A 142,818-nucleotide genomic window follows, 5' to 3' on the forward strand; every position below is an offset into this window, starting at 1 on the left:
TGGTTAGCCAGCCACATTTTAGGTTTCAGTGTTTAATTCAAGTCAAATAGTATTCAACTACTTTGCAAGTGATATGTGTGTAGGGCTACGACAACGCTTTTTACGGTGAGTAAATACAATAAAGGCTTCACTGAGCGCAGTGGTGTTTACCTGCACATGTATGTTCCAATGCAAAAAAAAAAATCTCTCAAAGAAAGGTGTGTCTGTAAATAACAGGGAGAGGTTGCTGCAGTGTCCTGCGAATTGCGTCATTCAGACACGCGTCAACAGGGGCGGGGGAGCCAGTGCTCAGGGTTCAACGAGCGTCCATCCGCATCTCACCAGGCGACCTGTTTGGATCGTTCGGAGCCGGGAAGAAAGCACCGGAGCCTCCGCAGACCCTATGGACGCGGAGCTTGTTTTGACCGCAGCCGTGGACGCGGACACGCAGGAGCAGGAAGACGAACTGCTCGCCCTCAACAGTATCTTTGGTTCCGAGGAGTTCGTCCGCGATGAATCCAGATCCGCCGGAGAGATCCGAGTGTGTGCAGAGCTCCCTGCGGACTTCACTGTGGTCCTGAAAGAAGGTCAATGAGCAGAAATGCTGTGTCCTGATTGACATGGACTGTGTTAACTACACACAATGTGTTAACTGCACACAATGTGCCAGGAATGACAATTATCATACTACTAAACGCAAGTGCGAGGGGGGAGGAGTTAGTTAAATGTTCCATTCAAGGCTGTGTGAAAGCTTGTTAAACGTAAACCAGGCAGGTTTCTAAACGTTATTGAACATTTAACGTGCTTTTGTCATGTTGGGTTATTGTTTTTATTTCTTCCGAAGGTGAATCGCTGCGGCAGTACCAGCTATCCTTCCTTCCCCCTTTGCTTCTGACCTTTGAACTGCCAGAGGACTACCCATCCTCCTCCGCCCCCTCCTTCTCCCTCACCTGTAGCTGGCTGACAGACACACAGGTAATCAGTAGAAGCCCGTCTGGGGGGTCACAGAGACGGAAAGAAATGACGGTTAATAAAGATTACACTCCGCCTCCCACAGCTCTCTGCACTGGCCGCTCAGCTGACCGATCTGTACCTGGCCACCGGTGGCGCTGTTGTGCTCTTCTCCTGGGTGCAGTTTCTTAAAGAAGATACCCTCAGGTTCCTGGACATATATTCTGTGCTGGAGCTCCCCTCTGATGAACCCCTGTACGATAGCCCGGACTTAAATGCTCCACTGTCAGAAGCCGCGGCACCCTCGCAGGCTCCCTCAACCTCAGACTGGGGCGGCGCAGACTCAATGGAGGCTGAGCGGACCCTCCGGACCTCAGGGAACAACCACCCGTCCACAGTGGCAGGCGTATCAAAGCATCTGCAGTATGCACCGTCAGATCGAAGTGATCGGGGAGAGGTCTCGAATGACGGGGGGGCGGCAGCCTGGTCGATCCACTCAAGGGAATCCCCCCAGAATGGAAACCCAGCGTCTCTAACTCCGTCACAGACCCTCTTGTCCCAGCTCCTGATCTGGAACGCGGCTCGGACGCACAACGCGTTCTCAGCCACGGTGTTTGACTGCGGCGTGTGTTTCGTGGGCTTCCTCGGCTCAGACTGCATCCAGTTGCCCGAGTGTGGCCACGTCTTCTGCAAGGCCTGCCTCACAAAGTTCTGCCAGCTCCAGATAACAGAGGGCAACGTCAAGGGTGTCACCTGTCCCGAGGCGGACTGCTCTGCCACACCAGCACCTTCACAGGTACGGCCCCCGATCGGCCTCTTTGGGCCGGACAGTACGCGGATGTGATGCGGATGTGATCTTTTCTCTCACATGCTTTTGCTACGTAGGCCTGTATGAGATACTGCTGCGTTACCAACGTCATTCAACAGATTTCGCTCTTGTCTGGTAGGTTAGGTGTCTGGTAGGGGAAGAGCTGTTCAGTCGCTATGATCGTCTTCTGCTACAATCCACTCTGGACAGCATGGCTGGTATTTTTTCCCCATATATTCTTATATATTTTAAACCTTTTGTGCATCAGAATGGCCGGAGGTCAAAATTATTGATTAATTAATGATTAATTGGTCACTGCAGGGGTATATTTGTGTTTTTTTTAAAACTATTTACCTTATACGTTGTGTTCATGGAGGGGCCTCTGCTCAGGTGTCTTCTTTCCTCGCATCCTCGTAGACGTGGTGTACTGTCCTCGACGTTTTTGTGGTTTGGCCGTCATTTTTGAGCGATCCAGCGCTGCAGCCCAGTGCTCTGTGTGCGGCTTCGCTTTCTGTGTCACCTGCAGGAAGAACTTCCACGGAACTGAGGGGTGTCCGAAAAAGAGCATTACAAAAATACAGGAAGCCGAGGCAGACCTGCCGCAGTCACAAGGTATAGTGCTTGTTTCCTCCATCCCATATTTGTGAGGTAACTAGTAACAAAAGCGGTCAAAAAATTGTAGTGGAGTAAGAAGGGGACAGTAAAGGTACTTGTGCTCTGTTTGTGTCTCAGAGGGGTTGATGGGGCTGTGGGAAGACTATGCCAGTGGCAGTAAGAAGAGGCAGCGCCTCCTGGAGAGAAGGTATGGCCGCGCTGTAATGCAGGGCACAGTTGGGGAGTGCCTGAGTGAGGACTGGATTTCCTCCAACAGCAAGAACTGTCCCCACTGCTTCTGGAAAATCGAGGTATTCAATTCTTCCGCTATTAACACAAGCATGTGTTTACAGACACATTATAATGTGCGGACGGTCTCGGTGTCTTTGGTAATGCGTTGTTTGTTGTTGCTTTGTGCGTTGCAGAAGAACGGCGGATGTAACATGATGATGTGCACTCAGTGCGGACAGCGGTTCTGCTGGGTCTGCCTCACCAGACTGCCAACGAGTCGGCCAGGAAAACACTTTGACGGCAGTGCGTGCTCGCAGTACCAATAGGCCCTTTCCACAGCTGCCATTTTGACACGTTATACCAGGGTAAAAAGATGTTTAATTCATAATGATGGTCCCATTCCGTTAATTATAACATGGGTAGATGAAATCCAGCATTCCTATTGGTTGCGAGTGAGTCACAGGGTGTACATTATTGAGCGATTATCTACAGTACCTGTTCACCTTGACTCAAGCGCTCCAGATCACTGCGCACTCAAAGTAACAGGTTGCATAACATGCACGTACGGGGACTATTTTTCTCTATACTACAGAAATGAGATACACAACGTTTTACAACTATTTTGTGCTGAACGGCAGCTATTTACTTACTATTTATAATTTCGCTGGTACCGCACTGACCCAGCACGGTGGGGATGGCTGGAATGTGTCAGTGGTTGTCAATCCTCTTCCAGCAGCTGTGCTTCTAAACACGTTTGCTTCCTCCTGTTGCTGGTTTTATTTGGAATGAGATACACTCGGGCAATTCAATATATACACTATTAGTACCTTTATACAATAATTCTTTGCTTTACGAATAGTGTGCCAGTACTCATACCGGTGAGGACCTGCCAAATTCAAGCACTCATTTCATACTTGATGAAAAGAGAAGGAAGCATCCAAAGGCAAAAATCCAAAGTGAAACCTGAGGCCAGTACGACATATTTCAGCAATCTGTTCATAAGATTTGTGAGATATCCTGCTGACAGAGAAAAACAAACTACCAGGGGCACAAGAACAGCTTTTTGTGGCAGGGGTAATATGAGTAAAGCTTGGCTATCAGTACAGTGGAAACTAGAATAAAATATTGTGCTGATAGAGCTGAAGACATGAAACACACACTTGCACTGTAATAATCATCAAGTCAGCTTGTTGGTCATCTGGACTTTTATTCATCTGTCAGAAAACACACACAGCTTCAGTGTATCAGTATATCAGTCGTTCAGGCACCCATCCAGTCAGTCAGTTTATGGTATATTGGCAACATTGATTAGAGGCACTCAAAGTGTGCTGAGGTTTTCACAGAGGGTGAACCAGTAGAGATACTGCCCTGCAGGGGGCGCCGTCGGGGTGTTTTGGGGCCCGGCGACAGTGGATGGAAGGGAGGGGTCCTGAATTCTGTTAGTGTAAAAGAGTCTGTAGACCAGGGTACATGGGCTCTCATGTGAGACAAGGGTCACCAATGTTTCGATTGAGTGACAACATTAGAAATCCATTCAGCTGAAGTGGACACAATATATATATATATATATATGCAGGAAAAACAATAACAACGGAATAGTGTGACCTTTAGGGACTTAGCATAAAGACTGGAGTGGTGAATAGCTAGCGTTGCTGTCTCTAGTTAAAGGATCTGCTAGCGGCATGTCTTCATTTAGTTAGTTTGTTAAATCCTAGGCTTTAACCCACAACCTTCTTCTTCGCCAAGCTTTTGCCACTTGTCTCAGTACTTAAAGTACCACTTTAGCCAAATACTTGAGCACTTTGTTTCACTGAGTTTGCCAAACAGCGGCACTACATACAGTACCTTTTTTTGTCGGAGGTTGTTTTCACCTTTTTATTTATTCTTTATTCCCACTCCATCAATCTCAATCAATCTCTAACTCATGACCTGATAATCAGTGTTTCTGATCGGCCCTGGTCTGATCAGTCACACAGTGCATTCTTATTAATTTAAATAAATATGATACACATCCATAACAGCTCCAATTTCTCACCTTGTAAACATTAGGAAACAAATGATTGAGAAGCTAACAATGACAGTGGGAGAGGTTTTCACTTCAACTAAACAGCATATGGTAGCGTACTTTTCTTTATACGTCTTTTGTATTCAGTGCAAAATGATGATTCTCTCCAATGCCCTTCAGTAGAATCAGCACACCATACAGACATTTCCATAAATAAAAAAACGTAAACCTCAGAAAAAAAAAATTCTTGAACAGCACTCTCGCTGTCAAAGTTTCTCTCCAGAGTAGAAAGATCTCTACAAATATTAAGAACGACTTAATCATGCACAAAATAACCCAGATACAACTTATACGGTGCAATATGAAACACCTTTCTGTCATTTACAACAAAGTACTGAACTCATCAGCATTTAGATAACAGCATTGTTTAACGACAATGAAATCAATCATTGACAGTGTAATATACAATGTGACTTGGAAAAAAAATAAAAAATCAAGCACTGGTTGTCCACACAAAAGGCCATCACCTGTGACGAGGGGTCTCAATTAGATTCAAGGGGTCCAGAGCCAGTCCAAATATAGTATATGACAGGAATGAAACGTAGTGTTCGTAGTTTAGTTTCCCACCATCACGTTTCCTCCGTTCTCTGCTGCTTATTATTTACACAGTGTTGCGTAGCTTCTTTGGAGCGAGAGCTTGTCAACCCTAAAAAAAAAAGGTAACGCCGCCTGTTCTTTAATGTAAGACAAAGAGCGTTATTAATAGGAGGAGGAGGAGAAGAGCTAATAACAGCCTGAAACTCGGTCCAATGTGAAGAAGTCCTCGATGAGCTCTATCTCCCCCACAGATTTCATTATAGCAGTGCTTTCATCAGCTCATTTGTTCCACTTTTATTCAACCGTACAGCACAGCGGGCTACTGGAACAGCCTGGCATGGAGGTTTCTATTTGTATCTCACCCTCTCTCATGTGGTTGAATCCCTAAACACCACAATATTTTGTCCTCCAGTTCTTTCCTCCTGAATGTCCTCGTCTGTGTGATGGCGTGTGTGTGGTTGTGCTCTAGAGACAAGTGAAAGATGTGAACAGCTGCCTCCCCACGGCCGACTAAACTAGTGCGTTTCACTTCGTAACACTTCAGATTACGTGACCCAAACTGTCCTTTGAATGATTCAATTATGTGTGTGTGTGTGTGTGTGTGCGCGCACTGCATGAAAACCGAATGAAAACCAAATTTAAATTTAAAAAGGACGTTTTCTTCTCTTCTGAATTACAGAGGTTCAACATGTTCAATCTGGAGCCTAAATGGAAAACCCTTCAACCGCTACATAAAAGGACTTTTGAGGCACAGATATAATTGTTTCTTTTTAAAGGATTAAAGCCACACACATCTAGAAATAAGTTTTAGAGAACAAGAGTTAGTCCCTTTTAAAACAACCAAGGCTAGGACTTTGTCACTGTATTCTTTAGACATTTATGTAATTGCACAGTATTCAGCTCAGTCGCACTGACCTGGAACAGATAATCAAATAAACTAAAAACAGAAAATCTTATTGGATTCTGATTACATAACTGATCTTTTTGGGATTGGCTTAAAACTGAAAAGCAGCTGTACCTAGGTCATACGGGGTCAAAAAACAAAATAAAATCTTAACAACATTAAAAAAGGATCTGTCTTTAAATCCACTTTCACTCCTGAACACTCCTCCTCTTGATCACTGTGGTAAAACCTGGTTACGTGTCCTCTGGGAATCAAATGATTAAATAAATGTCTTACAACTAGAAACAATCACGAGCTCTGCACACTCTTTTTTTTTTTTTGTTGCAATTTTCCCAATGAATTCCATTGCACATTTCCTCTCATCACAGTGCCAGTTTGGGTGTGTTGGGAAGACAAAGATTAAGGCTGTACCCTCCTTCTTCAGAGACAGCCTCCGTCATGTGGTCCTACAGCGCAGTCCAATGATGGGACCAGCAGCTTACAACTAGGCGGATCATACCAGAGGACTTTAGCGTGAATAAAGGGCCTGGCCAAAGTGGTATAGAGGGCCGACAGTAAAATCCACACACAAACACACAGTGCTGCTGGGTAGACATTCAGACGCACAGTTTACACACCATTCCTGATCATTATTAAGTAGATTAAAGTATTAACAATATAGGCTAGGCTAACAAAAAACAAATAATCCATAGTATTCATGTATATTATCCTATATTTACATTTATGATTAAGATTGCTAATATCTACACAACTTTTGTGATTTGTGATCACAAAAAAAGAGTTGACACAAAATCTAGAAATACTGCGGATTATTTTCCACTTTTGTTTCAAAATGGCTAGCCAAAGTTTATTCTTTAGCCCAATTCTCGCCAAAGGCACGAACAAGGCTAGCCAGGGTGTAGCCTTCAGCCTGATACACACCAAACAGATCAATGAGCACGGATTCTACCGGGTGATTTGGTTTGTTGTGCTTTGTTTTTTTTTTAACTTCGCAAATAGCGCTTTGGATTTCCTGACCTGTTTAAGGTTAGAAAGACGTTGAATTTGTGGCTCCGTGACATACAGTAAGTGGCCCTGAAGTCCTTCTGTACAGCCTGTAGGATAAAAAACCTGCAGGGCTCATTCAAACTGAACTTATAGAGTTGAAAGAGGTCTCAAACTTAGGTGTCACTGATGTTTCTTTTTCCGAGGATGAATTGTTCCAACTTCAAGGGTTTGCTTCTATTCTTCCTTTTATTCATACCAACCAGTTCCAATATTTTTTTTCTATTCTCTGCGTGCACCACTACTCCTCTCCCTGTAGCCTTAACAACCTCAAGAAATACATGCAATTCATTTGTATTTAGCTCTATCATTAGTCAGAACGCAACCCATGGGGCTGATTCAGAGCTTAAAAAAACGACTATTAACGACGCACTATGAACGACGTTAACGCAAACCCATTTTAACGACGTCAATTTTTTCATCGCGGGATTTACGTTTTCTTAAAAGAATATATATATTTGGGAGGGGGGGATGGATGGCTGTTGCCTGAAAATGTCAACAGGTTTGTCTGTTTGAGTGGCTGCTGAAAGCAGAGGAGTAGTAGGATCACCTTTTATTAATAACCTAACTGATACGATTCATTGTTTCTGAAATGAGAGGCCTGACTGCTTTGCTCACAGCAAACTTGGAAAAAAAGAAAATATTAAGCCATGGTTTAACTGCACTGTAGGCTGAGTCCCTGTTTACCTGAAAAGTGCACTTTAAAATTGTATTTTGTACCGCCATGTTTGGCAATGTGGTTTTTCAGTAAAATAAAACATTTGCATAAAGCAAGCCAATCCACTTTTCCATGTTGATAAGAGCATTAAAATGATGAAAAAATGATGGAAAAAAATAAATGAAGGACATTTAGAATAGATAAAGATTTGCGATTAATTGTGATTAATTATGAGTTAACTATGGCATAAATATTGTGATTAAATATTTTAATGGTTTGACAGCACTAAATAGGATTTAAATGTTTAAGCGTTTATCAAATGAATTACAACGACATCTTGAGGCCATTTGGGCTAATCCCTCTGCTAAATATGCCCTTCAACCACAGCTTGGGATTAGATTTCCTGCGCTTTGGTCTTTGTCTCTCCAACTTATTCTGTTCTACCGTAACCTCTGTTCTATCTCTCCCCTTCCTGCCCTCTAGTTCTCTTAGCTGTAGCCGAGGTGCTCCATCTCGTGGCGGTATCTTAACTCGGACACCTTCGCCTTGTGCTGCTTGCTCTCCAGATGCTGCCTGAAGTCGGCCTCCTGCTCGGCCCCGCAGTTGCACATGGAGCAGTAGAACTGTCCGCTGGGAGTCACACACATTGCCAGGTCCCTGGGAATGCGCTGCCTAGGCCTGGGGTTGTAGTACGGTCCTGGAAGGAGAAAGACAGGAGAGACGACTCAACGGATAGGAAAAATGAATACGGCTTAAGGTTCAACATCTGTCAGATTGATTTACGTTAAATTAAAAAAAGGATATCCGCGTGAGCCTTTTTCCTTAACGTTTCCCTAAGCATCGGCATGAGGTTCAAAAGTTGTTTTGAGGAAAATGTCTTCTATTGGAGCAATTAACAGAACATTTGAAAGCTCAACCTGATATATAACCCTGGTATAAGCATAAGGTCAGAATATATAGCCTATAATTCATTATGAAATACCCGCAGAACTAAACTGACGTTCCCATTAGCCACAGCTTTGCTTTGTGTTGGGTGCTAATTGGCTCATTAGCATGCTGACATTAGAAAAGTACTTAACATTATGTCTGCTATACATCAGGATGTTAACATGTCACTGTGAGCGTACTGATTCTACCACTGCAACAGCATTGTCAAAGCCCGAGCTGGACTTTAATATACAGTACGTACAACTTGACTGAATAAACTACAAATGAATCATTTATTCAAATCCATAAAGCTACGTTTTCAACAGAACCATCGTCTCACACCTAATTCTAACTTGATATATGACTGATGGGATTACAATTATGATTAGGGTTGATCTTGTCTCCAGTTTGTGTGTTGTACTCAGAGGAAAAATGAGACTGAGATAAAGAGAGATAGAAAAAACAGCAGGAAGGCAACCGCAGGAGAGAGTGTAGCTATTTTGGGATTTGCCTATCATGAAAACTGATTGAGTCAGCAGAATGTTGTTGTGAGTGAGTGTGTGTGTGTGTGTGTTATGTGTGCACGTGTTTGTGAGTGTGTGACAAAGGGAATGAATGAGAAAGACAGTTAGAAAGGTAGGGAATTGTTTCTACTTCATGATGCATCTCGATCTGAGGTGCTACTTTAGATAGAGATGGTATTATAACGTCAGCAGAAAGTATGACGTTATCTTTTTTTTTCTGTTTTGTGTGTTCATACATGGTCAGACGGTAACATATTTTATTTTTTATGAAAGCTGGAAAAGGTTGTTTCCAGCTGCGAGTTTTATTTACCACACAGATGTTGTCACTGTTGAGTTAATGTTTTGTACTGACTCAACGAAGGTTTAACAATACCAGAAAATTAGAAGTTAAGCAGAAATGTGTTTCTACTTCTGCTTTTAAGGCTATTTTCCATTCGTCGTTGAGGTTTTACCTGGCATGCAAGCAGGTATCTGTGGACTGCGGCGGTTTTTCACCGGTCTGTATTCACTGCCATCTTTCCTGTTTCTTCTTGGGGCTGTCTCATTGCTGCCCTCCCTGAAATAAGAGAACCAAAGTCCAAGTCTTTTTGTTTCAAATCAAAAGCTAAGTTAAGACAATCGAGTTTAGTTTACATTGGCGAGTTTTGTAATTAAAAATCCCAAACCAGATTTGGGCTTCATTTTGGAATAACTGGGTAACTTAAATCTCAAGACAAATACAAGACAAAAAGAAAGCATTAAAGCCAAAATATAACGTTATTATTTAACTACATATATTTTTCTGAGCTGCATTTTATCCAGTTGTTGCTTCCAAAGAATTTGCAAAACAAATCCTAAAACAATAAGGAAATACATGAGACCTGTGTGCTGCAACAAAAGTCTCTATAATTATACCTACACGTTACTAGAGTTCTGTTGGGCTTCAGCGAGCCGTAGCTTCTTGGCATGGTTCTTTCCCTGGTAATGGGCCTGTGCGACGGCCAGTGAACTGAACGAGGCATCGCACAGCTTACAATAGTCATTTTCTGTGGCCAAGATAACCCGGGTCGCCCCCTTATACTGCGCCTGCAGACACAGCACAAGCAGTGCAGTTTAAACAATGCTGTACCCTATACAGTGTTTTTTTTAAATCATTTGAAAAACTATTAGGTAACTTTCATTCGTGCAAATACAATTACAGATAGATTTAATTCAATATAACTGTTATTTACTCTTATGTTTGCTTAATGCTCTCATTCAAACTTAACAATGAGCAGAACGAACACGAGAATCTGTTTTGGCCACAAGCTGGGGACAAACCTTTGAGGTTTGTACGGCAAAGATGTTACCAAACTAAATTAGAGTTATTATAACATTTAGTATCTGATTGCCTGAGGTAAATCCATATTAACTCTGTTATCAGCTCAGTTTTTTGTCCGCACCAACTCTTGAGGGAATTATCTGCCTCTTTATGTGCTAAGTACGCCACAATGTCCGTCAGCGAGTCTCTAACTTTGTCACGATTCATGAATCTAGGTCCCCAACACGGAGATATGGATTACAGACATATTTAAGTCTAAGGCCAAGGAAAATTAGAACCAATATGTATTACATAATCATTCAATCCAATTAGTCAATTGTTCAGTGCTGAGCGGATGCCGTGAGATTTCACTTAAGTGGAACAGAGTGCGGGTTATTACCGCCTCCTCAGAGGGAATCTCCCTCGACCAGCAGACTGCAGCAGCAGCAGCAGCAGCAGCAGCACCACCCACCCCCTTAACTGTTAAAGTGCAACATTTAGGTAGGTTTTGGCAGCGTTTGTATCTGACCTGCCTGTCGTTTGATCCTGAGCAGAGGGATGTCTGTCCGGTCGCCTCGAGGACTTCTGAGGTCCTGACGGCTGGAAGCTGCTGATTGCCAGCGTAGAAATTTCTTAGCTTTTTGCTGTGGTTCTTCCCCTGGACAGAAAAATCAGGAGGACTTTGTGCTCGTGTATGCATTTTGACATTTGACCTGTTTTGTGCATGTGTGCGTTTCCACTGACCTGGTAGTGAGCCTGTGCCTGCTGAGCAGAGTTGAGTGTAACGTTGCAGAGTTTACAGTACAGGGGTTTACACAGCTCGCCCAGCCCCGGGGAGTCTTCCTGCTCCTCCGCCCCCGGCAAAGAACCCTCATCCTGCGGTTGCTCGCTGGCCGGGGCTGCCTGACCAGTGAGAGGAAGGGGGATGAGGCAGGACATGGGGGCTGGGACGATGGCCGGTCTTTGAGGCATTGGGGGCAGGTGTGAAGCATCTGGGCAGGTAGCAGAAGGGGAGGACATAGGCCTCGGAGGGAGGGGAAATCGGCAGATTCCGGGTGGGGGTACCAGGGATTGTGCAGGACTCAGAGGTGGAGGACCCAACTGTTGTATGAGGTCCATGGTGGGAGGCACTATTGCTTGTGTGTGATCTACAGGCGGGGGACCCAAGGTGTGTGCCATGGGTGGAGGACCCAGTGGCTGAGCTCGGGCCATCGGAGGGGGTCCTAAGCTGTGTGGTGGAGTAATATGAGGATGTCTTAACGTGTGAGAAGCAGGCATGTGAGGGGGGCCGAGTGTCTGGGCAGGAACCATCATCGGGGGTCCAATCGCCTGAGCTGGGGCAAGAGGCGGTGGGCCGAGAGGCTGCGTAGGCGCCATTGGCGGAGGTCCCAGGTGGTGCAGAGAGTCGATGTGGTGGAAAGGTTGCTGCAGATGGCTGAAGAGACTCAGAGGAGGTTTCAACATGGTCTCTGTTTCTGTGGGCAACAGGGGCATTCACATTATGTTGAGACAGAGGCAGATATTACAAGTGGTGTCTGATGATGACTTACAAGGAAATGTAGCGACGTTGATGAGAAAGGCGTGATGTCTTGACATCTATAATCCTATTTTCATAAGATAAAATATTTTAGCTATTGCAAGTTTGCCAGACACGTCTGGGCCTGGGACATTCTAGAGATAATATATATAGTAAATATTATGAATTTTAAACATCGTCTTGTCACCGTATTTATCTATTAGAGCTGTTAGCATGGCTTTCGACTCACTACAATAGATGTACTGACAATGACGAGTCAAAAAGGAGTCTGACTCAGGCATCTCTTCTTGGAGATTTGTCTTGAAGGGTTAGGGTTACCAAAGTACTTCAGAAAAGTGAATTCTGAGTCATTTTCGCACAGCTCATAAGTACACCAACAAAGTCCTTTATATTTGGCACCAGACGGACATTGGGGACACATTACGATTATTTTCCTTCACATCTCTAAATATTACTTCCTGTCTTTGCATTGGATACTGTAGCAATTCATCAGGGATGGAACCTGGTTAAGAATGTAAAAACCGATGTACAGTTACATTAAAAGGAGAACATTTTTTTTTCCTCTGAGCCTTGAGGCAGGGGAGATGTAAAAAGATGCATGAATGGAAACACATTCTCGGACAAAGAAGCTTCACACTCCAGTGGGCAGCAGAGAGATTAGGCTTAGCCCGCAGCGCCTGCACTCATGCATACGGGGCACTGCACACACATGCCTGTGCACACACACAAACAGAGACAGTGGCAATAAAAAAAATCCTCAAGCTTCTCTGATCAGAATAGATCTCACACTGAAGTGCGACTGTTCAAACATGCCGATGTCGTGTGTGTGTGTGTGTGTGTGTGTGTGTGTATGTGATTAACATGAGGGTGTACGTCATACACAAAACATTGTCACGAGAAAAGCATATGCAGATTTGTGTTTGTGTTCATTTGTGCCGCTCTAATGCTCAATTTATAGACACGTATATTGTTGGGTGAGTAATAATCCAACAGCTGTGTCAAAACTCACTGCGCTGGGAGGTTTTATCTATGATCCAATTGGACGCTCGAAGGCAGTGATTCATAGACCCAAAATAACGCCCTGAGGCGTTTGTGTTTCCGACTGCTGTTTGCCGTCGAGTCCGTCGGTCCAGTCAGTCTGTCTGCCCGTCTCTCGTCTGGTCACCCTGACCTCAGGAGAAAGGTATGCTGGACAAGGCACTGACCTCGCTCAAGTTCTGTCAACTGAGACATAGATAGAGTTTGAAAGAGTTCCCTGCACATTGATGAAATATCATTATGCAGCTGTTGCATGTACTGAAAATAATAATATATAAATATATCATCCTGAATGAAGCCTCTACATTTGCTTTTTTTTGGGGAGGTCTAACAAAGCGGCAAGGTTAATTCACAGAATGAATTAAAACGGAAGATTCAGGCCCACAAATTGTTAGAATAGGATAAGTTTGGGGAATTTTGGACTTCAAATACATATTCACGATATTCATTAAATGAGAACAACCATGTTGTTGAATTAGGCACCTCCTCAAAACCTCAACAATCGCTATTAATGGCCAGCCAAAACCAGAACCTTTTTGCATGATATCATCTATCGAGAAGTCCAGAGTACAACTTCTCCAAAAGAGATGACTAACAAAACATAACTAACACGCTTTAACTGCGTATCACTTAGAATGTAAGGTGATTTCATGTAGCCAATGCTTGGCTTGAAAGAGGGGAGTGCAATATCACCTCATGAGGTCTTGTCCCAGATTTGGATTACGGCCCACAAAGTGCATGCTACAGAGCTGCAACTTGTATGCATGTGGCCAGCAAGGGACAAAAACTGAATAGATTTTTGGGCAGGACACAATCATCTGTGTGGTAAATAAAACTCAAAAAAATAAAATATGTAACGTCTGATCATGTATGAACACACGAAACAGAAAGGCTGCAGGTGATCAGTAGATTGACAACACATCATAAGCGTGGAGAGTTATCATTCCGATTGTGTCAAAAGAATCAGCCAGAGATGGAAAAAAAGAAAACTAAAAATAACTAAAGTTATTTGTCAGTTCATCACTTGTCAGATAGGTTTCAGAATGACATCACTTGGTTTCAGAACCACGCTATGAAAAAACATCTTTCCTGCAGTCTGTTAATATCATGTCCTCTATACTGAGAATCTCTAAATAGGCCACGTCTTTATTTTCTCTAGAGTTTTCTCTCGCTGTACTGTCTTGGTCACATCAATTATGGAGCAATGAGAAGCACATGCCTCCTGCACTCATTCCATTTGCTTCACAGGGCGCCAGACAAACGCAGAAAGCAGCAAAGACACATATAGGTTACACTGATCTGTAATTTACTTACTGTTCCTTTACAATAAAGCCGACATTCCACTTTTATATCTCAGTCGCACTAAAATCTTTAAATGTTTTTCATTTGAATGAACATGAAGTCAGTGGTAAAGCCTCTGAGAACCCGTCATGTAGCCTATGGGTTAGGCAGCGGTTACTATATTTATTAATGTGTCCCCATGAAGAAAACAACTAGATCTAGTTCAGTACGACATGCCCACAAAAGATGAAAAATGTTTTGGATCTTTAACGTGAAGTATACTGTAAATGATTGAAGGTTTGCCAAATAAAGACATTAAAACATCTCTCACCGTAATGATATGTTTGGCAATATATTTTAAAGTTTACTTAGAATTAGTTACAATGAGTTCTACTGTGGCAGGGATAGATGGATTAGATCAATCTTGTGCTGTACATCTGGATAACCATGTTTCTACTCCATCAGTATGACACATGCCTCTACTGCCTTTAAAAACAACAGGAACGCCTGTGCTATTATCGGCCGTGCAGGTGCAATGAAGGGACTCTCGCTGTGTAATTGCCACATGTCACCATCATCACGTGTGCACCTCACGCCACGCAGTAAGGGAGCCATTCACTTTCTATTTCTTCACTTTCACTGACAACCACTTGATTGACTGCCGTAGCCAGGAGATGAAAGTGAACATTGCACCGAGGCTGTTCACTGTTTTCATATTACAGTTATTATCAGCACAAACCTCTACAGCCTCCCCTGGAGCTCTCTTACAGTGCAAGAGATCATCCGAGTGCCTCGACAACCCCCACATTTGGCCTCGCTGCAAGCGAAGCAGAATGAGGGCTGGTGCAACACGACATTACGGTGATGACAGCACCTCCAGAGAAAGCCGGTTTCAACCTCCACCTTCCGCATCTACAAATGCATCTGGCTCGATTTCTCCATCCCTGCTCATGAGCGCATGAGACTGCTAACAGTCAGATGGGGGGGGGGGGGGAGGGAGGAAGGAAGAGGGGGGGGGGGTGGGGGGGGGTGGTCCTGCATGGTAAAGCCTCTCCTTACCTGGCAAACGGGCGAGGTAATGGCTGCTTTCACAGTAGCTGACAGGCGGCGAAGTGGTGTAATTTCTGCAGTAATCCGCACTCTGGTAGTACGCCGCATCCCCGTGCTTCAGCTGCAGCGCCATCATCGCAGTCACATCCCTTCGCCAACTTCTTCTTCTTCTTCTTCTCTCAAAAAAAAAAAAAAAAAAAAAAAAAACCCGGAGGACCAGGCAGGATGGCCGTCTCTACCATACGCTCAGACAGCGGCTCACACCGGAGGGGGGGCTCGAAGCGGAGAAAGAGACGTGGAAAGCGCCAGTCAGCAGCGTTGCATGCTGAATGCACGGCACGTAAGCACACGGGGTGTCATCCTGGTCATTGTAGGTGGACAAAGATGTGCCAAAGATGTTTAAAGACCAATGAACCCTTTTCAGAGGCACCCTGTTTATTTGGTACGGTCCATTTTCCGACGCCACCGCTGCTTATTTGCAAAGGTGGCAATCATGACACGTCGTGTAAGTATGTTACACCTCTGTAGTGCCCCGATCCCCCCGTGGTTTCATATTCATCAGTCTCAATCCTGCAGGAAAGAGAGCCAGGGCGGTGTGTCTGGAGTGGTCCAAAAAGATGTAACGTGGGAAAAAGATTTAACGCATTGAAAACTGCATTTGAAATAATAAGTATTATTATTATATCATTAGAATAACACAATGATGTAATCGTATATGCGATATTTTCATAATAGTCAGTATTATTTTACTATAGTATTGCCTGCGAAACTAATATTACTTTTTTGTAATATAAAATTACTACTGTAAATCATAGGACCATAATATGATTTAATTGAAAGCTCCACAGAAGAGACTCTATTGTGTGAGTTGAGACAGTTTTTCTTTCTTTTCTTTATTTCCCCAAGGTGAATGTGTGGTTATTGAAGTGTATGTATATTTACATGTTACCATGTATATTGATATTATATACATAACTGCCTTACCTCTTTAAGTGCATTTAGGCCATTATATATCGTAAGTAGTATGTTGCAAACCCTGAGCCAGCAGTATGCAATACTACCTACATTAAGATTGCAGGGTTTAAATGCTATCTATATTAATACATTTAAATGCATTAGTCCTTCCATAATTTACAGGCCATCTTATCTTCTTATTTATCAAATGATGGGCTGCTCCACAAGAACCTTTGGCTGTCACTGTTTGTGAACTGGGATGAGAGGACAGTTTGATCCTGTACTAACTTTCTGTTTTAATAAAAAATATTTTTTCTAGTCTAAATCTTCTCTGAGGTGACATGTTTTAACCCCAGCACAGCCGGGTCCAGTGTGTGTGTGTGTGTGTGTTGGAGGATGAGGGGGGCGGACAGACAGCGTGGCCGCACTGCCGCAGCGAGACAACCCGTCCGGTCGAGCAGCGGTCCGGCTGCTGCTTCCGTCCTCAGCTTCAGCCCGCCCGACTGGACCTTTTGGGGACAAATGTCTATGTAACCGTACGCCTTACGACCCACGGGCCGAGCCGACTCCGCGTCGGCGTGGATATTCGCGGTAACCCGGAGGCTCACGGACGGCGGAAAGCAGCCCGCTCCGCCCCGGCGCCGGGAGCCACCAACCCGGGCGGGAGTGGGACTGGTTTGCGGGGGGGGGGGGGCGTCTGGATGAAACGCTAGCTAACTAGCATTAGCCTCTCAGACCCGAGTCTTCATCACTTCGCCGCGCTGAGCAGGGTGAGCCTTCACGATAAAAGCCATGTTTAGTAGCATTCAATAGACAAATGGCGTTAGTTCAGTGTTGACCACGTCGCGGGGGATGACACTGAGCCGTTTGCTAGCGTCAACGACTCCGAGCTAACGACCGTTTCTAAAAACCGACGTGCATTAATTTAGGGGGCAGTGGCGGTAAAACCCACACGGATGAAGTGGTGAAAAAAAAGAAAGAAAATTTAATCTGTACGCTATTTACGTCTTCACCTCGTCGTGCTATTTAGCTGTCACCTGTCACCTGTCACCTGCCGTCCCCAAACACCCAAATGTGAGCCAACCTGCCACTGGCCACAGGCGCAGAAGATGTGTGTCTGCGCGTCTCCTTTACTCACACACACACACACACACACACGTTTCAGCGTGACAGCGTGAGGACGGATTGAAACATGGAAGCTGGAACTGTCCCATCATCAACATAAGAGGGCTTCTCTCTGAGGTATGCTCGTCAAAACCCCTCTCTTCTGTCTCCTCTCTCCCCCCCTGACAATCAAGAAATGTGTTTGTGATGAGATTGTGTATTTTTGTGTACATGATGGGTTGTAGAGACCCGGGCTTGTATGTTTGCTGCTGGTCCACCCCGGCTGATGCTATTTATGTTTGAGTATTCAGTGTCTAGGCCGATGTTTCCCCATACCCCACATCCTGTGCTGTGAGGAAACTTCCTCTTTTGTCCTGGAGTGCTCAGCTGCATCCTGATCAGGGTCAGTGATCGCACCGCAGCTCAATGGCTTGTTTGTTTTTACTCAGTGTTTTCCACTTTTGGCTTGTATTTGCACACGTTTTATGGTTAAACTGTGATTTTCGTGCACGCTTTCGTCAGTCACAGCTGTAAACTTTAGCTTGGTGGACGATTTTTTGCAGTCGGTGGAAGGATCTTTGTGTGAATTTGCTGCTTGTGCATCCTGTAGACATCCACCCGCTCAGCCCTGGTAAGTTTTGTGTTAGCAACAACAAAAGCGGAGCAGAATCAAGCGTTTTATTTCTCCTTAAGCCATCCAGTTGTAAAGGTTGTTGCTATTTTAGTAGCCATTCTTCTCGCTCTGTCACAAGAAGTTGATCTTAATGTTGGCTTCAAAGCACCGGTGGACTCGGTTGGTTTTTCAAATTAGCATAAAACCAAACCTATTACAATTATTGGAAAATTGCGAGATGTGGGTGGTAATTTAGAAGCTAACTTGCCATCAAGTATATTTAAACCTACCAGTGTGCTCTGGGTATGTTTGATGGTGCATTCTCAGTTGAATCAAACCCCTCCATCTGATGTGGGACCCAAGGGGGTTTTTGAAAGTCATATTGTAAAATGAGACCAGATATAGCGTGCGATTATGGTTATGTTATTTGTAGATTTCAATTGTTGCTCTTGGGTGACTCATGTACCTTAACTTAACTTAACCTTAACTGAACTAAAGATGTGGACCTGCTAGGCCACTACATCCTGTCGCTATTTGCTAGTTATTTTATTTCTCACTGAAAGTGACCACTAACACTTGTTGAAATGATTAGGTAAAAGGTTTGTTCCATTCACCAGTAGTTCTTTGATCTTAACTAGTTAAGTGTAGTTTATTGATTCAGTAATCTGCAAATTATTTCTTTAAGAATTTTGTTTGGTCATTTCCGAGTTTCCTACTTACGTTCCCATACAAATACATTCATAATGAAATAGGGACCTAGTGAAAGTCAGGAAACAACTACAGGGCTGTTTTGAGGCTGTGTGTCTATCATTGACTATTTTTGCTCAAAGTATCATGTCGCACTTTAGATGTAAAGTTAATCTCTATTAGACAGCGAACATAATTCAGACAGTGTGGTTTCCAACAATTTCAATAACCATCCTAAAGAAGAAACAATCAATGTAGTGAACAAAATGATTATTATCATGAATATTGTTTTTCTTCTCACCATGATGCCTTTCTGAGTAAGGCTTAAGGCTTTTGGTTTTCTAAGAACCGTGTCCACCCAAACACATACTTTCCCATCACTGTGTCACAAGCGGTTGCTGTTGCGTCACTGTGTTGTTTTTGTTGGAAATAAGCAGACTTTCTAAAATTCTTGTGTCAATAGAGTCCCACGAGACGCAGCTACTCTCCAGAATCCCGTGAAAGAGAATTCACCGAGTTAATGTCGACTTGTGGAAATGCAGCTACAGCATGAAAGCACTTTGACTCATTGTGAATAATCTTTCGTTTTAAGGAATTGTGTTCACAAATTAAGCATCTTGAGATGGGATCACCGCAGTCAAAACTCCAGATTGTGCGAGGGGCATAAAGTGTAGCATTTCTACTTGCTAGGACCCCGGCAAAACTCATCTCATGAGATTTGAGACTGCATCTTGGGCGGCTGGGATCCATTGCGGTGACCAAATCTGAAAACAATACCCTCGCGATGTGTCTTTGATAATCAATGGAGGGTTGGGTAAAAGACCAGTATTGATTGAACAGTGCTACGTGTGCATTACTTAATGTAAATGTCAAATGAATGGCAGACTAAACCAGTAATATACCAGAAAACATTGTTGCCTTGTTTAGGCTTTTATTACATAACTACTGGTTTAATATTGTTCTTGAAAGTGTTGTTGAAGTGTGGTTTTCTTTCAGGTTGCCACTGTGTGACTGAGCTCGCAGACGGAGAGTAAGATGCCTCCCAGGCCGTCCTCAGGGGAGCTATGGGGCATCCACTTGATGCCCCCCAGGTATGTCCCACTTGATATCATTGTGTATAAGTGCATTATTAAATTAAATTTATTACACATGTGCCTCAAGAATTATTGTCATAGCATTAAAAAATAAAAAATTCACATTTCTTGTATAATGTCCTATACATATATTTCTAATTGAAATTGTATTTCTGATTTATATATATATATATATATAAATATAATTTAAATATATAATTTCCTCTACATATATACACACTCTACACTGTTGATAGTGTGAAATGTGCATAGCGTGCAAAGTGAGTGATAAGAATAATAGTCTAAGTGAATCATCAACACATTATAGTAATGCTGAGCATGTCTGCAGGATCCTGGTGGACTGCTTGCTGCCCAACGGAATGATTCTGACCCTCGAGTGTCTCCGAGAAGCCACGCTCATTACCATCAAACACGACCTTTTCAAGGAGGCCAGGAAATATCCGCTCCACCAACTCCTACAGGAGGAGACCTCCTACATCTTTGTCAGTGTTACTCAGGTTAGAACTCATAATCTCAATTTGAAGATTAGCTCGACATAAAAACGTCTGTTCATCGAAATGAATACGTTTATAAAAAACACTGGAACTGCCCAAAGAAATATGTTTGTGTCACGGTTTGGGTCCTCTTCCTGTCTTATTTTGTAGTTTTCTTGTCTCTCGTGTCTCTGGGTGAGCTTCACTTCCTGTCCTGTCCTGTGAGTGTTCCCACCTGTGTCCAATCACCTGCACCTCCCTTGTGTATTTAAGCCCCGTGTGCCTGCTGTCCCTCGTCGCGTCATTGTCTACGTCAGTCGTTGTTGGAGCACGTCTCAGTTTGGTCAGAGAATAAAGAGCACCGTTTTTGAGAATCCTGCGTTTTGGGTCCTGCCTCCTTCCTTTCGACCTGCACCAGCACCCCACCCTGACAGTTTGTAAAGGAGAACATTAATATGTCAGAAACTGCCATAGGTGCTGGAAAAATCAAATAGATCTCAAGAACTTCTCAAATTCTGTTCCTGCTCCCTCAATGTTTAGCGACCCCTCCCATCCCCCCAGCCTTCACTTTGTTGTCATTAGAACGGTTTGAAGAATATGTAGTTTACCGTGGGTTAATTGGTGACTACATAAACGTACTAGAGGTCTTCAGGCAACACATTTTTGTAATAGTCTGACTAGAGTCCTTTTTGCTCCTGCCTGCAGGAAGCAGAGAGGGAGGAGTTCTATGATGAGACCAGAAGACTATGCGACCTGCGACTCTTCCAGGCCTTCCTCAAGGTCATTGAACCAGTTGGCAACAGAGAGGAAAAGATCCTCAACAGAGAGATTGGTGAGAGCATTTTGTATTCTGTCAACACTGGTTCTGTTGTAGATGTTAGTTTTTTATGAATGAAATTCATTTTATTAGCAGTCAAGTATACTTTGCAACATGTGAGGAATTCAAAAGGCGCTTCATGTTTCAATGAGGTTGAAATAAGTTGAACATTTTTGGGGATTCCTGTGCTTCAGAAATAATTCATTATAGGTAAGGTATAAGTAAGGGTTACTGATTTGTGTCTCCACTACATTTCTATCTTCTACATATGGATATGAAACATAAATAAACAGAGCAACAGACCATAAAAAGAATTTGCTCACATGTGGGCTTGTTTATAAATGAATAAATACATCAATAGACAGTAGCCTGTTACTACATTTAGGCCTAAAATGAATTGCCTGGCTTTGTTAAGATTGACTGTTTATTCAATCTCCTCTGAGACAGCCCACACACACACGCACACACTCACACACACACGTGCCTCTCCATACACAACTCACAGATCTATCCGCCTTCCAGTGTCTCATAATAATTCCTGGTAATGCCTTATGAATGTGAAGTTAATATTCCTTAGTTCAGGTGACATTAAGGGTGGTTGGTGTGATGCCTATTTAAAAACCCCAAAACCCTGAAAATATTTGGGCCTATATTATGTATATTATATTAAATAATTATGACTTGGACATTGATTACCAAGGCAACAGACTTCAAAGCTTTAAAGCATTTGGGTCAGCCTGAAAAGCAGAACTGATGAACTAAAACTGCTTTCATTTGTGGTGGATTATTGCTTTATGTGTTTCAGGAAATTGCAGTAGATAGAGAAAAAAAAAACGTTTTACAGATTGTCTAAACACATCGATTTAGCCAGAAATTGCCTTAAACAGACTGGAAAAAAACTGGCTGTGCTTTCTATTCCGTCAGGTTTTGCCATTGGTATGCCTGTGTGCGAGTTTGACCTTGTGAAGGATCCCGAGGTTCAGGACTTCAGGAGAAACATCCTGAATGTGTGTAAGGACTCTGTGGAGCTGAGGGATGCCAGCGGGCCCCACAGTAGAGCGCTCTACGTCTACCCACCCAATGTGGAATCCACACAGGAACTGCCCAAGCACATCTATAGCAAACTGGACAAAGGTAGGCAACAGCTATAGTCGGCTTTTTCTTTAGAGCGCAAAGCGTCCGGTTTCACAAGGGAAGGGAAAAAGGGCTAAAATAAAATATAGAAAAATATCATTGCTCAAATAACGCAACTAAAGACGATAAGGACTGTTAACTACGTCAATCCATGTGTTTGTAAAAATGTAAAGGAGCCCCCAGACTCGCCTTCTGTCCTCAGCCTCCCACCACAAACCTTCTCAACTAAGGTTTCTTAAAGCCTCAGTTTTATCCCAAAGAGCCCCACTCTGCTTGAGCTCTGTAGAACTGAAGGAGCAGCATGAAAGGCCTGCACAGGTGGAAGCCAACCTGAATTGCACCTAAAGAGAAAATGGGGGGGGGGGGGGGGAAGACAAGAAAGGCAGAAGAGGAGAAAGCCCATACCCTTGCACCAGCCTGACACGTAACTGGGACCAAGAACGTTTTAGCCTGGCATCAATATTTAATCACTACCAGCCAGCCGTAACAACTGATAGGAGCTACAGTGAAGAACAGGGCTTTCAATGAGGTGATACTATCGTGACGGTCAAAACAATACCCCCTGACTTCAGAACACTGGTGGGTGGATGGTTATTGCTTCTGGGATGCTTTGTGACTGAAATTTGATTTATTGTTATCCCGCGTCTCTCTCTGCAGGTCAGATTATCGTTGTGATTTGGGTCATTGTTTCTCCAAACAATGACAAACAAAAGTATACATTGAAGATCAACCACGACTGTGTCCCTGAACAGGTGGGATGAATATGTTCCAAAATGACAAAGACAAATCATGAGCCATCCGAGTTCTAAACTCAACGGGAGGAAGTTGAAGGGTGTTGGCATGTATGTATTTGTCCTATAGGTGATTGCAGAGGCCATTCGCAAGAAGACACGCAGCATGCTGCTGTCCCCAGAGCAGCTAAAGATGTGCGTTCAGGAATATCAGGGTAAATACATCCTCAAAGTGTGTGGCTGTGATGAGTACCTGCTGGAAAAGTACCCTATCAGCCAGTATAAGGTAAGCGGTATATGAACAGTGTATCTACTTAAGAAATACAATGAATCATGACCTTATATGGCATTAAAAGAATTGAGTATCGTATGGTTTATTGGCTCAATATATATCATTGTATATTTATCCTTGTATATAGCGTTTGTTACCTTTAATCTTTGTAGATCCCTCAAAACAACATTGCCTTTCATTGAGACTCAAGAGCCATTTCCTCAAGCCTAGACTCCATGCGAGCCAAATAGAAGTAGAAGATGCAAAGTCTCACCCATCCCTCTACGTTATCTGCGGCTGCTGGAAATTCACCAGTTGACATCACTCGTTATACTTAGCCACCCTGTAACTCTAGCATCTCTGTGTCCTTTGGCTCCAACGGTCTCCCTCTGCGTCATCCCTCCTCTCTGTCTCTCTCCCTCTAGTATATCCGTAGTTGCATCATGCTCGGCAGGCTGCCCAACCTGATGCTAATGGCCAAGGACAGCCTATACAGTCAGTTGCCAACGGATAACTTTGTCATGCCGTCCTACTCCCGACGCATCTCCACGGCAACATCCTACATGAATGGCGAGGCAGCTGTCAAGTCTCTGTGGACCATCAATGGGACCCTGCGGATACGAATCCTCTGTGCCACCTACGTTAACGTCAATATACGGGACATAGACAAGGTTGGGAAGCCCGCTTGTGTATACCAGTGACATTACACAACAGATCCATGATTGTAACGCTTTTATTCCTACATTGATTGGCAGGAAAGAATAGCAACAACCAAAGAGAGAGGAATTATGTGATAAAAAATAAATTATATTTATTGGGGTTTTTTTAAGATACGGCAATGATTTATTTATTCAGTTGGCCGTTATTTCAGTTGTGCACAGTGTCCCACGTACCTCACTAGTATTGTCCAAGTCTCCTCTGGACAGAAACCTTTAGGGAAGTAATACTGGTAGCACTTGTTGTTTTGCTATCTTGAATAATTTATGTGATATTTTCACAAAAATGTCACTACAATAATCATCTAGCAGGACAGCTTTTGACACACTGAGGCAAAGTAGTTCAACAAGTCTTGTCGAGGAATGTTTTAGAGACGATATGTATCATCTCCTTTATTAATGTTATTTTTCGTGTTGTCTTTTGCTTCTTGTTTATTTATAGATTTATGTGAGAACAGGCATTTACCATGGAGGTGAACAAATGTGTGATAATGTCAACACACAGAGAGTACCCTGCTCTAACCCAAGGTAAGTCATTCATTGCAGTACTTTTGATTTCACTACATGAATAACCGCAATAGCTTTTTTTGTTACATGGTTTTTATTATACAGTGAAAATTAAACCAGAAATAGATTAAATTCAATTTGATTAATCAATTATGGCTACAACTAATGCAAATAACTACTGATTATTTAAATTGGGCTTTCTGCAATTTGAAAGAGCGACACATAGATCTTTTAGCCGAGGTACTGAGAACCCTTGAACCCTGAGCCCTGAGTGTGAAATCCCTTTGGTTCACTCCATGGAATTAAATTGCACACACCTCTTTAGGTCACCTCTTCGCGGTTGCTGCTTTCCCTATATACCTATATTTGAGATTGTGTTGGCACAAGTCTCATAAAGAAATGGGGCGTCTTTTTTCTTCTGTATCTACAGGTGGAATGAGTGGCTCACCTATGATATGTACATCCCAGACATACCCCGTGCTGCCCGCCTCTGCCTCTCCATCTGCTCCGTCAAGGGCAGGAAGGGAGCCAAGGAGGTAAGAGAGCAGTAACAGAAATAACTCAACAATGCAACCTAAATTGACAGGAAGAAGACATGCAGAAACAGGAAGCGCCTTGCAAGGCCTTTTGGCTACAGCTGTTTTTTACATCGAGAATATAGTATTTTGAACAAAAGTAAAACCTAAAAACAACCTACAAATTATGAGTGTGTGTAAATCTTTTATTTAACAGTTGCATGCTGAGCCACCCTGGAGGGCTTTATGTACGTATATAGGAACCGTGTGTATGTGTGTGTGTGTGTGTGTGTGTATTTGAACCTACCCTCCTCTATGTGTCAGTCTGTCTTTAGTGTCCAAGGTGAATGAGAGCTGTGGTATCAACTTCATCTCTGTTTAATTACTAATCAGCCATGGCCAGTGTGTTGGCAGGAAACATCAACAGAAACCCAATCGACAGAAAGGACTTTTCCGTTCATGTTGGAATATGCTTGGCTTGCATAAGCCACTTTGATGGCATGTTGGGAAACTAGATAATGTTTCTTGCACAAAAAACGGAATTCTAAGAAGCTCTCACATTCCAAACTTAATTGGTGAAGAATAATAGTGACACACATCTTGTCTCTTTTTAGACCCATGTGGTGCAAAACTGCACAATTATGGCGTCTGTTGTGTTCTTTGGGTCTGAAACTTAAACATGCACCCACACCGATTGATTTTTTTCTTTCATCTCTCTTCAGCGAAAAAAGCTATTTAAAGCAACCTGAAGGCGCATGGAGTAGACATGGCGCGCCGGTTATCACGAGGTCGGCGGTGCAATCCCCGGTCGCTTCATGTCTCGTGTCCAAGTGTCCCTGAGCAAGGCAACTAACCCCTAACTGCTCTCCGGGCGCCTTCACGGCAGCACACTGCTCCCATTGTATGGGATGGGTTAAATGCTGAGAATAATTCCCCCACGGGGATTAATAGAGGATACTTTCTTTCTTTTTTTTATGAGAGCAAGAGGTGCGTGTGTCTGTGTGCTAGAGTGAGGCAGCGAGTAGCAGACATGGATATGGTAAGCGACACCCGGGGTGTATCCCGTGCCACTCGGTGCTAGGCTGGGGGGTCAGGTTAAAGCGGATGCTCTTTCATCCCCCACCTCAATGAAAGATAAACACTCCTCAGCTGCCCTTTGTTCCCGGCACTTGCTTTTAATGGGTGTGTTTTCAATGGCTGTCCGCACGTAACACTGTCTGCCTCGCCATGTCAACTTTTGTCACCTCGTTTCATCGCTCCATTGAGCGAAGACTCACTCTGAAGATCAAGATCTTTCCCTCAGCCAAAGGGAAGACTATCTTGGTAGAGCTGGTATTCGGTAGTTCACATTCCGCACATAATCATCCGCTCATGGGAAGGTTGAATTCCGAGTTTGATCAAATTTTACAGCAAATCATGGACTCTGTCATTATATACGGCACCAGAATACAGCTGGGCGACATTCCGTGGCTTACTTACCTTTCAGCATTAACTAGTGAAGGCATGGCATTCAAACTATTACTGTAACTTGGTTTGTTCTAAATAATATATTTCTTATATATTCTAATTAAATATATAAGAAACAATTAGAAGAGAAGGAGAGAATTGGTCTCCCCGACAGACAACATGACAGATGTGCAAAACATTTAATTTAATACGACGTTTTGAAACCTGATGAAAATCAGTGGTTCTCTCTCTCTTTCCCTCCCTGCTCTCCCATTAGGAGCACTGTCCACTGGCTTGGGGTAATATCAACTTGTTCGACTACACTCACACTCTAGTTGCCAACAAGATGGCTCTGAACCTCTGGCCCGTCCCTCATGGCCTCGAAGATCTCCTCAACCCCATTGGAGTCACAGGATCCAACCCTAACAAGGTATTCAAATGCAGCATCTTGAATGAATGCTCATTTGTGCATTTTTAGAAATAGGGAGTAAGTTGTTTCCGTATTTTAATCCATATTTAAAAAGTGTCAGGAGAGAGGCTCAGACTTCTTTTTTTCATTGCTGCTTCTCTGTTGTGGTTCTTCATATGATAAATAAAAAGAGTAACTTGAATTAGGAGTGTGACTGTTGTGAAATATACTTTAATTTACACTATTTGATTATATCCTTTTAAATCTCTTGTCCAGGAAACGCCATGTCTGGAGTTGGAGTTTGACCACTTCAGTAATTCAGTCAAATACCCAGATATGAATGCAGTAGAGGAACACGCCAACTGGACCATCTCGAGGGAACTGGGGTTCAACTACAACCTCTCTGGACAGGTAATGAGCTGCTTACCAGACACAACATCACAGCAAGTTGTTCTATGTTTGGGAATTTAAACACCAGTAAATAAATGAACATGCTTACCTTCATATTCTAGCTGTAATACGCTGACTCATTTAAGTAAAAGGCAAGTGAGTAAAACATGTATAAAACATGAGACAGCACTTGTAGTCATAGTTGGGTGTTATTGAATCTTTTGGGTTTTATATATACACTTCCCTTCACTGAAAGAGAAGTTACATTACGGCAATAGGTTATATGCAGGAGAACACTTTCCCTGGATATTTAATCTCTTTTCAGTTATTTCTAACATTTTATTTATCAAAGCATTTAAATACAAGTCAAGTTAGGGGAATAAGCGATTTGATAAATGTGGTTATTTTCAGCCAAGCAATGTACTATAAATACTCACGTTTGCTGTTGGTTAACACTTGTGTGGCTCAGTTACTCTGCTGTGTGAGACGACTTGTTAAGCTTTTCATGATGTGTGTGTCAAATGAGAGGAGTGCCCATCTGTGCGAAGATGATATCACGCAGCTTTTTATCATTGAATATGATCCAAATCCAAACTGACATCATAATTAAACAGTCACAAATCTGTTTTTCCCAGGGAGTATTGCAATGGGACGATTTACCTCTGACAGATTTTAAGCTCTTGACAAAGCGACGGGCAAAATAAAAACAGGATTGAGGATTTGAGAGCATTGCCAGGCTTTTCAACAGCCTGAGCCTCGCACCGAATGTTCTGAGCATCCGGCCGTTCATGGTCAATGTTGGAAACATTTCACAAGGGGGATTTGCTGTCATTCTGCAGCCATGATTATCTCTGGTTCTCGTTCTGTACCTTCTCTGCAAACACAAAGAGTACTTGTCAAAATATATCTCAGCACAGCCTGGCAGCTTGGTGATGAATGCTGGTCACAGTTGTGTTTATGAGGCGATTCCAGGAAAATAAAAAAATAAAGGGTGAATTATGACGATCAGAGAGCAGGACGGGAAAACAGAGGTTTCAACAAGGTTTTTTCTCCATCCTTTGTTTCTCACCTTTCCTGCTCACACTAACTAAGTATCTGTGAAGATTGCAGTACAAACAAAGGAAACAGATCGTTTAAATTGATTCATTTCAGATCAATTGCCAGAAAAATACAGGCATTTAACCGTCCCAGACGTGGCGTTCAGTTCAGTAAGCCTTTTGCCCCGATGTAGAAGTTTTACTACAACTGTGGTAGACACGGTAAATACATAAGTTGAGTGTTTAAGTGGTTTCCTTTCGGGTGTGTTTCAGAGCAACCGGTCGGCCAGAGATCACGTCCTGACGGAGAGCGACACGGAGCAGATGAGACAGCTGAGTAACAGAGACCCTCTTTCAGAAATCACTGAGCAGGAGAAAGACTTCCTCTGGAGACACAGGTAACCCCCTCGACCAGCAAATATTGTAATGTTCTACATTGTCAATAATAAATCATTATAATCAAACCGACTAAATTTTGTTTCAATCTTGTATGCAGGCTGTAGATATGTAAAAACGACTGATTGACACTTGAACACATTATCCCTTTTCTCTGTCTCTATCAGGCACTACTGCGTGAACATACCGGAGATCCTTCCCAAGATCCTTCTGGCTGTGAAATGGAACTCCAGAGATGAAGTAGCACAGGTAATGTCATGGCGTTCGAAAAACAAGAGGGAACCTAAAGAAAGAGTATTCGGATGGGATTGCCGAGGAATGGACAAAGTAAAACCTCGGCTTGCGAGGTGCAATACATGATGCAGATTTATTCCATTCCACCTATGACTCCTTCTGACATCCTTGTTTTTTGAGCTTAAATGTAGAGCTCTGCCAATATACTTACTACTTACTTACTTACTTAATTATACTTGCCTAATTCTCATACTCGTAATGAGTGCTACTTAATATTTCCTGTCTTGTGTGTTTCCCAGATGTATTGTCTGTTAAAGGAATGGCCGTCTATCCGTCCCGAACAGGCCATGGAGCTGTTGGACTGTAACTATCCGGACCCCATGGTCCGGCACTTTGCTGTACGCTGCCTCGACAAATACCTCACTGACGACAAACTGTCCCAGTACCTGATCCAGCTTGTACAGGTACGTCTGCCTGAAAGTCTGGACTGGTGAAATCAAGGAACTGAGTGGTTGTCTGTGTGCTCGATGTACAGTGGGTGCAAGGGGAGGGACATTTTAGCGTCTGAAAGGACAGATCCGCCCCTCCTCTTGCTCTTTCCCTACAATCTTCCCTTCCTCTATTCTCCTCCTGCTCCAGGTATTAAAATATGAGCAGTATCTTGAAAATCCCCTGGCCCGTTTCCTCCTGAAGAAAGCGTTGACCAATCAAAGGATAGGTCATTTTTTCTTTTGGCATCTCAAGTGAGTCACTTTTCAGGTTGCCTTTTCTTCATGTTACTTTACCTACCTTTTTCACCTGTGTCCTTGTGGACACAGAGAATCTCATCCCGCCTCACTGCTTCTCACCCCCACCTCCTATTGCCCTCCTCACAGGTCAGAAATGCACAATAAAACCGTGAGCCAGAGGTTTGGGCTGCTGTTGGAGGCTTACTGCAGAGCGTGTGGCATGTATCTCAAACACCTGAGCAGGCAGGTAGAGGCCATGGAGAAGCTCATTAACCTCACCGACATCCTTAAACAGGAGAAGAAGGATGAGACGCAGAAGGTAAGGGGAGAGGCAGCACGCACACACACACACACACACACACGTTTGTACAGTCACACAGGAACGTGCACATACAGTACCTCTCAAACGCAGTCATTTTTAGGATATTTTCTTGTTGGTGCTTGTGAATATGGGTGCATGCGCAAATATGTATGTGCAAATGCATGTGTGTATGTTGTGCGTGTCTTGTGGAGGTCCAGATGCGGTTCCTTGTGGACCAGATGAAGAGACCAGACTACATGGATGCTCTGCAGAACTACACCTCTCCTCTAAACCCTGCGCACCAACTGGGAAACCTGAGGTTAGAAACAATAGTGAAAGAGCTATTACCTGTGTGCGCGTCTCTGTGTGTGTGTGTGTGTGTGTGTGTGTGTGCAGTAGTGTTTATATGTGCATATGTGAGGTTGTGAAAAGAGAGGGACCTTGTCTAATAACTTTTCATTTGTGCCTAGGTTAGATGAATGCAGAATCATGTCATCAGCAAAGAGACCGTTGTGGCTGAACTGGGAGAATCCTGACATCATGTCTGAGCTGCTCTTTCAGAATAATGAGATCATCTTCAAAAATGGAGATGGTAAAACCGCACATACACACACAATGTATATCATTTTTAAATAATGTATTGTACATGACTTTAGCGACAAGCCTTAATGCTGAGGATTATGGGAATCTTCTATGTTGATGTCTAGCCCAAAATGTGTGATAATAATACATGTCAAGGATGTTTTTGTGTTAGTTGCTGAGTGTTGAAGATATCTGCCGTTGAGATGGCCCTCAACTTGTCGCTCTCAAAGCGCTAAATATTACAATCATTTTTATTTATTTTATTTAATTACTATATTAAAAACTCAGCCAAAGAAAATCCTTGGCGCTTGGCTGTACACACGAGGAACTGATTCACCAGCCTTGTGCTGTAAAGAGATGCTACGTACCTCCCAGTCCAAATCCTAGATGTTGACACAAGTTGTAAGTTCTAATGAGCATCTTGGCAATAGCTGTCTAATATAATCAAACCAACTTTTCCTCATGTCGTTTTCATGTATAATCTGTCAATAATCCCGGGTGTTAATAACTGTAAATCCTCTAATTGTGTGTTTTTGTTTTAGACTTGCGGCAGGATATGCTGACGTTGCAGATCATTAAAATCATGGAGAACATTTGGCAGAATCAGGGACTGGACCTTCGGTACTCCCTTCTTTTCTTTGCATCCTAAGCTACATGTATTTTTCTCTTTCTTTTCTATCTTGAATTGTATTTATTATCTTTCTCTCCAGGATGCTCCCTTATGGCTGCCTGTCGTTAGGAGACTGTGTGGGTCTTATTGAGGTGGTTCGCAGCTCCCACACCATCATGCAGATTCAGTGTAAAGGAGGCTTGAAAGGAGCCCTGCAATTCAACTCAAACACTCTGCATCAGTGGCTCAAGGACAAGAATAAAGGCGAGATGTGAGTTCCTCTCTCCTGATATTATTTTCTTACAGCAGCATGGCATCATTAGGCAATAAAGAAGTGAATCCGTGGGACCCGAAAACACCTGGACAATTGTCTCAATTGTTATAAAACATTGCTGCTTGCCTATATGTGTGCGTGTGTGTGTGTCTGCAGGTATGACATGGCTGTGGATCTGTTTACAAGGTCCTGTGCTGGCTACTGTGTAGCTACATTTATCCTTGGGATAGGAGACAGACACAACAGCAACATTATGGTCAAAGATGATGGACAGGTAACTTGTATTTGCCTCCACACACATGGCCTGACATTGTGGTCAAGGGTGGACAGGTTACAATTATCACACATTGCTATACCTACACAATTTGAGATATGATTGGCATTCAACCACCTCCATGAGTTCACAAATAATGAACAAGCTGTACAATGATTCAAGCCTATAAGTAAGGCTGGAACAACATCCAATGATAGAATTGATGAATCCGCTTTGTCTACCCAGCTTCATGAAGATGTTGTTTTTATTTTTTGATTGAAATACACTCATTTAGGATTTGGTATTAATAATGAATTAATAAATCACATGTGTTTGAGTCACAGTCACAGTGTGCATGGATTTGACTTTGTGGGACATTTAGAGGTTTACTTATAGCAAGTTACTTGAGCTTGACTTCCTGCTTTTTACTTTGGTCCGCTCTTGTCCAGTTGTTTCATATAGATTTCGGCCATTTCCTGGATCATAAGAAGAAGAAATTTGGCTACAAGAGAGAACGAGTTCCCTTTGTACTGACGCAAGACTTCCTCATTGTCATCAGCAAGGGATCGCAAGAGTGTGCAAAGACCAAAGAGTTTGAGAGGTACTGCTGCATCTTACCTCTATCGTATATCTTTTCATATCTACTTCCAACCAGCATCAGTCGGTAACTCTACTCCCACAGCGCGGCTATCCTCGTCTTATCGGGAGGTACTTCTGCAGCAAAGCATTGCTACAGGGATGTTTTCTTTAACATGGTTAAAAAGATCATCGTTAATTCTGTATATGGACACAGTACCAGTCAAAGATTTGGACACACCTTCTCATTCCATTAAATAGCACTGTGTAACTGTATTTTAAAAGTCCCTTACTTCAAGCAGCACAGTGCATCAGTTTTCACGGTTTGGGAAGTTTCCACTTCCACAAGCATTCATCACTCCCTCAATGCTAGAAGCACACCAATTGTCTATCGTTCTTCCAATAGCAGCCAAGTCTGAGATGTGCAACATTTTGTTGTTTCTCTCTTTCATTTTGAGACATTTTTATTAACAAATCCAACCCAATACTCACAAACTGCAAGAGCCCCGTAGGACGAGGCCACAGTTGTGCTGGAACCATCACAGCCCTTAGATGTGCTTCTGATGGCATCAGACTGGGAATGACACAAACGCGCTCACCTGTCTTTGGGTGGCTTTCATTTCCCAACACAGCTTTCTATTTTCTCTTGTCGAAGCAGCTGTCACTTTGCACCATGCTCTTCTCTTTCTTACACTCCCGTTGTCCGTCTCTCCCAGGTTCCAAGAGATGTGTTATAAAGCCTACCTGGCCATCCGGCAGCATGCTAACCTCTTCATCAACCTGTTCTCCATGATGCTGGGCTCGGGCATGCCTGAGCTGCAGTCCTTCGATGACATTGCCTACATCAGGAAGACACTCGCCCTGGAAAAGAGTGAACAGGTTATACAGCTTTTGTTGCTTTGATTTGTTGTGTTCTGATCTTATTTTGCGGTCTTGCAATTGTTCACATTTGGCTTCTTGCAACCTGTACTAGAATTATGTTTCTACTTGTTTATCGCTTGGGTTGTTTTCTGCTTTCTGCAGGAGGCGTTGGACTACTTCATGAAACAGATGAACGATGCTCACCATGGAGGATGGACCACCAAAATGGACTGGATATTCCACACAATTAGACAGCATGCTCTAAACTGATCTTCTGCAATCAAGCAAAAAGCACCATTCACACTGTGCAGTAAACAGGAAGTTAGAAACTTGATTTAATTGTTTCTTTCTGTTTAAAGACCATTTTTATTTATCCCAGCAAGCTTTTCTTTCCATTACACTCCGGCCTTTTTGCAGTCCTGATGCGCTTTGCTCTGTTTGTTTTTGAGAAATTCTTGGACAAAACCGCGAAAAGAAGATGTGTCTGGAAATCTATAAATGCAGCCGCAAAGTAAGTCCGCACTCCACCTCAAAGAGGAGGTGCTTGGGAAGCTTCTTCTTTTTCTTTTTTTTTTTTTAAATCCCATCTCCGCTGAGAAGATAGCAGCCACAAGGAATCTCACATGTGTTCATCAAACGTGTTGCACAGTGCAGGAATACTGCAGTGTGGGGTCTTCTGTGATGACTACCACTGGACAGTCTTCCACCATGGCTGTGGAGAAGTTGCCCTCCTGAGCTTTGCCAACTTTTAAACTTTTTTGAGGAAGAGTCGCTGGGTTGTTTTGCACACCTCTTCAGTTTAAAAAAGCACATGACCCTGGGGAAAAGTTGGTGGTGGTGCAGCATTTGACTCTTGAATAAACTTCAGGGTATTGATGCCTCTCCATAAAAAAAACTGCACTTACAAATAACAAACATATATAATATGCCTTTATTTATTTATTTATCTATTCCTTTTTTAAAGTTTCTACATACACAGGAAAACATCTCCAATCACTGCTATTGTGCATGTAGTTTTTGTTTTTATCTTCTTCTGACCACCACAAGTGCAACAACCTTTCTCCTTTTTCTTGATTATTGAGTTTTATTCACATTTGTAAATGAAGGCTGCTTTTCTTAAAGTTAAATATCTAATTTGACTGCTTTAGTGGCAGCCAAATGTGTGCTATTCAGGCCAGTCTGCAGCCCTACTTGGGAGTTAGTAAAACTATTTGTTTGGGGATGCGAATAGATGAGAATGACAGGGTCACTTTTGTTCCTATTGGGACCTATTCCCAGACTGGCTGTCTGCTTTATTGGCGAGCAGAAGTCATGGGGATGTTGTGTCTTCCTCATGATGGAATCCTTTGGCATCTCAACACTGCAAACTGCTAACCCATTAGCGCATTGCCACATTGTGGCACATTTTCTTTTTAAATTATAGTTCTTCATTCACACCTAAGTGATAAGGTGATGACAGGAAAATCAAGACAAGACGCTGAGGCGCATTCTTATTTCCTTTGTGTTTTAAACGGGGCAAATGAGTAATTGTCTCGGAAAGTATACTTATGTAAGTTGTGTTAACGAGGACAGAAAACCTCGAGTGAGACTAAAGAAAAGAATGTATTTTTTAAGAAAAGGTGCCCTCAGAGCAGCCTCATGCGCCCCAGAAAGACATTTAGATGTGGAATGTATTTAATTGCTAACATGGACCTTAGTTGGACTCATCTTTTAGTGTTTTTTGCATCTTGCTCATGTCAGATGCAGTGCCACTAACCCTACAGAAGGTCATTAGGTCATCGGCGGTCTCTTCCCTTCTGCTATTTTTATTATGTGCCAAATCGCTGAGGCCAACGAGCTAACTGCTAAAATCACTTAAGAAACATTGATTAAAAAAAGATGACGTTGGGCAATGCACTTAAAAAGAGTAGTTGTTGTTGTAATTCTGAATGCCTTTTTTTCTCCAAAAGGACTACGTAAGATGTTAGCCTAGTTAGCATGTTTTCCAAACAGCATAACCAGTAGGTATTAGGCTGTGTGTACGTACGTTCACAGTCAGACCTCTTTTCTATGGTGGGTGGTGTGTGTGTGTGTGTGTGTGTTGTGCGCATTAACTGTCTTTCTGTACAGGTTGCAGAGCTTCATTGGCGGGCCCCAATGAAAAGCCACACTGTACGTACATTTCCACCTGTCTGCGTGTGACGACACTCAACTGCTGAAGTTTGGTTGTCTCTAAATCTTTGTAAGCCTCCCCCCCCCCCCCCCCCCCCCACTGGCTGGTCTGTGCCAGAGATAGAAATAGTAAACGTGGACTCCTTTTGATTTGTTAGAGAGAAATCTGAAATAGACAATAACTTTTTTCATACATTTGTTGTGAAGGTTCTACTAGAAATGTCAGGAATCAGAACTGCAGACGTATTTTGTTGTTTCAAGACAACAATGGTGGTGTCTTGTCAGCGAGTGTGTGTATTGTACTTTAATCATGCACGGGTAGTTGAAACATGGGGAACAGGCTGATTGCAGTCCTTCATCTCAGAGAGAAAACGCACTCTGACTAAGGTTGTGCTTTGGTCAAAAATGTCTAAATTCTATAAGAACTGCGACAAAGTATCTTATCTAAACAGGGTTTAATAAGATTTAATAATCTTAGCTGTTCATGTGAAGCCGATATTTCAAAACCTGTCTGACAATGTTGATCAGTGTCCTGCAGGAGTTTGAGTATCACATAATGACACCTAATTGTGTTCCACTATCTTTAGTACAGAAGAGGTCGATCCCAATTCTACTCTTTAAAGTTATTCATGTGCTTCAGTAACACTGTAAATCATAGGATCGTAGGTTCATGATTTGAACACGAGCAGTGGACATAATGACACGAACACCCAGAAATAATTCAATTTAATAGAATATCCTTGGCGTAAATACTTTTTACATGAGCCCTATTTTGTTTTTGATGGCCAACAAGTATGGCAGGTAGGAAGGTGTTTACTGTTACTGTTTGTCTTTGTTGCGTCATGTTATTTTCTTTTTCGCAGGGCTCCTAACCACATGACAGTGTTTTCCTCATATATTTTATACAATGTACCATGCTGTCAGAACCTTAACCCATACTATGAATGAATGTACAATGGGCCAATGTAGTGTTTTTCACAGTATAACTGCATGAGTTTTTTGTCTGCTAAGCAGCCATAAAGATGTTTATAAATGAATGCCTTAAGTTTGCTCTGTGTTAGAACAGTTTTACCTTTACAATAAGCTGTGTTTTTTTTTATTTATTTATAAATGTATATTGTATATCATGTTGGCTCCCTGGTTACAGAGTAAAGGTTTTTCCTGACTGACTGACTTATCTTAGTGTTCTGTGAAGATTTGAAAATAAATTTGCTAAACATACTTGACTGTTGACTTTTGACTGTATCGCAGGCTTCTTTACAACGTACTCGTTTATGGAATAATGGTATCAAGCATTTGTTTTTTGTTTTATTCATAATTTACTTTATCTCTTGATTGCTTTATTTCTTTTTACACTTCATTGAAATCTGAGGAATAGAAAGGTTTATAAATTGGATTCCTGAAGAGTCGGGAAATCTGAAGGGCCGAGTGTGATTTTTCTCCTTGTGCTTTAAAGAACAAAACAGTAGAGACGGAGCATTTGGGCCAACTGAATTATTTTTGTCCACTTGAAAGTAGCTGAGTACAGGATATGTTTAAACATACGTGAGCTGCATTTCTATTTACACATAACACCAGCACATAGAACAAAGTTATATTTTATTTTGTGTTGTTGGGTTTGAGTTTTTGAGATACATATTTTGCAATCACTCATTACTTTACTCAAAAGAAGACACCAGTTCTCCACGCTCATTCGATCATCATTTCCATCATCTTTCAAAAGAAGTGTGCTTAATCATCTTGGATATTTTTGTAACTTCACCTTTATGTCTTTTAGATCTACATTGCACCCATGAAAATATCTCCTCCAAAAAAATGCAATGCAATTTAGTATAAGAGAAGTCTGCAAAATACAAATATCTGTTTAGAGTGAGATCATTTTGTATGTAAATGTGGTTCCCTCGAAGAAAAAAAAAAAAACTTATGCCATCAGGTCTGCATCACTGAAAGCCCCTTCCACTGAGGGCGGGGAGGTGGCCTCCTCCTTGGCTGCATTCGTAGGAGCTTCAAAATGGACCAAAGAGAAAGGCTTCCAGGGCTTGGACGGGCAGTGGAAGGGGCCGTCGTGCACGGCTTCCGTGGCCACGTCGGGGGAGGCGGACGGCTTAGAGGCCGTGGTGTCCTCCTCGGAGGATTCTTCTGGGTCTGAGGCTTTGACTGCGGCCGCGGTGGGCAGCGCGGGGGTTGGGGACGGGACGGTGGAGGGAACCCTTTCCAGGATGTTCCTGAGTGGAGACCAGCCAGCAGGACGCCGCCTCGTCAAGATCTGAAGAAGAGACTAGCGTGAGACGCTGGACAGTTCAAATCGACCTTTTGTAGGAAGGTTTTGACAAAATAATTGTGTTGGCGACCCATTTTGAGTTGTAGGTTTCACCTAACATATTTAAAATAGATTTAAGTACGTGGGTATTTAAATGGGAAGTTCTTTGTGTAGGTTATTTTAAGTAAAACTTTATTAATACAGGATTTTTTTTTACGGGCCTGTCGGGCTCTTTAAGTTTCTGTGTTTGGCCATCTTGTGTAAAGTGGATCTCACCGTGAAAGGCAGTTGCCCTTCATCACAATCCAAGTAGGCATTTGGGACCTCAAATCTCCATGGTGCTACATCCACTGTAGAGTTACAGTGCATGTACTCCTGCACACATAAACACACACACAGACATACCCAGTCAAAAATAGGCCTGGGTCACATTGTGTCAGCCACAATATGTGTGTGGTGTTCAATTTGACCTTATTCCCTTCATCGGGGACACACAGATCATTGAGGTCTTTGTGCTCAGTCTTGGCGCAGGTCGTCCTCCTCATATCAAACTTCAGCTTGAACCTGAAACCTGCCACAACCTACAGGGACACAGACGGACGGCGGAGTACACAAGAAGCGGCGTACATTTTCCCCACTTTCCCCCGCTGTGTGTGTCTCTCTCTCTCCTCGCGTCAGCCAGTTTGTACCTGTCTGGTGGAGTAGCCGACATTGTGCAGGGTGAACAAGTGAGTGGAGTCGGACTGGGAGTTATACTTGGAGATGGAGACGGCGAGAGGAACCCTAAGGTCCTCTGAGTTCACATCGATCTCCATAGGGCAGCCTAAGCAGCGCGCTTTGTCTGGAACGATGACATTTTCTGTATAGGAGGCGGATTGGAAGAAGAACGACAGATTGTGTTCAGGACGTTCACGCCAACCCGTCGCTTTGTCAGACTAAAGGTAAAAATGAATATTAAATGGACAGAGCTGAACCGACGTTTGCCTTTTTTTTATTCCACATGACAAGCTGGCGCCTACATTACCCAGAATGAAACTCAATCACAGTGTCAACAATGTAATATGAGTCTCATCAGCACACATGCAGTACATAGTGTTACTGTATGCTGTGTTGTAAAACAATGAAAGGATCACAGATCATTTTTCACACAGGGGATAGTTTAGTGGCAATTATTTTTAGTGCATTTTGCTTAAAACCTCAAACTTTTATTTCTTGAACGGCAGTTTGTGGTAAAGCAGATTCTTAAATACCTGATTACGCAAAGGATTCATAGGCTCAAAACATTTTAGAAGCTGAATAGATAAAACATCAACATCCAGCGGGCTGGTTGGGTAAATAGATTCAAGTTGAGACTGTCACTGTCTTTTAAGGTGTGATAAGGTAATAGTGCGCTCTCCATATCTGAACAATAGTGTTGACATTGTTTCACAATCTCAATGCTTTGCGGCAACATGTGTACATTTTTCTCAATGACTGCTTCTTTTCGTAATGAGAAATATGCGTATAAGGAAACTCCTGCTGGGAGAAAACTCCCCATACAAGATTGGTAGGATGAGGCTTGAAGGACCAATTCTCCCAGTTAACGCGTCACATGACAATTAATGAGTATTTATGAGCCACATGATTAACACAGAGCCTCAACTCTACATGTCATAAAATGTACATTTTACATCTCTGTGGTTTAGGATAGTGGTTTGTTTTCACTCACCTAACTGGCAATCCACCTGCTTCGTGTCTGCCTCCGTCTCCGTCATGTAGACTGTGGCGTTGCATAAAATCGGCTTCTGGAAGAACAGCAGAATAAATCGTGTTTGGGTTTTGATTTGTGTTCTTGGTGTATGATCCCTTACTTTAACTTTTGTTACCAACTTTAAGCAATACAATCTCCTTTTTTTTCCGGGATGGAAAACCTGCAGTCTACATAGATTATGACCGATGTGTTCTCCACCAGACGTCCATGGGGGAGTGTTTTGGAGGATTGTGTATCCCTGCGTAGAACAACCTGGAAACCTGCAGGTGTCTTATCATTGTCAGGTTACCTCGGGTCCAACAATCAGATAGTTGCATTGTGTCCAGGGTGTGCTGCTCTCAGCTGAACAGTCACTCCTCCTGCTGGTGAACTGCAGGGAGTACACCGAGTCTGATCCATTCTCTGACTGCAGACACACACACACACACACACGATCAGTGTGTGCCAGAGGTTAAAGTTTACTAAACATGTTTTCCCGAAATGTATTGGTAATCATTCCACAGCTTTTGTTCCTCTTGATTCATCAACGTCCAGTTTCGGCTCAGAAATGAGACGCGAGGGTGAAAACAATCCTAATGGCTATTCACATAATAGTATTTGACATGATACCAAAGTAACTGCCATATGCAATCAAGCAATATTTATGTACGTGTCGAAGTACGATTTTCCGGTTTTGTTAAATTACACAACATTTTTACAAACTTGATTAGATGAAAGATTTGTGCTTGTAACACACTACATTTGTACCCCATGTTTACCCTCTAAAACTAGTAATATCACCATGAACTTATATCCTGAGACAAAGCGGGTACACTGAGAGCTCCGTACCTTACTAGCTGACAGTGTCTGAAAGAGGGCCAGCTTGTGTCCGGTGCTCAACCTCTCGTTGAACTTGCTCACAGCGCTGCCGACGGCCAGCTGCACGGACGGGTCGTCGCAGAAGATCAGGACGCCGGGCTGAACATCCAACGCCTCTCAGAAAACAAAAACAAAAAAACCCCAGAGGAACATACATTTCTGCCCCGCGAAATGAGCTACGACTTAATGATTGGCCTACGGTGTGTATTTGGATTTGAGAAGGGTAAAACATGCTCTGCTGGCAGCTCGTGAGCACATACAATCTGAAATAAGGTGGACAGTAACAAGTATATTTACTCAAGTTAACTTTTCTGCTGTTACTCCAATACATTGCAGAGGAAATACATAGTTTTTATTCCAATACATTTATCTTTAGATCTAAATTACTTTACAATCATATGAGGAAAGTTAACTAAACAAGATTAAAATGTTAAAGTTTTTGTGTATGCATCCAATAGCATGAATATATTGTATAATGCATGCCCTTTAATTAACTATTTTAAATAAGTATTTTCAGGTCATTCTATTTATTCCTTTATGGGAGTAAAATAAAGAGTAACGATCCAAAAATGTGGACAAATGTGATCGTTTGAAATGTGGTGGTGGAAATAAGTATTTCATGCAATTTGATGCTACTCCCATAAAGACCCCCCAAAAAAGTCTAGATTTGCGATTCTTCCTCCCTTACCTGCCCAAAGACCGAGCCGAGTAGGCACAGCAGGCCCAACGCACACCCCCCCGCTCCGCTCTTCATCGTCTGATCCTGCGTTTGTCTCCGCTCTGCAAGGAAAAGGCAAATGTGACGCCGGTCGATGCAAACTTTCGCTCAGAGTGGATCCGTGTCGGTCGCACGCGGGACTCACAGGTTCTGTAGGCCGAGGCCTGCTGTCGATCCTGCTGGACTTAAAGAGCAAAGACGTGACTCCTCAACGCAGGGATGGACCGCTGAATGACGTTCTGCAGAAACTGTGGGTGGGAATCCTGAAAAAGATGATGACACGCTGATAGACACATAGACAGGGGACCTGAGGGCACAGAGGACACACGCAACACACACATACACACACACACACACACACACACATTAATGCTCACAACGTCGAGCAAAGTCGGTAAAAGGAGAGTAAATATTTGCTTTTTTGTTTGCCCTCCTACCTGTCAAGTCAATACAACAGTATCAGAGAGAGAGAGAGAGAGAGAGAGAGAGAGAGAGAGAGGGGAGAGCACGCAAAGATGTGTACTAACTTTATTTATTAGTTACTTTGAAAAAGCAAGCACTTGCTTGCCTAAACTCACATACTCCAAGACATGAGCGATGGTCTAAGATATAGCCCCAAATCTACGTCTTTAGGGTTCCCGGTGTGTGTTTGTGTGTGTGTGTGTGTGTGTGTGTTTGCGTGCTGTGCTTTTTGTGTGTTTTACCTGGTACTTTGTCCCTGTCGACCTTTGGCCCACACCACTCAGATTTCCCCACTGCTTGTCTGTGAAAGGAGGCGAAACGAGCTCCCGTGTTACACTCCATATAGATGTACCCTGCGTTCCACCTAAGGAGCCACTTAGCTGCATGGCACAGCTCCATAGGGAGAGAATTATAGGATCATCATTCTGCTCTCTTGCGGTCACACATGCACCAAGACATCAGCTGTTAGGCACCACGGCAACAAAACCTGTGGGCCTGTGGTTCCCAATAAAAACTGAAAAAACTCCTTGAATCCTTGAAATTACTTCTATAAGAAATATCAAAATAAAAAAGGTTAACGAAATGGCTTTATGTTTCAAGGTATAATTCACGATGTGTTAGAAATTGGCAAAATGTTTCTTTGTGGTTGCAAAGCGAAAGGAAAAGATCAACACACCTGGTACGCTACGCTAAGCTAAGTGCAGCTTATCTTAAGCTAAGATAAGTACAGCTTAGCGTAGCATACATGGGGCGTTTATTCGGTGGTCTTGGAAGTCACAAATACAAGTGTTGACCCTGAACTGAGCTGAGTTTAATAAAGTAGTGTCTCATTCAGCCCGAGAAGCTCCACATTCGGTCTGTTACCATCGGAGGTGTCTGTTTGGAGTTGAGCGAGGCAGCGGTTTTCCATTCTCGCCTTTCGTGACGAGTCACTTCCTCCACACGGCTCTTTAGGTGTTGAGGTGTTCAACGGTTTCACATTTAAAGCACAAACCACAGCCGTTGTGCTGCACTCCTCCTGCTGCATTGTCTGCTCTGTCATGTTATCTTCTTTATTAAACATGATGCAAAGGGGTCAAACAAGTGGCTTGGTAATTCTCCTCCTGACTACTTTTAATTCAGGTAAGTTTGACAACATTTCAATCTAATTTCACCTTCTAATTTCACATTCTCTCTAAAGAGATGGTTTTCCTTTCCAACATGTTTTGGTTTCCACTCCTGCACCGTGATCGTTGCTCTCGTGGTCTTCAGTGATCTGAGCAGATGATCTCTGGCCTTCTTTTATTTTTAGTTCAGCATTGTCTCACTGCATCTGCTCATTCATGTCCAAATAGCAGTACAATTGAGTTTGTGTAAAATAAATGCAAAGGAAAAGATTAGTAGTAGTAGTTGTAGTTTTCAAGCGGTATTTTATTGTGGCATTATTCATTTCCTGAAACTGGGATACCTTGGTGTAATTACTGTTAACTCTCACCGGAGATCTAAAAAGACTTTTACCAACTAAATACAGTTTTTCGCAATTGTTAACACACAAAACAATGACGGCTTTCTCAAAACTGCACACACCAAACTGAAAAGCACAACCACAAAATGCTAAACCTTGCCAGGTGACTCTTTGCCATCAGAACTGAAACTGACACAAAATGGAACTTATGATTCAATTTGGCCATAATTTCAAATGCAACACACATACCATACACACAACAACACACAACAGTGTGCAGTGCTGCACACTGAAGAGCAAAATTGAGAACACAACCACAGAAATAGAACACACAATGACTAAGCAGAATGAGCCTTTTTTTCTCTTTGACTGTGTAAGCCTCCTTTGTTCATATTCAAATATTAAACAGCACACAAATATGCAGCAAAAATAGTTTTAAATCGGCACCCACAGAAAACTGTAAAAAAAACTGTAAACCGGTCTTCACAAAAATTACAGCATTTGATTAAAGTGAGCGCACATTTTTAGGGATTTTTAACACTACGGCATAATATAAACTAAGGCTTATACACGCTGTCCTCGTTATGTTAAGCATTTTGGAATGCCACCTTTTTACGAATCAATAAAGAAATTCAAGACAACTCTGAAAGTCTGAATCCCCGGCAGGTGTCCTCCTCCTGAGAAGCGACGGCTGGGCCGAGCCTCCCTCTGACTCCCAGCCGCCCTCTCAGGCACGCAGAGACCAGCCGGAGTGGCAGCGCTCCGAGGCAGCTCCTCCAATAGGTGCACATCCTCCAATAGGTGCACATCCTCCAATAGGTGCACATCCTCCAATAGGTGCACATCTATCATGAACACGTTCACTGTAATCACTGTAAAACTGTGACGGACCCCAAACCCTAAACACAGTATTGTCTCTTATTTTAAATATACATTATGTTGTGTGTATTCATATTTGTGTGTGTGTGTGTGTGTGTGTGTGTGTGTGTGTGTGTGTGTGTGTGTGTGTGTGTGTGTGTGTGTGTGTGTGTGTACAGGGACGTACATGCTGAACAACACTGATGGAAAACCTTGTATCAAGGCAACCATGGGAGCAGAGTACATTGTCAATGAAAAGAGGGTTAGTGCTGTGAATGGCTCAGCACTGTGTGTGTGTGTGTGTGTGTGTTTACCATTTGTGAATGCTGTGCTGTTTGCCTCAGTGTGCATCTACTGTGTGTCATTCAGCACCTTGTGCACAGTGTGTTTATGTCAGCAAGTCTTTGAACGTGTTACAAGTGGATTAAAAAAAAAGAAATCCCATCCTTTAAATGGATTGAGAAGATGTGTGCAGGATGAGGTTAACGCATGTTTATATGTGAGTTTGAGGAGTTTTCTTACAGTCCCATGTTGGAAAAGTTCAACAATGTAGCAAGAAAAGAAACTTACTTGTGATACGTTCGGGTCACATGTGAAGTACTTAGTATTTCTCTCCTCTGCATTCAGAATACTTGGTATTTCAACCTGGACCCCTCCAGGGTCCAAACCAGCGGTCATTGTGGCAAAGACGCTGCTGTTCTCTGTCTCACGCTGCCCGACAATGCAGCCAGTCTGCAGTTCACCTTCCGAAAGGTAAAACGCATCTAACAACAAAGGTCACGCTCCCCGCGTCTGCATGAACTTCCTCTCACAGTACAAAGACCCCAACCTTCTACCAGCGCTGCCTGGGGGACTCCAAGCCCACTTATATTACACATAATAACGTACTTTTAGAATAAAACACTGGCATGGTCACCTTTTTCTGTGATAGTAGAACCTGTTTGGTACATTTAACGATGTACTTGCTATAATCCTGGAAGGCAAGATAATCACTGTTTTTTTCTCCTTGCTTGAATGTGTCTTCTAGTTAAAATCTTTTGAAAAAATCTGTAAAAAATTCACGTAATTTCTGAACGAGCCTCTATTATTTACATCTCCAGGATAAGAATTTGTTCTACGTTGACAAGTTGACTGCTCATGTGTCTCCTCCACCTGACTGCCAAGCATGTGCAAGTAAGACCACATGGAGAGAGAGAGAGAGAGAGAGAGAGAGAGAGAGAGAGAGAGAGAGAGAGAGAGAGAAATAGCGAAACAGACAACACACAAACCGGTATTTCTAACAACAACCCACGAAACCCTTAAAGTGTAACTGTCCATGTCGTACATCCACTTCCTCCCAGACAAAACTTGCTCCCGTTCGTGGGCTGATGAAAAGCTGTTTGCAGCCAGAGACGGACAGAGCTTCACCTGCCAACACGAGCAAGTCCTGTGGATGTCGTCGGAGCTGAGGGTCAAGCTGCTTCCTCTGCAGATGCAGGCCTTCACTCTGCCCAAAGGACAGTATGGAACAGGTGACAGAGTTAATCACTTGGGTTCAGTGGTGCAGGGGTCAATTTAACTCCACGAATTGAACTTAGTGTGCGTTGTTTAAAGGGCTCTATTTGATCTAGAATTATAACCATATCTACAAACTGGGATAAATCGAATGGTTCTTTCGACTTGGTTTATCTCTTAAACAGGAAGCTAAACAACAATGATTGCAAACTATGATTTCTAAAAGGGTTTATTGTCTCTCGAAAATCTATTTAACTGCCCAAGAAGTTTCGATTCAATAAATAAAACCGGACAGGAAAGCCTGGTTGTTCACCCTTTTTATCAATAGATAAGATAAACCTGTCTGGATATTTTACAAAATTCCCAATTTTGAGGATGACATTTTAGAGCATCAGATGTTGGGATAACTCTTTGTCCTATTGTTTAAGACCAGGGAGAATCTGCTGCAGAAAAGTAAGTGTACTGAAACTATAGATAATGTCGTGTTGCTGATCTATAAATGGTGATAGACGGTAGCCTGCATTGCAGGTTTTCTCCCAGATGAAAACACATCACATAAGAATTAGAATGCGTGTACACAAATTGCCACAAATGTAGCTTCATCAGATTGGTGATTTCATAAATTAAGGTGCTCATTTGATTTCAATCAGCATCTTTCTCGCCTCTTGTTGTTTTTTTACAGAGGTGGAGTGTTGGTCCGACTTTTACAGACGAGTTATCCCCGTCATCGCTGGGGCCACAGGGGTGGGCCTTGTTCTGATAGCTTTGTTGACCTTCCTGTTCATCAGAGACCGCCGTGCAGGCGGATACGAAAGGCTGTGAAACCATGTGAAGCTGGATAGAAATACACTCAATCTGATTTTACACTTACAAAAAGTTTTCAAAATTACTTTCCTGATCTTGAAATTTACTTTTTGTTCTTGGGATACTTCAAATAATACTACAAAATATTTTGTATGTCTAAAAAATGACTATTATTGCAATAATTGTGTTATATTGGATTGATTATTCTTTTTTATGTTTTACAAATATCTTCAATTCAGCTTGTAATGAAATATTTTCTGTTTGATGAAAGATGATGAGAGGTGGGCTAAAAATGTATGTATGATTTATTACAGACCATCAATGAAACACACCATTGTGTGGTAGGATTTTTTATAATACAATTATTCACCCTAAATGGAAGGAAAAACTATAAAATTAAGATTTGCGGCTTTATTACCTGATTAGCCGTCAGCCCTGGTGGGCTATATTGAACAATAAGACGTCTCTTTTAATAAAATATATATTCTTTAACGTACAAACACATAGCTCAAATATTTGAATTAGTTTGAATGTTGTGAATGTTCAATGTTATTTTTTTCTTTGGCTTTTTGGCTTTCCCAGTCAATTTTTATTATTAAAATAAAACGAAATTCTTGTTATTTTTAATGTGTTATTTTTTCGTGGCCACCCATAATTCACGTCCTGGTTCCTGCTGCCCTCTGCTGGTGACACGAGGTCACTGTCGATTCTTCCTCCGCCTCCAAATCCTTCTTCCTCATTGGCTGCTCGACACTACGAGTCCTTGGAAAGGTCACAAATGATAATACACACATTTGCAACCGTGTGGCAGTGATTACTAGTGCGGTTGTAACATTTTAAGTCCCCTGACATTACCGCGTGGTTCAAGTTGAGTATTTTGCTGCAGTTAATTGATAACCAAACGGAACACGTGCTGTTTCTGAGAAAACCACTTCGCCTTTTTTCCTGCTGGCCTCATTTGGTGAGCTAGCTAGTAGCTAGTAGCTACTAGCAGCTGGTAGCTATGGCCGCTGTTATTCTGAGTTTCCCAACTCTGCAGAGTCTGAGGATATTTACACAGTGAGTACATCACGGCGTCGCGTGGCTGTTATGGGCTTGTGACGTGCTTTGCCCTCCTAATGTCGTCTTCTTTTTGACGTTAGCTTAAAGCTTAAAGTTCGCAACGCTACTCCACGTCAGAGCTAACGTCACCAAAAACGTTGTTAACGTTGTCCGCGGCTGCTCGTCATTGCTCCGCAGCTCTGGCCCCGTCGCCTCACTGGGTCTCTCAGCACCAACCTGTTGATAAAATGCGTTTTTGACATTGCGTGAGCTAACGCACCAGGTAGAGGCTGAGCAAGGTTAAATAGTAGCAGCTAGCATGTCGTGTGTTGCTGTGACAACACACAGACACACACTGTTGCGTAGTTGTGTACCCGTGCGACCAAACTTCTCTAGCTTCACACTCGGCTCAGTCATTTGCGCTGTTTTTTACTAATTAGATTTTGTATGTGCTATTTATTTTTTTAAATGAGCATTTTGTCTTTTTAACCTGTGTCCTTCACCGTGTTTCCTCTCCTCCTCTCAGGAACTCGTCATGGACCAAAAGAGGCGTGAGGCTCGTTTCAGGAGGTGACAGAAGAGTCCTTAACCCAAAGATGTTCACTTTGCATTCATTCAAAACTGGAAGCAGAGAATATTTATTATTTCTGCGTGGTGATGGTTAAAGATGGGGGCCGACTATTGTCATTTGATGCGCTAAGTTTTATTTCGTTCTGGTGAAGTAACAACAAGTACTTTTTTGGGATGTTGCTGTGTTTCCGTAAGGATCTGTAACATGTCTACTGTGTCTTCTTCAGGGGTGGGAAGGATCGAGAAGGTGCTGATTGCCAATCGAGGGGAGATAGCGTGTCGTGTGATGCGAACGGCCAAGAAGATGGGCGTCCGCTCAGTGGCTGTGTACAGCGATGCAGACAGGGACTCCATGCACGTGGCCATGGTGAGATGACGGGCAGCTCAGCCTTTAAAGGACTTGGAGGTCCTTTTAGTACTTGAAGTCATCTGCTTCTCTGACCTGAGCTTTCTTTCGCAAAGAGGTGTTTTCTCATAATGGTCATTCATAATTTAGAAAGTTGTTTGCTTTCATTTGACTTTTGGGGGGTTTGTTTGTAGGCAGATGAAGCCTACCACATTGGTCCCCCGCCATCCCAGCAGAGTTACCTTTCAATGGAGAAAGTTTTGGAAGTAGCCAAGATGTCTGGATCACATGTGAGTAGTCCGCTACCTGCTGCAAATACTTTGAGTTGAAGTGATGCTGTCACTTTCTTGATCGTCTTGCTCAAAGATGCCACTTCTAAAGAATAGTGTGCATTGAACAAGCTGCAGGGTGCTCACATTTTAATGTGATATTTGCGCGTGTAGGCGGTCCATCCTGGTTACGGCTTTCTGTCAGAAAGCACAGAGTTTGCGGAGGCGTGTAAACAGGAAGGCATCATCTTCATCGGGCCACCTTCCTCTGCCATCCGAGACATGGGCATTAAAAGGTACCCCGCACAATGCGTATATAGTTCTATCGTAACCTAACTGTTTGTTTACTTATTAACATGAAGACACGGTCAAAGAGAAGCATATTTACGGAAGAATAAGAGCAATAATAGCAACTTGTACCATTCACTGTCATAGATTTTGCTCTTTTTTTCAGCACATCCAAACACATCATGTCAGCCGCTGGGGTGCCAATCATTGGTGGCTACCATGGAGAAGATCAATCAGATGAGAGGCTGCAAGCAGAGGCGGCCCGGATTGGATTCCCTGTGATGATTAAAGCAGTCCGTGGGGGAGGCGGCAAGGTGAGAGGATTTGGAAAAAGCCTAAACATTTTGGCGAAAGTAACTTTTGTAAGCATAGGATAATGTGTAATTAATAATTAATGTGTAATAATTTGTGTGTTTAGGGGATGCGTATTGCACTGAAAGACTCTGACTTCTTGGAGCAGTTGGAGTCGGCGAGACGAGAAGCCAGGAAATCGTTCAATGACGATGTCATGCTGGTGGAGAAGTTTGTAGAGGATCCCAGGTGATTCATTTACTCACCCAGCTTCTGCCCACCGGACAGTTGTAACGGTTGTCTTTGTTACTTGAATTTGAAGATTAAATTGTCCTTTTGTCTGTCTCTTGTAGACACGTGGAGGTTCAGGTGTTTGGGGACATGCACGGTAACGCTGTCTATCTGTTTGAGAGGGACTGCAGCGTCCAAAGAAGACATCAGAAGATCATAGAGGAAGCACCAGGGGTGAGGAACTGTGAGAAGTTGCTTTGAATGTGCATAGATCCACAGTATCTAAATCTTATTGAATTTAAATCTCATTTTATCTTTTCTACCCTTGACAAAGTCCAGAAAATGTTCTATACTATGACTTAAATGTAAGACTTGTTGACTGTATTTTACTGGTATTTTTTCAGCCTGATATTAGTCCGGAGGTGCGCAGGAAACTTGGAGAGGCTGCTGTTAGAGCAGCCAAGGCTGTCAACTACGTGGGAGCAGGTTAGACACACACACACACACACACCTGCTCACACACACCTGCTCACACACACACACACACCTGCTCACACCTCACCACAGTACATAGAAATGATATCACAGCTCTCCTTATTTAGGTACGGTTGAGTTTATAATGGACGCCCAGCATAACTTCTACTTCATGGAGATGAACACCAGGCTGCAGGTGGAGCATCCCGTCTCAGAGATGATCACTGGAACTGACCTGGTGGAGTGGCAGCTCCGGGTAAGGGATGAGCGGTGGAGTTGAAAACATGACCTTTTGCTAATACATAGTTTAGATCTGAGTGGCACTGATCAGTCTCTGTGTAAATGTGGCCCAGGTGGCAGCAGGGGAGCGCCTGCCTCTCCTCCAGGATGACATCGTTTTAAGGGGGCACTCTTTTGAGGCCCGTATCTATGCCGAGGACCCAAACAACGACTTCCTGCCGGGGGCGGGGCCTCTGCTGCATCTCTCCACCCCTTCACCAGACCAACACACGCGTATAGAGACTGGAGTCAGGGAAGGTAGTGGGTCTAGATTTAACTCATATATTTACGTCTATAGCTTCACATTCTTTATGCAACGACTCGTAATCCAATCACACTTGACACATACAAAAGCATCAGATCTGCGACCACTCAGTTTGCTTAAATTGCGCGTGTGTGCACGCTTGTTTTCAGGGGACGAGGTGTCTGCACATTATGACCCGATGATCGCCAAGCTCGTGGTTTGGGGAGAAGACCGATCTGCTGCCTTAAAGAAGCTGCGGTACTGCTTACGACAGTACAACGTAAGACGCACACAGTGCTGCTTTGCATGTCCGTGGTACCAAACAAATGCAGCGTGTGCTTTACCTAAAGACTCGTGGTTCAATATTGACAGAGATGCACCCTTAAATGTCCGTAGTCCGTAGTCATGTTGATGTCTCGACTGTCTTTGCGTCCTCTCCTTCCTCAGATTGTCGGACTCGACACTAACATTGACTTTCTGCTGAGTCTCTCGGGCCACCCGGAGTTTGAGGCCGGGAACGTGACCACCAGCTTCATCCCCCAGCACTACGCCGACCTTTTCCCCGCTCCGATAGCTCCTTCGGGGGAAACGATGTGCCAGGCCGCTCTGGGCCTGCTGCTGCAGGAGAGGGATCACACGCAGGCGTTCGCACAGACCTCCGCTGGTGAGCGCACCGCCTTTCCCTTGTAGCACATTCGATTTGAAAAAGTAGGATACTAAGTGTGTGTCTGTGTGTGTGTGTGTGTCTGTCTTTCAGAGCCCTTCTCCCCATTCGGCTCCAGTAACGGCTGGAGAAACAACATCACGTTTAACAGAAACATGACGCTGCAGCTCGGAGATAAAAGTAACGGGCACAGGGGGAGCTTCCTAATGTGGGGGACGGGATGAAGAAGAAAGTTGATGGGACTTCGTAGCTTCCTCTCAAAATCAGCTCCAGAGTTTCCCTAGAGAAATGTCTTGTTTGCTTCCCCCTGTTGAGAACTTCTCCTCTTGTGTCTGTTGTCTTCAGCGGTTGATGTGGTCGTTATTTACAACAAAGACTGCAGCTACTCAATGCAGGTAAAGGTGGAGTTTGTTCAGTATTTTCTTTTTAATTTATTGTTTTTCACAGAAAAAGTACCATTATTATTAAAATATTTTGCAATACAGTGCTCACCTATTTTTTTAATGTTTGAGATAAACCCATATTAATTCCCATTAGATTTTCAACCACGTCACAGCTTTTATTCCTAATTAAAAACTCGTCAATCTCGATTCACTGATAAACAAAATACCAAAAAGCTAAATACACGGAACATAAGTTGAGACTATTTGTTCAATTTAATTTTCCTAAGATGAAGGATTTAAAGTCCTCCCTCATATTTATAAATAAATGCATGACTGCATTTCTCCTTGCAGATTGGCGAGGAGGTGTACCATGTGACCGGAGAGGTGGAGACGGACAGCGGAGCATCATTTCTTCACTGTTGTGTCAATGGAGTGAAGTCTCGTCCCAAACTGGTGATCCTGGACAACACAGTGCACCTGTTCTCCATGGTGTGTTCCCACCTACTGAAACACATGCATGTGTATATTCATATAGAACTTCTACTATAAGCAGTGTTTCTTCAAACATTATTTTCATCTTGATTATTGAGCTGATTTTCTTCATATTAATAGATTGATGTATCTGGTGAAAATGTAAAACTACTCATAATACAAAATGATCCATGTTAAAATAATGTTAATAACGGACTACTTTGTACACTTGATAATTTTGAGTGAACATCAATAACTTACTTTGCTATAATGAACATGATAAAATGTTAATCTAGTGGCAAATAACTTTTATTTTATATTTGAATCGATAAAATACATTTTGCAAGATTTACAAAACGTTTTTAACTGCTACTTTAAGGGAATACTGCTTTAAACACACACCTTAAGTTGTTCAGCTAATAACTACATAGTGAGGTAAAATGTTTCACTCTCAGACAGAATGGAGTTGGAGTGTGTGTGTTAAATGTGCTCCACCCAAATCCTCCATTCCTCACACGCCCTTTTAAACTCGTATGCGCACCTACCTCTTTATAACTCTACTTTAACGGCTCTATTTGGGAGCGTCAGCACTTTTTATAGTTGATTTATTGCAGGTTCATTGTCGGTGCTTTCTGTATCCATCATTTCATATTTCCAACGCTGTCTGCAGGAGGGGAGCTCCCAGGTGTCTGTCCCAGTGCCCAAGCATCTGGCTGGTGTGAGTGGTGCTGGTGCCCAAGGTGCAGCAGTGGCCCCCATGACGGGAACCATAGAGAAGGTGAGATTCTTTTTTTTTTTTCCATTCATTTCTAGAAATTTAAGTCGTATTAAATATTGTTTTGCTTTATCCTTTCACATCACTTTATTACAACATCAAACGTGACAAATAAGTGACAATTAATGATAAAATGGGGGTCAGAGGCGCTCAGCTGGTGAGGGGCAGAAAGTTTAGTCACACGTTTTATCATCTCGGAAAAACCAAAACTTAGTAAGACCAGTTATTTATTTAGTCCTGCTGTGGTTTCAAATGATCTGGGTCTCGCACCTGTTTTATACATCACTGGTGCCACGTATCCTCACTCATAGCTCCTCCGGCTTCCTCTCTACTCGAGATGGGAATCTCTCCAATCTGAAACACTGAGATCAAACTCCCGTTTTTCTGGCTGAGCGTTGTGTGAGCAACAAGAGAGGAGGAGTGTCCTCTGTTCCCTTTAAACAACCTGCCGTGTTGCGTTCAGGTGATGGTGAAGGCCGGAGACAAAGTGGCGGTAGGGGACCCTCTGATGGTGATGAATGCCATGAAGATGGAGGTGAGGGAATTCCGCCTGTCGCACATCCTCCTCCTCCTCCTCCTCCTCCGCGTTGTGTAACGGACGTGTTGTGTTTCGTGTGTCTGCAGCACACCATCCGGGCGCCCAAGTCGGGCGTGATCAAGAGGGTTTTCTTCAGCGAGGGCTCTCAGGCCAATCGCCACGCTCCTCTGGTGGAGCTGGAGGAGGAGGAGGAGGAGGAGGAGGTGCAGGGGAGCAGCCAGTAAACGCACAACCACAACGGGTGAATACACAAGGAGGGAGGAGTCCAAAGTAGTTACTGAGTGCGATCAGCTGATCAGCAGCAGTCGGTACCCGAGTCACGCAGTGGGAGAAAGGAAAGGATTAGACAAATACCTGTGTAAGTCTGTGTAAACGACACAATAATGAAATGTACGGCTGCCTTTCCCTTTACGTTGATTGTGGAACGGTTGTTTGAATCAGTGAATCTCTGAAACTAATGTTCTGTTAGTGGTGTGTGTTGGTAGATTAGGAGCTGGTTTGGGTTTTCGCTTTCTGTGACCGCTTTGTAAATCTGAGGCAGAAGAAAAGAGCAGCTGTAGCTTGTTAACCGGTCGACCCGGATGATGAAATGAAAGCAGAGGTCTGTCGTAGAGGAGAAAGCCTTTAGAATCTGGAGGCAGAGCAACACTCCACTTAAATGAGTCCTGGATCGAGCTCTGATTGGAGAAGCAGTGCAGGATGACGTGTCACTCAGAGGGATTCAAACACACACACAATTGATTTCTGATTATCACTTTTTACTTTCGTCTGATGAGGTCTTATATACTAAACACCTGTGTTTATGTTGTAGATGTGTGACAAATACGGATACTGTAATAAATAAAAGCTAACGGATAAAGCGTATGACTTTTGATTGACATCTCCCTCATTAGATGGAGTAAGTCAGTTTGTCCATCAGTCACATGGGGGAACCTTGAAATAAAATCGGTTTCCCTCCACGTGCTTCGATACACTGAAAAGGTTCAAACTGGGCCTTAGTGGCACCAGAGTGTACTTATTGCTACACGCTACTGACTAACATAATCTTCAATTCTTTTGTTATGGACTTTACAAAAGTGGTTGGACCAAAAATGATTTCCTCTATTTTTGACACCTTCAACCACAACATACAAAAAAAACTTGACTCTTTGAAAACCCTATATGTAGCAAATCAAAGGGGTTAGTTGTAGTATAGCATGTCAGAAGATGTCAGTTTAGATTTTTAAAAAGTCAAATTTATTAGAACATATATATATATATATATGTATATATTGAGATGCATCTATGAACCTAGTTTGTTGGGGTCAGTGATTTGAGGAAAGACTCAAAAGCCCCACAAAACTTCACACAATGAATTATTTAGGATAAAATGTGCGTGTTTTCATCCACGTCCTGGTTGTGTGTCCTCACTGCCCTGTGTGCGTCGCAGCTCGGTAGCGGTGTTTAACACAGTGACGTCATGCGAGGAATATATTGCGTTAGCACGAAGCTAACTAGCTAGCTGAACCTCCCAGGTTAATTAATATTTTTAATCGAGTCCCGGCCCTAATAATATATATTATATTATATATATATTGACCTTACATATATTTTTTTTATAATAATTTTTTACCTATTATTTAAAAAAAATCTTTTTTTTGTCTCTACATATTTTGACTTTTTTCACAATATTTTTTTCCCATGACATGACTGGAATGATCTTAGATGGAGCAACCTACACGTCCCTGTCACTAATGCCAAATGCCCCAAATTTCTGTACTTTAAACCTTATCTGGGTTCAACCCTCAAGGGACATGGTGGCTCTTCCTAAATCCTTTTTTAGTTTTAGGTAAAAAATCATGATGGGGATATTGGTGCATCTTGGAGGATCAACCATGCTATTCATCCTTCCTGCATTGGTAAAGGCACAAGTGAGTTGAATTTGAATGTAACAGATAATTGGAGGGTAAACAAATCTACACCCTGTGCCAGACTGTCAGTTTAAGGTTGTCCACAGGATGCCATGAAGTAGACAAACATGTGATTGTCTTGAAAAATGCCCTCAGAGGCTGTAATAAGTTTCATGTCAGTGTGACCACTGAATGAGACACATCTGCTCATCTTTACTGACTCATCCGGCCTTCTCTCCCGTCAAAAAGGTGGAACCCTATAGGCTACGTAGCATGGCTAATAAGTGCTAAAAGGCTAAAGCAAAGCAATTAACATCAAATTCAATTCATCAGCAAAAGATTCTTCATCATTCTTGACCATGCCATCATAACTCAAGTGAACGCGCCTTGTGTTTCTGCATAACCCCTAGGGTTCACTTCTCCGAAACAACCGTGGGGACAATGCCCCCACTACTACCTCCACGGCAGTGTGCTCAAGACTTGGCACGAGCGGGATTTGAACCCACTGGCGGTGCGCACAGAGGCTTCTGGGCTCTAGCTTGCACCCCTACACTACCAGTCCTGGTCACATTTTGGCAACTTTGATTCTCCTATTTAACCTTGAGCATGTGAGTTAAACTTTAAAACTCTTTTAAATGCTATTTTCACATCTGGGCTTGAACCCACAACCTTCAAGTGCAGTGCAGGGGGTTATGTCAGCAGCTCTTCCACTGTGCTACTTCACCACACACTAATCAGCCCTTTGTTTGTTGTATTTAACCTTGAGATTGCTACTCAAACCTGAAGTAAAGCCAAAGGCTCAAAACCACAACTGGGCTTCAACCCACAACCGACAGAGTAAGGACAGTAGCTCCTCTGCTCTTGTGCCGCACTACCTCACCCTGCACAAATTACATTTTTGTTTCTCGTATTTAACCTTGAGACTGCTACTCAAACCTCAAAACTCTTTCAAAGCAGAAATGATGTCTGCATGAAGGGGGCATGAACCCACAACCTCAGACAGCAGGTTGGAGCCTGCAGCCCTTCAGTTGTTCCCTTGTGCTATTCAAGCACATGCCTCATTGTGTCCGTTTCTCATATTGGACCTTGGGATTGTTTACTAAACCTCAAAACTGTTTCAAAGTTTACAGTTTGAAGCCCTGACTGCAACCAAACCCTCCTTCTGGGAGAGCAGGTTTGAACTGAGGATCCTCCACACTTCAGCCTTCCTGCTATCTCCCTGCACCGTTCCACCACACACCTGTTGATGCTTTTGAATCCAACCTCAATTCTCATAGATTCTCAGGCTGGAATCCACAACACAACACACTTGTCTGCTGGAATTGGTTGAACAAAAATAAAAACCCATGTGAAAAAAATTACTTCTCACTGTTCTCAGGTCAAATATTTATGCAATTAAAATGTGATTAATTTCGATTAATTAATTACAAAGCCTCTAATTAATTAGATTAATATTTTTAATCGAGTCCCGGCCCTAAAAATTATTATTTACTTATATACTATTATGTTTTGTTTGGATTTTTATAATATTGTTTTACAGCACACAACCACAATGTTTCCCTTAAAAATGTATTTATTTCGTAAATAGAACCATCTCCTTAAGCTTCAGGTACAAGACATTTATAGACAAACAGCAACTAACATCAGTCAAAAGACAATGAAGAGAATAAAATAGATTTGAACATATAGTACAGCGGTGATCTCGCGCTTGGTGTTGAACCGCCTGACAGTCAATTTGAGATATAACCATAAAAATATGACTATTATATATTGGGCTCCTGTTTAGTTTTAGCAATTTCCCTAGAAAACATGTTTGATACTCGTGCAATAAAAATGAGCTAATTGAAAAGATGACTATGCTACTTGTAAATCTGTCACATTTTTCCAGCCATAATATGGATTTACATGTTTATTTGGTCTTTATACGTTCAATAAATGGGCAATATTTCATGAAGCAAGAGTATTTGGTTTAAAACCCACATTTGTAGGCATCATTTAACGGCTCTACACGAGGGGTCCAAATGCCCGCCAATGGGGCTTTTCATGGATTACATGCTCATCTGCAGTCTGAAGCCTTGATACTAATTTAATTTAATACATTTCTTCATTATGTGGTTTGGTAATCTGCTTCTAGAAAGACCCCAGGGGCCTGGTATCCAAACCATGGGAATGACGTAATTGCTTCAGGTCTTGGTTGTCTCTTCTCATCTTAAAAAGCAACTAGAGCCCCGGTTTGGATATTTCTCTCGTGCTACTTTTTGCACTCTTTTTTTTTTTCAAGTATACATTTGTCAGTCTTGATGAAAATAGTTGGCTATAAGAGTACTACTTGCAGTTGTGTTTATATTTATTCATACGATTGTAGATGTATTCACTTGTAGACGAGCACAAGGGGGCATCAGAACGGCACAAACACCATCTGCTTTTGTCCGGATTGGACTCGTCCTCGTCCTCTGTGATGGAACATCTGATTCCAGAGAGGCCTGTGGTCCAACTCCAGGTGTTCTGTTTAAAGTCAAGCTCTCTTCCTCTGCTGCATCAACTCACAGGTCAAAATTAATGCAACAGATGTGAACAGCCTAACAGCCCTTATCCTGACATTTAAAAAAAATACACACTACAATACCCATAATGCATTAGCATTTAACTCAGCCTGCCTTTTGTCTGATTTGAGTAGGAGTAAATCGAGCCTTACATCACCAGTTGGAGTAACCCTATAAAGCAGCACTAACATGTATCTCCCCCCATGTACAGATTACATTCATCATGGGCATCCAGGTAGAGACCTTAACAGCAGAATCAACACACAAGTTTAATAACAAACGGTGATATCCTGTGGAGGTTGTTTCCAGTTATAAGATCGAAAGAAAATGTACAGCACAGGACACACGTTATAATATGTAAGACAGAAAAAAAAACCTTCAACAATAAATAGGCCGTTTCATTGTGAGCTTCAAAAGGGCCGGACATGCATCACACAATGTGTGCTTAGAGAAAATTAACTTTGACAATGATTTGACTGACAAAAAAAAACCAAGAAAAAAAAAAAAAACTATTGACAGTCCTTCAAACAGTAACCATAGCAACAGAAACATCCCATGACATTGTATGCTGCTCCCCCCCCCCCCCCCCACGTTGTTTAAAACGGTTGTCTCGTTAAGGGTTCCATGTTACACTTGTAGAGTTTAGTAAATCCTCCTACAAATAAGAACGGGCACACGCCTCATTTACTGGAGAGAAGACATCGAGACAACCATCAGAGACCAAGATGTGACCTCAGACGGCATGTGGTGCATTACACTTCTGAGTCAAAGGAGCTTTTCTCCAATAACAACCGCAGCGCATTTAAGGAAAAAGAAGTCAAACTAATCAGGGTGAGGCCACATCGTACAACAAAGGTTATGTACCGACCTTCTCACACACACACACACACACACAAAATCATTGATAGAACAAAAACCTGATTTAGATGATGACAAACAAGAAATGAGTTGACAAATGACAAAAGATGATTTTGAGCTCGATTAGATTCATCTGACAAAGTTCTCGCTCTAAAGAGACATTCTGCTGTCTGGTTACTGAAAAGCATCTCGTCATTCAAGCCATGTCCATCTTGCTGGAATAGAAATGGTATCGACATCTCATCCGGTACTTGGGTCACACTTGACTTACAAAATGAGGAGGTCCCTTCCATCCCCTGAACCCCTCGTAGACACGGACCCCGTTAGCTCAAAGTATTCCCTGAGTGTCACGGTCCTGAATGCAGAGATGCCTTTGCTAAACGAGCTGGAGGAGCCTTCAAGGGGAACAACGGCTTCTCTCCGCAGTACCTTCAATAAGCTACAAATGATTTCACCTGCTGAAAGTGTATGGCTTCTTAAAATCTGTCCTGCAGAGCAGCGACCACCGTCCTCTTCATCGTAAGCTTCTGTATAATCAGGCACAAAAAACAACAGTTCTTCTTCTTCTTTTCGTGAATCCTTTGTTCTTTGGTATCACCGTGGAGATCCATCTCCTGGTGGAGTATCCAGGGGCAACGGTACGTCACAGAACCAGCGAAGGCCCTGAAGCCTACAGGTCGCCTCCCATTTTCGCCGGATTGCGAAAACAAAAAAAGTCGCCAAAAGGGGAAGTGCACGGAAGCAACCTGCACGCGACCCCTCAGAGACGCGTCCATGTGGCGCGGTCCGGCGTTGAGGTTAATCAGCATCGCTACAGCGATTCGAGCAGGACTGCTGCCTGAGTGAGGAGCTCGTAATAAGTCCAGAGGGTAAGAAAAGTCAGCACAAATGGGACAATTGTTGCCACTGACGAGCCGACGTGATCCACCTACAAGAAGCAACTCCACCGACGTCTGCTTCGGGCCTCGCCGACCCGCTCCACACGTCATGCTTTGAATTCCTTCCCACGTGGCCCTTCCTCCTCTTCCTTCTCTCTATGAGCTCATACATGGTGGTGAAGGATCGAGCAGCGAGCCACACTCAGACCCGCGATGCATCCGCGGCCAGCTTAAAGTAGGGGTAGGTTTATGAGGTGAAGGGAAGGCAGTTGGGGGGGGGGGGGGGGTCTGTGTGTGGGAGTCAGTGGGCGGAGTCAGCAGTGGGCGGAGTCGATGGGCGACAGCGTCAGGATGCTGCGGTCGTTGGCGTAGAAGTTCTCCGTGTCGCTCCCTGACCTGAAAACAGGCAGCAGTGACGGAGCATTAGGAGTGAGTGAGAGTGTGTGTGAGAGAGAGAGAGTGTGAGAGTGTGTGTGTGTGTGTGAGAGAGAGAGTGTGAGAGTGTGTGTGCGCGCGCTGGAGGCGCATTGAGAGCGAACGGTGTCCCGAGGTTTCAGGTAGAATCTACACCAGCAGGCTGGAGATGCGGTGCGCAGCGAGGGATGGAGGCGTGAGGAGTTAGTAGTGAGCGGGACGTTGTTAGTGAGTCGAGTCTAAAGCTTCACCTCTTCCCCTCTACGGACAGGTCTTTCAGGGCGGACCCGTTTCAGAGAATACAACCGTAAGAAAGGTTGACTGGACCTGCCTGCACGCTGATCTTTTTTGCTTAAAAAGGAACGGCAGTGCGAGTAGATCTTTGTCCTTACTGTGCCTTTAAAAGGGTTTAAATGTTTGGTAAAAGCTATTTGCCTAAAACACAAATGAGGTCTTTGTAGGAGTCGAGGTGAGACTTTAGCTACTGGACTCATGGATACAAAATAAAACCATAAAGAGAATTAAATCATGATCAAACAACATTCTTGTCTCATATCCCATTCAGAAATAAACCGGACGAGTGCCGTAGTTCTGCAGATCAAACAAACATCCAGAAGTTCAGCCTCATATCTTCACGTTCTAGTAGAAAAGTAGGTGGACTATTGCTCTACGTGTTAAACATTTACATAGAGTACACAATCCATGATACAGTGTATATTCGGCATTTAGTGACACACACCCTTTCTTCTATTAGCTTGGCAGGCTGGGAGTCCTTCCATAACTAGTCCACACCCTACCCATTCCTCAGCCCCCCCCCAATCAGGCATCTTCAAAAAACACAGCTTGCACGCTTCATTTCTAAATGTTGCGCCGAATAATTCACGACGTTTATTGGTCACAGATGAAGACAACCGTTTTAAAGACGTGGGACGTTTAGAGACAGGTCTGGTTTGACTGGAGGTCACAGGCCAACGTTCACCTCAGCGCTCACAACACCCTCCCCACACGTCAACACCGGGGGGGGGGGGGGGGGGGGGGGCGCGAACATGAATAAGTCATTAGGAAGTTTGAATGACATTATGCAGATTTTACAGACAGAGGACAAGGACACATACGGAGACAAGGACGGGTGCAAGAGAAGGAGTGTGTGACACATACAGGTTTATATTGTATACAGAGTACCAAAGGCTCCATGCAACAAGACAAGAAGAAAAAGAAGGAGAAGTTAGACTCCACCCCTCCGGAACACTCCTGGTTATAAAACGAGCGTCACGCGAAGTTGGCCTCTTCTCAGAAGCGATACATAAGGCTTCAGGATCCAGTAAAAAAGTGGAAGAGATACAGTCGCCAACAAAGACTACGTTTCCCAGCAGCCTCTCTGGTTCAGGGTCCCCTTAAGATGAGAGGGGACGTCAGACAGCAGCCGAGTTTCTACCCAAAGAAGATGTCTACATATACACGAAGTAAAAGACAAAACACTCACTCAAAATGCTGAAGTTCAATGAACTGCTTTTAAAGCTCAGACAATGAAGTTGGGTCCCCAAATACTGTAATATAATAATAAATAATAACAATATGTAGGCCCCGTAATCATCTACTTTTCTTTATTTTTAACCATTTAGAAGCCAGCGTAGAATCTGTCTGACATTTGAATGGAAGGCTGCTGCTGACTTCCTGCAGTCACGTATCTGGTTTAAAATTAAAAATACATCTTTGACTCCCGACATTTGTGTACGACCCTGCTGTCCTCCCCTCGCCGTTCGCCATGATTCAGCAAAGGCGTTCATTCAGCAGCCAGCCGAGGTTAGGCTCCCAATATATAAATGTTAAATACATTATGTATTACATGAGATTATAAATATGATAAATGATGTAATATGGGACTGGATAAATTCCCTTCCTTTAAGGCAGTTTCCTAGCATTAAGGCCAAGTGAGGGAGTCTGTCATCATTATTTCTGGTTTGAATTTCCTCAAATCCAAAAAGTTGAAGAAGAAAGGGCGGGAGAGACACATGCAGGTTTGAGAAGGGAGGGGGTAAGGATGTAGGGAGCCATGAGAAGAAGGAAAGGACAGTTGACAGCAGAGGAAGGAGCAACAAAGAATACAAAGTGACCCTTCATACTCAGCCCCCATTAGTGTCACTTTGTAAAATTACAGTAAGACACACACAAGCAGAGCGGTTTACTGCTGGCCATTGTTTATCCTTCTGGGGAAATAGAAGCGCAGTTTAAAACATTTCCAATTGGCTGCTTGGTGCCAAGGTCAGAAAACAGACCACCGGAATAAATTAATCTAGATTAAATCATGCGTCTATTGACCCTGCAGCCAAGAGTATAGTTTCCTCTTAGTAACGTGACAATGGAAATAGATCATTTCACAAAGCGGACCGTGAGCACCTGTGCCTAGTGGACCCTGAAGGGACTACATAGAAAACTGTATTATTCTTATACAGTAAGTCTCCGTTATGGGATGGCTCAAAGGACTGCTGGTCACAGAGAGGAACCATGCATCCATTACTTCACCTGCACGCGCCCAGTACACAAGTCACACTGCTAAACACAAAGGACCCGAATGCCACGTACAGCTTCAGTATTCATTACATCAATACTGAAGACGTGGCATTCGGGTCCCAATCTGTTTAAGCGGAGAACTCATCGCTCAGCGCCGAGGTCCGATCAGCTCAATGAGTCGAAGGGATTCAGTCAAAAGACAATAATACTGAAGCTGCAATAAATGTTTGATCCTCTTCCATCACAAAGTGGAGCTGCAGCAGATAAGAGCGCTTATCTGCACTTATTGAGAGCTCCCATTGTCATGTGATGTTGCCCCTCACTTCCATTCAGCGCCACTATTGCCAAAGGCAGCTTGAAAGCACAGTCACTTATGAAGCACTTCCATATCTACTAGAGGTGTACTGGCACAGATTTGGTGCACTGATCGTATAAATCGTTCAGCTATGTGGCCACATCTCAAGCGGAGAAGCCCTGCACGACAGGACCGACAGGACAATACGGGGGATCAAACTAAATCTGTTAAAGTGCATTGCACATTAGGCGGTTCTTTCTTGAAAACCGGCTAATGAGGAGATTAAGTAGATTTTAGGGAGTATCAACAAGAAACAGACAGGACAACGGATCATAGCATAGATTACATAGACACATGAGCTGGAGGACGGACGTGCCCTAATGAGGGGGCGAAACACAAGACAGTTTACATGGTGTAACACATCGAAGCGAGGTGCATGCTACTCACTGGACCCTGTGAGCTTACAAGGTGCTGGATACATGTCTGATAGCCCAGTACTCTAAGGGTGAGATTAAGCTTAGCCCAGTACTGTAGGGGTGAGATTAAGTTTATCCTTCAATCAGCCAATAAAAGACTCAATGGAGCAGTCCATAATGACTTGATCCAGACATCTTCAACTTGCTCGTTGTTGTTGTTGTTGTTGTTCTTCCTCCCGCTGAGCAACACCCTAAAACCAGTCACGGGTCACCCTGACCTTCTCAAACCTCGACCACTCTACGCGCACACCCTGCAACAGATCTGACAGAGAGGCGGTCTGGCTCATGGTTTGTGGCGGTTATCCTCCCCACCTGTTGCTGCGGCTGGAAGCGTGGCAGTGGCCGCCGCCGGCCTGGCACCGCCCGCTCACTTGCTCCAGGAGGCTGGCCAGGCGGGAGCAGCCGCTCTGGCCATGTTTGTAGCAGCACAGGGACTCCACACAGCTGAGGGTCTGCGTCTGTGGGGCCGATAGAGACTGGAGGGAAGACAAAAATGGGGTTGAGGGGCATGGAGAGAGTAAGGAAACAGGACAAAGGGGCGGGAAAGAAGAAGTCAAGACAGAAATGGGGAGAGAGGAAAAAATAAAGGCAAAAATGAATATTTGCTGTCACATTTGGAGATGATGATGATGGATGACTGCAGGATGGATTATTGCATGCTAGCACAGAAAAAACAATGAATAGGGAAAATAAAAAACATGCAACACAAGGGCCTGAAATGTTGCAAATACATAAACCATAAAACCTGAGAACAATCTTATACAAACTATTTTGTATGTTATAGCGGTTGTGGAGTGGATATATTTTAACTTAACTTTCTTCAAGTGCCAAACTTTAACTAGTCCACGAGTAAGAACAATTGCAAAAATACAAATTATGCTACGCATCAATGTAGAAATTGACATTCACATGAATGAATGAAGAAACCTCTAATTGTCTAAAACAAAAAGACTGAAAACCTATTCAAAGACCAATCCGGCTTCCAGTGAGTCAGAGCTGCATTGGCAGACAAAGAGCTGCTGAGAAACCTGCCGGATCAGGTCGCTTCTTTTAATATGAGTCAGCACCAGAGAGAAAGAGAGAGAGAGAGAGAGCGAGAGAGAGAGAGAGCGAGAGAGAGACAGTTGGGTGGGGACGAGTAGCGAGACGAACAGAGTGTGCGCTTACACTAATGTAGGTGGCCTCCGGTGGGACACTTCAAGATGAAATAGAACTTTGAGGAACTCATCACAGAGGGGCATTTTAAGTCCAGATTAACCTCGGACTAACTTCAGTGGTCCACAGTGACGATGAATAAAGCTTTAATTTGGACTTTTTGCTGTTATCAGCTACAGGAGCTACTTGTGGTGATGATTAAGATAAAGCAACTTTTGGACCCGTGTGAAGTTAAAGTCACATCAGCACACGGAGAACTAAGTTCATCCTAAAATGCTTGAAGATCCAGCCAGTTCAATGTCTGGAGGCCCATTTTTTCCCCTTGACGTGGTTGTCTGAGACGTAGCCCGATTCAGTCCCATTGTGTACCTTCTTTCCCCGCAGAGCGTCCCATGCCACGTCGCTGCTGTTGCATTCCTCTGCAGCAGAAATTGGAGACACTGTTGGCGTGAAACCAAACGTCTGCTTCTTGGCACGCAACAGCAGAACAGAGACAAGGCGGTGTGATTCATTCTGGCAAGGTCAGGTGTGCCGGATAATGAATGCGCTTTTTTGTTGTTGTTTATCAGAATTTGTCTCTTTTTGGAAAAAAAGGCCAACTGTGTTCTTGTAGAACAACACTCCCCATTTGAGCAGAGAAAAAAAAAAAGTTGTGGGCTGTAATGAATTATTCAAAACAGAGTTGCAGTCCAAAGTACAATAAAACAATTACAGCAAGACAGCAAGAATTTGTATCCCACCCGTGTTAATCCATTAATCTATATTGGTACAACCATGTGAGCGATGGCCACGGCAGGCTCTTAAGATTATTGATTTAAATCAGTTGCGATAATGCTGTTCTCATCGCCACTGATGTTGCAATAAAACTTCCAATGCCGTACGAGAGTGGGGAACAAGAAAAGGAAGTTTGCGAGGAGCCATTTGGTGAAAGTCCTTTGTTCTAGAGAAGCAGCAGCAATCCGAAGCCCAGAGGCCAAACCTTCCGAACTACAGAGTCCAGTTGGCGTTAATGCGTGCCGTCCTCATGTAGCACAACTTGAGAAAGTATTTTAATCTTTGGTGCTCGTGAAAGCCCAATAAAACAGAAGTCTTAAAACCACACCGTAAACACAACAGTGTTATATAAGATATCAAATACTCACAAGGGGACAATGGTACTTCATGCATCCTTCAATATGGAGAATAATGATAGAGGGATGTGCTGAATGAACACATTTACAGCAAGGACAATGAAATTAGCATGCCAACAACATTCTCTCTCTGAACTGAACAGTGAGCGGGGAGAGCACAGCAATGAAAGGGGACACGCGTGGTTGGCTCAGGGAGGTCGGGGGTCAGTCATATCCACGTAGGGAAGGATAAGATCATTCATACAGGAGACAGAAAAATGAACTAAAAAGGGCAGCGTGACATATAGCCATGGGTGAAGGACTGAAGGAGCAGGTCGTTTTCACCCAATAGAAGGACAATGGGAGTGAAGTACGGTACTACCTAGGGGAGCAGGGGTCTGGGCCGGGAGGCAGCAGGGGGAGGATAAGCAGCTAGCAGGTGCCAATTGTCCTCCCCTGGGCTCCGCTGGGCTTTAACAGGGTCATATTCTGGGCCGACTGAACCCTCACCCTCTTCCATCTGGAGGACACAAGATGCTCACAGTGAGCCCTGCTGACTCCTCAGGCAGCCGACGCGCCGCGCTGCCAACACATCCGGAGTAGTCACAAATCTGGACTTCTCATGTCGAATGGATTCTCATTTCAGAAAATGTCTGAAAATAGAGACATCTTGGAACTAGATTAAATATATACGTATATTTGATGTGACTATTCTTTGTTATTCGAGCGAGATTTTAAATTAATCTCATTACATGTTTTTGTGATTGAAGGCTAATTGATTGTGGATACTGTGGATGTGTGTTTTTTTTTGTGTTGCTTGATTACCAACCGGCAGAGAAGCCGCTCAGTCAGTAAGCAAGCAGTCAGCCAGGCTGCACTGCAGGGAGGCACCCTCACTCTACAGCGCGCTCATATCCAAGTATACATACAGTATCTAGCGGTCAAACCGATGCTGGTCCACATTCTCAAACCCTTCCCATGTGACCTCACCAGCATCCAACATAACGACAGCCGAGAGCAAATTTGTGGACTCCGATGCAAATAAGAGCCGCTGCTTCCTGCGGTCTGAAACGAGACTGTGCATCCCAGGTGTCCTTTCCCTGCTACAGATCTTAACCTCATCCTAATTGGCACACAGTGGACCATCATACGTCCCTAAACAGGTCCTTCAGAAAGTTTGAATGGGGGTTGATGAGGTCACTGGAGGAAGGCTTTAATTTCTCATAAAAGCGGAGACAACGGAACAGAGAAAGAAGCTGCAGGCACAAAATCCATTTGTCACGGGAAATGCTTCCTTCTAGAGCTGATAAGAGCAAATCTATTAGTTACCAAACCAATTAACCTGCTGGTGAAGCTATCAGCGCCACAGATGAGGCAAACAAGAAAAACCCCAAGAGATCCCTTTTTGTTCCTTTGCAATTACCTCCCTCTAATCTAATTAAGAAAAAAAACTGGAACTATTTCTAAAGAACTTAAAGAAATACATTGAATTATTCATCATACATAAATGAATACCCACTTTTATTTTGTAAGAGCATCGTGTGCGTTTCGACCAATTCCACAAATCACTCAAACTAAGAAAATACCATCTATTTTGCACAATGTGCTTCCCACTTATGACCAATCTACAGCCGCTTTCTGCTCATTGAGTTGAGGATGGGGCCTGTCGTTTCTAGGGTAAAAGGTTAAAAAAAAATCTATACTTTTGTTCAATACTTGATTCATTTGATATTCAGTTCAATATCACTTAAATGATCCATGAATATATACCTCTGAAACAGTTTAATCATTTGTATCTTATTAAAGATGAAAACCTTAGTAAGGGTAGGATCTATTGTGTGAGCTGTAAATAGCAGTTATTTTTCCTTTTTAATTATTTGCAGATTTTCTGCCATTGTCGTGTTAAACTTTTATCCGACTAGCAATGTAAAATGCAATAGTATTCAATTTACTTTTATCCATGACAAAAAAGCATAAACATTTTTTGTGAAAGAAAATATTTGGCATGTTGGCTTGAATGAACAATAACTGGATTATCATACTAATTGCAGATTGCTTTTCTGTCATCAACGAATCAATTGTTCAACACAAACTATAAATATAGGCAGATATTCTAATCGTGAACCTATATTAGCACTTAGCTTGCAGGCTGTTTATAGTTCTATCTGCTGTGACGGCACGAGTCATCAGCTGAAAACAGCCGCGATAAGAACCCGAGGGTCTGTCATGCTTCCAACAAGTCACATCATGATGCTGTGCAAGGCAGCTGTAGCGGTGCTCTGGGTCTACTACAACCATGCAGGTGGGCTGAAAGCTCTACTGGAGAACCCCGTCTGACACGATGCATGGGGGGACGGGCCACGCTGCAGATCAAAGCGGCGTGTCGGCATGGACTGCACCATGCAAAACTTTCACAGGAGTGCGACATGCCAGACTGCGGTTGTGTGACAGGCCCGCGAGCCGGTGGTCAGGACTTTGGGACTAACACAGATGCACAGTCAGAAAGACCCTGAAAATGTCCCTGAATGACAACGTGGCTATCACGATATCATGAGTTATGAGATAAAGGCACTTTACTCATTCATTCATTCCTTCGCTCATTCATCCGTTTGTTCATGCAGTGAGGAGGGGGAGGGGGAGGGGGGGGTAATGACAGTCACATGCTTGAGCAGGCGCTAGTGGTGGATGTCTGAGATCACATTCTCTACGTTAGCCACTCACTAATATGCAATGGATGCGGTGGGTGTAAATACTTCTCTATCACCTCCAAGGCCACGAAGCCCCAAATTACGGGTTAGTACCCTGCCTCATCCCGGGGAATGATGATTGGCTGATCCAGGGCATGCAGTGACAGATATAACAGGGGCACAACTGTTCCAACATAACAGCACACATCTTGGCAGTCAGTGTACTGTGTTGAAAACAGGCCTCAGTGGAACTAAGTCAAGTCCAGACCTGGGAGAAAGAACATTTCACTATGGTTTGGATGATCATAAACAGGAGCACTTGTTTCCTAAAGCAATATTCATTTTAAGATGAAGTCTATGCTAAGTGTATATAAACTTTATGTACTTGGTTTTTGAAAGGCATCTTAGCAATAATAATGAGGCTATTTTGACCCTACATAGTTAATGGTAAGTCATCTAAGGGACATGATATCTTTTCACAAACATACAGATGAATCTCTAAACTGCTAATGTATAAATATTGCTTTTGCACAAAGCACTCCTGGGATACTTGTTCTACTCGAATTAATTACATCAAGCCCAGGTAAGAAACCAGGTCTCATCTCCTCTACCTAATTTTGCCCAGCTGGCTCTTGGCTCTGGATAGAGGCTGCAGAGCGATGAAGTCATCACCTATCGCCACACGGTTGGAATACATCTAAACCAGGAGAATACACAGAGAGGACAGGAGGAAGAACACATACACACGTTAGAACTCACGCTTGCATACACACATTTCAACAGAATGTGTAGTTTACCAACGTTCAGAATCTCTCTCTCTCTCTCACACACACACACACACAACGGGACAAAGGTTAGAGCGGAAACAACACACACCACATAGGAGTGGAAACGGCAGTTCATTTTTTTCATTTTCTTCTGAGAAACAGGGGAGGGAGTAATAAGATAAAAACCATCTCCGGCTGGACCAATCAATACTTTAACAGGGTGGGTCTGCTGAGAGGTGACAGTGCACACGGTGTGTGTGTGTTGTGGGGTGTGTGTGTGGTGTGTGTGTGGTGATCAGAAAGAAGTCCTGCCAAGTGTTTGTGCCCAACACCCTGCCTGTCCTGTAAAGAAGTCATTGTCACAGAGGTTTAGGCGATAGAGATAGTATTTTACAATTTAAAGCAATGTCTTTTCTCTGTCTGAATTTGAGTCACCTTGACATTTACTCGTTTGCTGCCTCCCAACTCTTGTATCATTACAGGAAACATTATTTCCATTGGTCTTAAACATGTAGAACCGCTAACATTGGAGATAATTGACAGGTTTAGTCTTCCGTTTGGAATTTCAATGAGAGAATTTTACCTTTGAGGATTTAGACCGGGTGGGAAAAAAAGACATTAAAAATGAATTTAGCCTTCTTTACCTAAAACAATTGGTATGACTACTATACAGTTGTGGTAGAGAATAAATTAATGTCCAATTGGGGTTGCTATTTCAAAGCAATACTTAAATAGACTTGAAAGTGTAATCCACTTCAGAGGAACTGTTGAACCAACAACCTGTGAAAGTCCTCCCCATGTTACCTGACTCTTCTGTGTGCTGGTGGGCTGCAGATGTCGATAGAAGACCTTCTTCACTACATCAGGGAAGAGGCAAGTTATGATGATGATGATGATGGCAAACCAGGCCGAGCCGCTGGACAACAGCTGTACGAACACAAAGTACATGTCCTGGGTGTGGAGGAAAGGCCTGGAGAGAGTGAAAAGGACACAAAGGTTACATAATGCAGGAGAAAGCATTTTTTCATATGCCAGCAGGCTGGCTGTGTACGTTCAGGGTTTACCGGCAGATTCAATTTCACAGCTATTGCTTTTATTAAATGTATTCTACGGTTAATTAAGAGGTGTTACGATAGGCCTACGTGGTGGATTGAGCAGAGACGTGTGGCACCGTTGGCAAGAATTTTCCATCAAAATAAAATTAACTTGTAAGAACTTCTTACCAGATGATGCCTCCGTAGAAAAGGGAGAAGATGAAGTAGAAGGCTATAGAACCCCACGTCACAAAATGGTTCATCCACGTCCAGAAATGAGTCTCTAAAGCAAGCTGTTAAAACACACACACGAGAAGGAAAGCTAGATGTAAAACACTGCAGCAGGGACATCAATACAGTGCCTCTGTGCTGTGAAAAAGACCTCAACCCGGCCTGTGACACACCGCTTTCTGCTAATGGCCCCTGACGTCATAGGTGCACTTCACAAGGTACGCTATTTCAGATTTGGGACTGTGGCCTTCAAGTGTTCCTGTTTAACCCCCCAAAAATATATGGCTGAGCTCATACATATGGAAGAAGGGAAACATGCTTACAAAGATCTGTTTTCATCTTAATAGTGACTTTTATGCTTGATTTAGTTGACTGTATTTAACATGCTTGATTTCTTATTTTACCAAGTATTTACTGGCTAGTTTTCTGAAATGGTTGAAACCAAACACTCCCTACGATAATATAAGAAACAATTGCATATTTACAGCTGAACATAACAGGAAGTATTTTACTAAATTAACATATTGGAAATAAATGTTAAGTTAACATTAAGAGCTCAAACATTGGGTGTAATTTACCTTTAATGTGACTGTGATGACCATCACAGTAAAGACCAGCGTTCCGAATGTCCAGTTCCCAAACATCTATAAAGCATGTATGAATCTTTTAATTAAACAGTCAACATTATCAAATTATGACATTCAAACAAAAAATAGAGTCTGTTCACATGCATGGACCCAATCAACAGCAATATAAAAAAATGCTCCAGATAATTGATGCAGATATTCTGCCGGTGGTCAAGGAAATATAAACAATGACAAAATCACTTACTCCCCAGAACAATAAGATTGGAAATAATTTCTAAATCACTACAATATCCCGTTGCTGCACATGATATCTACTCATTATGTTGCTGGGATATTATAAAGTGTTCAAGTCAAACGATTAATGAGTGGAGACAAGTTGAACGAGATGAGCCAAGATGAACCACGACAAAAAAAAAAGACCTACAAGGCCTCAGTTAACAAGTTTAGGAGTATTTTGATGCCTTTAGCGAGGCCCTGGCCTCCGGCAGAGAGAATCACTCCACTTGGACCAGGACTACGGGTTGCTCTATTGGCAGCAATTTCAGGACCCTGCTGGAAATGTAACTCTCAAAATGTAAATCCTTACTGCAGCAAAAAAAAAAAAAAAAAGAATTGTAAAAAACATGACCAGACTACAACAAACTTCGGTGAGATGTGTGAATGATCACCAAAGAAAAACACTTTCAGAGGAAATTTTCTGCAATAGTGAAAAAAGAAGTTTCCACCCAACAACAAGTTTATTTTAGACTGACAAAGGGTAGGATTTACTGGAATCCTTTTGGTCTTTTCACCAGATCCTTCTTAATCATCACTACATTTCAACCTATCCTATAGAAGATCCTTTTGCCTCGTACATTGTCCAGATTTGCCATAATCAGTGTACAAACTGACCCCTTTTATTCTGACACTACAGCGGCGCCTGTTCAGAGCAGGCCTGAAAAAAATCATCCTGTTATGCAAGTAAAATCCTGATGGACCACTCATTAACCCCCCAAGGACACACACATTAAACTGTAGAGCAGACTCTTACCAGCTGCCTGTTAGCTCGCAAGATCTGAAGACATGCACAGCGTGAAGGCAGAAGAAAAAAAGAAATCAACAAAAGATAAAAAGACAGACAAGCGAAAGGGAGCGCAAAAGGAGTCAGTGCTTCCTGAAATATCAAACTTCAAACTAATAGAAAGAGGCCATAGATATGCAGCACAAAAGGAAACATATTTGGTGAAAAATGAGGGAGAGAAACAGAGGATATGATAAGATTACTATAACATACTCATCAACGGGTGGATGACACAGTAATAGACAAACACACTGTACACAAAGCTGTTAAAAAAACAAAAAGAATGAATAAGTCAAAGATAAGAAATGATCAAGATTAAGAGGGAGTGAAGAACATCCAGCTGGTGACAAGCCAACGAAAACTCATTCAGACACGCACGCACAGACACATGTACACAAACCCTCGTTTGATTTGAACTTATCACTCATTTCAGGAAGCAACTTTCACCTAGTATGTTCTGAAAAAGCAAAACATTATTTGTTTCTCAAAATTCTACAACACACACACACACACACACACACACACACACACACACACACACACACACACACACACACACACACACACACACACACACACACACACACACACACACACACACACACACACACACACACACACACACACACACACACACACACACACACACACACACACCTGTCCATTGCCCATAAGCGATGTGTCCTCTCCCATCAGGATGTAGGATCCAAAGAAGAAGATGAAGGCGTGACAGAAGCCCAACAAAGTCCAGTACAGGAACGTCCGGAAGGACAGCAGAGAATTCCTGCTAATGTCCCTGTAGGACACAAGGTGGGCTTTTTTTTGTATTTGCTGGTGTGTGTGTAATGTATCAAAGGGCAATTTTGCACTTCACTACAATAGTGAATCATGCTAATTTACACTGTGATTATAGAATATGTATTGCGCATATGGCAACAAACAAACTCTCTTGCTCAATCTTCTTATCACATTAATATTTTAGGTAAACAACAGCAAAAATATTCATGCTAACATCATATAAAGCATAAAAAGTAACTGCATTGTGTTCATGAATGTATGAAGGACAATTTTCTTTTAATATAAGAAAGCTTTCCACAAGCGGTTAATGTTGCATTACGTCAAACGTACCTGTACAGTCCAGGTTTATTCTGCAGTACATGTGGATGGACCAGCTGTTCAAACAGACTATACACCAGGATGGGCAGCGAGGTGAAGCAGATGTTGTACAGCGTCAGGTAAACGCTGTCATACAGAGTCTGGGGTGGACACAGAGTGCATTCAACTCAACACCAATTTATCGGCTGCAACTGACGCAAGCAAATCATTTACCGAGGGCCTGAATAGTGCCACACAGGGGAGAGAAGAATGGACGACATTTGTCTTGGATCAAAGTAATAACTTTGTGTCAAAAGGCGTAATGTCAATAATATCAGAAAGAGGATGTGAGATGCACTGATTAAATGTTCAAACAACTATGGTTCAAAGTATTGAGTCAAAATGTCAGCGAAGTTCTGGCCTGTTCAGAATTTTGATATCAATATCAAACTGTATATTGAGGTGGCTCATTCAGAGGAGTTTTGGAAACAAAGCTTCTGGTATAGTTAAGGCGGCATTATATTTAGTCAACGACAGAGTGTGTAACATTAAAGCCACAAACACGTATATGAGAGAGAGAAGTGATGGAGAGATAAGACACTTACTTGTTGTGAAAACAGACAGAAGAACTGGTATAAAAACTGTGGCGTGATAAAACACACATTCTAGAAAAGAGTGAAGAAACAAAATATGAAATATTTGATTTTAAAAGGACACTACGATCTAAATGTGCTTAAACCTAAGATATATTCTACTAGCATTTTTTCAAAAGCATGGATTGGCATGTGTGGATAAGGTTAAGGAACTCACCTTGTAGAAAAAGTACTGTACAAGCGTAGCTATTCTAATGTAGTAGAAGTGACCGTGGACCAGCAAAAGTTTTGCCAGGAACTTAAACCTGGCGATTGCATAGTCACTGTTCCTCACGGCCTGACGACCCTCTTTTCCCATTATACCTGAAAGAGCAGGGACACACATACATGTTGGAAGAACCACTGCTGAATTCACAACTTGTGTGTGTGTGTGTGTGTGTGTTTACCTATGCCCACGTGAGCTTCCTGTATCATACTGACATCATTTGCTCCATCCCCAATCGCTAGAGTGATGGGTTTCTCTGGGGAGGTTTTCCAAAGACGCACCACCTGGACAGGAAAAAATAACAATGACTTCTGGACGCTCTGAGGGCAATGCACTTTGGTGTGTGTGTGTGTGTGTGTGTGTGTGTGTGTGTGTGTGTGTGTGTGTGTGTGTGTGTGTGTGTGTGTGTGTGTGTGTGTGTGTGTGAGCACTGGTACCTTAGCTTTCTGCAGCGGGGCCATGCGGCAGCAGAGCACCGCTGAACAGTTTTTACACACTTCCATAAAGAGCTTCTCGTGCTCCCTTAAGGCTAAAGACAGACTGGCCCCATCCACAACCAACCCATGCTGTATGACATGGTCCTCGTTTATCCTGGAGAAAATATGTACACGATATGAAAGGTGGTGTAGAGCGACAGGAACAATTAGAACCACTAGCAACTATTGTCTTTGACTAGGACTAGTCAAAATAACCGGACGGAGTTCTGAAGTTATTGAAAATCATAAAAACATGAGACCAAGCTGAGGAAACAAGGGATGATCGATCAAATCAATGGTGTTCAATTAAAACTAAGCTTAGTCTAACGTTAGCTCTGTTGTTCACAGAAAACAAAGACTGTATGTTAAGATACGCGTGTGTATTCTCTGGTCAAAGGGGGAACGGGAAACACTCACCTCCTGGCTAGTCTGCGGAGCTGCTCGGCACAATCGTTGTCGGAGCGTTGCTGCAGAAGCTCCAGGATGTTCATGGTCCGGTGGAAGTGGCCACAGGACAGGCTGACGCTGACCGCCGTCTCATGTTTGTCTCCCGTCAGCACCCATATCTTGATCCCCGCCAGCCGCAGAGCCTCAATGGTCTCCTGGACTTTATCTTGGAGTCTGAGAGAGAAAGAGAGAGAGAAAAGGAACGGGTGGAATATAATTCTACTACATGCATTGTATATGCACATTTTACAGCAGTCCCTATGTGTAATTACATTAGATCATTCCCCAGGTAACAAATGACTAATTAGACATCTAATAGACATCTTTTTCAGAATTGGCAGGGACACTTCATTTCTCAAAGCTTTCTTTTTAAGTTTGCATATCATCTTCAACGAGAGAAAGTGTAAAAAAAAAAAAGAAAGCTTGTGTGCGCTCAGGCAGCGAATCCCCAAGCTCCGGTTGGGGGATGTGATGCAGAGTGTTCTATAAGGTCCATGTGCTGCAGCCATAAGCCATTGGTCAAAGCTTATGCCAGTCAGGTTATCATGGCAGGCATCTGTTCACCCACATTCTAAGCCGGGCCCCCACAGGACACAGAAAATGACCTCAAGCAAGAGGAATCTTCTGTTGGCCCCACCCTTTTTATTAAAGGGAAACTTTATGCTTTAATTGTGAATCTGGCCTCCATGACATTGGGCAGCACGGATGTCTAACCACGGTTCATGATAATAAAGAGGTTAAAAGACAAAATATTATACAACATGACCATGCCTGCCAGCATTACATATGCATATTCATATTAAACACAAGAATATTTTTGTCCTGTGCTTAGAGGGAATTTTCAGATTGTGTCCATGTGTGCAGAAGGATGAATACATTCCAGAAAGAGGGTGAAGAGTGAGGCTAATGTGTGAAGCAGATGGTGAGCTGATGCAAACACGGATCAACATTCATTTCCAGAGTGGCTCAGTGGGGTGACGTCTTCATCCACACAGACTCTACATTGTTGGTTTGCTTTAGATTCTCACATCCACCGTGTTTATCTTTCTGTTGTGAACTACGTTCATATTTTTGAATTAACATTTGATGATTTCCAGTTATTTCCTGCAACATAATAATCTATGGATTGATTATCATTGGTGTAGCTCAGACACTCATCTTTAGTACGTGGTCTATTGCCATTTTCTAGTAATAGAACATTTCACAAGCCTCACTGACTTTGGAGCCATTAAAAAGTATCCATACCAAGATGCTCATAATGACAATGCGAACATGCAGCTGTCTGGACTCCAAGTTCCCCAATCTCAGTCTATCAAGTTAGCACGCTAACATTTTCTAATTAGTAACAAGAACAAATTGCATTTGAGGCCAATAAAAATGTCATTCATTTTGCAGGTTTGGTCATAAACTTTTTCAGCCTGGTAAAGTCTCTTACAAAGTATAAAAATAAGAGATCACAGAAGGTTGATAAGATTTATCTTCAGGGATTTTGATGAATTTATTTCACAATTTAAAAAAAATAAATACCGTCATTAGCCCGAAAAAGCTAGAGAACCAGAATCCCAAGGCTAGCGTGTTGAGATATTTCATTGTGGATCAAAAGAGAACAGAGCAACCTGCATTGCCACCCATACAGCCAACATGGCTTTAAAAACACAGAAGGCACTAAAATATTCATTTGGAAAACCATTCGATGAATGCTGAATTAATAAAACATGTTTTATCCAAACACAATATGTCAACGTACTGCCACTAGCAGGACATGATTACAAAGAAACTTGCTGACAGAAGTTGACATCATATTGTATGTTGAACTTGGCCGCTGTGGTGAGATTACAGCGAGTCAGGTAAAACATTCACTGGCTTAAACTCAGTAACCATACTGCACGCAAAAAGACAGAAAATGGTTCATTTAATGCTACTTCTTCCTACTGCGTTAGTTGACATACACAACTATATTGTTGAACACTAGAGCTTTTAGAGTATACTGAAACGCGGAGATTTAGTTCTTCACGTGAAAGATGTCGTATGAATTCGGGGATTAGAACCAGTTTTTTGGAGGGACAATACCAATATGAAACACATCAGTCAGTCTCCTTACTTGTCCTCAACCCCTGTTGCTCCCAGCAGCTGTAGGTCTCTCTCGATGTAGTTAAAGGCCTCTTGCAGTTTCTCCTCCCTCTGCTGCAGCGCGGTGCGAGCAGCGCTCAGATGCTTGTCCACGTCAATGTACTCCTCTGGGCTGAAGTGGCGGCATGCGACAACTAAGGTCCGCAGACCTTTCTACAGTGGGAGGAGGAGGAGGAGGAGGGTGGATGACGGATGGAAAAAAGAAACAACCAGAGACACGAGTCAGAATATAGGAACGACTAAATGAAAGGAAAAGAGAACATACAGACGGGTGTGCCGATAGAGGTACCAATACAAGAGAGGTAAACATTTGTGAGACAAGAGGATGGGGACAAGAAGAGGAGGCTTTTAATCAGCCTTTTATCAGAGCTTAGCTTCAAATCACAGAGCCAGCCTGGGGGGAACACGACTACAAATCAACTCCGTACAGAGCCGCGACTCCTGGGCACTGACGTCCAGTGATATGATCTGGGGGCAGTGTGTGTGCGTGTCCGTGTGTGTGTGTGTGTGCGCGCACGCTGTGATGAGATTTACCGTCTAATGAGAACACGGAGCTCCAGAGCCAAAAGTAATCACATCAATGCAGGGAAATGCCAGGCCCATGCACGAAGAGACACGCAATTCTGAACATAAGGACCAGGAGGCATTTCAGAGTGAGATATTTAAATGTTTTATTATGAGACTGAAGGACTTTTTCTGTGAATAAATTCTTTGAAGATGCTAATGTGATGTTAAATGTGTGTGAAATGTCTGCTCATGTTTGAATGGGGAAATATGAATATTGAAAAGACAACGTTTGTGACTCACCAAGAACTGAACTACAATAATCTACAAAGGAATACTATATGTGTAACGTCTTAAATGAAGCAAACAAAGCAGCGTCTCCTCTAACTGCAGATTGTCTGCACATCCATAGACAATTTTCAGCAACAAAGGTGATGCCAGTTGAAAAACACCCACTTGATGGATATGAGAGAGCAGTATTGGTTTGTGCAGCTAGAGAACCTATTGAGACATTACACCAACCTTAATAGAGTTTTGTAATAAAAAAATAGAATCTCACCAAGGCAAACTCGTCCACGTGAAGTCTGGTCTTTTCTATCTCACCGCTGGTAGTGAAAGGTAAGACGGCCGACTCTGCGCCCTTGGTGAACAGCACTTTGCCACCTTAGAAAAAAACAAACAAATAAAGTCTGATTTTGTATAGAACATGAACAGATTTTTTTTGTTTAAATCTCCAGTCTTAAGTTTGACCACATGATCAATGTAATAAAGTGTATTGTTGGTTACTGTTTTGTGACATTTTGTCAATAATGCTAAAATCAGTTACCTGAGGGAGTTTGCAGTATGACGCTCATCCTCCTGCGATCAGCATCAAACTCTAACAAATGGAGCAATTTATACCTGTGGAAGGAAAGAGACGCCAACTTTGGACTCAGCCCTCACAACCTTTTCTCTGTCTGCAGTCAAGATGTCGTCGTTCATCACATCAAAAGGGTCATACATACTTCTCTGACTTTCCGAATGTTCTGATCTCCATCGTCTCTCCACTGCACCGAGTGAAGGCCACTCCAATTCTGAGGGAAAAAAAAACAGACAGTAGTTGAAAGCTAAAGCTCTTTGGAAAATGGACATGATCAACTTTAAAAACTGAAGATTCAATTAAAGTTTGGCATAATTTAAATTTGTCCTTTAAATCTTAAAATGTATAGCTACAGCACTCCCGTCAGGCTCCCATGGGACCGGTCTTCATGAAAAGTGCAACAACAACTCGAAAGACTCTAAACACGGGTTCGGTCACCAATTTGTTTTACACCTTCATGGATGGCGACCGAGCGCTAATGTAACCGTACCTCTTTGCGGCCTCTACTAAAGCTTTCTCGTCCGGCGAAGAGGCGTAGTATTCCATGTTATTGGAGGAGAAACCGTTCGCATGGGAGAACGGGTCTCCTCCCCCGCCGAGGCTGTCTGGCTGGTCATAGCTGATCTGAACTGTGTGACACAGCGACACCGCCTTGAGAAATAACAACTCCTCACCAATCTGGATGGAGGGGGAAGAAAGAAAAAAAAAATCTTTACTCTGACACAGACAAGTTCAGAGTCATTTAGGTTGATTTTAGGGGAAGCACTGGTGACTGTGCGGTGTGTTTGCACATTTTATTCACACGTGGTTGACAACCTAAAATCAAATTTCATTAATCCAATTATTCATTGTTGATTACACAAAAGGCCGGAGGCAAAAATCCTCCCTAAACTGTTTAATTAACCCATATGCGATAGGGCTTGCCTGTTAGCATCTTCCTGAAGAAAATGTAATGTAATGAGATTTACCAGTTGAGGCGTACAACCATCTGGCGAGTCGTCATTCATTCCCTCCGGTACCAGTTTGCCGTTAACTTCCCGGTACTTGACTCCGTTGATTGAACACTCGCGGAAGTGCATCTCGTTTTCAGTTAGCGTTCCCGTCTTATCCGTAAAGACATACTCCACCTAGGAAACAGACACAAATATGCACACATAATAAGTGGAGCCTTGAGTTGATGAGCACCACAGGCGAGGCAGAGTTCAATCATCCAATGAGAATGACCTATAGTTCCTTATGTTACTTAAAAACAACCAATTGAATTGAGAGTGAATTATGTTATATATCCAAATAGCAACATTTATTGCAAAACAATGACCACTATATAAATCATACTACGTGATATCATAACTCTTTCCATGGTGTTCCCGCACTTGTGTACCTCACCTGTCCCAGCTCCTCATTGAGGTCAGAGGTGTTGACCTGAGCTTTCTGGTTGCTCTCCTCGTGGTAAAGGTCTAAATCCCAGCCAATAAAAAAGGAACCCAGGAACTTCTGCATCTCCACAGTGACGTAAAGCGAGATGGGGATGATGAAGTTATACAGGACCAGAAACGCCAAGAAGTCTGAGATGAACTTCAAGATCTAAAGAGGGAAGAGGTTAAATGTTATTAAAACGAGACACAAGAGGAGCATGGCAACAAGAATAAAAACAAGCAGTGAATCCGGAGAGCAAGATAAATCAATGTCAACTGTAGCAAATGTAAACAGTTAGAACTGTTTAGAAATACAGGCCATCAGCTGTTGTTTTAGGGGTGTTGCACCAGACCTTTGTGAACAAGAGGGAGCTGAGCCATAAGGCAAAAAGATCTACCTGTCCATCTACATCTCACTATGGTCATGAGCTATTGGTTGTGACTGAAATAATCATGTCGTGGATGCCAGAGCCCAAAATGCGCTCCTTTTAAAGCAATAGGGCGATTAAGAGCAATAAGAGCCGCTTGCTCCTTTGCGTTGTGTGGGTGCCAGCAGAGGTTGGTTCGGGCATCTGATCGGCATCCCTCCCTTTAGAGGTTTACCAAAGTAAACCCATAACCCGCTGGAGATATCACATGACTTGTACGGCATCGGGGCTCCTTAGGAGGAACGAGACAACGTTGCTGGGGAGACAGCCGTCTAGATGAATGGCATTGCCTGCGTTTCACACAACTTTTTTGCAAGAAAGGGAAAGGTTTATGCAAGACCTAAATGCTTCTTTTAGGTTATATCATGAGCAACTAGCGTCAATTTGAGTTACCATGGTTACATGGCTTTAACCAGATCAATGAAACTTAATTATTTCCTGATTGATTTCACTGGTGGTGAGGCTGGGAGAAACCACATCCAGCATCTGGATTATAAGCACCACTCACCCCCCAAACAGTGGGGCGCCCTGGCAACCCTTACAACAGTCAACAGCACTGTGTCTGCTGCAGAGACCTCCAGGTTTCTGTAAGGACCATTGCACAGTCTGAAAAAAGGCCCAACGTAGGATGTACTCCCCGTGCCGGCTGGGGGTGAAAGCACCTTAAGCCACACAGACAGATGGTGTGATGACTGATCCTTCTGAATCAAAGCAGACAAGGCAATTCATTTGCATTACTGAAGTAATGGCTTTATGAGACAGGAATGGAGCTGGAAAGAAGCATCAGCAGCGCTACAGAAGCCAGTTAAATGACATGACAATGTTGGAGCTACTGGAAACGGATATTGTAATTTTACAGCCTTTTCACAGACCGTTGGAAGACAAATAGATTCCCTGTAGGGAGGCGATAGTTGTGATGAGAGACATGCAATCATCCGTTAAAGACCAACATGCACTGTAAAGGGGCCGGCAGTTTACACAAAAACACAGCCTTTAATCTGTTGCGGCTTTACTTCTGTCTCCAGTGAGAAAAGAGGCAAGCGGACTGTGCTGTGCTTGTTTCCCCTCTGTCGTACTAAATAGAGGGTGCTGTTGTCTCTGACTGATTAGTGTTGGCAGGTAGGCTGATAGACCGGCAGACTGTCCCCATGAATGGCCCTCTCACTTAAGCCCTGCCACAAAATGTAGAGACCAGCTCCCTTCAAGGAGTCTGTGTGTGTGTGTGTGTGTGTGTGTGTGTGTGTGTGTGTGTGTGTGTGTGTGTGTGTGTGTGTGTGTGTGTGTGTGGGGATTGAGTTTGGGCTCGTCTTTTTTTCTTCGCCAACTCTATTAACTTTTATTGGCAGTAAGAAAAATACCATTATTAGAAAGTAGTAGAAAAAGCAGAGAAAAGCACGAAGAGGGAAGTATAATGTTGCCTAAAACCTTACCTCCTCTCTGGGGCTGATGTCCTGCACTACTTACAGAAAGAGGATCGAGAAGAACGCATTCTTCTGATGCTCAATGCAAACAAGACTTACCGGACTGCTGTTTCTCTCTTGTTCAGTCTTCTGGTTGTAGAAAGGCTCGTCCCACTTGTTTTCAGCCTGCCAGGCATATTTCAAGATGGTGCTGAGTATGGCCTCAAACAGCAAGATGCCAAGGTAGATGATTAGAAAGGTATTCATGGACCTAAGACGGGAAAATGTTTTAAAGTGGAATGTTATAAATTAACAGCATCCCAAGAGACATATTTTGCTGACACGGAGACAACGGAGAGTGCTCACTTCTCCACTGCAGAGCGTTTCTGGGACTTGCACTTATAGTTGAGCGCCATCTTGGACTCCATGCCTGTGTAAATTGCCACACCTGCAACAGCACAGTGAGTTAAGGTATAAAACAGAGCTCATGAGAGGTTAGACCACAGGCCTATGGACTGACTAGGGCGGGGGTGTCAAACTCTGCCCACTTCGCCCAACCACTGACGATGGGCACGGCTGGCTCATACCGTGTATGAACTTCATGTCTTGATGAAGAATGAATCGAGTGCGTTATCACGTTCAATTGTATTGTCTCACCAAAAATCTCTCTGGTATTTTTCAACCTGGCTCCTCTCAGCAGCAAACTCTCCTGACCCAGCGGCCTGACGTGAGGGCACACAAAAACAGGGTAAGCACAAGACAGTTGGTCATATACAAACTTTCAACACACACACATCTTCTGTATAGTTAATCAATAGTTTCAATTTTGTGCTACATTTTCTTTAATGATAATAAAAATAATAATCAGAAGGCCATGTACCCAAGGCTCATATTATTGGGGTCTGTTTGTCAGCCCTCAGCTAAAACACACACAATTATTAATGAAAAGTCTGGTCCCACCTGACTATCTCCTCTTCATCTTGAGTCACCGTAATCCGACCGACAAACCTGGTTCAAAACAAAAAGGTCTTTTAGTGGCCATGATATAAAGCAAATACTGGAGAAAAAATAAATCATGTAAATGCAAGAATTCACCTATACTAACGTGCTCACTGTGAAACCTGAGATTATATGCATTTCTCCCCTATTGTCACAGATTGATGCCCCTGGAGCAAACAGCTTCTCTTTCACTGTGGGATTGTGGCCAAATGTTAACAAAAAAACGCCTGTTCAAGCGGGAGGAAACGCTCAATAATGTAACCGTTCAACTTGCGTTTCCCACACATACAGAGCCTCCTTCTCTCCCTGCTGCCGCAGTAATCCTCATTTGTCAAGAACCCCGATGACCATAACACCATGAGAAACCTGGTGTAGTGAATACCATCAGGTTCCTCCAGCAGAATAACAACAAGGTATTTCTTCATGCCTAAACCTGGTTAAAGACAGCAGATTTCTGGTAACTATGATGTTTAAGAAATCAGATTACCACAGAAAGATCCCAGGAGCTGTTTTAATCAAATGCATATGAATGCAGCAAATGTTGAGAGAGCGGGGGATACAGCAACCAAAAGAGGGGGAAGGGTGGGGGGGGTGAAAACTGCCACCGGAACAAATTGCATGATCTAAAAATACACCGATCGATCCTGAAGTAGCCAGCTGAGCCAGACATGAGAGAGAGGGGTTGTTGAAGAGGCGATGAAGACATCCCAACCCATCGCTCATTTAATAACAGATCTTTGACAAGGATTATGTTGCATGTTTTAATCATACGGCTTACAAAGTGGTATCTGGGAGATATCCAGGGTTCCTCAGGGAATCCCAGAAGAACGAGGCCAGAACAAAACTGTTCCATTCAGATTCTCTAGTGAGTCTTTACCAGGGACGATCCATGTGTTTATTGTATGGGACTTGATGTTGGATTTGTTTTTTGTGTCCACGTCCCGAAGCTGTGGGGATCGCGTAGGTACGCATTACCTGTACAGGTCAGCATCCGGTTGTTGGCACTCCACCACGGCCTGCAGAGCCTCCAGTTGGGACACAGACTGACACACCGCCGTCTCTGCCACCGAGTAGTGAGTCTACAAACACAGTCAAATGCCGATGAATGAAAGGGTGTTCTTGCTAAAGACGGTGCAGCATGGGAGCAATCTGTTCCGCAGCCTGCTTTGCAGGAAAGGAGGCCGCACCTCAAACACGAGGGAGGCAAAATGTCAGAAGAAGGGTGAGATCAAAGTGAACCCCTATTTACGCACAAAAACAAGAGGAAGTTGCTAATAATTTCTGCAGAAATGTGGAAGTGCAACACGATGGTGCAACTACTGATAAACCTGCAGCCAAAATCGTGGTGGCTAACACCAGACACATTCTGACCCTTTATTTTTAAAATGTGTCTTCTCTATGTGGTCAGATGAATGTGATCAAAAACTACTGTTGCTACATGGCAGGTTTGGTTTCAGCAAATTCGAACAATGGATACAGGAGATGCGTGTGCTACTGTACTACAGAACAGCATCAAATAAATGTAGACAAATATTAAAAGATTATACAACAAACACGACTCCCACACTAAAAACCCAGCATGCTGTATAAATAAACTGTTACAGAAGCACCAAAATCTCATTGGAGGGACAATGAGTAACACGCCTCTGGCAAGACCGAGTGGGGGGGGCGGGGGGGGGACTTTCTAAACAGAGTATGTTAAACATTGAAACTAGTCATTTTAAGACTTTTTGGCACACACACAGAATGGCATAGTCATGTGAAAGACACACACGTTAGTCTATCAAACTACATTTGCGGACTAATTCTCAAAAATTAAAATGAATTTACATGAACTTATTTAAAATGAATCTTCCATGATGAGTACACAGCAACACAACTTAAAAAGGTACCCTGAGGTGTTTCAGACCGCTAGTAGGCCAAAAACAAGGACGCGCACACACACACACACACACCAAAATGAGTCACATTTTTCCACGGGTCGACGGCTGGGGGCAATAAGTACACAAACGAAGCAGCCAACAAACAAGAGAGCATATGTTCAGAAATCAGCACACAAAATATAAAGCTGATGGGTCCAGAGGTATGCAAGCTCAGCTACAGACTGACACGTATGAACACAAACACACACATTTGTTTGGTAAATGTGTTACGAGGAAGGAGAGGCAGTCACACTTTGACAGATCTTGAGGAAAAAAGTATGAACTCTTTAACAGAACGCAACATTTGCTTGATAACACTTTATGGTGGTTTGCACCACAAAGTTCTTCAATATTGCAGATATCGTCACAAATCTTTTGACGTTCCCGTAGAACATGTTTTGTACACATTGCTGCCTTGCTCTTTCTTCTTACTTCCCCTTTACATATTTTGAAATGCTGTATTTTTTAAACAACATCTCCTCTTACTGCTCTATATCTCGGGTTCTTTTCTATGCACCAATACCCACAGCTTGACTTCCGCTTGGCAATACATTGTGGTTGTGATGTTCCTCCCAGACTCGCACACACAGACCTTAAGGTTGGTTTCCCCATCCAGGCTGGCTGTGGTGATGTGACAGGTTCCATCGTCTCGATCCGACGACAGCAAGGCCAGGTCAGCTGGGAATGTCTCATCCTTAGCCACACGAACTATGTCCCCCACCTGGATACAGACACGCACAGATTCACAAGGAGTGAAGACGATACCAGCCACAAACGGCCTTGGTAATAAATAACCTGCTAACGAGCTGACGGACTCAGTGTTTCAAGGTTTTAAGCAGAGCTAGACAAGAGAATATTTGGGTTACAACATGTCAGTGATACGGTCATTCCCACAGTGATCTCATGAGGAGGCTGCTTTGACCTATGTTAACTTTGAGGCAGTTCGGCTTTGTGTGCTCAAATTCATTTGGCACGCAGGTATGCACACCTGCCATTATATTGTTTTCACAAAAAGTTTGTTCCTGGAGTTCAGGTTCAAATGAAAGATATTTTTGTATTGCATCAAATTTAAATTCTACGGTATGTATGTCTGGTGGATTTCTGGCTATAACAGGTGTCGACATTTGGCCGAGGTAATGTCCCGATCGTAACCGAAGAGAGAAGCTTTTCCTTTGGGTGTAGAGATCTTGCCACCTTACCCTGATGTTCTTTGATTTTGTCTGGACGAGACTTCCGCTGCGAACCACAAACACCGGAGCCCCGTTCACCTCGTTGTCTGCTTTGTGTCTCAGCCAATCCTCGTAGCCCTGTGGAGAGGTCGGCTTTTTAAAATCGATCACAGCGATCAATAGTGGTGACAAAGTGACCAACAGCTTGAAGTGTGGTGTGAAAACATGTTGATATTAATGCAGGGTCCTTTAATGGTGTGTAAATAAAGCAACTGGAATCAACTGCAGCCGTATCACATTTTCATGCATTTCACATCTCGACGGAGAAAAAATGTCTGGAATGGTTGAAGTTTTCTCAGACTTATGAACTGAAACAGCATGTGTCAACTACGATTAATCTAACTTCCATCAGTCCCAAATGTCAAATGCAGTATGGTAAGTTCCCCATTTTCAGCACAACAAAGAGGAAGCCAGAATGTGATTGTGTTCTCTCACCTGTTTTATGGCTGTAACTGTGATCACAAAGAAGAGAGGCAGGCCACTGGTTACTGGGGAAGTTGGGGTGTCTATCATTAACTAGAAAGATAAATATACAGGCGGGTTTGAAGGCATTTTGATGAATTGGAAGTGCACTAGAAAAAAGTGTGGTAAATGTTGTTATGTCCTGTTAAGAGAGAAAACAACAGAGAGAAGTAGTGGCTGATGTGTCACACAGGAAATCCATTTAACTTCCCTTACAGGTTAACGGTTGGTTCAGAACACACTGCATTTAGTCTGAAAAGCAGCTTCAATATGAATGCATATTATCACAATTTATTTAAGGCTGTTTTGCCTGAAGAACACCCCAAAAATTACCCAAAATAAAACCATTTTTAAAAACGCTATCATGGAACAGAGACAATGGAGGCAAAGTGATTTGTTCTCTTAGTGATTCAACATGTTGTTGCTTAATCTTGCATCAAGAGTGTAGTTACTGTAAGATCTGCATCTACTAACAGGTAGTTGACAGAGAATATGAGCCATATTTATAGGCTCAAATATATATAGTTCACCAAGTATAGACAAGTCAAACCCGATCCCTTGAAGGGTAACTACACCTTCCAATTGTGTTCAAACTTTCCATCCCAACAGATCACTAAATAACGTAAATGAGGAGCTTTTCAGAAAAGAAAAAAAAGTATTGAGGAATTCATCAAAGTCCTTCTAAAAATGGTCAAATTGTCCGTAAAAGAAAGTATCCCGTTCACAGTGTCAAGATGAAAAGAGGTCCTCCACTCAGTGATTCGAGACTAAGCTGACTTCAGCTGCACTGACAACTTGAGTGGTGGAAAAGAGTTTTTTTCCCAGACAGTGAAGTTGATTACTCAGGCTTCACTTCACTGGCCCAAATAAATCAGGAGAAGGCTGAACATTTAAAAACCAAACCCTACCGACTGATGCTTAGCGACGGCCTAATGCCCCGGGACGGCTGTGAGGACACACAAATAACTCAATGTGCGACTGTAATGTTGTAAAACACAAGTAGACTTGTCTCACTACTGGTACTAGTCACAAACTTGTGACAAACACAACCATGCCAAAGAAAATAGTGTGTTATTTGTGCGTGTTATTACCTGTACGAGGAAGATAATGAGAAAATAGAAGTTGGCTATCCTTCTGAACTGCTCGAACAGATTCTTAGGGACAAAATTCCAAATTGTGTACTGAAAGAGAAAGAGAAAAACATTTAGGTAAAGGACTAACACAGGCTGCATAAGAAGGGTCAGTGAGTTTCTAAAAGCAATATTTGAGGGATGAAGTTGTTATTTAGCCTTTTTGAGACTGCATGGCTGACGGATACAACAAAGAAAAATGACTAAACATTTTAGGTTCTCTCTCCACACGACTTATTTTCACTTCTGAACTTTTCTCAGTATTAAAATTAGGGCTGTCAATAGATTAAAAAAATCAATTAATCAAACATTTTAAAATTCAATAATGTCGATTAATGGCAGTTAATGAATGTTGTTTTTAATGAATGTATTATTTTTTTATTCTAATGACTAAATCGTACAAGTAATGAGTAATCACTTTAAAAAACGTATTTTAGACACTGTTGTTTAATTGTTAATTATATTTTAAACACAAAACTACACACATTTGATTATCTTGGAAGCAGAATTCCACCAGGTGGAACATGTTGAACTAGCAAGTCTAGCAGCTAGCTTAGCATAGCTTAGTCAAGCAGCTAGCTTAGCATAGCTTGGTCTAGCAGCTAGCTTAGCATTGCTTGGTCTAGCAGCTAACTTAGCATAACTTAGTCTAGCAGTGGAGGAATTCCTCCGCACATTTCTCTCCTGTATATTGCGTCTGTTTTACTTAGTTATCTGTCACACATCTTTCTACCAACATGCTAAAACTCCAGATTATTATTTTTTCTGCAGTAAATGTGAACACTTTTAGGAGGTAACTGTTATATTGAGTGACAAACATGAAATCCTGTGGTGAAAATACGATGGTGAAAATACCAATACAGGCTTCATCATGAACAGCATAGCAGGTACCTTGGAGGAGATGATTCTGTTGTCGGCAAAGCGCTGCGGGACGTAGTGGCCATGCTGAGGGAAACGGTTTGCAACATAAACCGTCCTGGTGTCACTTTGATGGGGAGGGTCAACGCCCTGAGGGAAGGAAGTATAGATGAGAATAGTAAATACAAAAAGGGACAAAAACAAAACAATAAAACAAGATGTTGGGCTAGCGGGACTAATGGGATGTAACATCATGACCTGATTTTAAGTCATTCCGTTTAATTGGCATAAAGCAGAAGCATCTAAAGACCACACTACAATCCACAAGGGTGTCATAACGAATCAGGAGACCGGAACAATCTAGATATTGTATATATTCTTGTGAATAGTACTACAATATTATTAGTATTAGGGTTGTTTGTTATATAATTGACAGCTAAAGTTGAACTCAATTCCCATAGCAGGAAGTAGCGCCTGTCTTCATGGTGAAAGTGAGGATATTAAGAATTTCTGCTTGGTTTCAACTGGCAACTAATTAATAGGATCCTGACTCCCAGCCTCACTTTCACTCACATACGAGACACCAGGATGCGACCCGTCAGAGTTTCACTCCTTTCAATGGATGTCTTTGTTTCTTGACCTTGGAGGGTGCATTGTGCAGCAGGGGTGTAAACCGCCTCCCTCCAGTTTTTCTGTATCTGTTGTGTTGGACAACACAACCGTTTCCTCGTGAGTTCTCTCATGCAGGCCGCCTGCACTAAACCGTCTACGCAAAGTTAATGCTTTAAAAGACTGAGATGGGGATCGACGTTCTATATTTTCCACCACAATCATCCAAACCCAGATGGTTCAAGTCCCTGTATAGTTTATAAGATAAATTAGTTTTTAACTTGTATTTTAACCAATTAGACAAAGCTTATATATGTGTTTATGAAAGAAAAATGTACAAAGGAAAGGACCATAGGACCATATATTAACTAAAATAGACGACTGGTCCAAAACATAATGTTCAATAAGAAAGGGTGAAAGTATGACAAATAACACTAAGTGGCACAAGGCAACACAATGTTCCTCACAGTGAAGGCCTCAGGCTTGTGACACTCTCTTACCCGTGACCACATAACAAAGTCACATTTGGGTGATGCACTGTGGTTATTTAGCTGCAAGGTCCCATTAAGAGGAAACACAACAAAGACCAAGGATATACCTTACATATTCAAATTGAAATTTGATGTGGTTTTATAAGCTTAGTCATGCCAGGTTTCTAAAAGTCAAAAACACAACAAAAAAAACACTGAAATGCATTCAGGAGTGGTTAACCTCTGAGAGCTATTTGATATAATCGGCTAATGTTAACTATTCAGCATACATTCATCTGCAGAGACCAAAACACAAGGGGTGCACTTTTCACTTTGCCTTGTTGCTCACTTGTGACATTCTTTTCTGCTAATGCCCTGTGTGAGGACTGCTATTCTAAAAAAAAAATTTAAAAAAATGTGCTTACAGTCTTTGCAAATGTTCAATGACGTAGGTGCAAAACACACCCATCCGCACACTGACAGACAGACCGAGGCAGAGAGGAATGTATATCCGGGGGCAATTCCTGCCTTTCTGTTTGACTCTGGAGCTCCCCATCTGCTCCTGATTTCTTATTGAAGAACTACGCCACGACCAACACTATGGTTGGGTTGATCAAAAATGTGTGAAAATAACGAGAAAGTCTAGTCTCGTTGGTAACATTCCAGGTGGAGTCGATATTGGGGCTTCATTAGCTGTAATATTCTTTAAACAGAAACCGGCCTATATTTGTACTTTTTAAAGAAATACTAGCTCTACGGGGAAGGTCAACTGAGCATGTAGACAAAATAATACGTCATTTTATACCAGACTGCGGCATATCAATCTTAATGGCTGTAACCACTGCAATACCTCCGCCTGCACGGCTACGTCCAGAAGGCCAGGAGAAGCCCCGATTACGAGGCAGACCGAGCGGGACCAACTTCTTTCTATTGTAAGGTGCTGTGAACATCGCCTACTGCTGCTTTAGAGGCAACATCCTCACAATCATGAAGCTGCACACACAGCGCTGGATTCACTGCTGCGGTGGAATACAGAAAACTGAGCAACGTGTGCAGTGTTTGTAAAGACTGCTCACATTTAAACAGACATTGGGTAACATGGGATGTCCACAGCAATGCATAGAAACCAGCTGTTGAGTCACTGGCATTGATCAACGAGCTCTTCCCACACATAGATCATGGCAATGTTGTACTTGGTAGAAAACACCTTTGCATGATTACCGTAAGGTACCATAAGTCTTTCAGACTGTGTATGAGAAGCATATTAACCAACTATCAGTTCAGTTGCTTAATAATTAACACCATTGCCCAACAGCAGCTGAAGTGCTTGTTCATACAAAACTGCCTTGTGTGTAACTGCCACAAACATGTGGAGAACTTGATGGCTCTGAACGCACTGCAGTGACGTGGGGAATACCGATTTACATTGAGGGTCATTAAAAGTTAATAGATCTATGGGACAAGACCAGAGTTTGGTTGATGTGACAAAATGTTTCTATTGGCTTGTTGCACAGCAGAAATCAGGCTATTATTTTGTCTCCTGACTGTAGGCAGACAGGTAACTGATTCCCACATCCAGCCTTCGAGGTCCAGGGTGACCTGGGGGTAGCATAGCCCTGAACAATGCGAGTCAGCGCCAGAGAGGGAGTCGCGTAAAGAGGGTCTCAATACGTTTTCAGCCAACTACCTCATAACATAATAGAGAACATTTATCCAGAGCAAGTGGGTATGAGATGAAAATTCCCGCAAGCCGCTCCTGATCCATCGCTTTGACGGTAATTGAACAAGATGGTGTCACTGTGACACTTGACCTTTGACCACTTAAATTGAATCGGTTCCTCTTTAAGTCCAAGTGGACATTTAGGGCTAATTTGAAGAAATTCCCTTGCAGGGGTACCAAGAGAATGGACGGAACAAATAGACAAATATATCCGTACAACTGAAAAATCACGATGCATCCAACTTGTCCCTAAAAGGGGACATTCATTCAGTCTTACCGGGCTGCCACGTCAACATGCTAATTTCCCTCAAAAATGAGCAAGTAAGCAGAAATAAGGACAGGACTGACATGTAAGGTCTCTCAGAAAACTAATCAGCCAACCACTGTGTTATCCCTCTTTCTCCTAAACATCACTGTACTTTCCAGCAGAAATAAAGATCAGACAAATGCCCCTCTGGTGGACTCTCATTAGGCCACTTGCATTTTAATAATTAGAAATCTTAATTAACTGCGAACTTCACGGGACGGGTCAAACGAGTGGGGCCATCTCAAATCAGCAGGAGGCTACCATTTCTATGGAGTCCAACTCTCTGACACCAAAATGAACTTCTAGAAGTGAAAATGTAAATTCTTCTGAACAGCTTATCGAGTGTCACCGGACCCCAACTTAAAGAACAGTACTTAAGAACCAGGACATGGGGGCTCAGACACATTGTTTAGACTCCCTGGCTGTGGCAAAATCAACATTTTGACCAATGTGTGACTGATCTCATAACATGCACTCATTCATTCACTCACTCAGTCATTCATTCATTCATTCATTCATTCATTCATTCATTCATTCATTCACATGGGCAGGCCCCACTCACATGCTTACACAACCGTATGTCCATGCAGGTTCTTATCCAAACATTGGATAATCGCATGAGCCTAATCTAAACACCAATCCTCCGGCACGGCTCAAACCTGTCTATGTCCCTTTAGCGCCTTCATCCGAGGCTCCATGCGCCTCATTAACAGGGCACTGGAGGATTTCTGTTTAACTTCCTCTGCTTATTGCTTGGCCGACTGACGCGTCACCACACAGCCATGTTTACAGGCAAACAACAGGTGACACAGGCAGATACAGGATGCTCCCTCAGTCACACGGAACCGGTTGACTTTGAATCTAAGGAAGTAAATACCGACGTATACTGAGCAATGGAAAAGAAAAAACACTGATACGATCAAAAAGTTGAATCAAACTAACGTTAAATCTTGCTACAAACCATTAAAAAAAGTCTCTGACGTTTTAGGAGTTGAGCCAAGAGCGGAGTTATGTCATATTAATACGTAATAAAGTGGACGAGTAGACGCTAGCAGAAGTGAGCTCAACTTCGCCAAGTGTTACGCGGTTAGCCACCTAGCTAGCGTCGACTCTCAGCCGCATTTCAACAGCCTACCAACTTACAACTCCAGCATTAGGATCAACCGTCTGTCTGTATGTCACGACGTTTCATCCGGCGCTGACGTCGTAACCCATTAAAAGCTTAAGTGAACTGACATAACAGCAGCTAAACTGGGACTAAAGCTAGCACTAGCGTTACCTCCACCTGGCTGCCCTCTGCGCGAGGCGCCAGGCGTGTTTGGGACGCGCCGTCAACAGCTAACTCATTTGCTAGGTTAGCCTGCAAAATGACACCCGGGTAAAGTTTACACAGCTTTTCTCGAAGCGAACAATGCTTTTCGTGCGCCCGGCGGTGCGGGCTAACTGGCGCTAGCGGGGGGGGCAGAGAGGTGACGTCGGGCGAGTGGGTTTACCAGCTGTTGTCGTATCCAGCGGAGCATCCTTAACGAGGACGTTACGAAGTACTCGGCGCAGCCGCTAGCAACTAGCTACTCCCACAAAACCTCCCATGGACGCTTCCCCCCTCGAAGGCAGCTCCTCTCGGTGGCATTACGCGACACGTCCACGCAGCGCGACGTTAACTCTGCGGAGAAATGCGTCCGCTCCTTCCCATTTCCTCGGTAGTGGCAGACAAACGATCCCCGGTGAGAGTGACAGGCGGCAGGCGAAGGGAGTCCCAGAGAGCTCTGCACTACATCTCTGTTCTGCCACGATCCGTTTCCTCCTGCCAGCACACTCTGTGCAGACACCGGCTGCTCTCTAGCGGCCTCCCTACGCCCCCTACCTGTGTGTGTGAGAGAGAGAGAGAGAGAGAGGGAGAGGGGGGGGGGGGGTTATGCACAGATGACCAAACGGGAAAGGCAGCACACTGGCGGCTGGAGGAACATTTTCTAGGAAGTGATAAAACGCATCACAAACCCAATACTAATTTGTAGTTCAATATTCAACATTTATTACAAAACAACAAAAAGTGGTAAATACAAGTTTAAAGAGCGCCACCAACCCAATGGCACGTCGTTGTGGCCGAAAACGGTACTGCACCTGATTTACGTTCCACGCGCGTGCCTAATTGAGGAGAATTCCATTTGAGGTGACTTTTAACAAAACCAAAAACATAAAAAAAAACACAGTACGCCAATGACCACTGTGGCTAGAAAAAATGAGATTCAGTCTGAGGGGCATCTCATCAATCATGTCTTGATCATTCTTAATACATTTATATTTAAAAAGTGGTTTAGGTGATTACGCATCATTCCATTGGGCAGCTTCAGCCCTTTTCAGAACCCAATAACTTGAAGATGAGAGCAATTTCGAGGTTGTGTCTGGGACGTTATGAAGCCAAGGACAGTTTCCCAGACCTCAAAAGAGCCACAAACCAGAGAGCACCCTGACTGTAAAAAGTAGTCACTTTAAAAACTACTTGAAGGACTAATCCAACCAGACTGTGTGAGACATAATTGTTGCTGCTAAGAGATCAAATATTTATTGCACACAATTTTATTTTATGTGATTTTTGGAATTCTTTATTTTGTCTCGCAATGTTAAAATAAACCTACCATTACATAAGCCGCAGCTGCAGCAAATAGTCTCTTTCTCTTTCTGGCTTCCTGAATGAAGTAAAAACATGCAAATGAATTTGCATATTTTTGCATTGTTATTCACGTTTGTTTCTTAAGGTGCTCGTATGGCTCCTTCCGTCCTCTGAAAGCGTAAAAAAAAATATTCCGGCAAATGTAGCTAAGCCAAACCTGACCAACATGCATTTGTCTCCAGGATTAAGAAAGCTTTAGGCCACCCTTTGAGTCAGCAGAGTTCAGCCCTCTGTACCTGCAACATTTTGGGTTCAAGTCCCTCTTATCTTTTATTTACAGTAGCCACATTCTTTTCTGTGTTTTTTTTCTTCTTTTTTTACTACATTGCAGCAAAAGCAGAAATATCCCAAACTCGTCTTAAAAAGACAGCTTCACTCTGCTTATCCTGTGGGTAAATCCGCTGTGTGTTTGTGTTTGTATCCCAGCCCTGAGCTCAGCGGCCATACATGTGACGGTCAGAGTGATCTCACTGATTTACACAACGGCCACTGCCGGAGCAACATCCCATATCTCTCATCCCATAGCTGGATTGAATACAGTATGTTACTTTTTGATGTGAGAGGATGGCAGTGACGTGCTGGTTGTTCGGATTGAAAGCCTCATGTCTGTAAATGTTAACTTTTTCAAAAATGGGCCTGTTGCTACCTCACATGTCACATCTCACTACGACTAATGTAAAAAAAAAAAAAAGGATAAGTCAGAATATGATGAGCCGTGGTCACGCACAGTTGTTGCCGGTTGAAATGCTGTGTGCTTAATACACGTCTTTGCACGTCATGAGGGAGACTGCTGGCCAGTGATCCATGACGCCCTTGATGTCTGTCATTATAATGGATGGCAAGGTACCAGAAAACGTCTGGCTGCCTTCCCGGCGCTGGATTTAATTTAATTTCCGTTGCAATCCTACAAGTGCTTGTCATAATAAATGCTTTAGCCCAACAGGTTGAAAATATTCCCTACACTGCACAGACCTTCAGTATGTCTAGAAAATATTAACATTTTACATGACCCGTGCTTTAATCGATGCAATTGTATCTTGGGGAACCTTACCTGAACATTAAGAGGAGGCAGCCATATTCCTAATGGAATAATATATGAGCGGCATTTTCGTATCCTCCTTTCCCCCTGAAATCTAGTTGATGTATAGAGTAACAGGAAATAAAAAGTAAAAAGCAAACAATTGCAGGACTTTATCCCACTGCTTGATGATGATGACCAAACAGGTAGAGGTATTCATCTATTGAATAAAATGAGTTCTGAGCTTGGAATTTAATTGTTATGCAGCCAACACCAGCCAAAGTTTGTCTCACAATTATGGTATAACCAAAATTCCAGATAATATCTAGAATCCTACATACATAAGTTTATGCCTTGCTCAATAAATTTGAATTAATTGTCATTTAAAAAATGTTAATTTACATATCTATAACCATGGCAAAATATATGCATCTTTGCCATTTAGCATCTAAACCTTCATACCTGATTATGCAGTTTATGTTATGGCCCAAGCAGATGTTACTATTGATGAATTATTAAGTTTGCAACTTGGATAGAAAAATAGGAAGAAGAGAATACATTTCTATAAGGCTGTCAATTCTTTGACTCCGTATTGGGGCGAGTTAATCCAGGCCTGTTTAACCATGCTGTGGCTGATCCTCTTGGTAAATACACCAGCACTAAGTGGCTTTCAATCATTACCACCAAGTATCTCTAACAGTCCTAATAGGCTTAGGACAAGTTCTCCCTCTCTCCCAGGACCCACTACGCAACGGTTGCTTGCTCAGGCATCGGATTCCACTTTGTATGTGTGTATATTAGTGTCTGTCTTGTTGCATTAGCATGACCATCTGTCTCTCTAAGGGGCTCCGGGGAGCTTGGCTGTAATGGTCGCCCCGCCTCTTAGGGAAATAGAAGTTTAATGGATTGGCTTTTTGGATGGGTCAATACAGACTGGCCATTAGTCTAGACTCAACCCCTTTCAAAATTACAAATGGGATGTTTTTGGGAAGCTGAACAACAGACTTCAAAAAAAGGAGCAGTGGGGATTCTGGGAATTATTGACATTATGTTAATATGTGGTGTGTCTCCCTCTTAAGGACAAACTGAGGTGTTACAACTATGAGGGGCAATTTACAGTGATGCAATTTGTAAAATGCGACACACAACACAGTAACAGCCCAACATTACGTTTGAAAAACTGAAATGCTTTTTAGATGTGAGCGTACATGTCATGTATGTGTGTATTTGTGTGTGAATCTAACTGACACATGATCACGGAGGCCGTGGGTCACGACTTGGTAAATCGCTGCAGCTCAACTTGTCTGTGTGTTCTACACTGTCTTGGTATTTGTGTGTTTGAGTGTGCGTGAGTCGAGGGAGAGCTAGAGAGCGAGAGAGAGTTTGTGTGTGTGTGTGTGTGTGTGAGAGTGTGTGTGTGGTGCCAGGTGGGTGGTATTGGGTTTCCTAAGGAGCTACTAATCCTTCACCTAACACCCTGACCTCCTTAGTCTGTGACCCGGAGAGGCAGAAGGAAGGAGACTCTTCATCCACTTCACTGGACCTGGTCATGGATGACAAATCGTGTGCCTGTGTAAATGTCAAATGGATCACCGTTGAATTAGCCTGACTCGGTTTGAATAATCCAAGTACAGTCCAGCTGTTCTTTTCTTGCTCTGAGGAAACTCTTAATCTGAGGTTTACCCCATTGTAACACCTTTCTCAATTGTGTATTTTGTTGTTCACTAAAACAGATACGGAGGTCCAGTCCCCCAATATTATGCAGAAGCCGTATAGCCACCCTCTGAGCACGTAAACTGCTTTGTATCTAATGTGACATGTTCCCGACCTGAGTGACATGGTGACAGTGTGTGTGTGTGTGTGAGAGGGGGCTGTCAGTGATTTCTTTAAAGGAAAAACATGGTCGAATTTACAAATGCCCCCCATCGTGTCTGTTTTAGGAAGATATAAATAAAACCAGGTCAAAAAAAATTAATATAATATAAATTACTTTACATAATGCGGTGCATACAAACAGTGTGAGGGGAGACGTCGCAGGCTTAAGGGAGAAATTACACAAATAGATATGTGTAATTAACTGGGATAAAGCCTCCAAATTCACCCACATATTCATTCTCCTAGTGATTAGGTGTGTGTGTGTGTGTGTTTGCTATGAAGTTACTGTGGCAACACTTTAGCTCCAAACATGCGTCTGCTTGCGTGATTGGATGGGTGTGGGTCTGACGTTGTCGTGGTGATGTTGGCCCCTGCTGACCTCGGCCTTTCCGGGCCCCTATCCTCTCTGTCTCTTGGCTCCCCAGCTTGTGTCTGACTGAGCGGCAGCTGGTTGGGACTGATTTGTCCGTATGAGTTCAGACATGCTCAGTGGCATCTGGTTTGTTTTAGCAGACAGCTAGCTTAGTGCTAAGTTGTTTCTACTCAGCCAGCGCAGATCTTTCACTAAAGTAATGACGTTATATACTCCATCGGAAGTATTGCCAACAAAATTCATTTTATTGTATTTTTGAATAGCCCAACATCGCAAATTACAAATGTTTACAATGACATTTGTTTGAATATTGACTGAGCATTTAGCCCGCTCTATGGATATGTGCATGTAAATTAATATGTAGTTGAGTATAGTTGCATCCGAAATGTTGAAGTATAACATGGACGACATGTAAATACTCCACTGACATATGTGCACAAAGAAAGTTTTTCCACCACTTTCCTTCAGTGGTGCCATGCAATGATCTAAACACTAAATACTGCATAGTAATTTTGCACAGACTGACAGAAATCCCATTTCTTCAGAATTGTTCTAATCTTTCAGTGTTTCCCGGAGTAAACTGAGCTGTAGACTCTCTGACTGTTTGCAGAACCACTGGAACCACTGGAACAGTTTGGTTGTTGTTCCAGCAGAGTAAAGCCCGTTTGTATGTGATGCAATGGCCATTCATGCCACAGGTGGGCATGTGGAACGGTTCATATGTTTGAATGTTATCAGGAAAACCTCTGGTTGAACTCTCCATGGATCACGCAGACCCGAAACCGAAGACAGTGTACAAGTGCACGTGTGTGTAAAGGGTTCAGCCGACATCAGATTCATCAATCATTCCTCTTCTGTCCCCACCTTCAACACGGTGGTGCTTTAATGATTGAGTAATGATAAGAAAATAAGCAAAATACTTTGTTTTCATGCCACGAAAGATGTGTGGTGTCATAGACTACATCCAACATTCTCTCTACCATACGGGACTCTGCAGCCTCCATGCCTGAGGCAGTAAACCTGTCTGTCCATCAGTGGTTATAAGCCTCCTAATAGGTCGTTCTGTTTAAATGGCAGGCCTTTCATCTGTCTGTCTGCCCTCTCCAGCTACATGACTTTAATGGCCCTGACATCATGTAAGCTGGAGCAGCTGGCTGTGGCTGTGTGTGTGTGTGTGTGTGTGTGTGTGTGGCTGTGTGTGTGTGAACGGGGAGGTGTTGGTACCTGCATGATGGTGTGGCTCTAATCCATGTTTGTTCTGCTCCAGCACCAGGAGAGAATGTCCACCACATACACATATGGCACACCTGCAGCCTCATGCACACACATACACACACACACACACACACACACACACACACACACACACACACACACACACCTACACACACACACACACACACACACACACACACACACACACAGTGAACTCAAAAGGGTTGCCCCTCTACAATCATGGTGCATACACAAGAAGAAGTAGTTAATACATCCTGTTTGTGTAGAGGTACGTGTTTTATCATCAGAAGTACTGATTAAACCTTCAAGGGACTGGGCAACATACTGTTTCTTAGAAGGCAGTATTATTACCAGGTAGCGTAAAAAAAGCATTTTTTATTTTATTTTATTTTATATAAAGTAGGTAGAATTCAAAATATTATATAAAAAAAAAAAAATTGTGCATCCTTTAGATTGTTGAACTTTTTAAACTGTCATAATTGTAACAAATGAAGCACATGGATGTGACATATGAGTCATTCCATCAAACTTCAGTTGTTGGAACATGTGGATGAGAATAAAAATCTCCTCCAATGAAATGGAATCACTTTAGTTTGTATGTGAAAGTAGATATTTGTGACTAATATCACAAAAAAATACAGGGCACAAAAAAAGTGATGTGATTTGGATCAAATCTGTCGCTCTGTGTTGCCACACACTTTGTGTACCTCTGACCAAACCTTCAGCCACTCAGGGCTGTTAAGGTCTCAAAGTAATGTCTGGGAATTGAGACGTACATACCAGTCACTCAGGATGCTAATCTAAGAGAGCGGCAGAGGAGGGGTGGAGACCACCAACAAACCAAATTTATCTATCTTAAACTGTGTGTGTGTGTGTGTGTGTGTGTGTGTGTGTGTGTGTGAGAGGAAGACAGAGAGCCGCTATCGCTCAACAGCTATGATATGAGACTGGGTTTGAGCTGAAGTGGAAAGATTTGCACAGTTCGTTTCACAACTCCTCTTATCTGCACTGACTGAAGTCATGCCTGATACTACCATTACTACTGCTACTATGTGTGTGTGTGTGTGTGTGTGAGTGTGTGTGTGCACAGCAGGATATTACTTCAATTGCCCACAAAAAATCAGGAGGAGACACAAATTTTATTCGGCCAAAGTGTTTTAAAACGACAACCTCCAATCCAGGTGTTGATGTCAGATCAGTGTGAGAGTGACGCCTGCACAGATCACCAGGCGGGGAAGTAACATGACCATATTTGGTAGCAGTGTCAAACTGAATGGCACTTCCAGGTCAAATCTAATAATCTGGCTTTTTTTCAATTCTAAGAGCTGGTTTCACGAGCTATTTCTTATTCAAACTTAGCCTGATTATAATGTTGGTCATGAGGGTTGATGTATCAACAACATTTACTGTGTGAAAGTGTGTGTTTTACATATTTTTGTTGTGTTGTTTTTTATTCTTTTCGTGCCCCGAAAAGCACTCTATGAATACATTGTATTATTATTATGGTTATTATTATTATCTTTTAAACCTGTGTATCACAAAAAAACAGGTCCCATGACACAAATAGGTTAGTTAATTAGTTATTCTTAAACACTCGCCACCTGTAACCAGTTGTGTTACCAGTACATGTTATGTAAACCAACTGACAAATATAAAAGTCAGCTTGCTACTGACACTCATTTAAAAGGTTCTGGTCCACATCTGACCTGACCCTTGATGCTTTTTAATAATTAAACCAGTAGAGAAAACAACAAAATATACCTCAAAATATAAAAATAACCTTAGCTTAAACAACCTAAAAACAACAGTTAGATATCTGTACTAATGAGAGCTTCTGTTTTCTACGTAATCTGGTTCTGACCGTAAAATAATTTAATAGTAAAATGATTTACAAGTGACTCAAGTCTCTGTCGTCAAGTTGACTCGAGTCGTTCCTTAACGGTGCAACCAGATTTAAAAAATAGTTTTATGAACTCAATGGCCAAATCAGTATTGCATTTGTGAATAGTTAATGCAGCCCAGGTCAGATGAATTGAATGGAAAAAGAGAGAAAAGGAGCAATGGAGTCTCCGCTACATACGGAGTCAGGTGTGTGTCGGGGAGGCAGGGAGACCAGCATGTTTACCTGACGCCTCCATCCGACACAGACCAAACATTCGCCTTACCTGCTTCTCCTCCTCTTCTCTCTGTGCCCCCCTCTCTACCCCCACAGATGTCCTTCTGAAGAGGCAGCATGCCGCTTAACACCCACAACTATCAAAGAAATACTCAGCGAAGCGAGGAGGACAGGGCCGTTTGAAAAGTGTCTGTACACACACCTACGTGTGTGTGTGTGTGTGTGAGACTTGCTTCAGAGAGGCCCACGTCGTCTGTGGTCTCACTTCTTTAAGTAAATACCGTATTATCCTCTAGCTGTCAGCGGTGATAACTTCACTGTGTGTGTGTTTGTGTGGGTCCTGTTGAGGGCATGTGTGGGCTAGAATGTCCCTGATCAAACTGATGTGTTGATAAATCAATCAATGCATTCACATGGTGAGTTGTATTTGAGGTTTTATTTCATACATCAGATTTGATTGGAGCAGATTGTATGTATTTTAAAACGTTGTTTATGTTTATGTGTGTCGACGTTTGCTGTTGCCGTGAAAATGCAAATGTCCTGTATTACTTATATTATATTTCATGTCAAATCTTATTATAGTTGCACTGGTTATATTCTTATGGGGCTTAACTGATATCACGATGTCTTATTGTTTTCTCTGAACATGCCTGTAGTTTCACAATTTCAGATTTACTTATTTGATGGCAACAGTTCTGGTCTTTTTCATGCTTTTTTTAATTGGGGAAAAAGAAAATAATAGAAAAATACTTACCTAATTCAATTCACCCCTCTTAATGTTATAATGTAATGTTAATCAGTATTTGAGTGTTGTCAATAATATCTTAGTAATGATATGTAACAATTACTGCAGTGATTGTGTTTTGTAAAATGATGAATGATGAAGTAACATATTTGTGATTCACTAAGACAAAACGGTGGTGAAGTTATTGTAAAAGAAGTAACAAAATGCTATTTTTCATTCCATCTTCACCCCCTTGGGGCTCCACAGGTTCTCCTTCCCACCACTAGATGGTAATACGTCCTCAACAATGAGCACTGAGCTGCCGGCTTTGAGGCACAAACTGCTTTGGTATTTCCTGACAGTTTGGCTCTCTGTGCTTTCTTAACCCTCTGACTGACCTCGGCATGATAATAAAGAGTTATGCCTGATAACATCTTACAAAATGTAAAAGCAAATGGATTTGAAATTTTGATGTAATGAGACTTGGAACGTGGAACACATGTTGTCCTTTTTATCTTTGCGTTTCCACGGGCCCACATGGATGTTAGTGAGTGTGTGTGTGTGTGTGTGTGTTTCACCAACCAGTTGCATCACTCCTCATCTCCCATTTGTTACTGTACACCTGTAGGTAACTGCTTTCTTTACATTGGCCTGAAATACACACATGCACGCAAATTCACTGGAAATGCTCTCTTGGTGTTGACCTGGTGTTTGTCTGAAGCAGCTGCTGCCTCTTTGTGGTTACGGTAATCCTGACTCAAAATGGAAACACACACACACACACACACACACACACACACACACACACACGCACACACATACACCGCACCTGAATCCACGGGACCTTCCTGCCTCATCTTTTTTTCAAAACTGAGTAAACATTTGCTTCGTAATGCTTCAAAGATTTTTGTTTCATCTATTGTGACTTTAAATTGCCTGTGCGGCGGAACAGGCTTCATCTAATGTTTTACGGGACAAAGAGATGGAGAAAAAGAGAACAGGAGCTCGTGAAGGGATGGTCATCTTTCCTTTTCAGACCTGTCGATGAATGTACGAGTTTTACTTTCACACTCGTTCTCACGTCAAATCCCCCCCCAGGTGGGTCCATCTTTTTGTTGACTTAGAGGTTAGAGGTATCCGTACATTTTACTTCGGAGGTGAGAGTAATGGAAAATGTCTACAATGGACCAAAAGGTACAAAGCCGCCATCACACTTCATCATATTGTGCTGGTGAGACACAAAATAAAGCTGATTTTTTTAGAGCTTTATTTTATTAAGATTATATATATATATATATATACAAATTTATATATAGATATCTAACTGAATGCCCCTCATATGTGCATAAGGAGATCTTATCTCACATTTGATTGCATCTCCCCAGAAAAGTCCCTACAGCCAAGCTAGACATGTCTCTGTAAATCAACTTGTTCTAAAGTGCCTGATAAAGTCATCCTCCATCTTCATGTTTCTTCTATTAGTGGTAACTGCCAAAACGGTGGCACTGCAGTGGATGCAGGTGGATTTATTTTATTCCAAGGGCATGAAAATGGTCGTCTGTACCCATGAATGTCTGTGCATAGAGCAGATATTTGTCCCTTCTCCATGTCTATAGTACCAGAGTGATCAATTTAACACCTTTACATCTCTCAGTATGAAGCTGAAAGTCAGAAAAAAAGGAGAATTCAGTAAGAATCTAAGTATTCCTTTATGTTGTGAAAAACAGTTCTAACAATTCCCTGCCTAGGTTATATGCAATATACAAATAACCTCAAACATCTCATGTGCGCTTACCAATTTTCTCAAATATAATATCAAACATGCATTCTTTTCTGTCCACCTGGATGGAGCAGAAACCAATGGTGAGTCTAATACTCACCCTCTTTTAAGCTTGGTCTTCTGCAGGATATTCAGAAACTAAATGCTTCACTATGCTCACTCGCTATCTCTCACTTTCATCCCCCGACTTGTGCAGAGCAGGTAGTACCCATTGGCCACATCAAAGCCCTCTTTCTGCGGCTGGAGAGCAGGCTGATGACTGTAAAAATCGAACAATAAGCTGCGAGGGGCTAAAATGCTGCGTGGAGTTGCAGCAAACTGTTGAATTGGGGGATGGTTAAATGTAATATGGAAGAAGATTCGTATTCCACATTTTATAGTCATTTAATCCACAATACAATTTTGTTATAAAAGTCTAAACATCTCAAGGTCATCAAATGAATGAGTTTGGTTTGCCATATTTTCTACCGCATATGCATAACACACACATTTAAACCAGACTACTTCGGTACTTCTTCAAAACTTCATTTCCTAAATGTTAGAGCACAGACAGGGAGCTGTATCTGAAGCCTGTGACAGCCGACAGTCGGGGAAATTAGAAGCGGTGATTAAAGATGATGGTTGTTAAGGAGAGAGAAATGTCTCCCCCCCCCCCCCCCCCCCCCCCCGCCCCCCCTCTCACCCTGCCCGTCTCTCTTTCTCTTTGCCTGTCTTACCTCCGTCTCGCTCCGGCTCTGCTATCAATGGGAGCTTTCACTTTGCTTTGCATGATAAATATGATGGTTGTGTGTGTGCATGTGCACGTGTGTGTGTGTGTGTGTGTCCAAGTAGAGTCCAACAGTCCACTCCAATGCATGAGTGGCTCGGAGCGTTGCCAGCATGTAAAACCTAGCAACAAGATTTGACTTGGCCCACTGAAAAAAGTGAGAGAGTGTGTGTGTGAGAGAGAGAGAGAGAGAGTGTGTGAGAGAGAGAGAGAGAGAGAGAGAGAGAGAGCTGGCAAATGCACAGCATGGGCATATGGATCTTTGTTTGTTCGTTTTGGACCATTTAGTCATTCTGTCACTCCAACTGGACTACTTAGCGAATTGGTGCTACTTCTGGATCAGAATTACACACACGCGCACACACACACACACACACACACACACAGACTCGAGTGAGCCAAGACTTGACTTTGCTGCTTCACAGTCTGCTACTGTTCACATGGCCTGAAAAGAAATGAAGAACCTTTTCCAATTAATCCTTTTAACCAACATGTGTGATCCCTGGCTCACACTGATGTGGCCTTCAAGCTAACCGGGTTCAAAGCCAAGTCGAGTCAGTTTAGAGCCTCGAGGGCTTTTCCTGACCATCCACACTGAATCCCCCTCTGACGGTAGGAAGCTACAGGCCCGATTCGAATCGCTTTGCAGTCTGCTCCAATTAATACAAGTTTGATTAAAAAGAAATGTCACGTTTTTTTTAGATACACAATGCCGGTCTCACAACCAACATGAGAAGGAAGGGAAATGATTTGGGGTTCAACTTCAATGTATAACATGGGGGTGCAGTTAACCTTTGCACCTCTAAGCAGATGTCCCAGTAGATGCAAAAGTCAGAATGCATCAAACATAGTGCTTGTTAGACGCTCCAAACACCCGGCGGTCGATGGCACTGGGGAGGCTGCATCAAACAGTCCCTGCCGGGAACCAACGTTCGGCAAGGACTGCCACGTTAAATAGGGATTGTCCACGTGTGTATTCTTTGCCACACGACTCCATCCTGTATTGTGTGTACGAGCAAGTGCAATTCCATCAATGGTGCACGCTACCGTTCCCATGTGAGTGATTATTGTGTTTTGCTCCCTCTGGGATGGAAGCCTCTTCACTCCGCTATTTGGAATGACTTTAAAACACTTTGAATTATTGGGGATAGCACTCCCAACTAGTTCGATATGAGCATGCCTTCATCCCAATCCTTCTCAAAGGTAGATTCTACTCAAACTGGTTTCAGCCCGGTTTAAACCAGGCGGTAACCTTGTGTTCTTCAAAGTGCTAATGACCCTTATTTCTCACTTGATGTATTACCTCAATAAACATTCTAAGTCAGTTCTAAGTCTTCTTCAATACAGCATGATGTGCTTTTCAGTTCAGCGTCTTGACATCCCCTCTGTTGGACTGAACCGGACCAAAAATAAGTTGTGAGAACTTCTTGGTGTCACTGAGTCAACATAGCATGTCAGACAATCCCCAAGGGTGCCTCGACCAGCTTCAAACCTCTGCAAGAATTAAAGCATATTTTAAATTAGCCCTGTTCAGAATTATTCTAAATCTGTCATGCTCTAACGTGGTGTCACATTCCCTGAGATTACCATCATTACAGTAATTAATGCTTTAATTTCTGGGTGTATTTTGAAATGAAACCCAAAGTGCCTGTGATTTTAATGTAATATGGGACTAATGTGTGGAACATTTGGTAATCTGGCTCCCACATGTCTTGGATCTGCCAAATGTGTTTTATCTGCTCTAATACGGTTCAAACACTGAGCTACAGACAGTTGGGAGGAAAATATCCTGTTGAAACAGACTTTGTGTACAAGTATTGAAACTGAATGTGCATGACAGAAACATGATCATGATGTAAAGCTTTTACAATGAATGTAGAGTAACTAATTTGGAGTGGCTCGGCATTCAGCCATTCTGAATGTTTGTGATTAATTTGACACCACAGGAGGAAAATGGAACAGAAATAATGGAATAAAAGAGTAGCCCATGCACATTTGATAACCTGTGATTTTCCTTTTTCCCCAAAATGAAAGAAGTGGATAAAATGAATACGCTTTTTTCTTGTTAGCAACAGATGAATCGCTAACTAGGTTACAGTTTCACATAAATGACTTAATGGGCTACACGCTGTGTGAGCTCCACCTGGCCTTTCTTTAGCCTCTAATATATCCAGTTCATTAAAAAACTGTTAGTCATAATGAATATTGCCAGTCGTGAGGGTACTTTTGAAATATACTATTAATAATGCTGGAGCAATGAATAACTCTGGGTCTCATTCCCTGGTGTGAATGTCATCTTTTGTTTGAGGTGGTTTGTATATTTTTGTGAGGCTTTGTGTGGCTCTGATCTTTTCTTTGCCTGTTGTTGAGTTCGTTTTCCCATCTATCCCATTGGCTCCATGTTTGTTTTAATTCTCCTCTGATTAGTCTATGACATCCCTATATCAGTCCTTATTAAACACTGTATGTGAAAGGCTTAATTTACGCCTGAGAGGGCGGGTCATCATAGGATGGTCAAGATCATCTCAGGTCAGTTTGGATCATCTCTGGGAGACGATCACTGATTACTTTCAAAGGGCAGAAGGAAAAAACTGACTTTTTCTTTTGCAGAAACACTAAAAAGTACGGAACATCATCACCATCATTGAATGCATTGGGAAATATGTCCACAATGCCATGAAAATAATGCATTAGCTCATGAATGAATGGTAGAGGTCTAAAAAGTGTATCTGCTCTGTGAGACAAAGCAAGAGAATTGAGTTGACAAGTTAATAACAATTAAATATTTAAAATGCAATAATTGTGGGTAATTCTGCTTTTTTATGTATAATGTAAAGATGTCTGCATGGAGTTACTCTCCTTATGCATCATTTCCACTGCACAGCACTGATGTAGCACGGCTCCACTTGACTCGCTAGGAACAGATTTTTTTAGGTTTTCCATTTGCAAAAGTTGCAGCTCCTTTTACCTGAAACCTTTTGCCCGTACCACCTCATAAAGTTTCCAAGCAACCTGAAATGATACGTTGAGATGGAATCAAACCTCTGCAGACCTCCAAGAGAATCCTTTTGGGACAAAAGACAGACCTACAATTAATAACGGCCACATTTCATTTATAATATTCATTCACTGGTGCAGCCTGTCTCTCTGGTTAGAAAGACGGAGTGCGTTGTGTCGAGTCCGTCATGACGTCACGGCACATTCACGTGGTGCTGTGAGTAATGAGTCCCACCTACATAGGATGGAGCGCTGCATGGTTCAATTTAACGTAACAGTTGCGAATTCCAGTTAAAACCCGGTGTGTGGTCACATTAGTCCCATCCAGCAAAGGTGTGAAGTAATAACTGAAGCTGTTAGCAAGGTGACAACACACACACACACACGCGCGCACAGTTGTCTGTAAAGCGTGCTTTATAGAGTATGTGTTTGTCTATGTGTCAAACGGTGTGTGTGAGTATTATTCATGTGAGTACACACACGCTCAGGCTCAATGAACGTGTGACCTTATTTGCATATTGTGTGCGTGTGTGTGTGTGCATGTGCATGCCTGTGTATATGCGTGAATTTGCCGTCAGTCTAATAAACAACTGTTGACACCCATCAGGAATTTCCTGTGTCTAACAAGGAAGGGTTGGTCAGAGGTCATCAAACAGAGTGTGTGCAGCTGTGTGTGTATGTGTGTGTGTAGATTGAGAGGTAGGGGGGGGGGTTCCAGTCTAGTAGCTATATGCTCTGTAAACAGCACCCGTTGAAATAATAGCAGCTCAGCATCAGCAGGCCTTTTGTTAAATGGGAGATTGTGTGCGTGTAACTGTATGTGCACTGAAATATTTTTTTCACATATTTTGGTGGACCAAATATGTGTGTGTGTGTGTGTTTGAGAGAGAAGTATGGTAAAACAAATGGAGAGAAAGAGGAGATAAAGGGCATTGTCATTCAAGGCCATTTGAAAGGACAAATGGCCTTGAATGACAATGCACTTTGCTTCATGTCCAACAGCAACTGTAAATTAAAGCCAGTTATCTTATAGATTTTGTCAGTCAACAAATCCCTGAAAAAAAAACAACAACAACAAATCTGTGTAGCCCAAGCTTATCTAAACTGTGCCACGCACATTTGCCTAAAAGCGGTTAAAAGCACATTCACGAGCGACACCATGCACCGACAAAAATGTTCCTTCATCAGGAATCAGGAAACGTTTGTTGCCATCACTTGGCGGTTGGTGCATAACGGAAGACAGCACGACAATGGACAACAGACAACGTAGTGCAGCAATAAGAAAAGTTGGAAATATCTCAGCTGGAGTTGTTCAAGAGCTCATCTCCCCGGTGAAAGAGCTCCAGGAATCGCAAAACAGGAAAATCAATTCGCAACAAAAACAACACATGCAAATGAACACGACTGCAGCCTAATTTAATGCAATCTAACATTTACCATCCCGCTGCTGCAAATAATATCATGTATGTAATAATAACGTCTTTTGGATTGTGAAAGAGATAATTTTGGGTTGGGAGCCACAGAAAGGTTTGAGAAGTCTGTTGTTTCCTGATGGGATTAAAATACTAATTTAGGGCAAAGGCAGTCTTATTTGTAAGGGTGCTGCGATAATTTCAGTTTGTTTAACAGAAGGAGTACACTCAGCAAGTAAGGTCAATAACCCCCGATCAACATAAAGTGTATGTTGAATATTCACCCAAAGAAGTTTAATCTCTGAGCTGGTTCTTGTATACTTTTCTGCTTCAATAAAATACAATGAGATGATTCAGAAAAGGGCAGCTTTAGGGGCTTTTCCCCTATTATTTTCTGTTTAAAAAAATAAATCGTGTTGTTTTGGGCTGAATGTGGGCAGGAGCACACTGAAGGAATGTGCAGGGATATGCGTGCTGATTTGAAAGCACCCCCCCCCCTCCTCAGAGCCCTCGGATGACACAGCTCACTGATGCATCTCGCTCATTATCCTCGAACACACACAAACTAACGGCTGCTGTGTGCCGAGCTGTCTGCCACGAGAAATGCTCAGGAAACAAAGCTCCGTGTGCCGCAACGTCTTCCATCGGGGTCAGTCATCACATTCCTGTGTGTGTAAATAAGGGACACCTGCCTGCCATTCAGAATAAAGGGTGTCGGTCCTCATGCTACAAAGTACAGCTCGTTTTGATTCATTTTATTATTTGGATGTGCATTATGGTGAATAAAAAGGGTCTCTGCAGTGTCTTCATTATATTTCAGACTCTTTGCTTCTTCATTTTGTCACATAAATCCTATAGAGCACTCTAAAATACATTTTCTGTGTTTCCAATGGTCGGCTAGAATGGATGGGTTAATGGAAATGAAATGGTATTGGCTTTCCAAAGCATCACCAGTATCAACCCCTAATCCTGGGAGAACACACACTTCACAACTATAACCAGTATAACCTTACATAGCAAATGCTTGAATCTTGAGCCAGTCTCGCCCTAGACAAGCTTAACCACAGAGTTTTTACATTATGAACACATTATCATTGCTAGCTTTCTGTTATTTGATTTTGACTTTTTTGGATTACATTATGTGAGTAATCTGTATTTGCTTTATGCTGACAAAGAATTGGAAAAGCACTCATTTCCAACTTAATAAAATGTATTTCTGTTCTGCCTGGTTCTCACACTTTCACAACCCCAATGCATAAACACACACACACACACACACACACACACACTCACACACACACATGCAGACCTGATTAACGGTACCTAATTAGCAATGGTAATGACCAGGTGTCTGAAAACCAGCCAGCTTCTGCTAGCACAAGAGGCCAAGGGGGGAAGGAGTGTGTGTGTGTGTGTGCATTATATGTAGTGCGGTGTTCACAGGGTTCCCAGAAAATCTATTCCCACTGACTGTCACTCCCTCCCTCCCTGTCTCCCTTTCCCTCTGTCCAGAAAACAGGCACACACACACACACACACACACACACACACACACACACACACACACACACAAAACCAAAGGCCAACATCAATTAAGGTTTTGGGCAAACGCGATGGGAACTGTGTTGGATGGTCCTGATGGTGGGGGGCATGTTTGTCTAGTGTGTGCTTAGCTCGGAAGTGGATGTGGTGTGTAATAAAGCAGGAGCATATTCATGAAAGGAAGTTATGGTGGGGAAAGAATATTGAGTCTTTCACCATGTATAAATTACTATAAAAATTCCAATTAGAAATGCGAAGAAATGCGTAACAAACTTAAAGCTAGAGCTTGAAGCAAACAAGCACACACATGCGCACACACACACACACATCCACACAAACTGAGATACAAAAACCCTCCATCAGCACACACAAATGTCTACACACAGACACAGACCCCCTGCTGTGTAGGACTTGGTGATAACTAGTGTTATAGGCAGGTGAGAGGGTCATATAGCTGCAAGAGGAAAAGCCGTCATCAACCTACCCTGTTCACATACAAACACACAGTCTCTCTCTCTCTCTCTCTCTCTCTCTCTCTAACACAAACACACACACGGGTTTATCACCCTCTCCCGTTCCCACACACTCAACTTACATCATTACCTGGCTGCGAGAGTCAATCAGCCAATCCTAAATTGAGGCTGTAGTCAGGTGACCCGATCAGGAAACTTTAGCAGAGGGATGGGGTTACACACACCCCTGCTCTGATAACAGCTCTCTCTCTCTCTCTCTCTCTCTCTCTCTCTCTCTCTCTCTCCTTTTCTCTGGTCTGCAATTTACAGATTTAGTTTCACCTTTGCTTTCATGCTAAGCTGTTGGATCCCAAAGCCTATTTAAGCTGTGTTTTTGTGTATGTGTTCACTTGCTTTTGTCGGGTTAAACACATTGACATGTTGGAACAACCAGGAACAGAGGTTTTTCCCTTGTCTTCCTGATTATTGCAAATTAAATAAACTGACAAGTCCTACTAGCACGTTTGTGTCTTTTTTTATTGGACAATTTATCTCCCGAAGGTCAGCAGAGGTTGCAAACCTCATTAAACAGCAAAATGCTGCATGACTTTTGGAAAAATATGAGATGAATGAGATAAATAAAGTTGTATGTGTATCAAACATGTAAAGAATAAAAAAGATGTCAACAAGTCAGAAAAATTAGGTTAAGCCTTTTTGCCCAAAAGTGTAAAGCAAAAATTCATATTTTCATCTTTTAACTTAACCCTTCCAAACGGTCCTCTCTATCCAAATGTCTGCTCCACAAATGTGTTGTAAACAGCGATGATCCTTTTTCAAGACACAGACCCTTTGATAAATCTTGACTTTGGGTACCACAAAAATTGAAAAATAAACGTGTTGAAGGGAATGTGGATTCAAAAACTATTATTTCAAATGAATGAATTGAATTACATTTTAAATGCCAGTTAGCACTAGAGGGAGACAGAGAATGAGATTACAAGCAGACAGGGGTTTAAGCCTTGTTATCTACGTATATCCACATGTGGAGATTATTCTGATTTCATATCAGGCATCATGTGGATATTTAGTGGGAATATAAATAGTCAGAATCAGAATCAGCTTAACAATCAGACAACAGATAAGATGATCTAAAAAATGTCTGAGAAACATGATATGACCTATGATCACTAACCTATACATGACATGCCATGAAGCGGTGCGTCCATAAAAATAATGAGAGAATATGACACTGTTTTGAAACAACGGACTGGGCATGGCATGACGTCACATGACTTGACATGGTGTTACAAAACCTCAATCCTGAAGTTGGCAAGAAATGAAACCATGCTGTTTATTAGTTTGTTTATTTACTGCAGCCACCTATATAAATTGGTCTGTTCGGTATATTTAATACAGCAGTTCTGTTATAGATTCTACATACAAAGTCCATAACGTTCAGTTTGAACTTTGTAAATTCAATGACATGTGGTGATTGAAGATAATCTCGTACTGGCCTGCATCGGAAGTGTTTCTAACTGTTTCCTACTTGGTTAAAAGGTTGATAATGTGGGATTTACCTTTTTTATTTGTATTACCATGTGCTTTTACGCATAATATTAAAAATAAATGTACATAATGAGACTATGGGTGATGTGGATCCCATGACTAAGATGCAAAACGTAGTTGCAAAAAATGTGTACAAGCTCATATTTGATATAAATTCCTTGTCAATGTCTCAAGGTCAGTAACTTAATATCGATCCATGATGGGGTGTCCTGGTCTGACTGGGGTCCTTGGAGGAGCGGGCTGCGCTGCTGAGAGATTTGTCAGAGAGGTGAAGGTTATGGTTCAGTGCTGTGATCTGTTGACAGAGAGTGACAGGACCCTTCTCCTGTCTCCTAATGTGGAACAGGATCCCCGTACCTGAGCCTAGCGCTGACCCCGTGACCTCTGACCCTTGCTGCCAGGTCATTCTCATGCCACCCTGACCTGCCATGAAACCAGAGAGCCCCATAGGAAAGAGGAAGCATGCCATCATCAAAGTCAAAAGGTACGTATTATTAAAAATCCATTCATAACCGAAAATGTTAGACATCGTCAAAGAGGTCAAAACATAAAAGCCCCAAGGACCACAGCATCAAAGTAGAGATGTGGACATGTATGTTATTAAAAATAAATAATCACAGATATGTTTCAGAAATGTACTTTCAGTATTGTACCGAAAAATACATGTATACATGCTGGTCAGGGTTTGCTGCATTCAGTGAATGAATGGATGCCATTGATTTAAGAAGGAAAACACATGTCTATAAAGCTGTACAGATTTTTTAAATTTCTACTTTTTTACTGCAACAGTGAATTCCAAAGCCAATCAAAATGATAATGAATAAATGTTAAATGCCATTCATGTCTTCAGGAAGACAAAAGCATATTTTAGAAAAATTCTCTTAGGCTTTTTCTGCTTTTTGTACATGACAGCAAACATAAATTGTTGCAAAATTGTTGCAAATATTTGTAATCTATACATTTTGCAGTGTATGTTTCCACTGGGGATCATCATATCCCGTCCATTAGCAAGTAAGAACTAGACACTCTCTCTAGAAACTAGAAAAACTTGCATGACGAGCCCCCATTGAGACACCTGAAGGTCCAACTGACCGAGAAGAGAAATAAGCAACTTCTAGGGGTTCACACTTAGAACCTTTGTGTTGGGAGGAAACACAGCCAACTGTGCATTGACCCCCCCCCCCCCCCCTGTACACTCGGTGACTACAACATAGCAGTTACTCAAAATATGCAAATCCAGGAAACAGGCCAGTTTTAACCTGAGTAGCAGATGTACATTACACTCCAACATCTGGCAGCCTCATATCAGAATGGAAGGAGAATACCTTGGTGGTGATCCAGAATGACTTGAGCACAAATAGTTGCACGCTGGGAATCATTTCCCTTTTGCTTTTCAAGTCACAACACTTGACTAAATTGACAAACTAAAAACCTCTACGTTAGCTTCCGTCCCCAATTGTCAAACATGCCAAGCGATCAAGGTCACCCTCCCCCAGAGCAGCTGGATGGCACTGAATCTACCTGTCACCTTGATGCTTATTGAAACTGCAAGCAAGGTCTACATCACCAGCGGGCCGAGGTTGACTGTTGGAGCTGTCGGGTCTGTCCTTGTTTGTGTTTGTGAGAAAGACGGAGTCTTTCAAGGCTCTTATCTAAGATTCTTGTTGGAAAGGGTTCCCGAAGCTTAATTAAATCTTGATTGCCTGCATAGGACGGTTCTATTTGTCTCCTTTATGTATTGATTTAATCATCCTCTGAAGGTTTTTTCCAAGCGTCGTTGTTAGAGCTGAATGCCTAAACCCAAGCCTTCTCGCTTAAACTCTTAACCAAAACTAAATGGGTCATTTACAGTAAATAACAGAATTCTGTGCTCACATTGGACAAAACGCTGCCATCGTGACTATAACAGGTTGTTTGTCTTGGGATTATGTCCAATGAGGGACAGGAAGAAGACTATATCAAATCTTTTTTTCTTTTTTTTTACCTAAGGAAGAGCAGGGGGAGAATGAGCTGTTGTTGTTGTTCATCATCTTGTGTCCTTCCGCTGGTCAGCCTTGTTCACATTTCCCTTCTCAGGGGTCATGTGTATTTTTGAATACTGACTAAAATAAACAGTATTGTAGCGATCGGAGCGGCGGATCGAGTTGGGCGGCGCTGGTGGGCGCATTGCATGATGGGACAATCCTTAGATGCATTTCTGTTATGTTGATGTTCTGGTGTTTAAGATTATGTGTGTTTTCTAGGGTCTGTTATGTTGTGCTCAAATGTTACTGTTTAATGTTTTAATTAAATGTTTGATGTTTTGTTACAGTTTAATGTGTAGGAGTGTGGGCACCATGACCCAACTTGGTATGGCTGTGGGTGAAGTTCTTAGTTCGACGCCTTAATAAAGTGTCTATTTCCTGGGGTCGTGCGGTGTATGAAACACAGGAAGGGCAGCAAAATTAATACCAGTCTCCTGTCTCGTTCATCTGGCCAAGCTCGCCACATTGGTGTCAGAAGTGGGATATAGCTACTAGAATGCAGATGGAGATGGAGATTGAAGAGCTGGAGAGGGCCCTAGGGCAGACCCAGGGCCACTTGCGAAGCCTGATGCGGCAAAAGATGGAGTCTAATGAGGATGGACAACGCCTAGCCCTCCCTGATGGCTGCAGCACCAGACGGCTACGCCAGCAGGGGAACGTCTCAAGGCCTCACCCACCACCCATGGCTACGGAAGACCCTCGACTGCCCAGGACGGCTACTACCAGCGAGGGCCTGCTACCTACCAACACCCCCGACCAGCCACGGGTCTTCACCCCTGGCCTACAAGGCTCCTCAATCAAGCCAAGGACATCAGTCAAACTACCCAAATACGATGGGACGACACAGCTGGAGCCATATTTGTCACAAGTCCATCTAGCAGCCCAACACAGCGGCTGGGACAGCGAAGAGGCTGCCACCCATCTAGCCCTAGCATTAGAAGGCAAGGCAGTGCAGGTGCTTCGTGACCTAGCTCCAGCGGAACAAGGGGACCTACAGGCCCTAAAAATGGCGTTAAAGAGGAGATTTGGACAGCGGCTCCTTGTTGACCAGAGCCGGGAGGAACTAGCCAGCCGCCGCCGCCAAGGAGAAGAAAGTTTGGGTACCTTCGCAGCAGATGTGCAGCTACACGCTCGACTGGGTTACCCGCACTTCCAAGCAGCGGCACAAGAAGAACTAGCCCTCCACGCCTTCCTGAGAGGACTTGCACCTGAGCAGTTGCGTCAGCATGTCGCTCTCATCAGACCCCAGACCCTCGGTGATGCACTCCACGAGGCTGAACGAGCAGAGGGAGTACTCACCGCATGGCCCAGCCAGAAAAGAACTCTCCACCAACAGCCATGCGTCAGGCTTACCGATTATGACGAGGAAGAAGAAGCAGAAGAGGTCCGTCAGGTGAGGCCTCCACCACAACGAATGCAGCCCTGGCCTCCAGCACCCAGGCGGCGTCCCCCCCAGCCTACTGACCGCTGCTATCGTTGTGACGAACCGGGTCACATAGCCAGAAATTGCCCAGCCCCAACTCCGAAACCCAGAGTCACTTCACCAGCGGGAAACGACAGAGGAATGGTGTAGCGAGGGGTGCACCATTCCGGCCTCCAGCCCCCCTCCATGGCCGATGCACTTTAGTCGGCCGCCTCGGACACACTGAAGGGCTGTACCTGAACTGCAAACTGGATGGCCAACCGTGTCGGGCGCTGGTCGACACTGGGTCCACCATCTCCTTGGTACGACCTGGCATCCTCCCTGGTACTAGCGGAGACCTCCCAAAGACTTGGTCAACAACCACCACTCAGATGCTCACGGTAACGGGGGAACGAGCTGGCATGAGAGGGACCAAGAGACTGAAAGTCCAGGCTGGGGCCCAGGAGCTGGTGCACAAGTTCTGGCTTGCTGATATTCGGGACCCATGTATCATCGGCTTGGACCTGTTGACCCGCTGGGGTGCCTGTGTCAACGTGTTAGGAGAAACCATCACCCTTGGCACAGAGGTTGTGGCACTCCAGTCTGGTAGGGCCGCACCACCACCTATGCCGTCCATCGCCAGTGGCCCTGCACATCCACAGGCCACCTTGGCTGCCTCCATTGCACCAGCTGTCTCTTCCTCCAGTGAGACTGTGGAAGCCGTCCGTGATTTGTGGGAGCGCAGCAGTGCTGGCCTGGACCCTGAACAGCAGCATCAGTTAAAGTGCCTTCTGGAAAATTATATGGACATATTTGCGGCAAAAGACAAAGACTGCACGCAGACAGGGCTGGTCCAGCATTCCATCGATACCGGCTCTGCACAGCCCATCCGTCTGCGGCCCAATCGACTGGCCCTCAGTAAGCAGCAAGCTGCAGAGGAGAAAATTTGCGAGATGGCTGCTGCAGGAGTAATTGAGCCCTCGGACAGTCCATGGGCAGCCCCGGCTGTACTGGTAAGGAAGAAGGACAACAACTGGCGGTTCTGTGTGGACTATCGACGTCTCAACAATGTCACCAAAAAAGACTCGTACCCCCTACCTCGTATTGACGATGCTCTCGATTACATCGCGGGGTCCAGCTGGTTCAGCTCCCTTGACCTGCGCAGCGGTTACTGGCAGGTAGAGCTGTCCCCCGACGCAAGACCTAAGACCGCCTTCACCATCGGGCAAGGGCTGTGGCAATTCCGCGTCATGCCATTTGGACTCTGCAACGCGCCGGCTACATTTGAGCGGCTGATGGAAAGGGTGCTGGCGGGCATTCCCCGGAATCATTGCGTTGTGTACCTCGACGACCTGCTGGTACATGCCAATGACTTTGACAGAGCCCTTATCAACCTCCAAGAAGTCTTCAATGCCATCCGCCATGCCCAGTTGCGACTCAACCCTGCGAAGTGCCGACTGCTAACAAGGGAAACAGCTTTCCTGGGCCACATTGTCAGTGCTCGTGGTGTAGCTACAGACCCAGCAAAGGTGACTGCAGTAAAGGACTGGCCAACCCCAGCTAACGTCAGTGAGTTGAGAAGTTTCCTGGGCCTGGGGTCATACTATCGGCGCTTCATCCGAGATTTTGCTTCGATTGCCAGTCCCCTCCATCGTCTGACTAACCTGGGCCAGCCATTCCTCTGGGATGACACCTGCACTGTAGCTTTCAACCAACTCAAGGTATCGCTAACCAAAGCCCCGATCCTTGCCTACCCTGATGCCCGCCGGCCCTTTATTGTGGACACTGACGCCAGCAATGTGGGGATCGGGGCTGTCCTTTCCCAACACGGGGACGAGGGGGAACGTGCAGTGGCATACTTCAGTCGATCCTTGAGCCGGGCGGAGAGGAACTACTGTGTGACACGACGTGAGCTGCTAGCGGTGGTCCGGGCGCTACAGCACTTCCGGCCATACCTGCACGGCAGCCACTTCCTGATCCGCACTGATCATGCCTCGCTCACTTGGCTCCTGAATTTCAAAAATCCGGAAGGGCAGGTTGCTCGATGGCTGGAGGCCCTACAAGAGCATGATTTTGAAATTCAGCATCGGGCTGGGCGACATCATGGCAATGCCGATGCACTCTCCAGACGTCCCTGCGAGGCTGTCGAGTGCCGTTACTGTCAGCGACAGGAGGAACAGGACCAATCAATGCCAGCAGTGACGATGGTGCAGGCGGTTGACAACGAAGCAGACCTGTTCCCACTGACAAGCCTGCAGTTGGAGCAGCAGCAGAAAGAGGACGGGACTCTGGCGTTAGTTAGAAGTTGGCTGGAAGCAGGGCAGCGCCCCGAGTGGGCTGTGGTATCAGCACTGGGGCCCGAGGTAAAGGCCTACCACTCGCAGTGGGGTAACTTCGAGTTCCATGACGGGGTGGTGTACCGGAGGTGGAGGGCTCCCGAAAGAGGACGCGACCTTGTACAATTGCTGGTGCCTCGCACACTCCGCCCCCAAGTCCTGAAGCTTGCCCACGGCTCGGTGGGGGCGGGGCACTATGGGAATACCAAGACTCTCTACCGCCTCAGAGAACGGTTCTACTGGCCTAGCTGTCGACGGGACGTTGAGCTGTATGTGCATTGCTGCGACCTTTGCACTGCCCAGAAGGGGCCAACCCAGCGCTCTCATGCCTCATTGCAGCAGTACCTGGTGGGGGCTCCGATGGAGCGAGTAGGAGTGGACATTCTTGGGCCCTTTCCGGTCACGGATTCTGGCAACCGTTATGTCCTCGTGGCCATGGACTATTTCACTAAGTGGCCCGAGGCTTATGCTGTGCCGGATCAGAGCGCCATCACGACTGCAGAGAGACTGGTGGAGGAGATGTTTGCCCGCTTCGGGGCCCCCGCTGAGCTGCACAGCGACCAAGGGCGAAACTTTGAGTCCCAGGTCTTCAGCGAGGTTTGTCGTCGGCTCGGGGTGAGCAAGACCAGGACGACACCCCTGCACCCCCAGAGTGATGGCTTGGTGGAACGGTTCAACCGCACGCTAGCCACCCAACTTGCTATCCTCACCAGCCAACACCAGCGTGACTGGGACCGCCACCTACCATTGGTCCTGTGGTCCTACCGGACAGCTGTCCAGGAGTCCAGCCGATGCACACCTGCTGCCCTCATGTTTGGGCGAGAACTACGGACCCCAATCGACTTGGTGTTTGGGGCTCCCCCCGAGCCCGAGATCAGCGGAGGGACAGCGATGGACTACTGTCGTCGATTGAGGGATCGCCTGCAGGTGGTCCATGACTATACTCGCCAGGCCCAGGCCAGCTCCGGAGTGCGGCAGAAACGAGCCTATGACACCAGGGGCCGGGGGCAAGCACTCATACCCGGGGACCGGATCTGGGTGTATTGTCCAGTCCGGAAGAAGGGCGTCTCCCCCAAGCTTTGCAGCCACTGGCAAGGGCCCGGCGAGATTTTGGAACGCCTGTCGGAGGTGGTGTACCGGGTGCGCATGCCTGGCCGGGGACGCACAGTGGTGTTACACCGGGACAGACTTTCACCGTACCGCCCCCTAGCTCCGCCCACGGTTGGAGAGGACAGTGACGTTTGCAGACCATGTGCTGGTACAAGTGGTTCCCCAAATGTGCCGTCTGCAAGCCGACGACGGCCTGTACGCCAACGGCGTCTACCGGGACGTTGGAGAGACTTTGTGCTAGGTGATGGGGTCGTTGAGGACAACTGACCCCTCAGGTGGGGGCTATGTAGCGATCGGAGCGGCGGATCGAGTTGGGCGGCGCTGGTGGGCGCATTGCATGATGGGACAATCCTTAGATGCATTTCTGTTATGTTGATGTTCTGGTGTTTAAGATTATGTGTGTTTTCTAGGGTCTGTTATGTTGTGCTCAAATGTTACTGTTTAATGTTTTAATTAAATGTTTGATGTTTTGTTACAGTTTAATGTGTAGGAGTGTGGGCACCATGACCCAACTTGGTATGGCTGTGGGTGAAGTTCTTAGTTCGACGCCTTAATAAAGTGTCTATTTCCTGGGGTCGTGCGGTGTATGAAACACAGGAAGGGCAGCAAAATTAATACCAGTCTCCTGTCTCGTTCATCTGGCCAAGCTCGCCACAGTATTTTACCCTGCAGGTACAGGAAACTAGGATGAATGACAAGGCACTCCAACTAAATGTTGGTATTCGATCTGTTGTGAGTTTCAATGTATGTGTATGGTATAAACCTTTTTAAACTATAATGTGACCCTCATGGTACTACTGAAGTGCCCTTGAGCAAGGCCCAATACGCTCCATGCGTGTGGCAGCTGCTTACTGATTCCAATACTCAGAGGTTGACATAACTGTATATGTGACAGTACAATATGGTTTAGATTCAATCAAATCAAATTGGGAGAGAAACACAAGAAAACTGGGTGTGCGCTCAACCATAGCAATCATTTATTGAAGTTGAACCTGGATGTCAGTATGTAACTTAGATGCTTACAATGAACAGTTTGGATAATACTTTACTGGGAACTTCTGTTTAATCCCCAAAGCGATTTACTCAGCTGTGATTTTCTCATCTGAAAATTGTGTTTTTTGCCCCGTTGGAATAGCAACTGTCTCGCCTGTTGCCTCCAAGATGTTCCTTTACATCTGAACCCATGTTTAGGTAACAAAACTACTTGAATAGTTTGCAAAGATGTTGTAATTTGGCTTAAAATGAAAATGTTGCAGGAAATTGTGCAGGAAAACAGTTTTGTGGTGACGATGCTGAAACTGTAGGGTCCCCTTATCTAAACAATTAGCTTGGTGAATACAGTGTTATTATGACTGCTGATAATTATTAGCTAAAAGAAGAAAAATGTTATAAAGAGGTTATTGAATGCTACAGTAGGTTGAGCTGTGACAAAACTTTCCTTTGTGCGATGTCTTTCTCATTGTGTGTGTGCCACATGGGGTTCACGTCCCACTGACCTCAATGGGGAAAAAAACCCTGATAATAACATAACTGCTTCTGCACTCTCTCTCTCTCTCTCTCTCTCTCTCTCTCTCTCTAGCTGTACCTGGTTTCCGCTGGTTCGATCCTACCTTTGTCTCTCTGTAACTAATATGACACATAAAAGGCCTTTAACAATAGGAATGGTGCTAACTGCGAATCAGGCTTCACCTGACACCGAGGTTTACCCATGAGCCTGAGGGCACACAGGGAGTAGTACGAGGGAGGAAGGAGGAGGCGGCAACCACAGCTTATTTATCTTTTTCATGTGGCTCTCTCTCTTTTCTAGAAGCTATCGGGCTGCCCCTTCAGTGGTTGTGCGATTGTTATTCTCTCCCGCAGGTTCTTTTGTGTGTCAGAAGGAAGAGTTTAATACTCAGACCCCAGGGGTTAATAATAGGTTTGACCTCACGGATAAAACCTGTGTGTGTCTAAAAGTGTTTGTGCATGTCTTTGTGTGCTGCTTCCTCCCCTCTTTAAGTTGATAGTCCGTGTAATAAGTTCTTGCATAGATAATGCCAATTGTCTTTGACTGTAGCGGCTCTGCGATAAGCGGCCAAACACTCTGTGTCTGCTTGACTCCAATTGTTCTGCTCGACTTGTCTTCTTATACATTAATATTATCATTACGGTTGGATATTGTTAAGTGGGAACCCCTGTAGGCGCAGGGTAAACCAGATAGTGCTTGCTGCTCGTCAAATGAGCGTCTACCGTAATCCTCATGTTGCAGATTACAGTTAACAGAGAGACATGCAAAAATATAAAAGGAGGGTAAAAAAAAGGTGCAAGTGAGGAAGATGGTGTGGAGAAATCACAAGAAGATGAAAAGAATTTAGTTTACTTCGCTGTAACAGAGGAAAGACTAGTTTTTGGATTAAACAGACTCTCGTGCAATCATTTCACGTGTATTTAATTCAATAATATTGGTGTATTACCTGAAAGGTGCAGTATGTACAGTATACATTTTAGATATTAAGTTTTACTATTTACTATTTTACTATTGCTACTACTGCTATTACAGACTAATCTACAGCTAAATACCTTCCCCAAACAAATATATAAAACAATGTATTACATCTGTCTGATTAACTTTTTTATTTGTGGCTATTTGCAAAAATAGTTACATCTTAATTAGGCTCAATGTGACTGGACTAGGAGTCAGTCCCATGTACTGTCAAAAGTATCAATCAACACTGAATCAGGTGACTAGCCAAACTCAAAAAAACAAATTAAAACTCATGAATAATAAACATCTAACTGTGCTGGTGTAGAGGTTTCAGTTACTTCAGATCAGCTGATTACACTCCCTATAAGACCAGCAGGAAATGGGCTACAATGAATGTAAGCTAATGGTTGTTGGAGAGAAGGCAGTGACCCATTTACAGTGTCGTTCTCATGAGTAGGTGGAGACCAATAAAATCCAATAAACATATGAACATTATTACATTACAGAATAACCAATTTTTAATCTATTGAATGTACTAAAGCATACTTGTGTAATAAGAATGAAACCGAAAATCACTTGTTTTCCTGCACATTTGAAAAGTTTCGGCCTCTCCCTCCTCTCTAAGGCAACGGTTGGATCCTGCAGTAAAGGACAAGAATTACTGTATTGTAATAGGTTTTCAAAATGTTCACAACATTTATTTCATCAGATAGTTTTCGACCTGTCTTCTGTCATCCTTATTTCCAAATAAAATCAGTTCCAAGCCATCACCTTTTACTGAAACATGGTGATGAGACTATATCAGGACACCTGGGTCGGCTTTGAGCTGAAATGGCGATTAGCTTGGACTGATAATTCTTTGATTCTCTGCTAAGATCTTCTATATTTCAAAATAATTACTGTAGAAATGTTTGAAATTTGTCATCATTCTGATTTAAATGTGGTTTTATCAGTTTTGAAAGCAGTGTGTAAGCATATGAAAAATATCCTGCAAATACACAGTTTTTTGCTGTTTGTGAAGCATGAATGACAAAAGTGTCAAGTGACAAGAGCCGCCTCTCTCTCCTCTGTCTTCTACCTTCTGGACCTTTCTGCAGCATTTGACTAAGTAAACCACGAGATCCTTGTTTCCTCCCTTAAGGAACTTGGTGTCTCAGGCTCTGCTCTCTCTCTTCTCTCATCCTACTTTATGGCCGCGCCAGGATTTTTTAGAACACACTTCCAGTAATAAAACAAAAGAAAACAGACTTATTACACAGAATAATCAAAATACACCAATACATATAGTAGAATGATTAAAATAATACAAATAATATATATACTATCTTAAATAGCTGCAGTCCAGTTTACTATGTTCAAATCAATTGTGTGCATATTTTCAAAGAAGTTAAGTACTTTTAAGCTCCATCAGATCCCAAAACTGTGCTGCACATGAATTTGAGGTTAGAAGGAAGAAAACTCAGGCATGGTTCAAGAAAGATGTTGGGCAATCATTTCCCTTGCACACAAACACACATGACACGTAACCAAATAAAGTTTGTTGGTGTTTGTCATGTCCTTAACTTTCAGGGAAGGTTTAATGAGGTGCCAAGAAATAAGTCATGGTGCTACAAGAGCATGTGTGCGTGCCTGTGTGTTAAGTTGACATTGAGGTGGAGAGCTGGATCCTGTCCAACAGTGATAAGGCTTTTGATGACAGGGCTGCATTAACCTACCTGACACACACACGCACAAACACACACATGCAGAGCGGTGAGGGAGGGACAGGGGTGTGTGAGAACATGCTTTAAGAAGCCTAGGGTCTCTGTGTGTGACACTAAATCCCATTCGTGGCAACAAACACTGACAGAGTGGCAAGAGTGGGGTGGAGGCGCAGAGAGGAGGTCTATTGCACCAACATGACATACAGGAGGAGGAGGAGCAGGAGGAGGAGGAGGAGGAGGAAGAAAGACGAGACTTTGAATCTACCAAGAGAAACGTGGCCTGTCATCTTCACACCACAAAGAGGAAAAAGCTTGCAGCAGATGATGCAGTAATCTACATAACCCTCCAAATGGGTCATCAGAGACCATGTTGAATACGAAAAAACCATGAGACCATATAGAGAAAAGGGGAACCTTAAATATTAGACTTTATGAAATGAAGAGAAGCACATAATCCAACCAGACAGCATCTTGAAAGCCCCCTGTAGACACGTCCCTGTATTCAAGCTCTCAGACAGTTCATTCCTGAAGTAAAGCGTGATTTCTGCTTACTACATGCGCAAGGGACGCACGTAATGATGACAAATTTCAAACATTTCTGCGGCCATTATTTTGAAATATAGAAAATCTTAGGAGAAAGTCAAAGAATTGTCAGTCCAAGCTAATTGCAATTTCAGCTCAAAGCCGACCCAGGTGTCCTGCATTAGTCTCAGCACCATGTTTCAGTAAAAGGTGCCGGGTACACAGCTGTGAGAGGTGACAGTTGTCAGGCCAGTACCAAAGAAAGTCCCCTTTGCATTATTCAGCAGTAACGGTCTGCCCTGTCATCAGAAACATCAACGTCCAGGTATACCCTCATTCGCTGGCAAAGACTGTTTGTAATATTATAGGTCAGTTCTTAGTCAACCATCTGCCGTCAACAGACGCATGCTTAAAGGATCGGTTCATGAAAAAAGATGGGCAAAATGGATGGCATTTGTCTTAATAGAATACACTTTGTGATCTTTTTCAAATGGTATTTCTTAGTACTTTACAGAAGAAGTTATATTTGTTTGAAAAGCCAAAACGTGGTGACATTTTCAAGCTGGTTGGATTTCCAATCACAAATTGCTACATGCCGTAACAACTTTCAAAAGATGTTTTTTTTAAAAAGACATTGTGGCAGTTAACATGTTAAAGATACTAATATTTTCTCACAGACAAAGAAATGGTCAAATATGAGATGACAAGAGCATCAGGCCACATTTGGCAAAACATGCTGTCTGAAAGATTGCCTGCATACAAATGCATGTTTGCTCCTGTCTATGACACATTGAGATACATAAAGTATGATATCAAAGTTACAAAATAATGGAGAATTAAGATGAGGGCCCACAAAAACACGTTGTTAGCTTCAGCTATAATGAATAGAAGGGTCAGACAAATCCTCTGAAAATAAGCCCGTGGTGTCAGAGAACTACAGAGAAGAGCTCACAAAACAACAATAGGCCAAAGTGAGAAAAAAAAGCATTCTTCTCCCCTAAAATCTGAAGGATATTACACTGGTCAAAAGAGGGAATGGAAGACATGGAGGAGGGAACATGGAGGGTTTTGTGAAGGTGTTTTTTTCAGCTCATGATTTAGATAGTTCTGTGATGTGACCCCCGAGAGATGAGCAGCATCCAACTATGAAGCAAGAAATCTCTTCATGTGTGTTTACTTTTTCGATAACTGTTGGTCCCATCTACTTTACATTTGGAGGGTCAAATTTCGGGCTTGAGCCTCCATTACAACCATGCCACGAGGAATCTTTCGCATTGTGTGCTTTACGTTAAACAGTAGTTCAGCCAACAATAGAACGGTGTTCAAAAATATGGGACGTAACCCTTTTACTTGACATACACTCGGCAGTAAAAATCCCTCAATTTAAGGTTTGACATGGGACACAAACTATGCATGACTATGCACAAACTTGCATGATAGAGAAAGCATAGCGGGAGGCCATCCTTCATGTAATAAACAGAGCTGTGTGACCACCAGAATCCACACACACACACACACGTATATAAGGAGGGTACCAGAAGCTTTTGGCTGAGGCCTGCCTGTCTACCTACCTTGTTCAAAGACACCTGAAACTGCTTCAAAGTAGTCCCACTAAACACACACACACACACACACACACACACACACACACACACACACACACACAGTCCCATACACACAAGCTTTGGGCTAGTAACGCTCTTCCCACTGTGATAAAGCGAGGCTGTCAAAATGAGGTTGGATAATATAAAAAGGCAGTGTAAAAGCTTTCATACTCTACATTCTCTTATTCGATTTGAGCAAACACAGAGGGATTTACAATTTGTCATTTGCTAATCTGATCAAAAAAACGTAACTGTTAACGTGACTCTCACATTGATCACCAGGGCTCCTTTTACACTTGTCATAGTGCCTTAGCTACAGTATGCACATTGCATACTTATTAGCCAGATTTTGCTGACAAATATCTAGTTAATTTTTAAGATCTGAGCTCATGACAAATTCGTAGTCAGACCGCAGAGCCGCAACAGAGGAACAACATGTCTAAAGCCAGACAACCGACAATCGAGCAACAACAATTACGTGTCGATATGAGTCAGAAGAGTTGCCCTTACACTTGGCATGGAAATGTGTGGATGAGTAGCGAACATCCAAGATAAAAGGCAAACGCACAGAACACAAATATGATTTAAAATGAGATCTTTCGGAAGTGTAGTAGCCCGTAAATGTGTCAACATCCAATCTGTGCCAACAAATACATCAAAAAACACTGAGGAAGTCATAGATTGCCATCATAATTTAGCACTCTTCTTCTGTTCTTTGTTCGATGAGCCGTCAATTACAAGAAATATTTCTCTGCCTCTAAGTTGTTCTTCCTCTCCGTCTCTTCATGCCAATTCTTTGATGTTAATTTGGCAAGTAGGATTACACCCAAATGCACTTCCCACCGCTCATCTTAATGAAACAGCCCTCTTAAGGCGGAAACAGCATCTATATTTGGCTTCGTGGTGTGTTAGTGCCACTTATTATGTAGGACAAGAACTGTGATGAAGGCACAGAGAATGAGAGGGATGATGAGTGGTAACGTTTCCTGTAATAATGGTTAGTTGTAATTGAGTTAATCCAGAGCTACAGTGGCTGTTATGATTTAGTTATTAAAACACACGCCAGGGCTAATTGATCCCTTGTATCCATAGCAACATGGTCCTATAGAGATACTCTAAAGCAGTATGCAGGCATCACTCTATGTGTGTGTTGGATGTCTCATTTCCAAATCATGGTCTTTGATGCGTTGTTCTAGCAGCCTTGACTCTTTACACAGACGGTTTGGAACCTGTCCACAGCAGCATCGCTGAGGTTGGAGAACTGATTAAAAGGCCTTCCAGTTCACCCTGAAGGTGTTGGATGAGGTTGACGATAGGGAGGCTCCAATATATTAGAGCTGCCATGGTCTTCTGCATAAAATAAGAAAACTTTTTCAATCATTCTCAATAAGTGAAATGACAAGGTTGGAAGCTCACTTCCCCTGCTCCTACTGTCCGCATATCAAAGGGTCCTTGAGCAAGACTTTGAACTCCAAGGAGCATCCCAAGCGCTTTAAAGGCAGCCACTGCTCCTTGCTTTAGGCTCAAGGGTGTGTTCAATCCAGAGGTCAAATGTACCTGTGTGTGTTTATTACATTTGTAATGAGGTCTTTTCAAGGACAACTGAGAAGATACATTGTTAAAAGAACCCAAAGCTGACGGCGTGTTTTAATGGATTAGAAAGAAAAAAAAAACATCTCCTTAAGCTTTGTTAGCCGGTCCGTCTTAGCCTATTCCTACTTTTACACTATTCCTAATTTCCTTAAACCCAGGCCAGCGTTTTCCCAAATATGTGTTTGGGGAATTTGCTTAAACAGCGGGGACATGTAGAAACAAAAGCAGAATTTACCAAACTTTGGCTATTAAGTTAGAACCCTAACCATACACTATTGTACTACTTTAATTATTTCTCCAGGTTTAAACCTTGAAAAACAGCCCCAAACCAAAATTACAAAAGCAGTGCAAGACAATGAGCAAGGGGTCACAGCGTGTGTTAAGCATGACATAGTTAACTCTACACCGGGATCTCGCTCTCTCTCACTTGCTCTACCTGCTGTGATCTATGTCTTTCTGCCCCAGGGGAACACAGTCATCAGTCAGTGGATCCACCCGTTTGTTCCTCCATTGCACCCAAGGGCCCCCGCCCCCCCGGGCCACTCCTAACCCCCAAAACACTGCACCCTCCCTGGGATGAAACCCGGCCGCGCTCCCCCTCTCCCCTCCCTGTACAGCCTCCGTGGAGCCGCTGGGTTCGACTCGTCTTACAGGGCGTCGATTCAGGCTGAAATCAAACCCTGGTGAGAGAACACAGGCCCGGACGGACGGACGGACGGACGGACGGACGGCGAGGAGGAGGATACATGCAGCGCAGATTCGACAGGCTCATCCAGGCCAGGTCGAGGGAACACGGAGACGTCCACAGGGGCATTCGGGCCTGAATAGAGGCTGGAAGTGTGTCCCTTTTCCCTCCCGGGGGGGAGGGAAGCGGTCTCTCAACTCGCCCCAAACGTGATCAAACCTGATGCTGCTGCGCTTGACCAAAACCTCTGAAATCTTTTATGAAACAGAGCTGTGGGAGAGGGGAGAGAGTGGAGCGGGAGACTCCTCCATACACCAGCTGCTGTATTTACACGCACACATAACGCCCCCTAGAAGAGCCGGGCCTGCTGCACATTTCTCCAGTTTTTTCTTAAAAATAATTCCTGTCTTTTTAGAAGATGAAAAAAATACAATACCATGGTTAACATCACTTGAGTTGTTGCTTGCACAAGCTATTAATGTGATGTTCTTAATCTCTGCATGGAAATATGAATTTTAATTAATTCCTCATTTTAATTGAATACCTCTGGTATGCATTGGTTACATTATGTTTTATATAATGTCCTTTTTTTTAGGGATAGAAACGTTGGAAACTAGGACTTTCATGACACTTGACCTTTAATAAATCCCACCCAAATACAATGCAAAACGAACCATAAAACATACATATTGGTGCGTCTATACACTCCCTTCAATGTATAGCATCAAGAAGAAAACGGGTTTATTTTAGTTACCAAGTTTCAGTTGGAACCAAATGATGAAAATTATTGTCAACACCTCACTCACTTATAAAATCTATTTTTAGATAAATTTAGGTCTCACTATATTTTCTCTTCTCCCTCCTTTCTTCTGTCCATTTCAAGCATCCATCCACAAGTTAACATGGGGGGAAATAAACTTTGAAGCTCGGCGACCTCCAGGCAGGAAGGAAAATGAGAGTGGGGAGGGGGGGGGGGGGGGGGTGGGGGGTAAGACGGCCTTAGAGGGAGGAAGACTTGTTACTGGAATGTTTCTGTGCAAATCAAGCGAATTTTACGCAAACTTTTGAAAAGCCCCAGAAAGTTAAAATTTGAATTATGCGTGCTTCTGTCAGCTGAGGAAGAAGTTTATGAGAATAAACCGGTCAGGTAGAAGATTGAAAATAGAATCAGAGAAAAATCGTTCTGCGGAGGCCAGAGTTCACGTCGTTGTATTACTAAATGCAGCAGTAAACAGCTCGCCTGTGTCTTCGTATGTTGCGTGTGGCTTCAGCTGAAAATCTTCCGGCTCCCGCTGCAGTATTGGGTTTCCTGACATTAGCGGCCCCCGTGGCGGCTTCCAGGCTCGTGCTCTTTGAAGCTTCGGTGGTGCTGCTCCGGCTCATTTGGTAACAGGTTGGGAATGGGCCGCTGGCGAAAAATGAGACCCCGGGTTGCCTTGGAAACAGGTCCCCCACCCACCTTCACAACGTGGTTTTGGATGGGACTTGCAGTGACATTTAGCCCGTTTCTCACCGGAGAGCTAACAACACATGGAGGGTTAACAGGTGAACAAACAGGATTAAAACAACTCTCTGAGAATGTGTGAGAGCTCCAATGATGTCAGTGGGCTCTTCTGCGTGTGGATTTGTGTGAGCATTTGGCCATCAAAGTTCTTATTCTTTTGATGTAAACTTCATGCGCTTCATTGATTGCGTAAATTGAAGATCGTACCACGCAGAGCGATGTGGAAAAACAGCTTCTGGCATGGAAGGTTTTCACGGTATTCTGTTGCTCTCCTCATTGGGAAACAAACCCAGAACTAGGCCCCGGGCCCATTGGGGGGATCAACCAGTAGTTTGGGACACCTGGGTTTGGGACAACAGTTGGTTTGGTGTAATGAGTTCTTTCTTTACGGTGAAACCCGGTCGTTACCGTGTCATGGAAGTAAAGGCGGTTCACTGTTACGGAGGGTGAAACGCAACGTGCTTGTGCTAACTGACCATCCAGCAGCAGGAGTCAGTGCACCTCAGCTGTGAGCCTAAAGGCACCAAGGCATCCTGGGAAGAGTAGTAAACAATCATCATCATCTCTGTGAACCAACTACTGACAGCTACTTTCATTTCAGAGGTTCTGTTTTTAATGTTTTGCAACCAGTGTATCTGATTTTATGGAAATAATACAAATCAATAGTGTTGGTGAAAATTGAATTGAATTTATTTTACCAGCCTAAAATTTCTATGAAACCCTTATTTGAGTGAGTGTTATTCATATAGTACTAAGTCGGTATTTCAATACATTCGACACAGCAGTTCCTGCTGCACTTAATGTTTGGTGCAACAGGACCTTAAGTAAACTTTCTTATGCAGTTCAAGCAGTAAATTATAGCCGTGCTAATTATCAGCTGGCTGTGTCATTCAGATCGGTATAATATTAGGATGCCGCGGGCTTAATCAGAAACTTTCATTTTTTCCCCATCAGTAATCAAGCCGAGAACCAAATCGATGCAAAGTAGTTTACGTCTCAGTCTATACGATGAAAGCGCCTCCCTCCCTCCCTCTTGAAGTACCCCTCTCTCACCCATAGTCCTGCTCTCTTCTTCCCTTGTTTCACCTCTTCCTTCCACCCTTCCCTCTCCGTGCCGCTGATTAAGAAAACAACCTGTTGTTGTCGCCACTCTTTCTTGATTACCTACAGCGATTTTTTTTAAATTTTGTATCCCTTCATCTTCCTCCTCCTCATTTCCATCTCTTTTTGGCCTAACTGCTCGCTGAACCACACAGTGTGTGTGTGTGTGTGTGTGTATTTGCGTGTGTGGCAGTGCGTGGCGGCCTAACGAGTTTGATAGCTGTCACCTGATCTCGGTGATGAGGGTTGCTGTAGTAGCGAGAGGAGCGGCAGCGAGAGGAGAGTTAGGTTCCCCGCTGTAATTAGTTTTCCCAGCCTCTAATTATACCAGGCGGAATTACAAGCCTGATTGACTGTCATTTAAGCATTTTAATTCATGGAATTACCCTTTTTCTCTTAAAAAAAAAAAAGAAAAAAGAAAAAGAGGGAGAGTTGTTGTTTTGACAGGGATGGAACTGGCAGAGTGCGGGCCATACCCGCGCATACTGGCAGTTTTGACAGAGGTAAACACACTTTGTCAGAGCAAAAGCAAAGAGCTGTACTGTATTCCAGTGAGTTAACATCAATATCCTGGCTGGAAAAACACATTGATTCACCGCAGTCCAGAGACTGATAACAGTCAGATCTTCTCTAGGTAAAACTTTTCCTAAACTTTTTGCCCCTCTCCTCCTCACCCTGGAAGCGTTGTGTTGTTTTAACCCTCATCTTTTATTCATCCGCAGCAACCTGCACTCAGAGCAGATTAGAGGCGACACGGAGTCCTCTTATTCCGTTTATTATCTTGTTTTTCCTCTTTGCTCATTCAGCATGAGAGGTTTTAATAAGACGCATAAGACACTGAAAACACTGACATTGTTTTTTTTTCTTCTGTCCTCCCATAGCCTTTGCTGGTTCACAAATGATTTACAATGATTACAATGACGATCATTTTATCAGTAAGTCTCCATTTCAACATTCATCCATTCCTCCATCTTAAGTATGGCACTTTTTATCACTTTTGCCACCAAACCGTTAAATGAGTCAGCTGATGTTGCTCTGGAAAGTGACAGGTTGGTCAACGTCTTGTTCTAAAAGGTCAAAGGTTTTCATGAGCCCATGTCATGTGATAACGCATCACTCGTTTCCGTGAAGCTGGAATATTGGCTTATGGACTTTGTTCTCTTACTGTACATCTGATATCTGATATATATATATCTGATCTGATACCAAAACACACACGTCATGTAACTTGATCCCGTTACTCGTATCAGGCGTTGTTCCCGTCAACACGTGGAGGCGTCAAATGAGTCGGCAGCTTGTTTGTCTGTGTGTCCGCACCCAACATTGAGATCAGATCTCAGGATGCTGCCCTATCATATCAATAAACAATAAGAACAAACTACAGTCATTGTTTGTGACTAAACCTATTGTAAAAATTGAAGCACATTTCATGAATGTTGAAGTACTGAGATGAAATGGCCTTTGTTGAAGCTCACACCATAGGATTTTTATTCTAAAGACAAAACAGAGAAAGCAAAGTTTAATAAAACAATTGCACAATTTCAGTACCTTTTATTCATTGTTGAAAATGGATTTTGGTTCACTTCTTTTTCTCTTGACCACCAGTGCATTTTAGGCGAGTGTGTTGCCTATATATGTGTCTCTTGGCTTTGGGTTGCCCCTCATGCCACTATGGTGACCTGAGAGCTCTCCGATCTCATTAATAATCCGGCTTCCCGGAGCTTCCCCCCCCCCCCCCCCCCTCCCTCTTTCCTTTCCCCTTATTGTCTTCCGTGCCTGACTTTTTTTCTATTCCATTTTCCTTTTGTTCGTGTTTCTTCTGGTTTGTTCCTCTCCTCTCCGTCCTCATCATCGGGTCTTTCTTCTGCCCCTGCCTCCCCATTTCGGGATCCCCCGCTCTCGCGCTCTGTCTGTCCACTATCTCTTTCTCAGTCTGTCTCTCGTTTCGCGCTCCCCGCAGACTTCTGCCTCTGATAGAGCAGCAGCCCCTCTACCGATTAACTGCAATCCCTTAATAACAATCTCATTCCCTCCCTCCCTCTGAAGCCCTCCCAGTTCATTTGACCGCTTTATTTCAACCTCCCATTCATGAGGCTTGGATCACACAAGGGGCTGTAATGACAGCACATTTATTAATTAATTGCATGTGTAATTACTAAAATTAAGTTTCGGGGAACTTGGTAATGATGTGAGGAATTACAGGGATGGAAGGGGGGGACGGGCTTTGAAGACAAGCCCTCCGATGTTCTTGTGGGGATGGAGGGGAACTGGGGACTGGGTGGATGGATGGACAGAATGGGGGAGATAGAAAACGAAAAGAAGAGAGAGGGGGGGAGGGGGGGGGGGGGCAGGAGGGGAGTAATCCAGGAGGAGAGAGGCACTGTAGGGCTGATCAGGGCCCAAAGTTTTGTCTCTGGGATAATCTTCTCTTCTGAAGCGGCGTCATGGCCGTCACTCCGCTCTTCCCGTTAGGCCGTCGCTGTGTCCGTCGCGCGGAAAGCAAATTCCCCCATTGATTCAGACTGGGCCACTTTAATTAACTTCCTCCCTCAGATAATGGCTAGCTCAGAGGAATCTGCTTGCCGCGAATAAACTCTGAGAAAAACTTTTCCCTATGTCTCCGCACATGGCTGAGGCCATCCCTTCAGTGGCGGCGTAATTTATTTCGTTTTATTGTCAAGACTTTGTCCGAAAAAAAAATAGATTTGAACATGAGTAGTGAATTGTTTATTGTCTGGGGTATTCGGGAGCAGATGTGGGTTGTGGGTGTCTCTGCGCTGAGACGATAGGAACAGACTCCATTATGTGTTGAGTGTGTAATTTCAACTGGATGGAAGCTCGGATGGGAAAAATGTCCTTGAAGGGATAAATGGTTTTGTCAGACATATGAACTGTCCGGAAAGAGAGCGCGAAAGAGATGGAGTGAGGACTAAAAGGGGTGTCAAGAGTGCAGTTTACACTCAGACGGATATGCACACCTGAAGGAAGTGAATTAGTGGACAACAGGGTCCATATGTTTGTGCGCGCCGCTGGCCTTTCAGCTTATTTATTAACGCTGCCGTGTCAATGTCAATGGAAGGGTCAGAAAATAAAAAACACCTAAACACTTATTATATAAAGTTAAGTCTTATTCTTTACATGTTGTCCACTTTTTTTAAACTTTTCTCTGGCACATCGTCATTGGTACACATACACAGACACAGGTGACCCCTTGTAGGTACAAACAGATATAATGTGTGTTCCTTTTGCACAATACACCCAAAAAATCCCCTTTTGTGCAAACTGTGCACGCAAAGGTACATAGAAAACTGTTTGTGATTCAGATTTCAGATTTATGTGTATGCGCTGTACAAGTGTTGAAACAAGAGGATTAGCACCTACGATGTGAGCGGTGGGCAATGGCTGGGACAGGACTTGAACTCACCGGTCTGGTAGGGGAGGATCAGGAGCTGGTGCACTCGATCTAACGGAAACGGCCCCTTCCCTGTGACTGGGTGACTGGCTCATAATTAGCCCTTGACTGTGTTCATATCCTCAGATCGGAGGCCGTATGTCTGGGACACACCTGGTAAAGGCTGCAGTCATGAAATCCAGTTGTCCAACCGTCGCCATCAAAGCGGCTGGCGGCATTTGTTTTGCGTCTCTGCTCTTTGCAGGTGATGCGGTTCAGTTCCCGAGAGAACATGCTCTTCAGCGCTGACCAGGGGGGCTTTGCATACCGGGCCGTCGCGGTGAAGCGGCAGCTGGCTCCAGCTCATCCACGCGCCGCCCCTCACCTACGGTCATGAGCCCGCGAAGTAACTGAAGGAATAAGATCCCTGACAGAAATGAGCTTCATTTTGTAGGATGGCTTGGCTGAGCCTCAGAGATATCAGGGATATCTGGAATACTCTCCTCACCCTACGACACAAATTCATCGGATGGAGGGGGACAACGTGCAGCGAGCGCCACAGTAAGAGCTCTTCAGTGTCTCGTGAGTATGCAGCACAGACTTGTGTCACTCAGGCAGGACGATCACGTCTGCTACACACTCAGTTTCTTTTGCATTTGTTAATGTTGCACAAGAACGGTGTTTAATTTAGCTAATTAATAGCCTTCTATCTGTATTCATTGCACAAAGCTGTCTCTGTTGCGTAGCCTAAACTAGTCAGCGGGCCACGAAGCGACCTTTGGGACAGTGAGGTCTATATGAGGTTAATGATGGCCGCTCAGTGTGGCTTTACCAGAGAGAGCAGGTCTGAAAGGTCTGCAAGGCCAAAACCACCGAACATCTCCTCATCTCTTCTACCTGTCTGCTTCCACCGAGAGGCACAAAGAGGGGGCAGCTAATCCATGTTGGCGTGGAAGGGAGGAGGAGGGGGGGGCAGCCAGCCAGCCAGCCAGCCAGCCAGCCACTCTGATGTGAAGGCTTGTGATAGCGGAGACACTTGATCACATTTATCTGCAGTTTACACCTTCCTGTCTTGATCTCTGAGCTATACAGGGGATCACCTTTCCTACTCAAAGAAAGAAAGCAAGCAAGCGAGGGTTTGGGGGTGGGCGGTGGAGGGGTGGATGGATGGAGGGAGAGAAAAGAGGCCAGGGCCCTCTGTGTGAATGCTGGTTGGGTTTGTAAAGCGAGCTGAGCGATGACAGCTAAATGCGCTAATTTTCTACTGGGACTCAGGCTTTGTCTCACAGGGAGAGCTCAGTGAGCTGTGACATCGAGGGACCGATTCAAAAAAAAAAAATCTCAGGTGACTGGTTTTTGGTACAAAATGTTCGACAAACGCTTGCTGTCTGGATTTTTTTTGCCATTGTCTGGCAAGACCAACAAATCGTATCAAAGCGTTCATGACTTCATGTGTGTTTTCTGACAAATGATGCATAGTGGACCTGAACAAAATATTACATCACCCGCACTGGTGTGCAAGTTTAATCACAAGTTAAAACTCACTGTGTGAGTGTGTGTGTACACAAAAATTGAGTCAGGTGAGTCTGTGTCTCCTGAGTTTGGAGGATGAGCACAAAAAAACGTAAAAATAAGCATTCACAGTGGCTTGATCTGATTTCAAAAGACATTAATACAAAATATACTATTATTGGATTGTAAAATGAAAATCAAAAAGTCAACTTTAACCATGCCCTCGGAGAACAAAACAATGAAAAGTTGGTTGTAAATTAATTGTTTTCACCCCTCATCATTGAAAAGTTGATTCATAAATTCAACCTACAAAAGATGTAGTTGAAGAGAATTCCCCCCCCCTACCCCCTACATGACAATAAATGTTTACCAATTCATACCAGAAAACACACACTAAACTGTGTACTAATGAATACGTAGAGCAGTTGACTGCATGGAGAATGTGAACCAATAATGCATTAGACATCAGGTTTTGGAAAAGGCCTTTTTCGATAAACTGAAAAATGCTTTGTTGTTACTTGCTGATGTTTTGTTCAGATTTTGTTTGTCAAAACAACAAAATCATTCCATTCCAAAATGCAATAGCAGTGTTTTCTGATCTGATGGAAACTAATGTAACCCCAACGCCCAGGGTCAGGGAAAGAATACCTTCTGACTTTTTACCTTGTTCTGAGTAGTACTGATAGATTTGTGATGCATTAGGAAAATCAGAGTAGGACAAAGTGGAATATCTAATGAAGACTTTTAGATAAGCACTGAATCACATTGTACAGAGTTGTTTAGAGTGAGGACATTTTAGTGGATTACACACACACACACACACACACACGTGCGCACACGCCAACAGCTCAACAATGTACAGGAGCTCTAAACAGTAATAATCTCCAAGGAATTCTTTATGGGAACAGTCTCCTGTTGCTTAGTTGTAATTATCCTTTAATACGGACCCTGATGTCGTCTCTGCTTTCGCCTGCGACGTCTCACACACACACACACACACACACACATCCATGCATGCAACGCATACAAAGTTTATCTCTCCCTCAAACACACACACACACACACACAGCATTGCTCTGTGCATCATTACACTCACTGTATTGCCTTACACAGGTAGAAACCTGAAGACTGTGTTAAGCTGTTTAAGTCTCTTTTAGCTTCATTAAGACAGACAGAGCTCAGTCAGACAAAGTAGCTTTCACTGAGGCCCACAGTCTGCGCCATTCAGTCATGGATAATTTAACACGGACCAAATGTCAAGTGATTTTCAACTTTTACTTTGATTCTAATCCATTCTGTTCCTCCTCCGACACATTCTATTCTATTCTTATCTATTTTGTTCTCTTCTAGTCTCTCCTGAAGCCTTAACACAAATCTGCTGACTGAGAAACGCTAGTCTGGCAGCCAATGTCAATCATCTTGCCTGTTTGTGGAAATCACACCTGAGCCAAAAAAACGCGCTCTGCAAGTGGTTTCACGTGTCTCTATTACCCGAGAGGCTGATTTAACTTCAGAAGCCGCTCGCAGAAGCGCCAGAAATTAAAAGTGAGGGGAATTATCTGACAGGAACACTCCCTATGATCAGACACACGTCGGTGTTCTCTGTTGCTGCGGTTGTATTATAATGTGGTTTCACAGGAGGAAACTGGTTGTGTTTCATCTTAAAACATGATTTCCATGAAATATCCTGTATCGTACAAGTCAAAAATGACTCTACATGTCACTTTATATATGCTGTTATTCTTTCCTTATGTCAGATTTCCTCAACAGTTGCAAGCATAGAGGAATTTGAAACAACACAACATGCTGACACTCTGCGTACTGTAAAATGAACCACCTTTCCTAAAGATTTCTCATGTTGTAAAAGTTTTATCATAGAGTTGAAAAAAACCCCACCTGATCCTGATTTTCAAGAAATTCAATACCCAAATGACCCAGATACATCTCTGTTTGCTGAATCTGTCTCCTGCTTCTTTAGCAACTGACGAAAAAAGAGAAGAAAGATAAAGCAGGATATACTTCTGTAGCACTGGCTGTGTTACGTGCTGCTGTGACAGCATTCTGCCACCAGGGGGCACTGCAACTTCATGGCCCCACAAGGGAGCATGGAGAAGGGCTGTGCGAAGAGTGCAGCGACAAAGAGAGAAAGTGTGAAAGAGGAAAAATAAGTGGGGGAAATAGTTGGGAGGACAGAAACTATGGGAAAGGGATGTTAATAAGCCACGTGATAGCCAGTAAGAGAGAGGGAGATCGATGAGTAAATAGTTAGAGGGAGTGAACACTGAGTAAGTTCAGATGATCTGAGGAGTTCAGGGCACAGGAGACACTTTATCCGGTCCTTCAGCCTCAGGGGGACACTGCATCAAATGCATTTCCCCAGTGTACGAGAGAAAAAGTATTTTTTGTGGATAGAGATGTAAAGTTTTTATTTTGTTAGATTCACTTATTGTACGTCGCTTTGGATAAAAGCGTCAGCTAAATGACATGTAATGTAATGTAATGAAGAACATTGATTCGTTTTTTTTTTTTTGTTTCGTTGGTATATTGACAAAACTGGAAGTATGTGGCCTCAATGAACTACATTCGTCACACATGTCCTTGTCTCGACTTGACCTTTAAAGTTGTTGTCTTCGAGCTCTGACTGGCCAAATCTGAACTCACCAAACATCTCATTCAGGCGAAACTGCTCACTGCAGCAACAACGACCTACAAAGGGTGAACGGCACAAAAACAGCCAGAACGCCAACGTAACAACCAACAGTGTGGGGGGTCAAGGGTCAGAGCTGCAGCGTCCACAGCATCCAAGATCGTCAACACTGTCCTGAAGCAAAGTACCAGTGGAAGTAGTTAAGTTGGGTTTGATTGTAGAACTGACTATAAGCTTCTCAAGTAATTGTAATAAGACAATTGTGTAACTAAAACTACATCATTGATCAGTTCCAAGATAACTATGTTTTTTTTCATGATGACATGATATTTTTGACACACACACTGATGAAAAAGTAAAGGAGTACTCCAGCGATTACTAAAGTTTAGTTTACTAATAAGCCTGTTAACTCAGTGTTTACTTTGGATGCATTTGGCTGTAGTTGAACCCATTATTGAGGTGGAATATGGGGAATTTAGGTTCTAGGGTTTTCTAAAAGTTAACTACATGTAAGAAACATTGACCTCTGCTGCTTTATACAGTATAATAGTATATATACAATATACTGTATATATAAGATTACTTTTATCATATGACTACCCTACCCTTTGAGGTGGTATAATACCAAATAAAGAAAACAATTTGTAACCTTTGTGGGCGCCAGCACACACTAACTTCTTTGAAAAAATATAAAAATAAAAAACATTTGCATTGTGCCTAATGCTACCATAACACAAATTACAGTGCCACAATGAAATGAGACATTTTATTTTAAAACTGGCAATTTCCATGTTATAACCCAATGGACAGGACAAAAGTGAGGCTACAAAAGAAAGACTAAGAGGAGGAAGGGAAGAAGAAAGAGACACACATCAAAAAAGAGACGTTGGGTGAGCGAGTCAAAAGCCTGGAAGTGCTTTCTTAGCTGTTGTGTATGTGTGTATGGGAACGCGTGCGTGTCCGTGTGAGTGAGTGTGTGTGTTCAGGGGCTCGAGAAGTGGGCAAAAAACATCTGTGACTGCCGTGATGTCATTGAGAAGGGTGGCAAGAGAGGAGCAATTAACCATCATAAACGCACACACACACACACACACACACACGCACAGCAGCGCAGTGTGGGACAAAACAGAGCTGTAAAAACAGGGCCAGCTTGCGGCCAGTCAGTCCGTTACCCATGATGCCGTGGTGCTGGATGGTTGTCACTAGGTTCCGGTCGGCGTGGCAACAAAGCTTATTAATCTGCTGATGGAGGGCCAGCTGCAGAGGTGGCAGACACACTCTGATACACACACACAGACACACACACACACACACACACACACACACACACACACACAAGCTAACAACTTTGTACACAAATGAACGTGCACATTCACACAAACGCACATCTAAAACAAGCACAAGTGACTATTTACTGCAATTCAATTTTAGCGCTGTTACACAACTTCTACCACACACACACACACACACATTCTTACGGTCTTGCTCACCTCTTCATCACTGGTGGTTCTAAGTCAAACCTCTGAAGGTCAACACTCAGTGTGACACTTAATCATTTCTCTACACACACTAAAACAACAAGCATCACACACACACACACACACACACACACACACACACACACACACACACACACACACACACACACACACACACACACACACACACACACACACACACACACACACACACACACACACACACATTTTCCTTTTCCCCCCATATTGCTCAACATTTCACAGTGGTTTTACGATTACAGAGAGAAGTATGGTCTGAATGTATGTGTGTCTACTTAGTGTGTGTTTGTGTTCCTCATTTCTTAGTTTTTCGCCAACTTTAATGCCGTTCCCCCAGCATATCCTTGGTGGTTGCCTAGAGACAGGGATTTTAGCAAGGCCCCTTGGTTCATTCCCACACAGCCCTCTGGTCTGTGTGAGCGTGTGTGAGTCATGTGTGCGTATGTGAAAGTGTGTGTGTGTGTGTGTGCGCGTGCAGGCACGCACGTTGAAAGGATATTTCTCCCCTTTGCCTTTTGAATCATTCTCAGTGTGAAGCAGCTCCCCGTGGAGACAGTATGGGTGGGCAGAGAGGAGGAGGAGGTGGAGGAGGTGAAGAGGAAGAAGACGAGAAGGAGAGAGGAGAGGAGGGAAGTGACAAGAAAGCAGGAGGGATGGAGTGAAAGGAGGAAGGGAGAAAAAGAGGAAGAGGAGCTGGGCAGCATGGCGTAGGAAGGGAGGAGAGGAGGAGGGAAGGAGAGCTGCTGGTCACACATCAAGGCCTGCAAACAAAGAAGCCAAGAACTCTCCTTCCTCTCCTTCCTGCATCCCTCCATCCCAACAAACACAAGTTTCATTTCTCACAGGAAGAGAGAGAGTCCAATGCTGCGACTGACTGACAGAGGGGTTAGCTCCTCTTAGCGTCGAGGTGTGAACACATGATCATTTTCACTAACGATATACAGGCGCTGAATCAGCGAAAGCCACTTGTTTAACATCTATATCATCTTGTGGGTGCATTCAAACTCATGAATGCAGTTGTCAGTGGCTGAGTTGTGACTGCGATAAACAGGAAACTAAATTATTTGATATTTTGCGTTGGTATGATGAATGTGAAATCCACAGCTATACGTTCAGTTGAAAAGCAATGCAACACTTTAACACTATAACAGAGCCTAATGTTTGTGTATTTTGTTTGTAGTTACCAGCCTTAAGTAGAGAGGAAAACCATAGAAGGAACAAGGGATCAACGTTCCAGACAGGAAAACTAAATCAATTACTGCAATGCAAAGACTGTCTTAACAACACTGTATCCTGTAGAATTGATATATATATATATATATATATATATCTGAGATGGATTCCTTATACGGGTCCCTTTCAAATTTAAAGCACGGTGAGGCTAAAAAACTGCAACTAGAAGCACATCAACAATGATGATGTCAATGATTTAGTACAAAAGATGGTGAAATATTTTCATGAACTAATTTGGAACAAAAAGGACAACAGTTTCCAATTAGTATAGTACATACTATATATAAAGTATACAGAAGTTTTTTAACTCAGTAATCGCCCACATACTTTTACTCTATTTCCCCAGTGCTATTGACTTTTTTATTTATTTTCTGTACAGCTTCAATCACTGATACTTTTAGCGTTGGCTTAGACTAAAATGTCGCAGTGATAATACAAATTTTCCCAATAATGTGAAACATGGCAAATTGCTACTTCAGCGTCACTAATAACAGTTATTACCAATCAAAAAGTAAGTTGGCGTCTTTGTGGTATCATCACCTCTTGGAGATTGAAGTTGAATTGTCAAAGAATTGCATCCCACCTCCGTCAATCTGACTAATCCTCAACAGAGTTATTCATCATCTTCCCACACTACACTTCAGTATCTTTAGTGACAACATGACAGTTTAATTCACTTCCCACTACTCAGATTCCCGCTACTTCTAACACAGTACACATCTCACAAGAAAAGAAGCTCACGCATCTGTAAACATGCGGCTGTAAGTTGATGGTGAGTGTGTTCAAATACTGCCGGGTGGTCACATGATGTCTTTGGACATCGACCGAGCTCCTCGCGTCTATCCACCACTGTGTGTTTTCCTTCCGGTTGCCAACTTTCGTGGGACTCCCATGAGCCATTCCTCCCTAGTGCATCATCTCCTCTCCTTCTAAACCTCCTCGTTAACCTCCCCCCCCCTCCCCCTCCCTCCCTCACTGCACAGCACCTCCTCATCCCAATCAAGCCTCCTCCTCCCTGCATTCCTCTCTCCTGATGTCAGACTCCAAATGAACCACAGTGTGAGCGTCTGTGTGTAGAGGCGTGTGTGTGTGTGTGTGTGTGTGTGTATGTGTGCGTTTTCATGTGTGCTAAAGGGTCAGGCTTGGTTGCCAGGACGATAGGCCCTCCAACAGCTTTCTGCTCCGACGCTTTGAGCCGTGAGCTCTCCTCAAAGCATCATGGGAAAACAATTAAAACCCTCTCCAAATCTCTCGCCCTCCTTCTCTTTCTTTCTCTCTTTGTCCTTCTCTCTCTCTCTCTCTCTTTCTCTCTCTCCTCCTCCCTCCTTTTCCTTCTTTCGGACACTCTCCACTCTTGAGTTTCTGCAGGAATTGGGAGCAAGTTCTTTATTGGGTTTTCCACCTGAGATGCCTCTTATGGGCGGATATCGTTGGGCTAAAGTCTAAAGGCTGTGCATGTTCTTGTCTTGATAGTTTCAGTTCAAGCGAGTTACGCTCTCTATTTGATATTTCTAATCCAAGGCCCTTTGTGACTTTGTTTGGAAAGTTAATAATAAGTTAATAATGCTATTCCTATTAGTAGTCACTTAAGGTAAACAAACTCCTACTTCTTCTGCATCCTCCAGTGCACGGCAGGATCTCGAATGATCTCCATTGGGTGCATATACACCGAAAAAACACTAAACAGTATCTTTAACGATAAAAGCATCACATGCTCAGCACCCTGCAGAGGGAACTTGCACGTATCTATAGTTCTATTCTTCACCAACTTGTTTCAATTGTGCAAAGGGAAAATGTAAGTGTACAAGTGTGTGTATATTTCAAACATAAGATAGAGGCCCTTTTTTTTTTTTTACTTTTTGGGAATGACAAATGACATTTATTCAGGCAGGTGCAGCTGAGAGCTGATAAAGAAAGAGAATGAGGAATTCCTTAATTGTAACTGGGATCAAATCTCGAATGTTGCAATGACTTGTCCTAAAACCCTGAGGCCCAGCTGATATATTGCAGAATGCGTTGCTTCCTGCACTCCAATCAAAGCAGTTGTGCGTCTGTGAAGGTTCATCTCAACCATCCAGGTGATACAAGTTCTGAATGTTTAAGCACATTTAAATCAGATTTGGGGTCTACTTTCACCAGACTGGAGCCCATTCAACCCTGAACAGAAAAGAGCTGTTATGAACTGTGAAATTAAGATGTATCTCTTTGGATAATCATCGCAAACATCACTTATTAGAATGCTACCTGAGCTTTAATATCCAAAAGGAAGGCTTTGTGACAAACAGCTCAGCAAACAGAAGGTGGAATAGAAGATGCCTTGTTGGTATTGCACTATAACCTGCTACGAATAATGGCCCAAAGGTCATATGGATCAGAAATAAAACAGTGAATCCCAACCTGGCTTTTTATTCTCTTCCCTTCCGCAGTGTCAATAACACACACACACACACGAAATATGTTTATTCCTCTCTAAATGAGTCTATATTCGACCCGGGCTTTACCCAAAAGCTCTCTCACACCACAACGTGTACCTGGTCATGGTTACAAAGTCTAAAGGTGGGACCAAAGGGTCCGAGCTCGGTCACTGACACTGAACGCTTTTTTTAAAAGGACAATTACACCTTTTCAAGGCTAGGATCAAACACCATTCTAACAGTTAATAAATGCTGTCTGACTTTGTGAACGTTCAGATGAAGAATGAATGAAACATTTTTTAAACATCCATGTTCACCTCACTTAGTTGGCAAAGGAAACACATGTGAATCGTACGATTACCTCCTAACACTGTCCTGTTAACAATGACAAACCACCCTCTGTTACTGGTGTGCTCCTTTCCCGTATTTAATGTGAATAAATGCCACGGCCAAAACATCATCTGCTTCCCCGCTCATCACCAAATGTACAAATTCGATTAGGCCCTTTTTTGCCTACCTCGTTACACCGCCTCGGCAGCTGAAATTAATTTTTTCGGGAGCCACGGTCATTTACAACACAACATTTAAACATTTGTCCGTCCCACGGAGCCGTCACGTCTTCGTCTCCCTGACAAACTCACCGAAAGTCACAGATGATTCATTGGATACCAAATTACAGCCTTCCGATAGAGGCGCGCGCCCCCCTTTTCGCGCAGGGGTCTGTTGTGACAAGCGGGCGCGCCGCTCGTCTCCGAGCGTGATTTCTGTCGGCCCCGATGACAAAGATATCATGCGGCGCGTCTTTAAACATGACGCTGACACGTAGCACTTATCCACTCACTCGGAGAGAGAAGAAAAAAAAAAAAAGAAAAAAAAAAAGACAGCGTTGCTCCTCGTGACACCTCACTCATTTCCCATGATGCACATGTAAAA

The 142,818-nt window shown here is 43.3% G+C and overlaps 7 protein-coding genes across 16 annotated transcripts; 4 read left to right on the forward strand and 3 right to left on the reverse strand.

Annotated features, from left to right (window-relative positions):
* Positions 1-293: 293 nt before the first annotated feature.
* LOC119216420 (E3 ubiquitin-protein ligase RNF14-like) lies at positions 294-8,437 on the forward strand. Of its 2 annotated transcripts, none has more exons than XM_037469236.2 (8): positions 294-566; positions 824-954; positions 1,037-1,726; positions 1,878-1,956; positions 2,156-2,350; positions 2,471-2,643; positions 2,758-2,928; positions 8,338-8,437. In XM_037469236.2, exons 1-7 carry the CDS (start codon positions 383-385, stop codon positions 2,887-2,889), a joined length of 1,584 nt encoding a protein of 527 aa, XP_037325133.2. In that variant the 5' UTR covers positions 294-382; the 3' UTR covers positions 2,890-2,928; positions 8,338-8,437. The 2 variants fall into 2 exon arrangements, with proteins under 2 accessions (XP_037325133.2, XP_037325132.2); XM_037469235.2 differs by having other exon boundaries at positions 8,255-8,373.
* zmat3 (zinc finger, matrin-type 3) lies at positions 8,260-16,032 on the reverse strand. Its single transcript, XM_037469237.2, has 6 exons — positions 15,417-16,032; positions 11,246-11,976; positions 11,031-11,159; positions 10,121-10,287; positions 9,675-9,778; positions 8,260-8,468 (listed from the first exon to the last, which is right to left on the reverse strand). The coding sequence occupies exons 1-6, from the start codon at positions 15,541-15,543 to the stop codon at positions 8,260-8,262; spliced, it is 1,467 nt and encodes a 488-aa protein (XP_037325134.2). The 5' UTR covers positions 15,544-16,032.
* A 719-nt stretch (positions 16,033-16,751) lies between these two features.
* LOC119217096 (phosphatidylinositol 4,5-bisphosphate 3-kinase catalytic subunit alpha isoform-like) lies at positions 16,752-35,359 on the forward strand. 3 transcript variants are annotated; one of them, XM_037470463.2, is made up of 26 exons: positions 17,636-17,868; positions 18,029-18,096; positions 19,762-19,856; positions 20,188-20,356; positions 21,038-21,164; positions 22,074-22,283; positions 22,941-23,035; positions 23,145-23,300; positions 23,711-23,956; positions 24,444-24,529; positions 24,939-25,044; positions 26,747-26,899; positions 27,155-27,289; positions 28,579-28,703; positions 28,869-28,950; positions 29,235-29,399; positions 29,575-29,678; positions 29,811-29,982; positions 30,177-30,283; positions 30,435-30,556; positions 31,089-31,167; positions 31,257-31,427; positions 31,587-31,704; positions 32,133-32,284; positions 32,976-33,138; positions 33,283-35,359. In XM_037470463.2, exons 3-26 carry the CDS (start codon positions 19,801-19,803, stop codon positions 33,388-33,390), a joined length of 3,207 nt encoding a protein of 1,068 aa, XP_037326360.1. In that variant the 5' UTR covers positions 17,636-17,868; positions 18,029-18,096; positions 19,762-19,800; the 3' UTR covers positions 33,391-35,359. The 3 variants fall into 3 exon arrangements, with proteins under 3 accessions (XP_037326358.1, XP_037326360.1, XP_037326359.1); XM_037470461.2 differs by lacking the exons at positions 17,636-17,868; positions 18,029-18,096 and adding an exon at positions 16,752-17,603; XM_037470462.2 differs by having other exon boundaries at positions 17,636-18,096.
* Positions 35,360-36,853: 1,494 nt separating this feature from the next.
* kng1 (kininogen 1) lies at positions 36,854-41,150 on the reverse strand. Its single transcript, XM_037470465.2, has 9 exons — positions 41,003-41,150; positions 40,828-40,919; positions 40,110-40,253; positions 39,571-39,687; positions 39,240-39,315; positions 38,221-38,390; positions 38,002-38,112; positions 37,808-37,906; positions 36,854-37,537 (listed from the first exon to the last, which is right to left on the reverse strand). The coding sequence occupies exons 2-9, from the start codon at positions 40,891-40,893 to the stop codon at positions 37,193-37,195; spliced, it is 1,128 nt and encodes a 375-aa protein (XP_037326362.2). The 5' UTR covers positions 40,894-40,919; positions 41,003-41,150; the 3' UTR covers positions 36,854-37,192.
* Positions 41,151-42,053: 903 nt separating this feature from the next.
* On the forward strand, positions 42,054-46,497 carry lamp3 (lysosomal associated membrane protein 3). Of its 2 annotated transcripts, none has more exons than XM_062563716.1 (7): positions 42,054-42,441; positions 43,430-43,600; positions 43,801-43,883; positions 44,249-44,374; positions 44,722-44,794; positions 44,962-45,132; positions 45,798-46,497. In XM_062563716.1, exons 1-7 carry the CDS (start codon positions 42,360-42,362, stop codon positions 45,935-45,937), a joined length of 846 nt encoding a protein of 281 aa, XP_062419700.1. In that variant the 5' UTR covers positions 42,054-42,359; the 3' UTR covers positions 45,938-46,497. The 2 variants fall into 2 exon arrangements, with proteins under 2 accessions (XP_062419700.1, XP_062419701.1); XM_062563717.1 differs by having other exon boundaries at positions 43,430-43,546.
* Positions 46,498-46,670: 173 nt separating this feature from the next.
* On the forward strand, positions 46,671-53,642 carry mccc1 (methylcrotonyl-CoA carboxylase subunit). The gene is made up of 19 exons (XM_037470464.2): positions 46,671-46,978; positions 47,487-47,530; positions 47,758-47,897; positions 48,071-48,166; positions 48,320-48,441; positions 48,600-48,747; positions 48,852-48,973; positions 49,078-49,189; positions 49,360-49,441; positions 49,558-49,685; positions 49,783-49,966; positions 50,123-50,232; positions 50,400-50,616; positions 50,710-50,796; positions 50,962-51,011; positions 51,351-51,488; positions 52,141-52,248; positions 52,709-52,780; positions 52,870-53,642. Exons 1-19 carry the CDS (start codon positions 46,923-46,925, stop codon positions 53,005-53,007), a joined length of 2,154 nt encoding a protein of 717 aa, XP_037326361.2. The 5' UTR covers positions 46,671-46,922; the 3' UTR covers positions 53,008-53,642.
* A 4,155-nt stretch (positions 53,643-57,797) lies between these two features.
* On the reverse strand, positions 57,798-92,458 carry atp11b (ATPase phospholipid transporting 11B). Of its 6 annotated transcripts, none has more exons than XR_005120112.2 (32): positions 92,089-92,458; positions 87,523-87,639; positions 86,593-86,682; positions 85,475-85,555; positions 85,010-85,117; positions 84,403-84,531; positions 82,864-82,967; positions 81,850-81,897; positions 81,547-81,611; positions 81,256-81,337; positions 81,010-81,160; positions 79,033-79,230; positions 78,615-78,773; positions 78,137-78,324; positions 77,792-77,860; positions 77,614-77,687; positions 77,347-77,450; positions 76,255-76,436; positions 74,124-74,327; positions 73,668-73,821; positions 73,412-73,514; positions 73,183-73,328; positions 72,978-73,037; positions 72,406-72,533; positions 71,935-72,073; positions 71,248-71,271; positions 70,209-70,274; positions 69,589-69,692; positions 69,170-69,335; positions 68,210-68,295; positions 62,960-63,123; positions 59,225-59,347 (listed from the first exon to the last, which is right to left on the reverse strand). XR_005120112.2 is itself a non-coding variant. In XM_037468981.2 (31 exons), the coding sequence occupies exons 1-31, from the start codon at positions 92,113-92,115 to the stop codon at positions 59,266-59,268; spliced, it is 3,516 nt and encodes a 1,171-aa protein (XP_037324878.2). In that variant the 5' UTR covers positions 92,116-92,458; the 3' UTR covers positions 57,798-59,265. The 6 variants fall into 6 exon arrangements, 4 of the variants coding, with proteins under 4 accessions (XP_037324878.2, XP_037324879.2, XP_037324883.1 ...); XR_005120113.2 differs by lacking the exon at positions 59,225-59,347 and adding an exon at positions 65,294-65,431 and having other exon boundaries at positions 62,993-63,123; XM_037468981.2 differs by lacking the exon at positions 68,210-68,295 and having other exon boundaries at positions 57,798-59,347.
* Between the last annotated feature and the right edge of the window lie 50,360 nt (positions 92,459-142,818).

This window comes from Pungitius pungitius, chromosome 7, assembly GCF_949316345.1.
Source record: "Pungitius pungitius chromosome 7, fPunPun2.1, whole genome shotgun sequence".
Taxonomy (NCBI): domain Eukaryota; kingdom Metazoa; phylum Chordata; class Actinopteri; order Perciformes; family Gasterosteidae; genus Pungitius; species Pungitius pungitius.

What these genes read in the sequence shown, in the direction of transcription:
- LOC119216420 (XM_037469236.2), top strand. Translation starts at nt 383, where the DNA reads ATGGACGCGGAGCTTGTTTTGACCGCAGCCGTGGACGCGGACACGCAG. An exon ending in CACTCTGGACAGCATGGCTG is followed by an intron (nt 1,957 to 2,155) that starts GTATTTTTTCCC and finishes GCATCCTCGTAG; the next exon opens with ACGTGGTGTACTGTCCTCGA. An exon ending in ACTGCTTCTGGAAAATCGAG is followed by an intron (nt 2,644 to 2,757) that starts GTATTCAATTCT and finishes TGTGCGTTGCAG; the next exon opens with AAGAACGGCGGATGTAACAT.
- zmat3 (XM_037469237.2), bottom strand. Translation starts at nt 15,543, where the DNA reads ATGATGGCGCTGCAGCTGAAGCACGGGGATGCGGCGTACTACCAGAGT. An exon ending in TTACCTCGCCCGTTTGCCAG is followed by an intron (nt 11,977 to 15,416) that starts GTAAGGAGAGGC and finishes TGTTGCCCACAG; the next exon opens with AAACAGAGACCATGTTGAAA. An exon ending in CAACAGAACTCTAGTAACGT is followed by an intron (nt 9,779 to 10,120) that starts GTAGGTATAATT and finishes CTCTTATTTCAG; the next exon opens with GGAGGGCAGCAATGAGACAG.
- LOC119217096 (XM_037470461.2), top strand. Translation starts at nt 19,801, where the DNA reads ATGCCTCCCAGGCCGTCCTCAGGGGAGCTATGGGGCATCCACTTGATG. An exon ending in ACCCTATCAGCCAGTATAAG is followed by an intron (nt 23,301 to 23,710) that starts GTAAGCGGTATA and finishes CTCTCCCTCTAG; the next exon opens with TATATCCGTAGTTGCATCAT. An exon ending in CACCAACTGGGAAACCTGAG is followed by an intron (nt 30,284 to 30,434) that starts GTTAGAAACAAT and finishes ATTTGTGCCTAG; the next exon opens with GTTAGATGAATGCAGAATCA.
- kng1 (XM_037470465.2), bottom strand. Translation starts at nt 40,893, where the DNA reads ATGAAGAGCGGAGCGGGGGGGTGTGCGTTGGGCCTGCTGTGCCTACTC. An exon ending in AGACACTGTCAGCTAGTAAG is followed by an intron (nt 39,688 to 40,109) that starts GTACGGAGCTCT and finishes GTGTGTCTGCAG; the next exon opens with TCAGAGAATGGATCAGACTC. An exon ending in ATCTGATTGTTGGACCCGAG is followed by an intron (nt 39,316 to 39,570) that starts GTAACCTGACAA and finishes CTGTTCTTCCAG; the next exon opens with AAGCCGATTTTATGCAACGC.
- lamp3 (XM_062563716.1), top strand. Translation starts at nt 42,360, where the DNA reads ATGTTATCTTCTTTATTAAACATGATGCAAAGGGGTCAAACAAGTGGC. An exon ending in ACATTGTCAATGAAAAGAGG is followed by an intron (nt 43,884 to 44,248) that starts GTTAGTGCTGTG and finishes CTCTGCATTCAG; the next exon opens with AATACTTGGTATTTCAACCT. An exon ending in CAAAGGACAGTATGGAACAG is followed by an intron (nt 45,133 to 45,797) that starts GTGACAGAGTTA and finishes GTTTTTTTACAG; the next exon opens with AGGTGGAGTGTTGGTCCGAC.
- mccc1 (XM_037470464.2), top strand. Translation starts at nt 46,923, where the DNA reads ATGGCCGCTGTTATTCTGAGTTTCCCAACTCTGCAGAGTCTGAGGATA. An exon ending in CGAGACATGGGCATTAAAAG is followed by an intron (nt 48,442 to 48,599) that starts GTACCCCGCACA and finishes TCTTTTTTTCAG; the next exon opens with CACATCCAAACACATCATGT. An exon ending in TGGTGGAGTGGCAGCTCCGG is followed by an intron (nt 49,686 to 49,782) that starts GTAAGGGATGAG and finishes AATGTGGCCCAG; the next exon opens with GTGGCAGCAGGGGAGCGCCT.
- atp11b (XM_037468981.2), bottom strand. Translation starts at nt 92,115, where the DNA reads ATGCTCCGCTGGATACGACAACAGCTG. An exon ending in ATGGTTGTACGCCTCAACTG is followed by an intron (nt 78,325 to 78,614) that starts GTAAATCTCATT and finishes CCCTCCATCCAG; the next exon opens with ATTGGTGAGGAGTTGTTATT. An exon ending in CATACTGCAAACTCCCTCAG is followed by an intron (nt 77,451 to 77,613) that starts GTAACTGATTTT and finishes TTTTTTTCTAAG; the next exon opens with GTGGCAAAGTGCTGTTCACC.